The sequence below is a fragment of the Podarcis liolepis genome (genome assembly GCF_965112155.1).
Source record: "Podarcis liolepis genome assembly, chromosome: 15".
In the NCBI taxonomy this organism is placed as follows: Eukaryota; Metazoa; Chordata; class Lepidosauria; order Squamata; family Lacertidae; genus Podarcis; species Podarcis liolepis.
In genome coordinates this window covers 3260740-3402403 of record NC_139566.1, presented here as the reverse complement: position 1 = coordinate 3402403, position 141664 = coordinate 3260740, and the positions used below count along the sequence as shown (strand labels likewise).

The following is a 141664-nucleotide window of genomic DNA, read 5'->3' as shown; positions in this document are numbered from 1 at the left end:
TATGGCTGCAGTTTACAATTAGACAGCTTAAGGCTGTTACCTTCCCAACTAGAAGCTAGTAGATCCATATGTTGAATAGGTAAATTGACTTTACTGGCCTCAGTCCAGTATATCTGAAGGAGCGTCTCCACCCCCATTGTTCTACACTGAGGTCCAGCTCTGAGGGCCTTCTGGCGGTTCCCTCACTGTGAGAAGCCAAGTTACAGGGAACCAGGCAAAGGGCCTTCTCGGTAGTGGCACCCGCCCTGTGGAACTCCCTCCCACCACATGTCAAAGAGAAAAACAACTACCACACTTTTAGAAGACATCTAGAAGACATTTAGAAGGCAGCCCTGTTTAGGGAAGCTTTTAATGTTTGATGCATTACTGTATTTTAATATTTTGTTGGAAGCTGCCCAGAGTAGCTGGGGAAGCCCAGCCAGATGGGCGGGGTATAAATAATAAATTATTAGTAGTAGTATTACTTTCAGTAAAGTGTATTTTATAGCTGAGACCACACTCCCCACTGATTTTGGACAGAGACAACACAACTGTGCTCTCTCTAGACCAGTCTAGACCAGGAGGTGGCGAACCTGTGTCCTTCCAGATGTTGCTGAACTACAACTCACATCACCCTTGACTGTCGGCCATGCTTTTTGGGGCTGATGGGAGTTGGGAGTCCAATAATATATGGAGGACAATGTTAGCCAACCCAGGTCTATACTATGGTCTACTGTTTCATTTTAGATTTTAGTTATATGTTACTTTAACGTACTGTGAGGCATTTCCTCCCCCAGGAGCTTCACTTGGGCCCCTTTCCTATGACTTCTAAATGTGTGTTTGTTTGTTTTTTAATCCACCAAGCTGTTAATTGACTTTATTGCTGGCACCCTATTCAATTATATCTTATGCTGTTGTTGTTATGTGTTTAGCCAATCATTTTAAGAATTTTATTGTAAGATGCATCAAGAGGGCTTTTCCTAAAAGTCAGGGCAAATAATAATAATAATAATAATAATAATAATAATAATAATAATAATAATAATATATTATTATTATTATTATTTATACTCCGCCCATCTGAGAGTATAAGCCCAGCCACACTGGGCGGCTTCCAACAAAACACTAAAATACAGTAATGCATCAAACATTAAAAGTTTCCCTAAACAGGGCTGCCTTCAGATGTCTTCTAAATAAAAGGTGAAAGATGTATACGATCTGAAGAGAAACCAGAGTACAGTGGTGCCTCGCAAGACGAAAATAATCCGTTGCGAGAGTCTCTTCGTCTAGCGGTTTTTTCGTCTTGCGAAGCAACCCCATTAGCAGCTTAGCGGATTAGCGCTATTAGCGGTTTAGCGGCTATTAAAGGCTTAGCGGCTAAAAGGCTATTAGCGGCTTAGCGGCTTAGAAAAAGGGGGGGAGCGGGGAAAAATCGGAACGCTCGCAAGACGTTTTCGTCTTGCGAAGCAAGCCCATAGGGAAATTCGTCTTGCGAAGCAGCTCAAAAACGGAAAACCCTTACGTCTAGCGGGTTTTCCGTCTTGCGAGGCATTCGTCTTGCGGGGCACCACTGTATATATGTCAGATGTCTTCTAAATAAATATAAATAAATATTACTACATCATCACCCTCATTATTATCACAACCAATAGAATGAAGAAGGTCTGCCAGGCCTGCGTGTTGAGCTCGCTGCTTTATGGAAGTGAGTCATGGGCAAAGCACATTCACCCCGCCGTATGGGAATCCCTTGCAGGTGATCGCAGTGCCTGGAGACAGACAAGACAGGTTGTGTAGCTGCAGCAGTGACCAGAGGAGGAATGAGCACTGGGAGGAGGGCAGAGAGAAGGAACGCCATGGGGCCCCTTCATCTGCCCTGTCAACAGTAAAACATCTCTCTCCCGCATTGATCTCTACGGCCACAGCAGGCGCTGCAACTCTCCAACAGTTTGACTTGCCTCCAAAGGTCACTCTTGCATTGTCTCCCGAGACAGATGGATATCAGGAACAATATCACTTTCATAAATATTGTTATCTCACCTGAAGCATTCAGGAACAAAGGTTGTTGTTGTTGTTGCTGCTGCTGTTAAACTAAATAAATCTGTTACCCACTATAGGATATATAAATTTGGGGAATCATTTCAATAGTCAAAGCCTTCAGGGTAGCTTATTTTAATTAATTAAATAAATTTAAAATTAATTAGCTAAAAAGGTTTTTAAATTCTCTGCCCCCCCCCAGAAGTCCTGTTACCGAAGGGCAGTTTGCAACTTAAGCCAATAAATAAATATAAATTAATTGTAAAATTCTGTTTGATATTATTTGCTTTGGTGCGTTGTTAACAATGATTTTAATTGAAGCACATTACAGGATACTGTTTTCTCTGAATTATTTTTTAGTGGCCTGTCAGGCAAAATGTTTTTAAAATAAATTTATTATGTGTGTCTCAGGGGACATATTTTGCATAACTAGCACAATGCTATCATTTTGATGGATGTGGCATGTGAGACGTCTTGTGCGACACCATCTATTAAGAATCAAGACTGCCCCTTCATTTGAATTCATTTTGAATTCTGTTGGTCACATGACAGCACGACAGGAGGTTGGAAACTGGCTTTTGAACTAGTATGTTTTGAAGGAACCAATATTTACCTGTTCTGATGAATACTTATTGCCTCTCCTAAAGCTGCCAATAACTTCTTGCAATTTTCATAAAGAGCTACACATATTGCAATCAATATGATAATGTCGTATTCCTGCTGCCAGCCAGCTGGCGTTACCTTTGGCTGCAGTTCAGGTCTTGGCAATGCAAAATCTTTATCAAAACGAGTTGTGTTTCTGATCCATCTAGTTTGAGGGGAAACCAAAGCAGAATTTCCAGATACAGTGTAACCTCTGCTTGAAACATGCTGGGAAGTTGTTGCTTTTAAATAAAACTTTGGGTATCCACTGGAATTTGCTGACTTGTTGACTTTGTGGCATTGCCCACTCGCTGTGGAAACATAATAAAACACCTTTACGGTACCCAGAGCTACAGAAATTTGTTGGCCCTTCATTCATAATTTCCAACTAACAGAATCTGTTGTGGCAAAGTAATATTGCACTAGGGGACCATTAAGTCGTTATGAGACACGGGTGTTAAGCCAGCACACTTTGCCACCTACATATCCAGCTGTAATTAACTACTAGCTAAAGACCTTCAGCGTTAAAACACTTAGTCAAGTAGGACGGAGCCTCTGGGCACTTGCTCAACGTATACAACAGGAACAACTGTGTTCAGTGTCTTGTCAACAAGACAGTGGAAATTATAGGTATTAATTCAGAGGAAGAATCCCAGGAGCCACAAACTGTTTACAAAGGGATGTTCCTCATTTTGATTTCTACCATCAAGTCCTATCAATTAAGCACAGGGACCCCAGTTCTAAGAAGACAGATTCTGGAAAAAGTCAGCCAATTGTCAACTACAGTATTTCACTTATTATATATATTCTTACTGCAGCCAGTGGCAGAACTTGGGAGTCTCAAATTTCTGCCGCACCCTGTACAATGCCAAAATTCAGTGCCCCCCGCCTCTCACCTTCCATTCTACCTCATAGTTGAGATGCCAACGCTCCATGCCCAGGGCAACCGAACACATGGTTCTCCCCTAAGTCCACCTCTGTAGTAGCCAAGGGTGCCATTTTGATTTTCTGCCAAAGTCACTGGGAAGTCTTAGACCTCAGTTCATTTTGATGGCTTTAAAAGTTTGGGTCAATCCCAATGATGAAGTAAACTAATGACCGATAATGTTTTTTAATCCTCCAAAACCCCACATAATCCTTCATTATAGTCAAGGTTTATGTAGACATCAATTTTTTTGGCTTGATGTGACGGAGCATGTTTCTCCCCCCTGATCACATTGTATCAAATGCTGTTCTCTTTGAGAGAGATGCTATTAGTGTCTTCTTTTTGACTTTAAGAACTTGTCTCCACCAGGCCATTTGGATATTTAACTTATTTATTTTTTCGGGGTGGGGTGCGTGTGGGCTGTTCAACACATGCTTTGTTTGGACCTGGTTTTAACCAGAATGATGATTTTATTGTGATCTGCAGTTTTTTTAGGCAATCCTGTTTTGAAAAGTTATGGATGTGAGCTGTCTTATAAGTTCTTTGAGTGCAAAGGCATTATTGGAACGTTACTAAATAATTGTTAAATAAGTTACTAATTAATTAAATGTCCCAATAGACAACTGATCATCTAGCGGGGAAAAGTAAGACTGCCCACATAATGGGTTGAAATCCATGGAGACTTCGGTTGAGTAGTTGAGTAATCTCAAATGCTTCTAAAAAAACTATATGTGTGTCTGTCTGTATGCATAATTTAAATAATCAGTCTTCAAAATCCCAGTGGCGGGATTATTTCTGATGATTCGCTTCTTTTCAACACTTGTTTGCTTGATGAAATGGTGTGGCCTTCCATGCTTCTACTTGAGCGCCAATGAGTTCCCAACAGCGGAGCCAAACCAAACCTCCAGAACGTTTGCATCTGTTGGAAAAGAGGGGGGAAATTGAAAATAAAAAATAGTAACATATTTTAGCGCAAACGCATCAATAGCTGAATATTTGGCGTGATGCGCTAACACCACAATGTCTGCTTCAATGGGGAATGGCCAACCTTGATCCCATGTTCCCCCCACCACCTGTTGTTCCCTTTCTAGCTTGAAAATACCTTTAAAAAATGACACCCCCCTCCCAAAACTGGGAGGAACCAGAGGGGAGGGGGGGAAATCACCCAAAATAATTTATGCCTCAGACAAACTTCACCAGGTTGGGTTAGGGTGTGCCAGCCTGCCAGTGACGTCACTCCCCCAGCCAATCCGCCGGACGGAGGAAATGACGTCACCGTATCCCTCCGCCAGCCAGCCAGGACCCCTTTTTGTGTGTGTGTGTGTGTGTTGTTCCTTCAGTATCAACCCGCAACCATATTTTTTTTATTTATTTTTTTCCAACGGGGGAAAAAAAATAAAAATAAACCGGGAGATTTGAGGGAGGGAGGGAGGGGTGTGCGCGTAGAAGCTCATGCTAGGCCGCTCTTCTCCTCCGAGGAGGGGTGCGCGTGTCCCTTTAAGAGTGTGGACGCGCCAAGCCTCCCAGGCTTTTGAGGAGGGAGACGGGAGGCGCAGAAACAGCGGCGGCGGCGGCGGCAGCCGCGGCGGCCAGAGCCTGGAAGGTGAGTTGGCGCCATTCCGTTATGTGAGGGGAGAGGCGGACGCGACGGAAGGCACGACCCGCTGGGGCGGGAGGGGAGGGGGGAGGGGAAGAGGGAATGTGTGTGTGTGTGTGGTGTGTGTGAGGGGAGCGCGCGTGCGCCATGGCGTCGGCGGCGCGCGGGCGGGCGCCAGCCAACGGAACGCAGGTGGCGGTTGGAGACCGTTGGAAACCGGTTCGAACCGCCCGGCTCTCTCTTTTTTCACCCCCTCCCTCCTTCTTTTCCCTCCTCACACCGGCCCGCTTTTTTAATGTATATATTTTACCTCAGCCGCGTATTGGGGGGGGGGGGGCGGGCAGGGGCAGCGAGGGAGAAAGTGCGCGCGCGCCGCACACAAAGCGAGACGTTCCGTGGGGGAGGGGGGAAGGCGAAAGCCGGCGATTGGAGGGATGCGGGGAGAGGGCGGGGCCTCGCTCTTAGAAGGGGGAGAAAGGGGGCGGGGCTTCTCTCTTTTCCCGCCCGCTAGGCGGCGGCATACCTCGGCCTTGTTACTTTCCCCCTCCTTGGCTGTGAGGGGAAGGCGCGGAGTGATCCCGGACTATTTCGTTCGGAGGGGCGGGACGAGAAAGAGAGGGGGGAAAAAACGGAGTGAGGTGGCCGCGGCTCCCTCCGCCCACCCCCAATCTCCTTTTTCGCCCCTCAAACATAACCCGTTTCTTCCTTAACCCCCCCCCCAAGTCTCTTTTGAGGTACTAAGTAAAAGCATAAATACACGCTAAAATCAGAATAAGCCTATGGACTCCATGTATCTACACACCATCCCCCCCCCACATATATAGTACAAATTTATTAATATATTAATCTCATGCACCCATCCTTCCCAAGCTGCAACTCAGTTGCTGGGTGGGCGGCCATGTTGGGCAAAGGGATTATTTTTCTTTCCCCCCCCCCACCCAAAGCATGAGGTGTTGTGCTTTCTAAGGTGGTTTTTAAATTCATATTGGGAGGAATAATGATATTTTGTTGGGGTCCTCTTTGAGTGGGAAGTAGCTGGTTTTGAATTTCCCTCACTTTGAGGGTGGGTGGGGGGGAAAAGAGTAAGGGAGATGCTCCGCTTCAGAAATCGCTTCCCTCCCCAAAACATACATAATTATAATAGAATATAAGAATACGTTCGCTTGGGGGGGGGGCTTTTAATATTCTGACAACCCCCTCCATTTCCCCCCCCATCAGAATTAAGAAAGGAAGCTTCATCCCTTGACCTGACTTTGTTGTCATGTCAACCACCTCGAAGCAACACAGCTCCTTTTATTCTGCATTAAATAGAATTCCGCATTTGCCGTTGCCGATGGGAGTTCTGTGAGAGTTGCAGGGGGGGGAACCCACCCTTTCCATACTAATTCACACCGAGGGCTGTTTTTGTTCACTGCCAAAGTCTTCTTGTGCAGGGAGTTTGCGGCCATGTGACAGTCGCGGCCGGGGCTTCCCCCTTTCCCTGTGCTTACGATCAGCTGTTGGGCTAGGAGCTACAGGTGAGCTTCCCATTAATTTTTCTTCTGTGCATTATAACATAATGATCGTCGGCGCAACGTAGGTAGGAAAGCCACCGTTTCCCGACTCTGCATCTGTGCAGCAAGGAGGCTGGTGGGTTGACACCTTTATGGCTTCAGGGATATGTCACATTTGTATAGAGTGGCCTGGTTTAATAAATGGCATGAGCACGGGAGATTAGGATATCAGTGGCTACAAGGCACGATGGCTGTGTTCTCCACTGTCAGAAGCAGTATACCATATGCTGGGAAGTGGGAAGAGTGCTGTTGTTTAATTTCATTGTACACAGGTTGTACAATGACAATAAAGGTACAGTGGACGCTCGGTTTGCAAACGTGATCCGTGCGGGATGCACATTCGCAACCCGCAGCGGTGTGTCTGTGCACGCACGGGTTGCGATATAGCGCTTCTGCACATGCGCGACCGCCGAAACCCGGAAGTAACCCGTTCCGGTACTTCCAGGTTTTGGCGGGTGCATAACCCCAAAAAACGCAACCTGAAGTGGCTGTAACCCGAGGTATGACTGTATTATTACTGTGCCCAGGTCTAGCAGGTGGGCTTTCCAGAGGCATCCGGTTGACCCCTGCATGCTGGGCTAGACAGGCCTTTGCAGGGCCCTTACGCGCTTAAACTATGGCTTATTAAACCATGGCTTAGCATTGCATGCAAAGGCCAGCTGCTTAACTGTGGTTTGTTTACTGCCCAACAGGCAGTGATCTGAAACCCTGGTTTGTTGTTGGCTTGCAAAACTTGGTTTGCTTTAGCCACATCTTGGGTATTATGTGTTAATTTTCTGTTCACAACAACCCTGTAAAGAGATAAAGACTGAGAGTAGCCCAACATCACCCAGTGAATTTCTTCACTAAGCTGGGATTTTAACATCCTTTGAAGGGTGACCAACCATTCACTTTCTTCAGTTCTATCTATCTTATCTATCCATTCTATCTGAAAATACAAGCAGTAAGTCCTGTTTATCTTCCTTAATCTATGCTAAATACACCCCGTATCTTCAGACTTTCCTCAGACTATCTCCCTATTTTCCAACTTCTTTGGGGTGCCCAAGAGATGCTTCACTGGTCCAAAATAGACCAGTTCCATTGCTTCCAGAATCTTGGCTGTGATATTTCATTGATGCAACATTCTTCTGTATCATAGCAACCTATTGTTGGCTTATCTCATGTCCACTTTGTCGTACTGTAATTCCTGAATCTTCCTTTTGAAGTGCGAGTAGCTAGTGAGTTTTGCCCCATCATAAAGTTAACGTAGTCAATAACCTTCTGTGTAACACTTAACTTCTACTTCCATTCAATTGCATCTTGATTTCTCCTTCGTTTCAGATCATTTTGAATTTTTCCTCAGAAATGGTTGCACGTCCTCCTACTTTTGTCTCATTTTCATAAGCATATATGTCAGGGGTGGGGAACCTCAAGCACAGGAGGTGAAAGTGGCCCTCCAGTCCTCTCTCTCTGGCCCTCATAACCCTTTTTGAGAGTATACACCCTGCTTCCTAGGCAACACCCCTCAGTAGTCCTGCTTTACACCCCCAGTGCTTTTGCCTGGCTGGAATATGTTGTTGAAGTCTGATAATGCCTCTTCTGGATAATGCTGTTCTGGATAGAGGATACAGAATGCTGTGTGTGTGTGTGCAGAAACTAACTTAACGTATATAGGTGAAATTGGTATTAGTTGCTCCTCTCATTTGACCCTCTGGCCCTGCCCACTGCAGACATGTCACCTTCAAAAGCTTGCCTGAAAATGAATGTGCATCTCAAGCTGAAAAAGTCTCTACCCCTAGTTTATGTAATTAATGTGGATTTTGAATAGTGTGTGACCCTAGGTCTGACCTCTGCAGAATCCTGTTCCGTTCAAGGCTGCAGTCTGACTGAATTTCTCTGTAAACATGCATGTAATTGAACAATGTGTAGTATCTTGTCAGTTCCTTCAAGACTAACCTTTGAGTGTGTGTTTTAAACCAGTTCTGCTGTCTGTCAGGTGACTGTTTCTTCTACCCACCTCTTCCCAGGAGTTCTCCCAGGTGCCATGCTTCTTGTTGAATCAGACTCTCCTGCTAGGAAAATGGACCTTTTGAGTTGGAAAGCTTCTCTTCTCTTAACAGTACTTTGAGGAAGTCGTAGACTCTTTGGCCTGAAAAATGCGTCACGAGAAATTGGATCTGGAACTGGTTTGTTGCATTCCAGAACCATCCAGCCTTAACCCCTCTGGCCAGTATGACATTATTAACATACCCTTTAAAAAAATAATAATGTGTTGATGAAAATGTGAGGAGAGGAACTGCAGCTCAGTGGTAGGGCAGCTGCTTTGCATGCAGGAGATATTGGGTTCAATCCCCAGCATCTCCACCTAGGGCTGTGAAGAACTCCTGCCTAAAATCTTGGGAGAACTGCTTCCAGTCAGTGCAGATAATACTGTCTGACTCAGTAGGGCAGCTTCCTATGCCCCTCTTCAAATTAGCCGATCATTCAGAATCACGAGGACTGGAATCTTGCTTTATTTTTGAGGCAAGGACCACAGCTCTGTTTTAGAGGTAAAACAGAGTAAAAGGTCCCGGGTTCAACTCCCTGCACTTCCATGAGAGCCACTGCCAGTCAGTGTGGACAGCACTGAGCTAGGATCTGATTCAATATAAGGCAACTTTCTGTGCCATGTTGTTGGTGTTGTTTAGTCGTTTAGTCGTGTCCGACTCTTTGTGACCCCCTGGACCAGAGCACGCCAGGCACTTCTGTCTTCCACTGCCTCCCACAGTTTGGTCAAACTCATGCTGGTAGCTTCGAGAACATTATCCAGCCATCTCGTCCTCTGTCGTCCCCTTCTCCTTGTGCCGTCCATCTTTCCCAACATCAGGGTCTTTCCCAGGGAGTCTTCTCTTCTCATGAGATGGCCAAAGTCTTGGAGCCTCAGCTTCATGATCCCTTCCAGCGAGCAGTCAGGGCTGATTTCTTTAAGAATGGATAGGTTTGATCTTGCAGTCCATGGGACTCTCAAGAATCTCCTCCAGCACCATAATTCAAAAGCATCAATTCTTCAGCGATCAGCCTTCTTTATGGTCCAGCTTTTACTTCCATACATCACTACTGGGAAAACCATGTACACCTTCAATATTCCAAGTTGCTGCTGGAGTAAGGGGAGAAATCTTACATGTTCCTAGGGGCCATTTGTAATTGTTGGAACCACACCCTGGGACCTGCTGGTGAAGAGTGGGCAATAAATTTAACAATCAGTTAATTGATTTTGGGAGCACTATAACCAAATTTGTCAGTGATGTGCAGCCTGGAAATTCCACACACACACACTGGCCAATCCCAGGAAAATACCTTCCTTTCTCCTTTTTCTGCTAAAAATAAGCTCCCCCTTTAACCACCCCGTAGCTTCAAACAGCTGAGTCCTGTGGCGTCTTAAAACACTGTCACTTCAGAGGACCACAGGCCACGTGGTCAGATTTGGAAAAGTGGTCTCTAGCCCAAGAAACCTTATAGCATGAGAAACGTGATAATCTTTCAGGAGCCACTGGATCCTTGGTTTTTTATTCTTACAAAATGTGGCCAGCCCTCTGGAATTGTAAGCCTAATTCTGTTTCAGGGGTGGGTAACCTGTGGCTCGCCAGATGTTACTGAAGTACAGTTCCCACTGTCTCTGATTATTGGCCATGATGGTTAGGGCTGATGGAAGTTTGAGCCAGACAACCTCTGGAGGGGCCAAAGTTTTCCCAGCCCTGGTCTAATTAATTGTTGGATTTCAACTAATGGGCTAGAGTGCACAACTGTGACATCACTATCTTTCTTTTCTTCTTTGAATTTTTTTTAAGAGAAGGGGAAAGATTGAAAAAAGGCAGGAAGTAGAAAAGCGGGGGGGAGCAACAACAACAACAACAACAACAACAACAACAATAATAATAAGTGTGTGCAGGGGTTTTTTTATGAAGCAGATTGGTCCTATGTTGTGTGTTAGGGTTAAAGGTCTGAAAGGTTTGGTGACTGCTGTAATGCAGGTGTCTGTGGGCCCTCCAGGTATCTCTAGACTCAAGTTCCCATCCTCCCTGACCATTGGCTGGCCATGCTAGGTGGGGACTGACGGAGTCCAACAACTCAGCTTTGTACACCTTTGCTGTAAACAAATTCCTTCTATCCACTGTTCTCAGGCTGCCTTGCAGCATCTAGGGTTTTTACACACTTTGTATCTTTTACATACTGCTTTTCTGTCAAAATATCCACAGCCGTTCAACTCTGTGGTTATGGCCGTGGTACCCCTTGATAACAACCGTCAGTAAACAAGCCACGCACTGTGTTTCACCCAGGCATAATCTGTTTTCATCATCCTGACTTTTAATACAGTGGTGCCTCGCAAGACGAAATTAATTTGTTCTGCGAGTTTTTTCGTCTAGCGATTTTTTCGTCTTGCAAAGCACGGTGTTGGAAATGTTTTGGAAAAGCTTCAAAAATCGCCAAAAACCTCAAAAAAGGCTACCACACCGCGTTCTATGAGTTGCTCCTCGAAGTCAAGTCGCAACTGTATTAAGGGTGTTAAGGAAAAGGAAACAAACTTGCAAAAAACGCAGGACGTTTTCGTCTTGCGAAGCAAGCCCATAGGGAAATTCGTCTTGCGAAGCAGCTCAAAAACCGCAAAACCCTTTCGTCTAGCGAGTTTTTCGTCTTGCGAGGCATTCGTCTTGCGGGGCACCACTGTATGCTAAAAGCAGATTGGCACTATGTGCTCCTGGTTGGAAGAGGAAGACCAGTTTCCTCCTAGACAGACTGGCTGGCTGGCTGCTCCTGAGTTGCTTCTTATTGGAGCATGGTCCCTGTGCATCCTCCCCCCATTCTTCTGTTACTGTTGATCAAGTGTGTATCCTTGCCAACCTGCGTGGGTGTTGTGAGGTCTCGGTTAAATACTGGCTGTTGAGTGCACTGGGTTTCTGAGAGAGGTGACACCGTAGCAATCTCTGGGTATTTACTTGCTGGTAGCATTGTCAATGTGCATGATGCTTTATGATGTACAAGAGGTCCAGTGTGATATTTAATGTGGAAGATAGTGTTGGCTCCAGGTTTCAGACAACCTCCTCTCCACCATCATCACCATCTCCTTCGCTTCCTCTTCATGGCAACAGAGCTGCTTGCTTGACAAGCAGAGAATGAACAAGATACCTGAGAGTGTCATTTCTGATCCACTTTCTCACCACTAACACTTTCTGGACCAGAGTGAAGAGGCTGATAAACAAGCAAGGAGGTTGCAATGGTGGAGAGGAGGAGGAGTAGGTCTTGCGGGGAGGTGCTGTTGCTATTGACACACACACACACTCCACCAGTGTGGGCCCCCAGCAAATTCCCAACCATTCCAACCACTGGGGCCAGCCCCGGTGGAAGAGGCAACAGAAGGAGGAGAAGAGTTAACTACAGGAAGAATATAAAATATAAGTCAGTTATATTTTAAAATTAGTCAAATGGGAAGTGTGTGTGGTGGCAAGGAGCGGAATAATATGTGTTTATTCCAGTTGCAATCATTACAGTGTAATTTTACACAGGCTTTTTAAATAGCCACACATCTGATCGCCCATGGTGAAGGAGATTCTCCTCCATGTGAACCTTGCTTTTTTTAAAAAAAGTTCAGGACCAAATCAATAAGCTAAATATGAGTATGATGGTTCTAACCTCTCATTTTCCTCAGCAATTTTTCAGCCATTCTTTTTCCGGGTGTGTGTGTGTGCACGGAGCATTGTAACACTTGGGGACTTTTCTTATATTACGTGGGCTTCTTAACTCTGATCATCTTGTATGACTTACTAACAGTGGCGCACAGGGTTTGATGCTGCTGGTTGGAAAATAAAATGGAAACGCAGTTAATGAGCTTCACCTAATAGTGTTGATGTAAAAGGAGCAAGGGAGCACCAGTCAGCATTAGATGCTTCAGGGATACACCCCCCCCCCCCATGACAGTTGTCAGGTGAACTGAGTCAGCCTTTGTGTCCTTCCTCATTCAGGGCCATAGCGCCCGCCTATATTAGAGTGGGATTAAGAACACATTAAGAGTCTGCTGGATCAGGCCAGTAGCCCATTTAGTCCAGGATCCCGTTCTCACAGTAGCCAACCAGATGCCTGTGGGAAACCTGGAAGAGGGATCTGAGTTCAAGAACCCTCTCCCCCTCTGTGGTTTTCTAGCAACTGGTGTTTGGAAGCATTACTGCCTCCAACTGTGGAGGCAAAGCATAGCCACCAAGGTTAGTATCCATTGATAGCCCACTCAATGGATTTGTCCAGTCCACTTTGATCAACACTCCACGGCCTCCCTCCTTCAAGGGGTATAGATGAGCAGAAACCTCACCAATGTGCTATCCTCTGTTTTGAACTATAATTTCCATCACCCACAGCCATCCAGATCTGGAGGTTTTCAGATTGGTGAAGGCTTGGTTAGTGGGTACATCCATCATATCCTTTGTATGTGGGTTATAATACTGCAATTATAATATTGAGTATGAGTGCTTTATGTATGAGTGGTTGGTTGAGGTAGTGAAGGAGTGTGGTGGTTGCATGGAAGGTGAGTGGACCAAGTGAGTGGGTGTAATGACAATGTGTCTTAGCTGGTTGAAATATTACGTTGTGCTGCCTTGTAGTGCTCCCCTATTTCATTTACGTGAGTATTGTGTTTATGTATGGATATTGTTTATATATTTGTTTTAGAAATCACTTGATGGAAGATTTTATTGTACTTGCTTACTGTGCTCATATCTATCCATTGTACGGTAAATTGCTTTGAGATCTCAGACAACAACCAGTCTGTATATGTAAATAATAAACACTGTTTTCATTTTTCATGGCACTCAGTTTGAAAATAATGGAATGATTCCTTTCCTTGTTGTAAGAAAATTTAAAACTGGTTTGGCTGCTTAAGTTAAGGAAGTGGTCTGCATTTATTATTATTATTTGTGCCAGGTTGTTAATCAATTAAGTACACTAAGTACAGTAACTTAATTACTTACTGCCCACAAAGGTCTGTTTTAATAGAACAAACCACTAATATGTTCGAATCTGGTTTAGAAGGGGGGAAAAGATACCTTGTGATATATTTAGCACATTCTGGGTCCATGTTTGCGAACGAGCATCTGCCTGTGTGGTGGCAGAAAGCAAAATGTTAGCATTATTTGTCACTTGGATTAAATAATTGGATTGAATCAGGGAAGCCTTAGGGTCTCAAAATTATGTACAGCAAAGGCTTTGGGAGGAAGACTGAAGGGAAGAAGAAATGAGGAAGATTTCTACTTAGTTGAACTGGTGTGTGGAAGCGGTACAAATTTGTGCTGGAGGCTGGACACAGTGGCCTGCTTAGAATTTGCCTCTTCGCGGTTCTTGAAGATTTCTGGAGGTTTAAAATAATGTGCTGGGGTTGTAGGTAGACCAGGGAATCTTGATCCCAGGCTATGTTTGTTTTCAAATCTTCAAAGATGTTGATGCAGACAACCAAGAGAATTATCAGAGTTCAATGGGACATCCCAACCAAGCAAAAAGATTCAAGTAGGCTATGAAGTAAGGCTGGTGGAGGTGTGTGGCCTGGAGAGAATATTGAGGGTTGGACAGAGAGGCTTGGAGAGCTGTATTTGGTTTCCAGGCCTGTGGCTCCCTGCCTTTGATCAATGTGGACCCAATGGGTTTGAAAACAGCAGTATCGCTTGAGCAGCATCCAGCTTTCTGCTCATAGTAGACCCGCTGAAATGAATGGACCTCAGTTGGATGCAAACCCTGGTAACAAAGGACCCACGGAGGTTGTGAGGAAAAGAGGATGGGAGGTCAAAGGGAGTTGGCTACAGTAGGTGACCAAGAAGTTGATGGCAAATAGCACAATGGACAGAGAGTAAAAGTTTAATGAGGTAGGAAATGGAATCATCCACAAGAAGGTGGAATTTAAGCCAAGAGGTGTTATCTGAAGAGTTGAAAGGCAGGAGGCCGAATGGCAAAAGTCTCTGTATTTACTTTTAGTTGCTTGCTACAACATCTTTCCAACCAAAGCAGCATCTGCAATGGTGACTTCCATGCCAGTTTCGAGCTGGTTAAAAGCACATAGGAATAATAAAATGAATCATGCAAACTAACACAACCAGCTAAAATGGAAACAGTCCATTCAAATTCTCTTGTACGTTGCTTAGAGATGACTGTGATTAAACGGTATGCAAATTGTTGAAATAATATAGCAATAGAGTAGTAGACATATTGAAATTAATTGTTGTCGTTTAGTCGTGTCCAACTCTTCGTGACCCCATGGACCAGAGCACGCCAGGCACTTCTGTCTTCAACTGCCTCCCGCAGTTTGGTCAGACTCATGTTTGTAGCTTCGAGAACACTGTCCCACCATCTTGTCCTCTGTCGTCCCCTTCTCCTTGTGCCCTCAATCTTTCTGGAGGAGACTCTTGAGAGCCCCATGGACTGCAAGAAGATCGAACCTATCCATTCTTAAGGAAATCAGCCCTGAGTGCTCACTGGAAGGACAGATCGTGAAGCTGAGGCTCCAAGACTTTGGCCACCTCATGAGAAGAGAAGACTCCCTTGAAAAGACCCTGATGTTGGGAAAGATTGAGGGCACAAGGAGAAGGGGGCGACAGAGGACGAGATGGTGGGACAGTGTTCTCAAAGCTATGAACATGAGTTTGACCAAACTGCAGGAGGCAGTGGAAGACAGAAGTGCCTGGCGTGCTCCGGTCCAGGGGGTCACGAAGAGTCGGACACGACTAAACGACTAAACAACAACAACAAGATCTACCTGCAAAATTTCATCTTGGGCTCTTAATGGGATCACATTGGAAAAAACATTCTGTACATACATGTCTGCCTTACTGGGTTCTATTTAGGATAAATGGGTCTTCTTGGAATAAAATATAACAGAAGAAACAAGACTTCAAACTATAATATCAGTTACTCCAGGCATTTCTTTAGAAAGTTATGCAATTAAAAGGTATCTGAAAAGCTAGTCAGGCTTTTCTTTTAAAAACATGTTCCAAAGTAGAGTGATGGCTTGCTGTCGCGTTATAGAATTGCTTTTAAAGAATTATTGTTAGTAGTTCATTTCATGAACATTACAACAAAATGCATATCAAACTAAATTATGGTGTGTGTGTGTGGAAACCTTACACATGAAACGGGTCTGAAAACAGTTATTCTTCCATTATTTATACTTCACACCAAACGCTTTTCAAGAGCATTTGTTGCACACAACATTTCATTTTTTGTCAAAGTGTAAGTGCGGCCAGTTGCAGTTCTTGGTTGACCCTTGTTGGAACTTGTGCTCACCCTACCTTAAGAGCATCCCGGCTAGATGGGTAAACAGATGGTGATACTGGTCCTGGCGGGTTAAAGAAGGTCACGGTTCCTTCTTCACTTTCAGTAGTCTCAATAGTCCACTGACAGCACATAGGTCATCCACCATGTTTTATTGTATTCACAGGTCACATACCCAGTTATCTCAGCCATAACCAGAGATTTTGTACCTCCTTCAGTGTCGAACTTCTCACTCTCACTGCTAAAGGAGTACACCTCGGTCACAATTTCTGTTGAACTGGATGTAGATGGGAATAAGCCGTAAAATCCTTGTGTTTCTTTGATCACCTTTGCTCTTTCAAAGCGTCGTTTTAGGAACATTTCTTCTCAACTCCTCATTTGTTGAAAATAAGAACTAGATAGAAGGAATGTTATCTTGGCACCAGCTGAAGCAGGGTAGGCAACCTAAGGCCTGGGGGCCGGATGTGGCCCAATCGCCTTCTAAATCCGGCCCGTGGACGGTCCGGGAATCAGTGTGTTTTTACACGAGTAGAATGTGTGCTTTTATTTAACATGCATTTCTGGGTTATTTGTAGGGGCTGCCTGGTGTTAGGATATTTCCGTTCCACCTTAAAAGGGAGCAGGCTTTTGTAAGCAACAGAGTCTGCGCATGTCCTATTCACAGGATGTTTATGCTTGCTGTTTTTTCCTTTCGTTTTTCCAGTCGGCTCAGACACGCTGACAGAATGGACGTGTTTTCTTTTGTTCTGTTAAACGCTAAATAAAGTCTGTAAATTATGCTCTTCTGCTCTTCTGTGATGCAAGCTTTCGGCTGCGTTTCTGCTGATAAAGAGGGTGCACCAGCCTAGGAATGATGCCAGGAATTTCCAAAGGCTTTGTGCCCCTAACTGTTGGATCTGCGTGAGTACGGGAGGCCGATGGACATCCAGAACTCCAGCTTGGGGGCTCATGATGGACGTTATCTCCCTGGCAGTTTCCCAACAACAAGGTTTCGGGCCCAGATTCACGGCACCTACAGGAGAGTAAAGCTGCAACAGACTGCGTTTGAGGTATGAAGGGGGGAAAAGCGAAAGCAAAGGGACGCTTTTTCTGTTATACCTCGGCAAAGAGCCTTTGAACTCCGGCAAGGCTTAATTGACCTGGGAGCCGAGCCAAAGAGTTCGTGATTAATGGGCTGCCAAGATAAGGAGTCTTTCAACTTAAAATAGACTCGCGGCTACTGCCAAAAGCTGAAATGGAATTTTTCCAAGCTGATGGAGATGCTCAGTGCCTTAAGTTGGATGGGCAGAATTATGAACCCTGGGCAAAATGGTGTGAGAGTTTACTGCGTCAGTTTGGGGTGTGGCATGTCGTTTTTGAAGCCCCCCCAGTTCCTCTGACAGAGAGATGGAAAGGCCAGAATTCGAAAGCGATTGACATAATAGTCCTATCCGTATCTCTTGAGGAAATTAAGACGCTGGCTGGCAACACCACTGCACGTGCAATGTGGTCTGCTTTAAAAAAAGCTCACAAAGCAAAAATCCCAGCCCAGAGTTTGACTGCATCGGAGGTCCTAGCTGTTTCCCAGAATGCGTTTGAGTGCAGGGATGCTGAGGGCACCGGTTGCAAGCTGCAGGGGGAGCTGACCGTCACGTCGTCCCAGGCAGCATTCCAGCCTCCAGGGGGAGCCAAGGAGTCGGCAGCTGAGAGCTCTGTTTCTCATGGGAACCAAGGCCATCGCCTTTGCAGAGGCCGGAAAGGCAAAGGTAAACAGACGTCTGCAGATGGCCAGGAGCAGAGGGAGGGTGAAGAGCCCGCGCCAGGGAAAAACAAAGCGTTGTTTACTGGCACAGCTTCACCAAAGGCAAAAGGCACGTCTGCTGACCAGAAGCAGGGGGGCAAGCTGCAAAAGCCCACGCCAGTGGAAAGCAAGGTTTTGCTTGCTGGCACAGCTTCACCAAAGGCTAAAGGCACGTCTGCTGGCCAGGAGCAGCAGGGGGGCAAGCTGCAAAAGGGTTTGCTTGCTGTAAAGACTGCTCCAACTGCCAAAGGCAGGTTTATTGTGGACTCAGGTGCCAGCCGCCACGTTTCCAAGGACAGGCATCTCTTTATCTCCTTCAAGCCACAGGAAGGTGAGATCCACCTGGCTGATGGAAGGACGTTGCAAATTGCTGGAGAAGGGACTGTGAGACTTGCAAGTTTGCACACAACCATCAGCGGTGTACTGTATGTTCCAGGAGCTGCGAGCAACTTGTTGAGCGTCCCACAGCTTACTGGGCGTGGTTTTCAGATTTCCTTCAAGAGGAGCGTCTGTGTCATCAGTAAAGGCAAAGAGGACTATTTGCATGCAAAGTTTATGGATGGTTTGTTCCATATAACTTATGATGACACTGCTATTGTTTCTAATGCTGATTCTTGTTGTGTTGCACAAACTAACAAAGTTCTTCATGCAGGTTGCATTCATGATGCGCATCGAAGATTTTGTCACCTCTCTTGGAAGGCACTGGCCAAGATGCCAGAGGTGGTTGAAGGTTTGAACATCAAACCCTGTAAATTTCACATGAAATGTGTATCTTGTGCAGAGAACAAGGTGAAGGTTGCTCCAAAAGGCAAGGAGTCTAGCAGGCAGGCTTCCAAACCCTACCAGCTAGTGCATGCGGACCTGGTTGGTCCACTAGCGCCCTCTTTAGGAGGAGCAAGGTACTTCATGATTCTGATTGATTCTTTTTCCAGGTACATTCATGTGTATTTGCTCGAACAGAAATCGCAAGCGTTTCCGAAGTTTAAGGAATTCTGTGCTTGGTTGGAGAATGTGCACAGTAAACGTATTTCTTGTTTGTTTACTGATCGGGGCGGGGAGTTTACTTCTCAGCAGTTTGAAGCTTTCCTGACTGAGAAGGGAATCCAGCATGACATGTCAACGCCCAGATCGCCATGGATGAATGGGCTTGCGGAGAGAGCAAATCAAACATTGCTGCAAGGAATCAAAACCTTGTTGCATGATGCCAATCTCCCTGATAAGTTTTGGGGGGAAGCTTTGGGGAATCTGGTTTACAGTTATAATCGCAGATTGTCATCACCCATTGGTTGTACCCCCTATGAGAAGATGTTTGGCAAGAAACCCAACACCAAACACATGAGAATCTTTGGTTCAGACATGTGGGTACGCACACAACAAACCAACAAGCTTGGGAAGCGTGGGGCACATGGTTTGTTTATGGGGTACGAAAAAGGTGCATACAGGGTATGGATGACTGACTCTAAATCCATTAAGTTCACAAGGAGTGTTGAGTACAATCCTAAGTGGGGGGAAAATGTGGGAATTTTCCAGAGTTACCCAGAGGAGGATGAAGGTGATGTCAAGCAAGCAGCTAAAGATGAGAAAGCTGCTGCTGATGAGGATGAGGATGATGCTGATGAGGATGAGGATGAGGATGATCAGAGTTCGGATTCCAGTTCAGTGGGCGGCGCTGCTGCTGATGTCAGTGAAAGTGATGACACAGCAGACTACCAGAGCGCAAAAGCCTCAGTCAGACCATCTGATGCGTCTGACAATGAACTGGAAGAACCACTGTTCACCATTGGTCACTTTTCTCCTAAGAAAGAGGAGATGAGTCCAGAAGACTTGCGTCTAGTACGCAGATCTGAAAGGGCGACCAAAGGCAGACCTCCAAAGAGGTATGCTGATGAGTTTGCTAAGACAGCAACTGCTGTTCTTAGTAGCTCAGAGAAGGTATGGGAACCTTCAAGCTTCAAAGAGGTTCAAGAGTTAACCTCTAAAGATGCTGAGCCTTGGCTTAATGCCATGAAGGCTGAAGTTGATTCCTTGAACAGGAACCAAACTTGGGAATTGGTACCGGTAGTCCCAGGAATGAGACTGGTTGGCAGCAAATGGGTCTTCAAGGCCAAGACAGACCAGAATGGCAAGGTAGTCAGACACAAAGCCAGATTAGTTGCCAGAGGTTTTTCACAGGTACCAGGACAGGATTACCACGAGACCTACTCACCCACAGTCAAATATGAGAGCATTCGGCTGCTGCTCAAGGTCGCTGCGGAGGAGAAACTGCATGTTTCCCACCACGACATTAATACAGCTTTTTTGTACGGGATTTTGAACGAACAGCTGTTCATGCTTCCACCTGATGGGATGGAGATACAGAAGGGTATGGTCTGTAAACTGCGGAAATCCTTATATGGTCTCAAGCAGAGTGCCAGGTGTTGGAACACAAAACTCACTGAGACATTGCTTTCTCTAGGTTTTCACCAGGGCAAAGCTGATCCATGTGTGTTTGTCAAGGAGGAGGGGCAAAACAAACTGTATTGTTTATGTTTTGTTGATGATCTTCTGATGTTTTGGAAGAATCAGGCTTTTTACCAAAGCACCCTAGCTCAGCTGAAGGAGCACTTTGACATGAAGGATCTTGGTGAGGTATCCAACTATCTTTCTCTGCAGGTGGAGAAGGACCAAGCAGGTAATTTTCTGGTACACCAAACACAGAAAATTGCTGATGTATTAACCAGGTTGAATTTGGTTGATGCAAACCCAGCAGACACACCGATGGTGACAGGTTACCAGGTAGACAGTACTGCTGAAGCGTTTTCTGACACAACGCTATACAGATGCATTCTAGGCAAGCTGAATTTCATTGCCAGATGTTCAAGACCTGACATAGCTGTAAGCTGTAATCTGCTTAGCAGACATGCCAACAATCCTACGGTTCAGGATTGGAAAGCTCTGAAGCGCATAGCCCGCTATTTGAAAGGGACTATGCACTACAGACTGAGGTTCACCAGTCAGAAGACTGGAGGTCTTGAAATCTTTGCAGATGCAAGTTTTGGAAGTGACACCACGGATGGTACAAGCACTTCTGGAGTATGCTACATGTACAACCACTGCCTGTTTGACTGGTTGTGCAAGAAGCAGACAACAGTGAGCCTAAGTTCCTGTGAAGCAGAACTCAATGCTCTGTCATTTTCACTCATGGATTGTGAATGGTTGATGCAACTGTTTAAGGACATCAGAGTGTCTGTGAAATGTCCTATACAGGTGTATCAAGACAATAGATCGTGTTTGGCTTTGCTGAACTCGGAGAGTTGCAAGCAGAGAACCAAGTACTTGCAGATTAAGCTACATCGTGCAAGAGAGTGTATTCAGAAAGGACTGATTCAGGTGTCCTACATGGCAGGAAATGAAATTCCTGCTGATCTGTTGTCTAAGGTTGTTAACAAAGAACAACTAAAGGTTTATGTACAAAAGTTGCAATTGGGTGAACCACAGGTACAACAGGTTACACGGAAAGGGGGAGGATGTTAGGATATTTCCGTTCCACCTTAAAAGGGAGCAGGCTTTTGTAAGCAACAGAGTCTGCGCATGTCCTATTCACAGGATGTTTATGCTTGCTGTTTTTTTCCTTTCGTTTTTCCAGTCGGCTCAGACACGCTGACAGAATGGACGTGTTTTCTTTTGTTCTGTTAAACGCTAAATAAAGTCTGTAAATTATGCTCTTCTGCTCTTCTGTGATGCAAGCTTTCGGCTGCGTTTCTGCTGATAAAGAGGGTGCACCAGCCTAGGAATGATGCCAGGAATTTCCAAAGGCTTTGTGCCCCTAACTGTTGGATCTGCGTGAGTACGGGAGGCCGATGGACATCCAGAACTCCAGCTTGGGGGCTCATGATGGACGTTATCTCCCTGGCAGTTTCCCAACAGTTCTTACATGAGTAGAATGTGTCCTTTTATTTAAAATGCATCTCTGGGTTATTTGTGAGGCATAGGAATTTGTTCATATTCCCCCCCCCCAAAAAAAAAATATAGTCCGGCCCACCACATGGTCTGAGGGACGGTGGACTGGCCCATGGCTGAAAAAGGTTGCTGACCCCTGAGTTAAAAGAGTTCCCGCAGTGTCATAATTTGGTTTGATGGGTATTTTGTTGTAATATTCATGAAATGAAGTACTAATAATAATTCTTTCAAATGTGATAGTATGTATCACAGCCAACATACGGTTACAGTTTAAAGGACTGAAGCAAAACAAAGTAACAGCAAGTATTTTAAAAACAACGACACAAAGCCAGTTTTTAAACTTTCAGTTTAGCAGTTGTTCTAAATAGGCACTGGGCCAATTCCTCAAACACATTGAGCATCATGGCTTTGTGGAAGATCTGACAATATTTCCTCTTTACTTTAGTTATTAAATGATATTTATAATCTGTCCTCTCATCTGTTCTCTGGTGGGGCACAGATAAAAACAAATAATAAACAACATGCTGAAATATACCATTGAACAATAGAGCAGGTTAAAACAACCATCAGCTTTACAAAACTTGACATGCCTCGGTGAAATGATAATGCTCTTGGAACTGGCTCTACCTGTAAGGGAAGGGCTGTCCCCATTTGGGAAGCCACCACATTGAAGGCCCCGCCATGCACTACCACATAGCCACGTTCCCCCAGCGGTGGAATACAGAGAAGAGATCCTTCCAACAATTTCAGTACACAGGCAGGGCTGGTATTTGACCAGCCTTAGGCAGGTGTTGAACACTTCCCAGCATGATCAAGAATTGGGGGCCGCTAGAATGCATAAGGAATTTTGAAACCACTACTGTCAGAGGCATTGTGCCTGTCAGTTGCTGGAAACGGGGTGTGGAGGGAAGAGTGTCCTTGTCCTTATGCGGACTTCTTATTTGCATCTGGTTGGCCCCTGAGATGATCCATCAGGACTCTTCTTACATTCATTGAACGTGGAGAGAGTTTCCAGAGGGAAGGAAGTTTGAGAACCGTTCCATTGGACCGATAGCATATGTTTTCCTGGCTTAGGTCTCAGTTCTTCATTTCCCCACAAAAGACAGATTGACAAATTTTATTTTTTTCTCCCCCACCCTCAGGATGGCGGACACAGACCTATTTATGGAATGTGAGGAGGAGGAGCTGGAGCCGTGGCAGAAAATCAGCGATGTGATCGAGGACTCTGTGGTTGAAGATTACAACTCGGTTGACAAAACCGCAACAGGTAACGACCCCCTTCCTTTCCTTCTTTAAAAAAGCAAAACTCGTGTAAGATGATACACAAATTCTACATTACGTTGCTTGGCAGTTTTCATTTCGGGTGGTATGCCATCCATACCCAGTTTAAATAATTCATCTGCCTTCCCATCTGATGTACTGCAGCATTCATTTTCCAAATGCTTAAAAAAAAAAAGAAATATTGCTTTTGTGTCTCACCATTTTCACAATGCATGAATTGAGACTCTATGATTCTATGATTCTATGTATGTCACTTCCAGGTGGGCATGGAACAAGAGTTTCCTGGAATTTGACAATTAATTCATAAGAGAAACATGGGCAGCTGCCTTATACCCAGACAGCATTGATCTGTATAACTCTGACTCCACGCTGACTCTAGCTGCTCTGCAGGGTTTCAGACAAGACATTCGCAGCCCTACCTGGCAATGCCAGGGGGTGGGCTTGAACCTGGAACCTTCTGCATGCAAAGCAGATGTTCTGCCACTGAGCTGTGGTCCTTCCAGAATTATCCTTATTACAGTGGTACCTCTGGATATGAATGGGATCCGTTCCAGAGCCCCATTCGCATACAGAAGCAAATGTAACTAGTGACGACACGTCTGCACATGCGCGTGTCGCTTTTCGTCGCTTTGCGCATGCGCGTGACGTCATTTTGAGCGTCTGCGCATGCGCAAGTGGCAAAACCCAGAAGTAATGCGCTCCGTTACTTCCGGGTTGCTGTGGAGCACAACTCGAACACACTCAACATGAAGCATATTCAACCCGAGGTATGACTGTACTAGCAAAAGGCTTGTCAAGTCTTAGCGGAGCAGAGAGTTCCAGTACTCTTCTCCAGCCATACTTCCTGGCAAGTAATCTCCCTGGCTTTTCACTAAACGTTAGCAGTTCTATTAATTTCAACAGTGATGTGGTTTTTAGGGTTTGGGGAGTTATCATCTTTCTTCTGCTGACAGATTTTAATGTTGTTTATGGGAACCCTTTTTGCACAGCTTTGTAAAATGGCCGTTGATATTCCTATGCGGTTGTATTTATGGATTTTTAAATTGTATTTCCTATTTTGTATCTTGTAAGTCACCTTAAAAGACTTTGGTGGGAGTAATGCACACAGTTAATAAATAATAATCATAGCCAGGTGCCCTTGAGAAGCCCACAAGCAACACCTGTGTGTGACAGCACCTCTCCCCATTTATAACTTGGTATTCAAAGACATCCTGTCTCCCAGCAGTGGAAGGTATTTGTACAAAGCTGTTGTGGTTAGCGGGCCTTTGATAGCATTATTCTCCCATGAATCTGGCCAGTCCCCTTTTAAAGCTGTCTTAAGTTGGTGGGCATCACCCCTTCTTGTGGTTGTGAACTCCACAGTTAAACTGTGCACTGTTTGAAGAAGTCGTTCCTTTTGTCTGTCCTTAATCTCCCCCAATTCAGCTTGCTTGGATAGCCCTGAGTTTCAGTATTATGAGATAGCAAGAAAAACATACCCTTATCCACTTTCTCCACAGCATGTATTGTTTTATGCAGTTCTATCACATCCCTTATTCACCCCTTTTCCCAACTTAAAGCGCCTTAAATGTTGTAACCTTTCCTGGAAAGAGAGTTGGTCCAGTATTGCACACATAGTCCTGGTTATTTTGCTTGCCCTTTTCTGGCTTTACAATATCCTTTTTGAGGTGTGGTAACTAACCAGAACTGTTTCCCAGTGTGGTTCCACTATAGAGTTGTATAAGAATGCTATGATATTGGTAGTTTTATCTTCTTCTTTTTTTATATAAAATTTTTATTGGTTTTACAACATTTTTAAGAAAAACAAACAAACATTAAAAAAAGACAAACATACACGTATAATTTCAAACATATTTTCATAAACCTCTTTTCTTGGACTTCCCCATACCCCCCCTCTCTGCATCCCAATGTCCATAATTCAACTAGCAACTCCCAATTGTTACTTTCCAATCTCTATCATCTTAGTCCTCTTTTATAGTCTAACCTTATATCCCTGTACCCTTTTGCTTCTGGGAACCACAACATTTTAGCATTCATTAAGTTTATAGTAGTCCTTAAGGTAGCTTTTAAATTTTTTCCACTCCTCTTCCACCGTCTCTTTTCGTTGGTCACGGATTCTGCCTGTCATCTCGGCCAATGTCATATAGTCCATCACTTTCATCTGCCATTCTTCCACAGTGGGTAGATCTTGTGTCTTCCAATACTTTGCGATGAGTATTCTTGCTGCTGTTGTGGCATACATAAAAAAAGTTCTATCTTTCTTTGTCACCAATTGGCCGACAATGCCCAAGAGAAAGGCCTCTGGTTTTTTAGGAAAGGTACATTTAAGTACCTTTTTCATTTCATTGTAGATCATTTCCCAGAAGGCCTTAATCTTCGGGCATGTCCACCAAAGGTGATAAAAGGTACCTTCAGTCTCTTTACACTTCCAACATTTATTATCGGGCAAATGATAGATTTTTGCCAGCTTGACTGGGGTCATGTACCATCTGTATACCATTTTCATAATGTTTTCCTTTAAGGCATTACATGCCGTAAATTTAATACCGGTGTTCCATAACCATTCCCAGTCAGCTGACATAATGTTATGTCCAACATCCTGAGCCCACTTGATCATAGCCGATTTAACTGTTTCATCCTGTGTGTTCCATTTCAACAGCAAGTTGTACATTCTAGATAAATTCTTAGTATTGGGTTCTAACAGTTCGGTTTCTAATTTTGATTTTTCCACCTGGAAACCGATTTTCCTGTCCTGTTTAAAAAATTCCATTATTTGACGATATTGGAACCAATTTTCTACTTTATGCTTCAATTTCTCCTGACTTTGTAGTTTGAACTTATCTCCATCCTGTTCTAAAATTTCCCAATACTTCGGCCATCCGACCTCCATATTGAGTTTCTTCACTGCTTTAGCCTCCACTGGTGAGACCCATCTAGGGGTTTTGTTTTCCAATAGATCTTTATATCTTATCCAAACATTAAACAATGCTTTTCTAACAATGTGATTTTTAAAGGCACTGTTAACTTTATCATACCAAAGATATGCATGCCAGCCAAAAGCATTATTAAAACCTTCCAGATCCAAGATGTCCGTGTTCTCGAGGAGCATCCATTCTTTCAGCCAGCAAAAAGCTGCTGCCTCGTAGTACAATTTTAGGTCCGGCAGGGCAAAACCCCCTCTTTCCTTAGCATCTGTCAATATCTTAAATTTAATTCGGGGCTTTTTGCCCTGCCAGACAAATTTCGAAATGTCTTTGTGCCACCTCTTAAAACATTCCATCTTGTCAAGAATCTGCAAGGTCTGAAACAAAAATAACATTCTAGGCAATACATTCATTTTGATTACTGCAATTCGGCCTAACATTGACAATTTCAAATTTAACCATATTTCTAGATCTTTTTTAATTTCTGACCAACATTTTTCATAGTTGTCCTTATACAAATTCACATTCTTAGATGTTAAGTAAACCCCTAGATATTTCACCTTCTTTACCACAGTCAAACCTGTTTCCTCTTGAAATTTCTCCTTTTCCATATCTGTTAAGTTTTTCCCTAAAACTTTGGTTTTTTGCTTGTTCAACTTAAATCCAGCTACCTGGCCAAACTGTTGTATTATTTCTAAAACCTTTTTCGTACTAGTGTTTGGCTCTTGCAAAGTCAATACTAGGTCATCTGCAAACGCTCTTAACTTATAATGTTTAGCTCCGACCTGCACACCTTTGACCTGCTGGTCATTTCTTATCATGTTCAGCAACACCTCCAGAACTGAAATAAAAAGTAATGGGGAAATCGGGCACCCGGTAGTTTTATCTTCAACCCCTTTACCAATGGAATTCAGTCTCTGTTCTTTAGTCTTACATGCAAAGACACAGGGGGGGAAACCCCATTATTTCTTCCCTAGCTATTAATATCCTTGTGGGTGTGACAGATTGGCACATTTAATAGCTTGTCTTCTTGTCTGGCTGTTCTGATTTGCTCCTTCCCTGCCTTCTGGCTGATATAAAGAATAGCTTCAATTTGAGATTGGTATGTGAGACTTGGTTCTTAGATTCTGAGAAGCAGCTGGTGAGATGTTCGATCTTTTTCTGAGCTATATGATTGTAGGTACATAAGAACAACCCTGCTGGATCAGGCCAATGGCCTGTTCTCACGGTGCCTAACTGGATTCCGGTGGGAAACCTGTAAGCAAGACTCAAACACAAGAGTCTTCTCCTCTCCTGTGGCTTCCAGGAACTGGTATTCAAGAAGCATTGCTGCTTCTGTCTGTGGAGGCAGAGCCTAGCCATTGTGGCTGGTAACCATTGATGTCCTTGTCCTTCAAGAATTTGTCCAGACATCTCTTAAAGCCATCCATCTTGGTGGCTATCATTGCCTCCTGTGGGAGCGAGTTCCATAGTCTATGCACTGCATGAAGAAATACTTTCTTTTATCTATCCTGAGAGGGACGCGGGTGGCGCTGTAGGTTAAACCACAGAGCCTAGGACTTGCTGATCAGAAGGTCGGCGGTTCGAATCCCCGTGATGGGGTGAGCTCCTGTTGCTCGATCCCTGCTCCTGCCAACCTAGCAGTTCGAAAGCACGTCAAAGTGCAAGTAGATAAATAGGTACCGTTCCAGCAGGAAGGTAAATGGCGTTTCCGTGCGCTGCTCTGGTTCGCCAGAAGCGGCTTAGTCATGCTGGCCACATGACCCAGAAGCTGTACGCCGGCTCCCTCGGCCAATAAAGCGAGATGAGCGCCACAACCCCAGAGTCGGTCACGACTGGACCGAATGGTCAGGGGTCCCTTTACCTTTACCTTCTATCCGTCCTGAGCCTTCCAGTGTTCAACTTCATTGGATATCCCCAAGTTCTAAGGTTATGAGAGACAGAGAGAGAAGCTATTCTCTAAACCTTTGGGCCCATCTAGCTCAGTATCATTTACACTGACTGTTTCAGTTCTCCAGAGTTTCAGACAATATGTCTTTCCCAGCCTTACCTGAACGTGCCGAAGTTTGAACCTAGGACTTTCTGCATGCAAAGCAGATGACCCAGCACCAAGCTGTGGACATTCCCTTAAAAATAATAGCAATATTCCAATCCCCATGGTTCTGGAGAGGTCAATAGGAAGCTGCCCTATACCATACCAGACCATTTGTCCATCTAGTATTATCTACGCCAACTGGCGGCAGCTCTCCAGACTTTCAGGTAGGGACATTCCCAGCCTGCTTCTACACAGGAAACCAAATATGTCCCTGCATGTAGAAAGCTATCACCTTTCACCCTCAGCCATGACATGCTAATTTTCTCTGCGCTGGGATTATTGGTTTGCTTACTTTCAGTGGAGGATCACTCTTCATGCTGAAGGTGGGGGTTCATTCATCTGTTTGGATTCTCCTCTAATAAAGAAGGAATCCTTGCATATAGACAACTAGTGTAATAGAGTGAGATAAGGCTCCATCATATACTGATTTTCTGTCTGCAGGGATTTTTATTTTATTTTCAGTAAGTAAATTTATGTATTTATTTATGTATTTATTTATGTATGTATGTATTTATTTATTTATGTATTTATTTATTTATTTTTGGTATGGAGGACCATTCCATCCTGTTAGTTCCCTTTAGTTCCCTTCTGGATTTCAGATCCAGAGCCTTTCATGGTTGGCAGATACTTATTTCCCCCCACAAAATTTATGTACTGCTTCATTGTAAGAAAGAGCAAAAAATCTCAAAGTGGTTTACAGAAATAATAAGATAATAATAATAATTAATAATTTTTATTTATACCCCACCCTCCCCAGCCAAGCCCAGGCTCAGGGCAGCTAACAAGCAATAATAAAAACAAGTTGAATGAATACAACTTAAAAACATGATTAAAATACAACAATTAAAATATTGAAACATTAAAATCTTAAAATGCAGCCTCATCACAATGAAATTATCAGTAAGAATAGTTAAAGGGAACTGTTTAAAACATTAAAACAATAATTAAAATCAATGATGAGCTAAATACCAGGTGTCTAGATAGACTTTGCCTAAACAAAAATGGTTTTTTTAGCAGGTGCCGAAAGGAATAGAGTGAAGGTGCCTTCCTGGTGTCAGTCAGCCACTAAGTGTTTCTGCACAAGGAGCTAAGCCATGTGGATGTCCTCTCTGTCCGTACCTGCAGGCAGTAAACCGTTTTGAATTTCCTTCCCGGCAGTTTCGGTGAGCGTGCAGCCAGTTGCCACCCCAATGCCGATCGTCGCTCACGCATCCATTGGTGGCGGCCTCACAACCTCCACATCTGTCAGCGGCAGTGGAGGACCCAACAGCGACAGCACAAAGAAGACACTAGTGACGCTTTTTGCTAACAACAGCGGTAAGGGGAGCGGCTTTGGATGGGAGGATCTTGGTTTGGGGGCAAGTGTTAGGATCTGCAGGCCACACACTTCAGATATCCCACTCACCCTAATACTTTGCCAAGGAAAATGGGATTCTGTGGCCAGTACCAATCCTGCCAATTAAGTAAATGACCCACTTTCACATTTGCCACATTCATGCTTTGATGCCACTTTAAGAAGTTGTATTTTCCCTCAAATAATATTGGGAATCCCAGTGTATATGCAGTCGATAATTTGCTCCATCCTACTGGAGCGCCATTTTGCATCTGACTCCACCACCAGTCCTCCAAGCCACTGTTTGGCCCTGAAGTGACAAAGCTAATCTGAAGTTGGAAGTTGTAGGGCAGGTGACAATGATGATTTTGCCCACTTGCCCTTCTCTTTTGTCCAGCTGGGACTCCTCTCGTTCAGCAAGGCGGGCAGCCTCTGATCCTCACGCAGAACCCAGGCTCTGGCCTCAGCACAGTGATGACCCAGCCAGTCCTCCGGCCGGTGCAGGTCATGCAGAACGCCAACCATGTGACCAATTCCCCGGTGACCAGTCAGCCCATCTTCATCACGACTCAGGTGAGGGAGGGGCAGCACCTCTTCTACCTCTCGATACCAGTTGCTGGGGGGGGGGCGCAGTCAACAGGGTATGCTCCCCCCCTTCTTGCCCAGCTTATGGGTTTTCCAAAGGCATCTCATTGGTTCTTGCAGGAAGTACAGGGTGGCCGCAAAGTAGGTATACAGTTGAATCAGTGGAATTCACCACAACAGATGATATGGGTACACATCACTGACACACAACAAAGTGGCAGTTACATTTCAGGCTGGCAGTTGGAAAGAATAGTGGAGTCAGATAAAAGGATTATTATACTGTTATTGTGAATGATGACGGCGAACTGGAGTCACGCACAAAGAAAGTGGATTCTAAAGGAGTATACTTTTGGACCACTCTGTATGTTGCCACATTGAGGATCCGACAGAGCTCTTCTTCTGTTGATAACTCTTTATGAGTACCTGGCACATTCCTGGTTTGTTTTTATGCAGATGTGTAGTTCATTTATTTCTTTTTCACATTTGGAGCTGGTGGATGGTACCATTGGCCTGTCACTGTGTTCCGTGCTAGACTTTGACTGGGCCAGCAGGGTGACACCTTGATCAATGAGCTGACTGAAATGTTAAGAGAATCCACTCATCCCCAGAGCTGTGTACACTTTTTACTCAATGTTATAATAATTCAGAAACTTCTATAATACGGTGCCAGACTGAACAATTCTATGTAAAAAAATTCTGCACTATTAATTTATTTGTACAATTTGTATTTAATTTAAATGCTAAAAATGTTTGTGTTTAGACAAGCCTACCCAGGTCCCTTAGTTCCTGTGGAATTGCAGCATGCAGCACTCCTCATTGTCTGCTCCCAGGCCTGCTGTTCAGATAAGCCTGCTAAAGCCACTTCTTTTTGCTTGCACGTTGCAGGGTTTCCCCGTGCGAAACGTCCGGCCTGTGCAGAACGCGATGAACCAGGTTGGGATTGTCCTGAATGTACAGCAAGGCCAGACAGTGCGGCCCATTACCCTTGTCCCAGGTAAAGCAGAGGCTGGAACTGTGAAAGTGAGGAGGGGTCAGGCTGCTGGGCCAGTAGGTGTCAAAAGGGAAGAAAAGAGGCCCAGGAAATTTCCCTCCAGCACCAGAGTATGGGCTGCAGAGGCAGGGCTATGCGAAAAGCTTCACGTTTTTGCTGCCACCTTCAGTGGGAGGGGCTTCCGTAGTCCCAGCCCCGCCTCCTTTGAAGGTACAGAGCTCCTATGCACCTGTGTCTCTTTAGCCAAAGAAAGTGTGGTGAATATATTACCTTCATATATATATAATCCTAGAGGTTCGCTTATCTAGCATCTCTCTGCCTCATATGGGTTTACAAAAAATGCAGCGCGAGGGCAGGCTTATCAAAGGCGGGACAAAAAGTACAGGAGTAGAAAGAGGGTAGCAGGAGGTGGAGGGAGAGTGGGGGCCGCACCAGGTCTCAGCCACAAAACCAGTTTGCACTGCATGGTAAACCAGGATTCATGGCTGACCGAAGTCATGGCTTAAAGTCTGCAGGGGTTTTTTACTGCGTACTTCTGTTAAAAGCAAGAGAAAAGAGAGAGCGCATTTTCCATGATGGGCGTAGGGAAGACTGCCTTCTTATGGATTATGGGTGGGGAACATCTGTGGCCCCCCAAATGTTGCTGGACTCCCAGCCCCTCATCCCTGCCCAATGGCCGTTCTAATTGCTGGGGCTGCTGGGAGTTGTGCTCCAGCAGCAATTAGAGGACCACAGGCAATCTCCCGCCACCCCTGGTTTCAGCCTGTGCAGTTTGCGTCATACAGACATTAAAAATAAGAACATTAAAATCCGTTTTTAAATCTTATCAAACATCAACAGCCCAATATGTAATTGTTTTAGAGAATTGTACAAATAATATTTCTGCCAATACGAGCAAGTTGTTTTAAACTGTTTTTAATATTGTGTTTTAGTGTTGTAACCCGCCCTTGGACCTTAGGGTGAAGGGCAGGTAATAAATGTCTTCCAAGCTTAATATTTCCTAGATTCCTATTGCAATGATCTACAAAGTATGGCCACTTCTTGACCAGTGTCTGTAACTTTTAATTGGATTGAGGATGATGTGTTTGCAGGATACATGTATTTAGTAAAAATAAAAAAACCACACAAAACAAAAACCCTGGTTCATCGCAGCAAGAAATTGAGAGACTTTCCTGCTCCATCTATATGGAGATGGCTCTAAAGTGCCTTGAGTTAGCATAAATGGGCAAGTTGACTGATTTGCCCCATAAGTGGAAGGGCACTTCCTTATAACAGCAGTAATAATTTTTCCAGGAGAGTCTCCTGGAACTGATTAGAATTTCTAGGATTAATGGAAATGAACAAGCTGACTGATTTGATCCATCGGAGGAATGGTACCTCCTTAATAAGTTTTGTTTTAGGAGAGTCTCGAGGACCGACGGGACGGTAACTGTGCCCTCCTTCCCTTTGCAGCCCCAGGCACCCAGTTTGTGAAGCCTGCAGTCGGCGTCCCTCAGGTTTTCTCCCAAATGGCCCAGGTGAGACCTGGTCCGGCCATGCCGGTCCGGCCGTCTTCCAACACGTTCACGACGGTCATTCCAGCCACCCTTACCATCCGGAGCACAGTACCGCAGTCCCAGGCCCAGCCACAAAGTAAGTCCTCTCCCAGCACCTCCTCCACCACCACCACTCCTACTCCAGCACAGCCAACCGCACTGGGACAGTTAACTGTACAGCAGCCAGGGCAGTCCACTCAAGCTACTAACCCCAAATTAGGTAAGACTTCCCGTGGAGAGGGAAACTAAAAATGAAAGAAAAAGGAAAATGGTGTTACTTTGGTCCTCATTTGTCTGGAGGAGCTGGGAAACATTGCGGCCCCCGGGTTTTGCTGCGGCCCCTGCATCATGTGGGGCTCATGGCACAGCAAATGCTCTGTGTTTGTCCATCTGATTGGGAGGTGGGCTAAGGAAAAACACTTCCGCTCTACTCCAGGGAAGGGCAAAATGTGAAAGTAAGCAAATATAAGAAAAACAGCTTGTGTCGATTAATGATTGATTTTAACCAGTGCATTACAAGACTATTTGTTAATTACATTTTTAAAAAAATTATTTAAAGCATCTATGCATTTACTCTTCAGTTGGAACAGGTGACAATTTTTTAAAAAATGCCGCAATCCCTGCCTCTCAGGTTTACAGCCTGAAAAGGCATGGCACAAAAGGAAAAAGGGATGGGGAGGGAAGAAGAAAACCTTCCGCTGAAGAACTCAGGATAGCACATACATGATCCCACTGCCACCATTTCATCCCTCACACAAGAAACCTGTGAGATCGTTCAGGCTGAGAAAAGATGGGCCCAAGGTCACCCAGTAAGCAGGGATTTGAACCTGGGGCACCCAGCCCAGTAGCTCCTGCTTATTAACATTGTCCCTGCAACATCCCTGTTAATAACACCTCGCTTCCATATATACAAAAGGTATTTAAGTCAATCCATCCAAAGGCCGATGACCAATGGGCTCCAATGTTCTCCAGTTGCTTATTACTATTCCTTAGATGTCAAGTCAAAGGAGGGAAATAAAGTGATATTAAAAGCCAGTCTACTAGAGGGAAGGGATAGACCACTGCTTTCCTGTCCCTGCCATTTCCAGCAGGCTTACAGGATACGTCTCTCACTCTTGCAAGCCTTTATCTGTCTTTCATTCCAAGAAACTTAGGATGCTGCTTTATAACAAGTCAGACCTTTGCTCCGTCTGTCTCAGAATTGTCTACACTGACTGGCAGCAGATGGGAGTCCTTTCCCCAGCTCAGCCTGGGGTTGAACCTGGGACCGTCTGCATGCAAAGCAGATGCTCTGTCTACCGATTCATCTCTTTTGAAAGGGTGTGTGTGTGTGGAAGGAATGCACTTCCTGCCTTTTGTTACCAAAACACAGAAATTGCTTGGGTCTATATTTCCAAAGGGAATATAGTTAATGTTTTTCTATTAACTGCTTTGTCTGCCCTGTAACATACCTTGAAAGCTTGCCAGCCCTCTCCTGCTTTCTCCATCTAACAATAATAATAAAAACATTCTGCTCCATCTCCCTGTTCTTCTACTTAAAACCGCTTGTTTCCCTGACAGTGAGCATTGCAAGTTTCGTGACGGTGAAAAGGCCCGGGGTGACGGGGGAGAACAGCAACGAGGTGGCAAAGCTGGTGAACACCTTGAACACGGTCCCTTCCCTCGGCCAGAGCTCGGGCCCCATTGTGGTCTCCAACAACAGCCCGGCCCATGTCCCCCAGAGAGTAGGCATCTCGGAGTCTTCGTCGCAGAAAGGTAAGCTCTGCCAGCAGCCTGGGCTTGGGCAGGTTCCGACTGTAACTTGGTCCCAAACCACAGCATCAAGCTTCACTTCCGCCCATTGCACAGAAAACTGGAATTCCCTAGTGATGGAGGATGGTACTACGTGGGTGACTCCTCCCACTCACTCTGGGGGTGGTGCCATGCAAATATGCCCTCCCGATTCCACTCCTATGTGCATGAAACAGATGGGGTGCACTATGGGAGAGTTGACAGCACAGCCTGGATAGCTCTGTCCTCCATTGTTACATAGGGTGGGAAGGGAGATCCAGGGGAAAGGAAAGGAAAAATGTGACCAGCCCAAGCGAGAAGTCCAAAAAGGTAGTTGCAGGGCTTCTGGATGCTAGCCATGACCTTTTCTCCTTTTTTCTTCCTATTACAGTCAGCTCCTCCCCCATCCCCGCCTTCGACCTGCAGGACAGCGGGCGGAAAGTCTGTCCCCGGTGCAATGCCCAGTTTAGAGTCACTGAAGCTTTAAGAGGCCATATGTGTGTAAGTAACCTCCTTCCCGAATTATGAGATCAAGGCCATTGCAGCGTTACACCCTGCTGGCAGCCGTGAATAGAGTCAAAGGACTATGGTGTCTGCCCAGAGCAGAAGCTCAGGTCGATGGCTGTTGCTAAAAAACTGGGAGTTCAGGGAGTGGGGTGGTGGTGATGTCACCCTGCAAAGTTGATTCAGGCAGTGAGATTCAGGACTGAAAGGCGAAAGGACCTTTGTTTAAGCAAATCCACAGTCGGAGGCAGGGATGCTTCTGAATACTAGTTGCTGGAACGGACGGGAGTGTGCTCTTGTACTCAGATCCCTCTCACAGGTTTCCCAGAGTCATCTGGTAGGCCACTGTGAGAACAGGATGCTGGGCTGGCCTGATCCAGTAGCTCTCGTCTTACATTCATATATTAACTTTAACTCGAGGACCTCCTCCTTCTTTCCTCAGTACTGCTGCCCTGAAATGGTGGAGTTCCTGAAGAAAGGGAAGCCCCTGGAGTCTGAACCAAATATCCAAGCCCCCAAGCCCCCTTCCCCGGAGAAAGCAGCCGCCGTCGCTTCGCCCCCCTCCTCCACCCCCATCCCCGCCCTCTCGCCGCCAGCCAAAGTCTCTGAGCACAGCGACGGCACGGGCGACGGGGCGCAGAGCAAGCTGATAATGCTGGTGGACGACTTCTACTACGGCCGGGACGGCGGGAAGGTGAACCAGCTGCTCAACTTTCCCAAGGTGCCAACGTCCTTCCGCTGCCCGCACTGCACCAAGAGGCTCAAAAACAACATCCGGTAAACGGTGATGGGTGAAGCATTGTCAGGGAGGGGAGGAAGAAAGGGCTGTGGCAAAGCCAGCAACAGGAGGAGGAGGTGTGGCCCTCAGGAAGATGCGGGGGGGGGGGGCTTTTGCAGTCCAACATCAGCTGGAGAGCCACAGACTCCCCACTCTGGTCTTAAAGAGAGCCAGCCCACTTTAAGGAGGTTTATCTGTTGCGTTTGGCCGCTAGCCTTGATGGCCATGCTCTGTCTCCACAGACAGAGCCAGTCATGTTTCTGGATTCCAGTTGCTGGGAACTGCAGGAGGGAATAAGGCTCTTCTGCTTGGGTCCCGTTTGAGGATTTGCAAAGGCCAAAGGGGACCCATCTCCATCCAGCATCCCCTTTCCCACAACGGCCAGCCAGAGTGCCTCTTCCGGGAAGCCCATGTGCAGGACACTAGCCCAATGCCAACACTCCCCAACAACCAATATTCAGAGAGGCACACTTTGCACTCGGAGCTGCTGCCTGCAGTGAGCAGCAAGGGGAAACAGGCAGGAAGAGATTTCTCTCCCACCCACCCCCCCGCCACCCTGAAGTAACCACAGAAACGTCTGCTCCTTTCCCCCATGCCTCCAGGTTTATGAACCACATGAAGCACCACGTCGAGCTGGATCAGCAGAACGGTGAGGTGGACGTCCACACCATCTGCCAGCATTGTTACCGGCAGTTTTCTACGCCCTTCCAGCTCCAGTGCCACTTGGAGAATGTACACAGCCCCTACGAATCGACCAGTAAGCTCTGCCCCAAAGTGTCTCCCCCTGTCCGTCCCCCCCCCCCACAAAACATCTCAGCAGGGTGAGATGGGAAGGGTCTCCATGATGGTCTCAGCCTGCACTGGAAAAAAGGCTTCCTTCAGAGGTTCCCTTTTCCTTTGGTGCAGAGGAGGACTGTCCGCTCTGCTCACCACAGACAGGGCAGGAAACAGTGGCATTATTTACAGGGCGTCCATTTGACTTTGCAGAGTACCAGGGGCTGCTCCCTGCCCCAAGGGGGTTGCAGGAGGCGATAGAGGAAAGGGGAAAGATTTGCATATTTGAGCTGCATGTAATTAGGCATAGTTGCAGTTGGGTCCTGGAGAATGGGAAACTAAACCTAAATATAAATTATTTTGCAGGCACATTTCTGCGTTGCCTGATTTTGTTTCATGACCAACAGAGACCCTTAATGGGGTGTGGGGATGGTTATCTGAGGTTCAACCCAGACTTTGTTCCTGGGCCGGGCCCTGCAAGCTTTCTGCAGTTTGGAGTGGCATCTGAATCCTCCTGGCGTCCTCCTTTTTGACAGACTCCCTCTTGCGTTACAGCAAAATGCAAGATCTGTGAATGGGCTTTCGAGAGCGAGCCCATGTTCCTGCAGCACATGAAGGACACTCACAAGCCAGGGGAGATGCCCTATGTTTGCCAGGTATGGAGAACCCCCCCACCCCCCCAAAAAAAACCCAGTTGTCTTCAACAAACTGAGAATCCACACTGGGTCTGGCCAGCCTGCTCTCCCCTTTGTTAGCTACAATGTAGTAGGAATGGAACTTCCATGCACAGAGGCAGTCTACCCCTGAATACCAGTTTCTGATGTATGGGAGTTTCTGTGCAGGGGGAGAAAGTGATATGGGAGAGCCATGGCCTTCGCACACTCCTTATTTATTTATATACCCCTTGATTTTTATTTATTTTTTAATTTTTAAAACCACCTCAAAGTTGTTTACGAAAATAATTATGAGCTTCCCACGTTAAGCCATTGCTGAAGGCAAAATGCCAGACAAGAAAGGTCCGATCCTTCTCTGGAGAGTTCACAGCCTCCAGCTACCCATGCTGGAATCTGGAGGGCTTGTATCAGATAGTTGCTTTACTTATTGCTCCCCTGATTTTAATGCTTATCACTTCTTTCCAGAAACATACTGTAACATACGAGAAATCTGTGATTGTTCGTTTCGGCGTTGCTGTTGTTGTTTTTTTACTGTACTGTAATTTGCAAAAGAAAAAAAAAGTCTATCCATGCTTCTGTGCTCGTGGCTCCCTCCAGGTCTGCCAGTACCGCTCGTCACTCTACTCCGAAGTAGACAGCCACTTCCGAATGGTCCACGAGGACACGCGGCACCTCCTCTGCCCTTACTGCCTCAAGGTCTTCAAGAACGGCAACGCCTTCCAACAGCATTTCATGAGGCACCAGGTAAATTGGCCTTGCAGGTGAAGCGCTCACCTGGTCCCCTTGGTGACTGGGAATGCCATGCAGGCCAGCTGAATTCACTGGCCCTCCTCCTCCTCAGCTCAACCCCTGAGGCCGTAGAGGTCTCCGGCTCATTTCCCAAAGGTGCCTTGCAACTCTGTATCTGGTTTCAGCTTCCCTTTTAAGGGGTAGTGGGAGAATGTAACAGAAAGTAAAACCCAGGACTAAAAATTCTAAAGGGGGGTGGTGGGGAAGATGCAGGGATATAGAAATAATTATTGATTTCCCACCCTTATTGTTATTTTTATCTTGAAGCCTACCTGTGCATTAGAATGAGGCAGGAGAGTCCTGAGGGTAGTGGTTAGAACAGGAGTCAGCAAACTTTTTCAGCAGGGGGCCAGTCCACTGTCCCTCAGACCTTGTGGGGGGCCAGACTATATTTTGGGGGGGATGAACAAATTCCTATGCCCCACAAATAACCCCAGAGGTGCATTTTACATAAAAGGACACATTCTAACCATGTAAATACATGCTGATTCCTGGACCTTCCGCAGGTTGGATTGAGAAGGCGATTGGGCCAGATCCGGCTCCCGGGCCTTAGGTTGCCTACCCATGGGTTAGAATGTCAACCTAGGACCTGGAAGAGACCAGGGGTCAAATCCCTGCTTGGCCACGTGGCGCTCCCTGTGGGTGACCTTGGGCCAGTCACTGCCTCTTAGCCTAACCTACCGCACAGGTTACAGATAGGTAGCCGTGTTGGTCTGCCATAGTCAAAATAAAAAATTCCTTCCAGTAGCACCTTAAAGACCAACTAAGTTAGTTCTTGGTATGAGCTTTCGTGTGCTTGCACACTTCTTCAGATACACTGAAACAGAAGTCACCAGACCCTTATAGAGAGTGTATCTGAAGAAGTGTGCCTGCACACGAAAGCTCATACCAAGAACTAACTTAGTTGGTCTTTAAGGTGCTACTGGAAGGAATTTTTTATTTTGACTACCTCACAGGATTGTTGTGGGTATATAAAGGTGGGTAAGAACACCAGCCAAGGGGTGACCACACTGGCCATGTCAGCGGCATCTGGAGGGGCCGCGGGTTCCCCACCTTCCCTTTACGACAAAAGCTACTGTCTGCTGCTGCGCCAACGCCGCTCCAATGCCACTCCAATTCCCCCCGCAGAAGAAGAGCATCTATCACTGCAACAAGTGCCGGCTGCAGTTCCTCTTTGCCAAGGACAAGATTGAGCACAAGCTGCAGCACCACAAAACCTTCCGCAAGCCCAAGCAGCTGGAGGGGCTAAAACCAGGCACCAAGGTATGGAGAGGGACACCAGGGGGGCGCGAGGGGGGGGCAGAAGCACCCACACCTCTCTTTTAAATCAAGCCAGGCCTCGGGAACAGACAGGCAGTCCTCACTGCACAATCTAGCAGGCAGACATTACTAAGGTTCCCTGTCTGTGTGGTTCCCCACGCCACTTTCTTTTCTAAGGCACAAAGTGACACGCAGGCTGGTTGACATCTTTGTGGACCAGAAACGTGCGTGGACTTGTTTGCATAGTTTCCCTGGGCTCTCCATCTTCCTGTTGTGGGTAGAGCTCTGGACTTCAGGATTCAGCAGGATTCAAATTCTTTCCCCCTCCCACGCCACCCCATCATCCATGAAGCTGACTAGATGTGATCCTGGCCTGGCTTTCAGCCTAGCCTACCTCACAGGGCGGTTGTGAGGATAACATGGGGAGGAGATGTCTGTAGGCCACCTTGAAAGGTGGGATATAAATATAAGAAATGAATAAAATACATTTCCAGCTAGTTCCTCTGTCCCCGTCTTTTTCGATTTCTGGCTTCCCCTCAGCTGGTGAGGAAGGTTACTTGGGAGTGGGTAACCCCTCCCACTTTCCCCAGGGGTGGGGCTATGCAAATGAGGTGCAGGAATCATTTGGAGATTTTTTCCTTTTTGAAACCCCATCTGTATCTGTATAGCGCTCGAGTGTTTTCATTGCCGTCTCTCTCGTCCTCTGCGCCACAGGTCACCATCAGGGCCTCCCGAGGGCAGCCGCGGACGGTGCCCTTGTCTGCCAACGACATGCCCCCAGGCCTCCTCCAAGACACCACCTTGCTCTCAGCCTCGGCGGACCCCCAGCCCAACTTCCTGTGCCCACCTTACCAGAGGAACATCCAGAAGAAAGCCGTCAGGAAGATGTCAGAGCTCATTACTAAATTTCCCACTAAAATATCCCTTAGAAATAATAACAGTCTGTGGCGGGGGGGGGGACTGTACAGTTCAGTGGTTCAGATTCTGCAGCTTCCTCTTTACATTTGACAGCTGGTGCTGTCCAGGCTTGCTGGAGGGAGTTTTGGGAGCCGTATTTGGCCCTTCGGCCTGAGGTTCCTCCCAACCCCTGGTATAGATGCTTCCCTGCACTGTCCCAGCCAGGGGAGCAAGGAGTAAGCCTTCTCTGCTGTGAGCTGAACACCTGGCTAGTTGTGGCACTCCAGCTACAAAATCCAAATCCTGCACTCTGACTTGGGTACACAATGACCCAAACGTCCTTTACAGAATTGCTCATTTAATTTGGTGGTGTTTTGGCTTTTTTTATTATAAAAAAATGCAACAGGACTCCATCTTCAAGGTTTTTCTCTTAACGCAAGTGTCTGGTCCTTATGGCTTAAGGCGATACAGGACAACAAGCCAGGAAGGAGTCCACAGCTGCGGCACTAGCCTGCCGCTTCATCAACCGGGGTCCAAAGCCTCCTGCAACCCTCTTAGCAAAACCCACATCCTTTGTTGGAACCCAGCCCCTGACCGGCTGCCCCCTTTCTCTCTGCAGGAGCGTCCTTGGCCGGCAAACGTGTCTCGAGTGCAGCTTCGAAATCCCGGATTTCCCAAACCACTTCCCCACCTACGTCCACTGCTCGCTATGCCGTTACAGCACCTGCTGCTCCCGCGCCTATGCCAACCACATGATCAAGTAAGTCAGGCCAAGCGCTTTTCTCTTCCTCCTGCTCTGATCTTTTGGTGCAGCAACTAACTCTTCCCTTCCGGCTGAAGTGGGAGGGGGCAAGAGTGTGCCTGCTCTTCTCTTTCTGGGACCTGTGCACTCGCTTTTGCTGGGCCGAAGTGTTTGCTGGGCCCGGTTAAGGAAGTGGGTGGCTTGTGGGAGTCCCTAAGAACTGCTCTCTTTCCTCATTTGTGTGTGTTTGCTTGCTCTCTTTTTACCAGCAACCACGTTCCTCGCAAGAGTCCGAAGTACTTGGCCTTGTTCAAAAACTACACTGCTTGGTAAGGCAGAAATTTCCCTGGAACAATAATTTCCTTTCTTTACCTGCTAGCTAGCACCTTTTTTATGTTCTGGTGTGCTGTTCGTCTACACCCTGGACCTAAACGTGCCTTAATAATCCTTCTTTCACACCTAATATTTGTAAGTCTCTGGCCCAGTTGGGGGTGGTCAAGCCAAGAATGCCTTCTCAGCCTCTTCAGCAACCTCCAGTTCCCAGAATTCCTTGCAGGGTGGCTGGAGCTATGACAATTAAAACGAGAGGGATTTGGTTCATGTGCAAGGTTAATCCCGCTATGTTAAAGAAAGCCATGGCAATGACAATGAGGACTTTGCTTGTGGTTTGTTTGGAGAGAAGCAAACCATGAATCAGTAAGCCTCTGCTGGAGGGCCTCAGGTTGGGAAACGCTGGTTTAGACCATTTTAAGTCTGTGAGCTGAACTGGTGTTACGACTTGTATTTTTGTAGTGTAGATTTGCCTCATGAGCTTTCCTGTGTGTGATTTATCTAATCGCTTTTGTGCTGATCGCAAATGGCAGTTCCTGGGTCTGGAGTACAAATGCTGCAGAACCTCAGCTCAAAATGCTTGACTCCAGCCTTAGTGGAGAGAGCACTTTGAGGGGTTGGCTTTTTGAACATTGAATTAATAACTTTTTAAACCAGCCCTGCAAGGTCTGTGGTTGTTTTAAAAACCTTGTTTTCTGACATGCTTCATCAGTGAGGCTTAGACTGTTTTCGTGTGTGTGTGTGTGTGTGTGTGTGTGTGTAAGTAATGAATGTGTTGGAATTCTTGGCACTTATAACAAGATCGCCAAAGAATCACATCAAGGGGCTTCAAGTTCCCCACCCTGATGTGATTTATCTTCTGAGCACCTAAATCAAGATGTGCATTGCTAGGGAAGAGGGGGTGTTGTTCTTGTTGTTTGTCTACAAGGGAAGATGTTTGGGAATCAAATATGCTTGCTGGTGGCAAGATCCTACCACAAGGGATGACCTTCCTTCTTTTCATTTCTGCCTCACAGCGGAGTGCGATTGGCTTGCTCGGCTTGTCTCTTTGCCACATCGGAAGGCGACGCGATGGCCAAGCACCTTGTCTTCAACCCCTCGCACGAATTCAGCAACGTACTCCTACGAGGTGAGGGCTGGAGGGGGCAGGTGGAAATCGGATGATGCAGCACGGCTCCTCCCAACCCAGCGTTTGCTCATTTAAACAGAGTTCCTCACCAAAAAGAATCATCACCACCACATGTGTCTTATAACCTAGGAAACGGCTTTATACTGGTCCATCTCAGTATTGCCCACACTGACTAGTAGCAGCTTCCCATGGTTTCGAACTGAGACTCTCTTTTGAGAGAGAGAGGGGGGGGCATTTCCTCTGTGTTTTATTGCAAGCCTGTTTGAACACTTCACTCTTGCCCTTATTTCAGTTCTACTCCCTATCCCGGCCCCACCATTCCCACTGCCTCGATACTTCCAGCCTTTTTGCTCTTCCTTTCCCAACCAGCTCAGAGACTGCGATGGAAGTACTTGGGGGCAGCTGCCTAGGAGACTCTGGGTTCAAAGAGCAATGGATCTGGGTTTAATTCTCAGAACGTGTCCACAGAACGTGTCCTTGAGACACACACATTGGGGTATCAACAAGGGATCAGGAAATAAAGGGAAGGCAATGGTGTCGCCCACTAGATAAGTACAAAAGGTCCAGGACTCTTCCAGGAAGATCACCAGGCCACAGCGGCGCTTAACTGAGGGGCAAGACAGATTTGCAGGCTTGAACAGGAGGGTGCCCTCAGGAGAGCAAGGCCAGTTTCAGGAAGGCAGAATAGGCAGGGAGAGGATGGGGTAGCTAGTCTGGTGTGTAAGGGAGCCAAGGAGGGGCAAAGCATAGCATGGTGTCTGTGAGCTGCTTGCAGTTGGTTCTCTGTCGCCTTCCTAAGAGGCATTTATATGCTGATGGAAAAGGGTAGTGATGGATTGCTGTGCAGACTCAGGGTATGGCTAATAGTTCCCAGAACGCCCCTGGATTTCCCTCTGCCCCTGTGCTGTGAGTCCACCTGTTGCCAGTGACCCAGTCCTTTTATGTGTCCCTTGCTAACAAGCCGCCTGGTGCAAGCTCAGCCTCTCAATACTTTTATTTCCTCTTTTTTCTAACAGGTTCCACCTGGAGTTCGCATTCAAGGTAAATTTCCCCCTATTTCCCTCCTATCTGGGCAGATTCATGAGGGATTTTTCTCTTTCTTTTACTGCAAAACTGGCCCTGTTACAAGTGCCACATCATACCCATTCCACATTTGTGAGAAATCTTTTATTGTGGCAGCACCCATACTCTGAGACTCCCTGTGTATTGACAGGGAAGGTGACTTCACTGTACTCTTGTTACTGCCTGCTAAAAACATTTTTGTTCAGCCTCCCCAGATGTGCAGAATGTAGATACATATTTTAATTTGAGATCCCCCCCCCCTTAAGCGGTGTGTAAACTTGATGAGATAAAGAAAGAAAGAAAAATACTCAAGGATCTTCCCTGTCTTTCTTTTTTCCTCCCACCCTTCAGGCCTGCCCAGCCATTTGACAGAGGTGTGAAGGCCCCCAGCTCCACCTACCCGCCAATCAAAGCTGCTACCGTGAACACAGCCTCGCCTCTGCCTGAGGACGAGAAAGAGAAGGAGGCGCCTGAAGCCGGCAACAGACCCCCTGTCGTCGCTCCCACTCCGGCTCCCGCCACTATCCAGGAGGACGAAGACGAGTGCTTGAACGTGGAAGATGAGGACGAGCAGCCGCCGGCGAAGGAAGCGCCTGAGCCGGCGAGCCGAAAGGAGCAGCTCTCGGTGAAGAAACTACGGGTGGTCCTCTTCGCTCTGTGCTGCAACACGGAGCAGGCGGCGGAGCACTTCAAAAACCCCCCGCGGCGGATCCGGCGCTGGCTTCGGCGGTTCCAGGCTTTCCAGGAGGAGAACGTGGCCTCCCTGTCAGAGGGGAAGTACCTGAGCTTTGAGGCGGAGGAGAAACTGGCAGAGTGGGTGCTCACCCAGCGGGAGCAGCAGCTGCCAGTCAACGAGGAGACCCTCTTCCAGAAGGCCACAAAGATCGGGCGGTCCTTGGAAGGCGGCTTCAAGATCTCCTACGAGTGGGCCGTCCGCTTCATGCTCCGGCACAACCTCAGCACGCACAACCGCCGGGCGGTGGCCCACCCTCTGCCCAAGGACGTCGAGGGCAGTGCCAGCTGCTTCATTGAGTTCGTGCAGCGGCAGATCCACACCCAGGATCTGCCTCTATCCATGATCGCCGCCATCGACGAGATCTCCCTCTTCCTGGACGTGGAAGTGCTCTGCAGCGACGACCGGAAGGAGAACGCCTTGCAGACGGTGGGGACGGGGGAGCCCTGGTGCGACGTGGTCCTGGCCATCTTGGCTGACGGGAGCGTGCTGCCCACCCTCGTCTTCTACCGGGGCCGGGTGGAGCAGGCCGCCAACGTCCCGGAGACGATTGTGCTGGAGGTGAAGGAGGGCGGCTACAGCGACGACGAGATCATGGAGTCATGGTCCTCCACGGTGTGGCACAAGCACATAAAGAGCCAGAACAGCAAAGGCATGCTGGTCCTGGATTGCCACCGGACGCACCTCTCGGAAGAGGTCCTCTCCGTGCTGAGCTCCTCCAACACGCTGCCGGCCGTCGTCCCCGCCGGCTGCAGCTCCAAAAACCAGCCGCTGGACGTTTGCATCAAAAGGACCGTGAAAAACTTCTTGCACAAAAAGTGGAAGGAGCAGGCCAAGGAGATGGCCGACTCCACGTGCGACTCGGACATCCTCCTCCAGCTGGTCCTGTGCTGGCTGGCCGAGGCCCTCGAGGTCATCAGCGACTGCCCCGAACTGGTCCAGCAGTCCTTCCTGGTGGCCAGTGTGCTGCCGGGCCCCGATGGCACGGCCAACACACCCACCCGCAACGCCGACATGCAGGAGGAGCTCATTGCCTCGCTGGAGGAGCAGCTGAAGCTCAACAACGAGCCACAGGAGGAAGAGGAGGAGGAGGAGGAAGAGGCAGAGCTGCAGGACGGGGCATCGGTCACTCCAGCCGAGGAATCCGCCAACCCCGAGATCCTCCACCAGCTCTTTGAAGGGGAGAGCGAGACAGAATCGTTCTACGGCTTTGAGGATGCTGACTTGGATCTGATGGAAGTCTGAGTGCTTTCCCGCTTGATCCAGAGAAAGAGTTCTTTTTCTCTCTCTTTTATATATATAGATATATATAGAGAGATATATAGATATATATATAAAAGAAAATCAATGTTGGATGAGACCATTTTCACTTCCCTGTGGATCTGTGGGTACAGGAGATTAGTAGGTGAACACGCAGACTAATAGCCATTTTATGCTGTCTGTTCATTTCTTTAAAAAGAAAAAAATGTGCTTAATTTGTTTTTGTTTTTTCTTAAATCACTGTGTTGCTATTTTCTGAAGATACATTGTGGGTGAATTATTTTTTGCTTTTCATTTTCTTTACCTCACTGTATTATAGTTTCTGGGTTGTGTTTGATTTATACTGTGCAAAAAAAGGTTTTTAATTAAGCCACATCATCAATGTGACCTTTTTTCTTTTGAAAAAACCAAGGAACACCAATATGTAGCTAAAGAATGAAAATCTCTACACCCCACCCCCACTTTTTAAAAAAATTGTCATAACACAGACCTCCCCTACCCTTCCCCATTTTAACACTTGGATCCAGAAATGTTGATTTCTAGGTGATAACATCTTTTCTTTCTTTTAAGGTATGAATGTTTCCTTTAACACATTGAACGTTCTATAGCCGCCCTTTGAAAAATTGAGGTTTCCTTATTAACAAAGAGGACAGCAATTAAAGGCCGACACCGTTGTTTAGGGACAGGAAAGGGGTTGATCCGGCCTCTTGGTCACCAGCAAATGGATCTTTATAGACATAGAAGTGCCATGCTTTGGGTTGACCGATGATCCACTTTGGTCGAGAGTTACCTGGACTTCCAGGCAGCTGCCGCAACTTCCTTGTCCGTTGGCTAAACTACTGGGCACCTGCTCCTTCTGATTCCTAACCAGAGTATAAACTGTGGAAGCTTCAAGCCTTTTGACAACTCCGTTCAGGTTGGCAACATCCTTTCCGGTTGGCTCGTTGGTTGCAAGCTAGTCCTCTCCTGGACCATTGACTTTAAACCTTCTGGAAACTTATCGATAGCTACAGAATCCTGCTTTCTCTGACGGCGCCAAGACACACTACGTACCCCGAATTTGCTACTTCGGTTGAACCCAGCTGCACACTCAAGAAAACAAGGGAGAACTTGTTTTTATTTTTCACTGCCAGCGTAAAAAAACAGAGACAAAAGAAAGACAAAGAGAGAGATGTTTTTTCTACTGTTTGCATGTTTGAGAGTTTTTTAAAAATCGTAACGTATTATGGTCTGAACAATGAAAAGCATTTTGACATGACGAAAGAACGTGGGAGCCTCCTCCCTCCCCCGGGCCCTTCATGCCACTTCTGGTTTTACTTTTTTCCGTTGAAGTTTTAAGACTCTCCTCTGTGGCCGACGCCTTCCCTCCCTTTCCCCGAAGCCCCCAATATGCCCACCCCGCTCCCCACCCCAGTGACTCAAGGGAAGAAGGAAACAGGGTGGGCTGACCTGTAAATGATTAATCTCTAAAATGTACATACGTGGAACATTTAATAAAGCCAGGGAAATGGATTTATAAACGCTGTGTTTTTATTATGGAGAATGACAGCTGGATGGGTCAGGTTGAAGTTTTGTGCGCGTTGTAAATTAACAGGAGCTTCAGGCAGGATGCCCAATACACCTGGTGTCCTCCATCCAGGTGTTTTCATCTTCCATCAGCCCAAGGCAGCACAGCTGTATGATGCTGAGGTTACCGGGAGGGTATGGATGCTGATGGAGTCTAAAGTAGCTGTGGTGCAGCAAAAGGGGGCACTCAGCTGCATTTTCAGTTGTGGGGTCCAGAGGAACGTTATTTGGGCCAGATCCCCAAAGAGAGTCTTGTCTCTTCTGTACATTTGGAATACTGTGTACAGTTCTGGTTGCCACATCTCAAAAAGGATATTGGCAGAGTCAGAAGAGGCTCAGAAGAGGTCCACCTTGTAGACAAGCATAAAATGAGCATGATCTGGAGCAACTGGATGGTTTTTTTCGTCCCTGTTAATACACTAGATTCCCTTTCTTCCTTCCTTGGATGAACAGATTACCACCCCAGCCCCTCCACAGAGTGGATCGTGCCATCCCACCATCTTTTCCCTTCCCAGTCCAAGGGGCTCATCTTCCTCCCCATCGCCACCCCAACCATTTTAGCTGACTCTTCCCCTCTTGCTTTTCCTTCTCTGCAGACACTGCCGTGTCCCCTTATCCCACCCTCCCCTCAGGATGGTAAGCAGCTCTCAAACTTGGTGCCGGGGTGCTTTGAAAATTAGATAGCCAACACGGTGCTTATTCAGATGTTTTGAATGCCTCTCAGTGGCCCCATGTGTTGGTAGTTGTACTGGCTGCTCCTGAGCTTATCAGGGGTTTAAGAATGAGATTGGTAACAGCAAGGGTGGCAAACTCTGAGCCTGTATCTATCTGCCTGTCAAATTGCAGAAAGTGGGCTTCCAATCTCTGCCACTTTTTTCTTGTCAACTACTTGGCAAGCGAAGTGTCCCTGTGCCTTCTCTGGATCTGTGTTGGCACTGAACCACACAGGCCCAAACAGCACCATTTATTAGCATAGCTGTCAACTTTTCCTTTTTTTAAAGGGAAATTCCCTTATTCCGAATAGGATTCCTCGCAAGAAAAGGGAAAAGTCGACAGCTATGTTCATTGGCGATTACGTTAATTTCCCCCTAAAGGACGGACCCATTCACACAGTCACTAAACACATGACTGATATGCCACATTCAGTTTAGCCCTCAGCCCCAGAGTCTGACCAATTCCCCCTATATCAAATAATACATTCCCCTGGTGGTAGAAAATCAGAGTGCCAAGAAAGGCTGGACTGCAGGCTTCTTCCTTGATGTGTCAGCTTTCTACAATGCAGTGAATTTTCTGGGAGCTTTCAGTAGATGGAGAAGCATTTTTTTTTTAATGCACCCCCCACTCTCTTTAATTATAAGTGTCGTCCCGTCCCCCGACACACACAAACAGCCTCACCACAAGATTAAGTCTGACAAGCTCAGAAAGGGGAGAAGCCAGCAACGCTTTAAGATGACACAGGATCAGGAATGCCCGATTCAGGTCGACAGGAAGCTTATAGCAGAGAAAACTGGAAAGTTACGGTGAAAGTATAAGAATCATGACATGTACATACAGGCAAAGAGTCTAAACCTCATTTATTCTGTTTACAAAAAAAGAAAACGTGGTCTGAGGAGCTGCCGAAACATTAGGCATCAAACAGCATCGTAAGGGATTGGGGATTATCTCTTGACGGGAACAGAGACTGCCCACGAGCTCTTGAGATTCATTCAAAGCCGCTGCAGAGAAGGGAGGAAATGGGGGGAAATTAGGTTGGCAGTACCCAAATTAGCAGGAGATAAGAGCTGCACGATATCTAGAAATGGTTACAGAACAGGAAATCGTTTTTAAGACAAAATGAAGCACAGTATGTAGGGTATGAATATGGAATTATGATAGCCTTTGGGCCCAGGGATACTAGATACAGACATTTAACCATGTTCAGAACGTCGCTACGAGAAGGTTTGCTAAGTTTGGTCGCAGAGGTGTGCGTGCCTCTTGCTAGGAGCCAGTCATTCCCTCTAAAACCTGCATATTCCTTTCAAGGTTCATCTATAAACACCCAAAACCTAGCTAATCTGGAGGGTATGAGGCAGGGGGACCTTTTATACACCGAGGGCCACATTCCCTTGTGGGGAGCTTTAGGGGGGCCATGGATAAGATGCTCGCTGCCCAGTAGGCTAGAGGCCAAGCAAAGGTCAAGAAGGTTTCTACACACCCTTCTATAGGCATCATTGCAGTTCAGGGATGGCTTTTGGCCAGGAAAACACACTTGAGGGCACAGGCAAGAAGTTAAGAAGAAACTTGGCCCAATGACCCATCTAGTCAAGTGTCTGGTCTCACAGGGGCCAACCAAAACGCCTGTGCGAAAATGACAGATCATGGCTGGTAATGAGTGTGGCATGCTGAAGAGGTGTGACCTGGGAAGAGAATGAAAGGGGCTGGATGGCTCCCTGGGCAAGAAAAGGAAAATCTAGTGGTCTTTTCAGCTCCTGTTCCCAAAGGTAAGGTAATGTGAGGTGAGCCGAGCCAAGAAAATGGGAGCAGAACCAAGAGTTCTAGGATAACCTGAAAGATGTTATTTATTTGGTTTATTTCCCCATCTTTCATGCTAAGGTCCCAGGGCAGGCGACCACAATTTAAAAACACATGACTCAAAACAGCCCAAAACGTGTGACAATCACAAAAATAGAGAGACCCTCGCAAGCGTGATGAAGAGGCAAGTCTTGAGCCGAAAACTGCATAGCTGGCCTCGCCTCTGTGGGAAGTGGGTTCCACAACTTAGGGGAACAAAGAAAGCCCCTTTTGTAAGCTGCTACTAACCCCAAAACTTCTGAGGGAGCTGGAACTTCCATGAGGGCCCTCTCTGATGTTCTTGACAGCCGAGGGGGTTTCTCTGAGGGTGTCCAGACAGTGCAGGGTCCAAAAATGCCACCTTCCCAAAGGTCATGTAGGTAGCTTGGGAGTTTTCCTGTACTGTGTGCCAGCCGCAAACTGCTTCAGTTGAAAGCCCATCCAAAGGGAGCTGTGCTTACCTGACCAGGTGTGCTATTTCCCAGTTGGTCTCGGAGGAGATGGGCCCTTCTACTTCCACGCCTTTCTCTGTCACCGTCGTGAGCTCGTACTGAGAGAAAGAAGAGTGATAGGTTAGACCAGGGGTCTGCAACCCTTGGCTCCGGAGCTGCATGTGGCTCTTTTACACCCTTGCCGCGGCTCCGGGGCGGATACTAGCGAGGAGAGGAGGTGCATTGTGCGCCCTGACACTCCCCACTGTGGCAGGCGCTGTACTGGCTGTGACGTCGCATGGGGGCGGTGTGTGCGTTAGTCACGCACCGTCCCGACGTCACCTTCCCACCCGCTACATTGTAAGGGGCGTGTATGCTGGTCACTGCATTGAAAGGGGGCATGTACGCTGGTCACTGTTTTGAGGGGGAGTGAAGAACACACACACAAAAAAAAGGTAACTTGTTAATTTAATGTTTATTTCTATGAGGAGGAGTAATTCTGAGGGATCAAACAAAGAAATAATAAAAAAATGACAAAAAAGTTATTTTTATAATGATGAGTTTGCGGCTCCCAGGTTTTTTTTCTTCGGAAACGGTTCCAAGTGGCTCTTTTTGTCTTAAAGGTTGCAGACCCCTGGGTCAGACCCTCTTGCCAGACACATTTGCCTTAAACAGGACCTCCTGAGGCCGTCTACCAGCATCAGTTGTGACCTTTGGCCAGGGCTGGTGAGAGATGCAAATCCTGACATCAGGAAGGTCGCAAAGTCCCACCCTTCCACGGTTCTAAAGCCACGATGTACAGTGGGAGACTTACCCTGTTGAACGAGCGGGCGTCTCTGTAGTAGAGGATTTTCATGCAGCGTTCAAGGAGGCTTCTGGCCTCCTGCTTAGACAGGACGGGCTTATTTTCCAGGGCTTCCCTCATCAGTGGCTGTGATAGAGCAGGAGAAATAAAACCGTCAGCTGTGCAGCTGCAAGCAGTGGGAAGTGAGAAGGCCAGAAGAGTCCTGCCCTGGTCTCACAGTGGCCAACCAAAAGCGGCTGGGCACAGACCGGATCTTTGGCACCTCTTAACATGAGACGTGTGCCGCCTCCACCTGAGACACTTACCTGTGCCACGTAAGAACCGTATCCTGTCGCCAGAGAAGCAGCTTCATACGCCACCCCAAGCATGTCAACGTAACCTAGGAAACTGAGAGGGGAGGAGGCTTTAGTAACAACAACAACAAATTATTTATACCCCACCCTCCCCAGCCAAGACTGGGCTCAGGGCGGCTAACACCAGGTATAAAAACAATGGATTGGATTACAATACAACTTAAAAACAAGATTAAGTACAACATTAAAATGCAGCCTCATTTCAGTAGAAACTCAAGTCAACAACTTTTTGGGGATGAAAACGTCAAATCTTCACCAAGGCCAACTATCCAGACTGGTCCTACGTGGGCCAGAAAAAAGCCAGGGAAGTCCCCAAATAGGACTTCCATCACAGAAGGAGAAAGGAAAAAGTATAGAGGGGAAGGGAATCAAGTTGTGTCCAAGCCAAAGGCCAGGTGGAACAACTCTGTCTTGCAGGCCCTGCGGAAAGAAATCAGATCCTGCAGGGCCCTGGTCTCATGAGGCAGAGCGTTCCACCAGGCCGGGGCCAGTGTTGAAAAGGCCCTGGCTCTGGCTGAGGCTAATCCGACTTCCTTAGGGCCCGGGACCTCTAGGGTGTTGCTATTTATGGACCTTAAGGTCCTCCGCGGGGCATATGTATTGAGATATCAATAAATAAGTAAGTAAATAAACAAAACAAAACAAAAAAGGAAAATCGGAAGAGCTCTAGCTGGATCAGGCCAAGCACCCACGTAGACCAGCACCCTCTTGTCACAGCGGCCACCCAATTGCCTAAGTGGGAAAACGAGAAGCAGGACTCTGGCACAAGAGCCTTCTCCCCTCCTGCAGTTTCCAGCAACAGGTTTTCAGAAGCATGGCTGCTTCTGGCAGGGAGGCAAGAGCAGAGCCAACATGAGTAAGGTAAAGGTAAAGGGACCCCTGACCATGAGGTCCAGTCGTGGCCGACTCTGGGGTTGCGGTGCTCATCTCGCTTTACTGGCCGAGGGATCCGGCATACAGCTTCCAGGTCATGTGGCCAGCATGACTAAGCCGCTTCTGGCGAACCAGAGCAGCACACGGAAACGCCATTTACCTTCCTGCCAGAGCGGTACCTATTTATCTACTTGCACTTTGACGTGCTTTCGAACTGCTAGGTTGGCAGGAGCAGGGACCGAGCAACGGGAGCTCACCCCGTCGCGGGGATTTGAACCGCCAACCTTCTGATCGGCAAGTCCTAGGCTCTGTGGTTTAACCCACAGCGCCACCCGCGTCCCAGCCAACATGAGTAGTAGCCACTGAAAGCTTCATCTTCCAGGATGAACTCTCTCCACATAAAAAGGCAGGCAGGCAGGCAGGCAAGCAGCGCACTTTAGCCAGAAGTCTCATCCCATCCCATCTGAATGCTGATTCCAACAGCGCTCCCAACCTTTCTGCCCATCGCACCCCAGGATGACTTACCTTTCTCCGTTGCTGAAGCCGCCTATCACCACGGTGTTCCAGAGGGGGTTCATCTTGGACCGGCGGCTGTACATGGCTCGGGTGAGCCAGGAGTGAATGGCCTTGGGGCTGTAGCTGTGGCCGTCCCCCAGAAGCTCCTCGTCGATCCTGCAGGGCGGAAGCCAGATTAGATGCAGCACGTGGTGCTCTACAGCAAGGAGTGGGGAACCTCAGGCTCAGGGCTGAATAGGGAACCCCCCATTTTGACGCCTGAATCCAGCAATAACCCACACACACAGTTGCAGACTACATAAGGGCCAGCTAAGGAACCAGGCTAAGTTCATGTCGGCACACTATGCCAATCATTTGGGGCTCCTTTGTCGGTCTGCAGTCACCCAGAAAGTCTTTCAAGCTCTTCTTCCTTGGTTCAGCTCATCTGCTGGTGAATTCCCATGCGGGAACAAACACCTCATCCATTCCTGTTCTACTTAAAGTACAGTGGTGCCTCGCAAGACGAAAAGAATCCGTTCTGTGATTCTCTTCGTCTAGTGGTTTTTTTGTCTTGCAAAGCAAGCCCATTGACGGATTAGCGGATTAGCACGATTAGCGGCTTATCTGATGATCGGATCAGCTGATAAGCGGCTTAGCGGCTTAGAAAAAGGGGGGGGAGGGAAAAAACCAGCAGGAACTGGCAAGACATTGTCGTCTTGCGAAGCAAGCCCATAGGAGATTCGTTTTGCGAAGCACCTCCAAAACGGAAAACCCTTTCGTCTAGCAGGTTTTCCGTCTTGCGAGGCATTCGTCTTGCGGGGCACCACTGTACCGTAATTTTCGCCCTATAGGACGCACTTTTTCCCCTCCAAAAATGAAGGGGAAATGTGTGTGCGTCCTATGGGGGGAATGCAGACTTTCGCTGAAGCCTGGAGAGCGAGAGGCATCGGTGCGCACCAACCCCTCTCGCTCTCCAGGCTTCAGGAAGCTATCCGCAAGCCTTGGGAGCACGGCGGGAGTTCCCGCCGGGCTCCCAAGGCTTCCGGATAGCAGCCTGTTATGGGGTCTGGGGAAGCTCGGGGGGGGGATTTTTTTCTTTATTCCCCCCCCCAAAAAAACTAGGTGCGCCCTATGGGCCAGTGCACCCTATAGGGTGAAAAATACCGTATTTGTTGAAGAATTAACATTACAGTGGTACCTCTAGTTCCGAACTTAATTCGTTCTGGAGGTCTGTTCTTAACCTGAAACTGTTCTTAATTAGAAGCGTGCTTTTGCTAATGGGGCCTCTTGCTGCTGCTGCTGCACAAGATTTCCGCTCTCATCCTGGGGCAAAGTTCTCAAACCGAGGTAACTCTTCCAGGTTAGTGGAGTTTGTAACCCGAAGCATTTGTAACCTGAGGCGTTTGTAACTCGAGGCACCACTGTACAACTTATGCAACTACTGGTCTAAGAAAAACAAAGTAAAACTGTATACACGGAATCATTCCATCTCTCTGCTCTTCAATCATCTGGACAGAGTAACAGCCACTATCAGAGAACGTCTAATATAGAAGTCTGTTGCTAAGGAAACCCGGCTGCTGGGAGGCAAAACTATGCAAGAATCATTTTAAGCCTATTTTTAGATTACACTAACAGTTCAGGGCTCGAAGCTGGCTGCTGGATATCGGAGGGACACAGAGCCTGACAGACAGAAGCCCCCAGAATAACCTCCCGGACCCCCAGGGCCAGAGCTGGGACCCTCATAGGTGCCTCTGCCAGTCCAGCAGTGCAGGAGGTGCACCAGGAGGCAGGCTATGGGACAGAGGAGGAGGAGGAGTGTCTGTCTTCAGGTTTCTTCTTTAAGGTTCTACATTTCTCCAGGAGAGGGCGGAGCCTGGAGGAGGTGAATTAGAGGCTTAAAAGGCCTCCATCTGCTCCCAGCTCTTGTTGGGAGAAACTGCTCCCTGCCGTTGGTTTGGAGAACTTCAGACTTACACCATCTGCTCAATGACTTGCTTGAGGTACTGGAAGTCAGCATAGTCGCCCGAAGCCCCCAGCACGGTGCTGTCGTTGACCTTCATGATCCTGGAGATGTTGCGGAAGCGGGCGAGCGACCCATAGGAGCCCAGCATGTCGGCCGCAATCATCACCCCACCGTTGAACTTCACGCCCAGGACTGAGGTGCCTGTCACCATGGGGCTCCTTTGAGGGGAACAAGAAGCATCAGAGGGTCAGCTTGCAGCTCCCCCTTCTCTGCAGGGAATAACTTGAGTTGGAAGAAATGGCAAAGCAGCCCCACATCTCCTGCTGTGGTTGAGTGCCTCTTCCTACTTGACTCCTTATTGGAAGAAAGGGCTGTAGATCAGTGGTAAGACATCTGCTAGGCATGTAGAAGTTCCCAGGTTTAATTCCTGGCATCCTCAGACAGGGCTGGGAATGTCCCCTGCCTGAAACTCTGGAGAGCTGCTGCCAGTCAGTGTGGACAGCACTGAACTAAATGGACTGACTTGGTATAAGTCAGCCTCCTGCGCTAGCATTTTGTGCTCTCTGCCTTTGAGGCAGTCAAATCTAACCCCACAAAACGCTGCTTGTTCACACAACACCTATTTCCCACTCTGCCCCCACCGCCCTGGGACAGACACACCACCCCAGGCAGAGCTAACAAGTCCCTCCTAACAAATAATACCAAACTGATGTAGATGATGTTGTAAGAGGGTATTATTTTCTATTAGGCTCCTTAGCTGCTTATTACCTGAAAGTCTCCAAGTGACTAACAACACATGTAACTCACAATAAAGGTAAAGGTAAAGGGACCCCTGACCATTGGGTCCAGTCGTGGCTGACTCTGGGGTTGCGGCGCTCATCTCACTTTATTGGCCGAGGGAGCCGGCGTACAGCTTCCAGGTCATGTGGCCAGCAGGACTAAGCCGCTTCTGGCGAACCAGAGCAGCGCACGGAAACGCCGTTTACCTTCCCGCCGGAGCGGTACCTATTTATCTACTTGCACTTTGACGTGCTTTCGAACTGCTAGGTTGGCAGGAGCTGGGATGGAGCAATGGGAGCTCACCCCATCACAGGGATTCAAACCGCCAACCTTCTGATCGGCAAGCCCAAGAGGCTCAGTGGTTTAACCCACAGCACCACCCGCGTCCCACCGGGTCACAATACCTGTACCTAAAACCTTCCTAAATAGCTGCAGCATATCTCTATACCCTCATCCCCGCCAGATCAGGATATGGTCTGTGAATTTGGTCCATTTATTTAGATGCTGATGGGCTAAATGGGGAAATCGGGATATAATTGAACCCTTGTTCATTTGCTTGGGGGGGTGTGCTGGGAGTCCAGCAACATCCGGATGGGGCCACAGAGGCCCCCACCTCTGAAATAAATAAATGCCCATTTAAACAAGATCTAATTTGTCTAATTTAGCCATTCTTCCCCCCCAACCCTCCCTCCTGCCCACCCCTCACCCAGAGACGTCAGCAACCTGGTGTGACGTCAGCAAGGTGACATCACAGGCGCATTTTCTCTCCCCCCCCCCTTTGAGGCCTAACTGGGGGCGCTCAGTCTCCCCCCCCCCCCAGCCCCCTTACAGAGTCCTGGTGACGCCCTCGGCCTGGACCCCGGCTGCGTTTCCCGGGCAGGGCGGTGAGTAAAGCGCCCCCGGAGCGGGACCACCGGCCCAAAACGGCGGCAGCGAGAACGGCGCCGGAACCTCCATCTTTCCCCGAAGAGCCGCAGCTTAGTCACTGAGCAGGAAGCGGAGCCGGCATTCTGCGCATGCGCGGCGCTCGGGGATTCGCTTTTTGTCCTCGGCGGCGAACCGTACAGGAATCCGAAGACCGTGAGGAGCCGCCATGTTGTGTGTGGCAGAACTGAAGCATCTCTTTAACGTTTTAAAAAAGGTAATATATCATACGTCCTGGCAAGCGCAGAACGCAAAAAACTACGAAAGCACTTTTTAATACTGGGAAGTTGTGGTGCGAAGGGAGCCGCAGGGGCGGTATAATTTAAGAGGACATTTCCCCCCCCCCGGTGTCGCCATCTTGAGTGTTGCTCAAAACCTAGCTAGAGCCCGTAGAGTAGACAAAGCAGGCCTAGAGTGACACACGCCGTCGCAGACTTTATGAGCACTTCCGCTATCTCCAAGGGAACTAGTTTCCCGCGCTTCCATCATAGAGATGCGAACGGCTAGAGCAACGACTGCTGTCTACGCTCACATTTTGCCGGAAGTTTCAGCTAAACGTGTCGCTCTAGCCTTTTGAAACCTCTATGGGCTAAGCTGAGCACGAGTTTCTGAAGCTTTCTTTCCTCGAGGGGGCGCTCTTTCCCTGTTACTTGAATGGAGAAGCGCCATCTTGAGTGTGGCATCAGTTAACGCCACACCACTTTTCCCCATTACTGTAGTATTTAAGTGTATATTCTGTAATTATTATTATTCCAAGAATTTGCTCATGTAATAGTAATGAATATATACATTCATTCTCTCTCTCTCTCTCTCTAATATTGTATGTCATTCCTTGCATTATACACCTTTTTATTTATTATTTATTACTTATTATTGATTAGAATACAAATATTTTTTAAGAACATAAGGAAAGGTTCTTTATGTATGCCACTACAGCGGCCCGTGGTTTTGTTAGCCCAAAAATGGAAAACCAGCGAGGTCCCAACTAAAGAAGAATGGCAACTTAAACTGATAGAATATGTGCAGCTTGCGGACTTAATATATAGAATAAGAGAACAAGAAGAACATTTGTTTAGAGAAGATTGGAAAATGTTTATTGAATATATGGGGGCGAATTGTGTACACTTGAAAACATTGGCAGCATTAAGATAAATTCAACAGTATAAACAAGTTTTGACGGATCTGATAAGGGAATACTGAATGGTTTAGTTTATCTAAAATATGCAGGGATTTATGTTATGCAAAATGAACCATGGAAAGAGAAGAAGGAAAGTCATTGATATTTTAAATGAATTTTCTAAATTGTAAAACAGAAAATTTAATAAAAATATCGCGGACGACTCTGGGGTTGTGGCGCTCATCTCGCTTTACTGGCCGAGGGAGCCGGCGTACAGCTTCCAGGTCATGTGGCCAGCATGACTAAGCCGCTTCTGGCGTGTGACTCTTTTCTGCTGGCTATCTTCAGGCAACGCAGCCTCACATGGCGAACCAGAGCAGCGCACGGAAACACCATTACCTTCCCGCCGGAGCGGTACCTATTTATCTACTTGCACTTTGACGTGCTTTCGAACTGCTAGGTTGGCAGGAGCTGGGACTGAGCAACGGGAGCTCACCCTGTCCATCACGGGGATTCGAACCGCCGACCTTCTGATCGGCAAGTCCTAGGCTGTGTGGTTTAGACCCTATATATAGATATAAATATATAGTCCAGTTGGAGCAGGCCACTGATCCACCTAGTCTGACTTCCTGTTCACACCATGGCCAAATGCCCCTAACAACCTAGTACAGTGGTGCCTCGCAAGACGAAATTAATCCGTTCCGCGAGTCTCTTCGTCTTGTGGTTTTTTCGTCTTGCGAAGCACGGCTATTAACAGCTTAGCGGCTTTAAGAAAAAGGAAACAAACTCGCAAGAACTCGCAAGACGTTTCGTCTTGCGAAGCAAGCCCATAAGAAGAAGAAGAAGAAGAGTTTGGATTTGATATCCCGCCTTTCACTCCCTTTAAGGAGTCTCAAAGCGGCTAACAATCTCCTTTTCCTTCTTCCCCCACAACAAACACTCTGTGAGGTGAGTGGGGCCGAGAGACTTCAGAGAAGTGTGACTGGCCCAAGGTCACCCAGCAGCTGCATGTGGAGGAGCAGGGAAGCGAACCCGGTTCCCCATATTACGTGACTACCGCTCTTAACCACTACACCACACTGGCTCTCATAGGGAGCCCATAGGGAAATTCGCCTTGCGGAATGACTCAAAAAACGGAAAACTCTTCCGTCTTGCGCGTTTTTCGTCTTGCGAGGCATTCGTCTTGCGAGGTACCACTGTAATCAAGGTAGACTGCTTTTGAACCTGGAGGTTCCATGGGAACATCAGACAAGCAGTCTAGCTAGATCAGGCCACGGGCCCAAGTACCGGTAGTTCAGCATCCTCTTCTACAGTGGGCACAGAGATACCTCAGTGGGAAACCCTCAGGATTCAACCACAACAGCCCTCTCCCCTTCTGTATTTTCCTTCAGGTAGGTAAAAAGGTAAAGGACCCCTGGAAGGTTAAGTCCAGTCAAAGGCAACTATGGGGTTGCGGCACTCATCTCACTTTCAGGCTGAGGGAGCCAGCGTTTGTCCACAGACAGCTTTCCGGGTCATGTGGCCAGCAGGACTACTAAACCGCTACTGGCACATGGAGGAATGTGATGAGTGCCAGAGTGCACGGAAATGCCATTTACCTTCCCGCCGGAGTGGTACCTATTTATCTACTTGCACTGGTGTGCTTTCAGACTGCTAGGTAGCCAGGAGCAGGGACCGAGCAACAGGAGCTCACTGCGTTGCGGGGATTCGAACCACCGACCTTCTGATCGGCAAACCCAAGAGGCTCAGTGGTTTAGACCACAGCGCCGCCCGCATCCTGTTTTCCTTCAACTGATATTCAGACGCATTCCTGCCTCTGATTGCAGAGGCAGAACATTGCCATCACGGCTAGTCATCACTGATAACTTGATCCTCCAGGAATTCGTCTAATCCTCTTTCAAACCACCCAAGTTGGTAGCCATCACTGCATCCTGACCTGAGGAGGAAGGCATACTAATATTTTGCTTGCCCTTTAAAATAATATTTTCCAACCCTACAATATCCTTTAAATGGAGAGGTGCCCGGAACTATAGGAACAGAAGATTGATTTAGGGGATGGCGGCTATATTGGGTAAAGTCATTTGCCGAGGGATTAGAGGCAATGCCAGGATTATTGGGAAGAGCAGACATTTCTCATAAATTGCGACGTAATTGTAAACGGGAAATTAAAATGTGTCTTGCAGTGGAGTTAAGTGCAAGCTTAACTCTGTCAAAACCAATACAGCCAACTTCAGTCAAATAGAAAGCAGATTTGTAAGTCAGAAGCATCAATAAGAAAAATATTTTTATTTCTTTTTTCAGAAATCTAATGTGGGACAAAACATGTGTTCCTCCTTGCTGCTGCCTACACTTTGCCTCTGCTGGGCTCCCCTCGCTCCCCACACACTGAAAATGAAGTCTCTTCAAATCTCTCCTAGATATGGGAGACTTCCTTTCCTTTTTTTAGCCTTTAAAGATAAGAGGTGAATTGTCTTGATGCTTCTATCTGCTTATCCCTCTTTTGGAATGTGAGTGGAATGAAACCATCTTGATTTTTTTTTAAGCATTCCAAATATGCGAAATATACAGTACTTTCCTGTAATAAAGAAATGAGGAATAACTTTCTCCTAGTAAAGATGATTGTATACAACTAAGCTATGCTTATTGGAATGAAAAGACCCATGTTAGTAACACCCTTTGTTTTTAATGGGGTCTGCTACTCTGGAGAGGACTAACACTGGGTGCAATCTGGAATATTTAAATTGGGTTTTTTGTGTTGCAGAATAAGTGCTTTTCTCCATTTCATCATACTAGAACCGCAAGGTGTTCCAAATGAGATTCAGGACGAAGAAGAAGATGTCTTGTTTCGAAATTTTTACTCTTTCTAAATTGTTGTGTCTAATGTAGATTACCTCTATCTTTATACTTTTTGCACCATTTTTCTCTTTCTTTAAACCTGCAAAGATTTGAGGTCTTAGAACAAAGGAAGGAAGTCAATATGTGTATATGTACGTAATGATTAGAATGATGATAGGGTTTTATTTGTAGATGTGTGTTTTTGTTTCTGTTTTTAGTTTGTTTGTTTTTCTTCTTGTCTTTTTTTCTTATTTGTACTGCTTTATTTTGCATTCAATTTTTGTAATTTCTGCTGTAATTTCGCATTGAAAATAAAAGTTTAAAAAAGAAAAAAAGATGTCTTGTTTCACAGTCAAAGTCTGGAATTTGCTTACAGATACATTTTAAATGGCTTTAAAACGGGGGATTAGATAAGTAAACTCACAGAGGATAAGGCTATCAATAGCTGCAAATCAATGGTTGCTTTATTATTAACTCCAGTGTCAGGAGGATGTCCCTGAATACCAGTTGGCTGGGGACTGTGAGTGACAGAGTGTTGTTGCGCTCATGTTCTCTTTTCAAGTTTCCCCTTGGGGCATCTGGGTGGGAGAACAGGATCCTATACTAGATCCCTTTGGCCTGACCCAGCTGCAGCGTTCTGTGATGTCCTCGTGGAACCCCAGGTCCAGAGGCAGTCTACCTGGGATGGGGTAGCTGTGCCCCTGAAGGACCAGGTGCGCAGCCGGGGAGTCATTTTGGACTCACAGCTGTCCATGGAGGCACAGGTCAAATCTGTGTCCAGGGCAGCTGTCTACCAGCTCCATCTGGTACGCAGGATGAGACCCTTCCTGCCTGCGGACTGTCTTGCCAGAGTGGTGCATGCTCTGGTTATCTCCCGCTTGGACTACTGCAATGCGCTCTACATGGGGCTACCTTTGAAGGTGACCCAGAAACTGCAATTAATCCAGAATGCGGCAGCTAGACTGGTGACTGGGAGCGGCCGCCAAGACCACATAACACGGGTCTTGAAAGACCTACATTGGCTCCCGGTACGTTTCTGAGCACAATTCAAAGTGTTGGTGCTGACCTTGAAAGCCCTAAACGGCCTCCGTCCAGTATACCTGAAGGAGCGTCTCCACCTCCATCATCCAGCCTGGACACTGAGGTCCAGCACCGAGGGCCTTCCGGCGGTTCCCTCATTGCGAGAAGCCAAGTTACAGGGAACCAGGCAGAGGGCCTTCTCGGTGGTGGCGCCCGCCCTGTGGAACACCCTCCCAGCAGATGTCAAAGAGAAAAACTACCAGATTTTTAGAAGACATCTGAAGGCAGCCCTGTTTAGGGAAGCTTTTAATGTGTGACATTTTAATGTATTTTTAATCTTTGTTGGAAGCCGCCCAGAGTGGCTGGGGAAACCCAGCCAGATGAACGGGGTACAAATAATATATTATTATTATTATTATTATTATTATTATTATTATTATTATTATTATTCCAAGCATCTCAGGGGTATTTGGTCACTGTGAGAAGAGGATAATTAACTAGATGAGCCTGTTCCTGTTTCTAGTCCTTTCTGCAACATTTAATACGTGGCCTAGTTTTATGGAGCGTTCACACCTGATAAATAACCATAGCAGAATAATACACCTGTAAACCGAACTGTGGAGGAAGCCACGCTAGCAAGATTGTATCTCCACCCCGCCTATTTCCCACCTGCTTTTCATTTCACATTTTACAACGCCCATAAAGGTGGCCAGGACACATTCCTTATCTGCAGTTGTGACTTTGCCCTTCCTGGCCAAGCGGGTGGGTAGGGCCTTGTGGAGGCAACTGGAGGAACCTGAATCTAACATTTTGTTTCACTTTCCCCTATTGACATGATATAATTAACTTCCCCTTCTACCTTGCACCCCCTGGTCTTTATTATTATTATTTTTTAAAAAGGCCAACAGCGGTATTGCAGATATCATGCTTACGGAGACCAATTCATCTTTCTTTCTGGCTATTAATCAGACAAAAGACTTACATATTTTCTTTAATAGGCACCAGCGAGCCGAATCTGCTTGCTCGCTAGGTTTTTGGGTGGCTCTTAGCCAACCACCTCGGGTAAGGCCTGGAAACAGCTTGTCTCTTGGAAGGCATCCAAAGAGAGAAAAAGAGGTCCAGATTTCTGCAGCTGGCTCCAACAGCAGGCTGTTTTTCCTGGAGGGGGGAACTGGCAAAAGTGCGTCAGGAGAAGAGCTTTGCTGGATCTGACCAGAGGCCCAAGTGGTCCAGCAAGCCTATTTTCGCTGGGGCCAATCAGATTTCCACAGGCAAGAGCCCTCCTTCATCAGAACAGAAAACAGCATCCTGGATCAGGCCCATCTAAGTCCCCCATCCTTTTCTAGCAGTGGCCAGCCTGCAATCAGGACGAATAGTACTTTTTGCACACCTGTGATACCCCTGGGTCTGTTGGCTCCTTGCTGTTGAACTTAGAGGCACTCGTAAGCAAGAAGGCAGTGCGATAAGAATTTAAAGTCTTAAGTATGTAATAAATGTTCATAAATGTACCAACCAAGCACGTACATAGATCAGCACAAGGAAGACCGACCTGAAACCATTTTTGGTTCCCAAACTGACCAAAATGTTTTTTTCTGCAAGGTCAAAGGAAAATGGTAAAGCCTCCTCATTGCCTTTTCCTTCACAAATCCTGTCTTAAGGGTATGTCTGTGTTTGAATACGGTGAGCCCGTGACCTGGCTCAGGAACTAAGTACGGTATTTATCATTATGTCTGTGTTTGAATAGGGTGAGCCTGTGGCCTGGCTCAGGAACTAAGACTTTATCATTACAAAAGACTAGCCAGGCTCCCCAGGATATCCAATCAAGTGAGCATTAACAGGTAACCTGTCAGATGAGATCAACAACTGCACTCAGATTTCTGCTATAGACCACCTTTTCTGTGATGTAGGTATGTGGGGGTGGTGGTCTTGGGTTACACCCCTTCTGTGATGTATGTTGTATGGAGGGGTGGTCTTGAGCTCCAGGGCAGGGAATTTAAAATGTCTATATATAAGGGCAGGCACACCTTGGTTCTGGGTTCCTCCTCCTTCTCCTGTGTGTGAGGGGAGCACTCTGTTGCAACAGATCAATAAAGATCAGGCTTACTAGCTGCTTTGCTTCTCAATATTCTCTGCTTGGCCTCTGTTATTTTCTCCTACCAATAGGGAACCTACGTAAGGACTCTGTACGGGCCCTTGGACACCCCATAAAGGAAAAAGGGCAAATTATTTTGTTTACAGGGATGCGGATGGCGCTGTGGGTAAAACCTCAGTGCCTAGGACTTGCCGATCGTATGGTCGGCGGTCCGAATCCCCGCGGCGGGGTGAGCTCCCATCGTTCCCAGCTCCTGCCCACCTAGCAGTTCGAAAGCACGTCAAAGTGCAAGTAGATAAATAGGGACCGCTTTATAGCGGGAAGGTAAACGGCGTTTCCGTGTGTTGCGCTGGTGCTGGCTCGCCAGAGCAGCTTTGTCACGCTGGCCACGTGACCCGGAAGTGTCTTCGGACGGCGCCGGCTCACGGCCTCTAGAGCAAGATGAGCACGCAACCCTAGAGTCGGACACGACTGGCCTGTACGGGCAGGGGTACCTTTACCTTTACCTTTATTTTGTTTACAGCAGCAGAGGACTCTCCACTGTTGGAAGCAGGTACCTCTGAACATGACACGCTGGAAACCGCAGAAGGGGAGAGTTGCTGATGCGCTCAGCTTTTGCGAGTGGGCTTCCCACAGGGGCACCCAGGGGCATGCGGTGAACTTTTTCAAAGGGAGACAGTTAGGACCAGAAACGCCAGCTTGCAAATGTGATGTCACACATTTGAGCATTGCTCCTCCCTCCCTAGAAGGGATGCGGGTGGTGCTGTGGGTTAAACCACTGAGCCTTGGACTTGCCGATCAGAAGGTTGGCAGTTTGAATCCCGCGACGGGGTGAGCTCCTGTTGCTCGGTCCCTGCTCCTGCCAACCTAGCAGTTCGAAAGCACGTCAAAGTGCAAGTAGATAAATAGGTACCGCTCTGGCGGGAAGGTAAACGGCGTTTCCGTGCGCTGCTCTGGTCCGCCAGAAGCGGCTTAGTCCTGCTGGCCACATGACCTGGAAACTGTACGCTGGCTCCCTCGGCCAGTAAAGCGAGATGAGCGCCGCAACCCCAGAGTCATCCGCGACTGGACCTAACGGTCAGGGGTCCCTTTACCTTTTACCTCCCTCCCTAAGCTGGGTAGAAGCTTCCTGGGCTTTGGGAAGGAGGCACCAGGGAAACATTTAGGAGACTATTCTAGTTCCCCAGTGCACTGACCGCACGCCAATGGGGACATCAATTTGGCCACTGTTAGAACAGGATGGTGGACAGCTTATATAGTAATAATAATAATAATAATAATAATAATAATAATAATAATAATAATAATTTATTATTTATACCCTGCCCATCTGACGGGGTTTCCACTCTGGGTGGTTTCCAACAAAATATTAAAGTACGTACAGTAATGCATCAAATATTAAAAGCTTCCCTAAACAGGGCTGCCTTCAGATGTCTTCTAAAAGTCTGGTAGTTGTTCTTCTCTTGACATCTGGTGGGAGGGCGTTCCACAGGGCGGGTGCCACCACCGAGACGGCCCTCTGCCTGGTTCCCTGTAACTTGGCTTCTCGCAGGGAGGGAACCGCCAGAAGGACTTCGGCACTGGACCTCAGTGTCCAGGCAGAAAGATGGGGGTGGAGACGCTCCTTTGTGCCTGATCCCACAGGGCTCTTCAAATGCCCCTCTGCGCAGGAAAAAAGATTGCAGCGGACCCTTCAAAATGCCGTCACTGCACAGAGAAGTGGGAAAAGCATAATGCAGCGTTGTTCTTATTTTGCTGATGCCTGCCCCCCCTCGGGGTCTCTCCCGTTGAACTTTCCCTGCTTCCAATTAGAGGATTGGCCTTCGCCATCCCAAGAAAAAGCTGGCAGTGTCGCACGGAGGCGTTCTCGTGAGTGATGGCGCCAAACATTTGTGGTTGGTCTGTTTCCGTTCCCCCCTGCACTCCCCCCCCCCCGGCTGTCTTACACAGGCAGAAAAGAAAGTGACAGTGCGGTGATATGATTAAGGTTAACGAGCTGCTGATTACCCAGTGCAGAGCATAATTTGGGTGACAAGGTTTCTGGAATGATGCGCTGCAGCAAATCGCTTGTGGGGCTGTGGAAGAATGGGAGCTGGCTGGCTTCCACCCTTTACCCTCCAGGATCGTGGTTCCAAACTGGTGTGGTTTGGTACAGGATTCCCACAGCCTAAAGGGGGAAAAGTTCGCTGACGTCTAATTGCTGCAGGGGGAGGTTGTCAATACAGGATGGTTTTGACCTTAAAAGTGCAGGTGCTATATTTTCTGTACCTTGTTTATTTGTTTGTTTTGCAAGAAAATCTTTTAAAACTTTTTTTTAAAAAAGCCAGTTGAACAGGGTGGCGTATCCGAAGAAGAGATTAACATTCCACACTCCGGCAATTCACATACAGTTTGTAAATTAAATTAATTGCACTTGCAACGGTGCTGTGGTCTAAACCACTGAGCCTCTTGGGCTTGCCGATTGGAAGGTCGGCAGTCCAGCCAACCTTGCAGCTCGAAAGCACACCAGTGTGAGTAGATAAATAGATACCAATGCGGCGGGAAGGTAAATGGCATTTCTGTGCACTCTGGCACTCGTCACGGTGTCCTGTTACGCCAGATGTGATTTTTCCCAACATCTTTCCCAACATCAGGGTCTTTTCCAGGGAGTCTTCTCTTCTCCTGAGGTGGCCAAAGTCTTGAAGCCTCAGCTTCAGGATCTGTCCTTCCAGTGAGCACTCAGGGCTGATTTCCTTCAGAATGGACTCTCCATGGGACTTGCTGAACTACTGGATTGTAAAAGCTGCGCAGTCCACACTCTTGAGGGAGTTTTGGACTTCGGTTTCACCAGGGGTGGAAGAATAGTGTTGGTATTTCCTTCTGATCTGATCTGATCTACAGAGCTCTTGAGACACCTGATTAGGAAACGGACCTGCTATTTGCTTTGGTTTGTGTACAAGCAAACAGAAGGCCTGAGGACTCCCCCCCCCCCATCAGACATTGACGTTTAAGCTCCTGGATTTTCTTCTGACTCTTGCCAGTCGCCTCCACAGAGGGAGCAGTCCACACCGTCCAAGGTTTAAGTGTTCCCAGCAGACTGCTTAAGATGGTGTTGCCGCTGCTAAGATTTCTTAGTACTGTATACCCTTTTTTTGGTGCTGCCTTACTTTTAAAACCGTGCAGGACCAATGACTGCAGAGTATTTGAATGCAACTGGTGCAGCCACTGTTGGGCTGATCGAAGAACCACATTCCCTACTTCCATCTGTTGTGGGAGCCGGGTTCAAACTTCCCGACTGCTGCTCCGGAGAGAGAGAACAGGCTCGCCTACCGCAGTGGCAGACAATAAACACTTGTTCTTAATTTGTTCTCTCCGGCGACGGGTCTGGCAAATTAGTTAGGGCCAAAGGAGAGGGATGCGTCGTTCTGCAGCGAGCCGTCCGGCTCCTGGGGAGTTGTGTGTATGCAAGGCCCAGGGCAGAAAAGCAGAGCAGGCTTCTCCACCACCGTGAAAACACAGGCTGATCCAGATCGAATCATACCTGTTCTTTGCCCACCTCTGCCCTGTCGATCCGGCTGTTCTTTTCCGCCATTCTCCACTGCTGCCTGGTGCGGAGAAAGGGGCCCTTCGGGGGAACGCTTGGCAGTGGCGGCAGGTGATAAAATGGTCAGTGCAAGGGATGGAGACAGGCCCGACAGGAGCCCAAGGTGAGAGGTGGCGTGCCGTCTTTGCATTGCCGCCCGGAAGGGGAATCAGTGAGGTGAGCTCTGCATCCAGGTGTCAGGAGCGGTAATGCTCAAGCCAGACTGTGCAAAGCTTCTCCACGGCTGTTTCAGCATCACCAACGGTGTAGAAACTGAAGGGAATGTGACGGGTCCAAATCGAGTGATCCAAATGTTCCCTGCTGTTGAGGATTATCTTCTTATTTTCCCCCTCTATGTTGACAGGCAAGTGACCATGGTGACTGGCATTTGTTCTGCTGGCCGCAAAGGGTTGCATGGTGATTCTTGCCAAACTTACCTGCGGCAGACTAGTTTCTGGACTGAGCTGGAAGCACAACTTCGCTTTTACACACACTTTCCACATATTTTAGAGCTAGTAAGAACTTCCCACGGTTAATGAGAGCATCTCCTGTATTTGTGGGCATGGTGATGACGACGACGACGACAACAACAACAACAACAACAACATGTATGCATACTCCGCCCATCTGGCTGGATTTTCCCAGCCACTCTGGGTGGCTTCCAACAAAGATTAAAAATACATCAAAACATCAGACATTAAAAGCTTCCCTAAACAGGGCTGCCTTCAGATGTCTTCTAAAAGTCTGGTCGTTGTTCTTCTCTTTGACATCTGGTGGGAGGGCGTTCCACAGGGCAGGTGCCACCATCAAGAAGGCCCTCTGCCTGGTTCCCTGTAACTTGGCTTCTCACAGAGAGGCAACCGCCAGAAGGCGCTCGGAGCTGGACCTCCTTATTTGAAGGAAGCAGAGCAGGGGCTCAGAACAGGAACTCTCACAGAGATGCAACAGGAGTTTTCTCCTCTGACAGTGGCTAAAGGTGCCTTGCGCCACAATGGGGAATAATGGACTGCTCTAATTGCACCTGGCACATACTGTAACAGTGCAGAATTAGGTGTCGCTGGTTTGGTAGGCAGGGAGGCTGGAGAAGAAAATGAGAGGCAGTGGATCCCTTCCTTCGTAGTGCTGCTGTTACTCCAGGTAGCACACAGTAGAGGGCTTTACAGGAATAGGAGACACAAAAGAGGTGGAAGTTAAATCTCTTGACTAGACCAGTTTAGGTCCATGCCGTACTTTGGGAGCAGGAAAGCTTTTGAGCTACACAGAACCCTTTTGCAAGGCAGAGCGGAGCAGCCTGCAGCAATCTGAGATGGACATGCAGCCAGTTGCTGCTTTGAACTTGTCTAGGAAAACAAGAATAAAAGGTTAGCAGCAAATAATGAAATGATGATAGACTGCTGAGCCTGTGGCATAGCAAACAGAGTCTTGAACCTGGGTTGCAAAGACCTGCGTTCAAATCCTTACTCCCGTTATTAAAAGAATGAGAAAAGCCCTGGGCAAATTGCTGTCTCTTAGCTTAGCCACCCTTGCAGGGCTGTTTTGAAGCCAAACTAGACTGGCACCATATGTTTTCTGCCCTGAGCTGTTTATTATGAACTGTGAGCAGTGAATAATAAAGATTGCACTTTTATATACTGTATATATCTAAAAAAAAACCCTGAAATTAATGACCGGTTGAGCCAGAAAGTGTCAGGAAGAATCTTAAATCTGGTTGCAGTTTAGAGAGGAGAATTGCCCGGGCGGCTGTAGCTGGAGACGTCTCTTTAAACTTCGGCTTTCCCCATCAAGGATCTAATCTGATCTCTCCGGCGCCCTCAGATGTGGCTCACGGCAATGTTTTCTGAACTTCTGGGCTCACTACCCAAAATCAAATCGACATGCTATCCGAAAGGGGTCAGCCACGGCCATGTCTGAAGCGCTGTTTGTTTGTTTGTTTGCAAGAGGGTTGCGGAGTTCATACATCGATCCTGAGCGGAAGAGGCTTCGTCTTCGATGGCCTCATCCCTCTTGCGGAAGAGTCTCCCTCGCCAGTGCCAGCTGTCCTGAGATACTCTTTGCCCGGACTGAAGAAGTTCGGCTCGAGAACTTTTCCTGCAGTCACCGATGCCATAGCTGTCAAGCGTCCCTTATTTGGCGGGACAGTCCCTTATCCCAGCGCCAAGTCCCGCTGTTGTCCCTTATTGATGATGTTCCTTAAATAAGCTACTGAAGGTAATGGGGCCCTTTCTATGTCCAGCAGTCCTTTGTCACCAAAAATTGTTGCTTTTTTGTGTTGAATATATGCTATATGGTAATTCATGGACCTAATAGGTATCTAAAGCCATTTGCACGCAACAAAATATGTATTTTATCAAAGTAATTGTTGATCCCTTATTTTGGCTGCTGATCCCTTATTTTCGAGGCTGCTGGTCCTTTATTTTCAAATCTGTAAGTTGACAGCTATGGCCGATGCAGGCATTTTTAAACAGGGGGTCAGGAACTGGCGTCCCCCAAGTCAAACCCGGCTTAATTAAGACAAAATGTCATTCTGGCCTCATGGAGAGCCACCAAGAGTCAAGGAAAGGGGGATATGAGGGAACTGAGCGGGGTTCTTCCAACCCTTCAGTTTTTGACAGGCTGGTCATTCAACAAGAGTTGCTGCTGACACATGTCAATCTCCCAGCTGTGGGGATTTGGCAAGGCTTCAATTTTGACCCAGGCAGCGGCCCAGCCAGTTTGTGAGGCCAAGATCCAGGCTTGGAATAGGCAAAACAAAAATAAGAGTTCCATGGAGCATGTCCAGAGTGCTTTCTCCTCCCTCACCCACTGTAGCTTTGATAGTGTGTTGTTGCAAAATGACAAAAGGGTCGTGTGTCACCCTGAAGACCTTTATTAAGCCTCACAATTTTGACTTTTTAAAAAATAAAGAATGGCCTGTGTTTTCAAAATGGATTATATATATACATGTTGTTGTTTCGTCGTGTCGGCCTCTTCCTGACCCCCTGGACCAGAGCATGCCAGGCACTCCTGTCTTCCACTGCCTCCCGCAGTTTGGTCAAACTCATGCTGGTAGCTTTGAGAACACTGTCCCACCATCTCGTCCTCTGTCGTCCCCTTCTCCTTGCGCCCTCCATCTTTCCCAACATCAGGGTCTTTTCCAGGGAGTCTTCTCTTCTCATGAGGGGGCCAAAGTATTGGAGCCTCAGCTTCAGGATCTGTCCTTCCAGTGAGCACTCAGGGCTGATTTCCTTCAGAATGGAGAGGTTGGATCTTCTTGCAGTCCATGGGACTCTCCAGAGTCTCCTCCAGCACCAGAATTCAAAAGCATCCATTCTTCGGTGATCAGCCTTCTTTATGGTCCAGCTCTCACTTCCATACATCACAACTGGGAAAACCAGAGCTTGAACTATACCCACCTTTGTTGGCAGGGTGATGACTCTGCTTTTTAAGATGCATATATACATATATGTGTACACACACACACATATATATATGCATATGTGTGTGTATATATATATATATATATATATATATATATACACATACACACATGTATACATACATACATACACATATACATGTATATACACATATATGTATATACATATATATGTATTTGCTTTCGTAGATTTTCACGGGTACAGGAATGCAGGTTTTGGTGTCTTCGGGTGTCTTCCCGTGTAAGAGTTGGGGTGTCTAGGCGACGTTTCGACGAGGTCTCACTCGTCATCTTCAGGCTGGTGCTTTCGGCTTCTTGTTACTGGAACAGAGCAGGATCTCAGTGTTTGAGTTCCTATAAATACTGTTGAGGGGGTGTGGTGTATAGCCTCCAACGTTCTGGGCAGAGAGGAAGTTCCCAGGTTAGTGTGCCTTTTCTTCTTTTGTTCCTTAATTACTTGAGGGATATCTCGAGTGATTTCTTGAGTGATATTCTGAGTACCACTTAGGTGGGTCATTAGGTGTGGATTAGTTGCTAAAGCTTTCGTGTCTTGACCTCTTGAGCTTGTGAAGAGTTTTTCTGAGAAGATGGCTGTACTGCACTTAGTTGTGCTCTGGCTTGGCTTCGTGTATAGGGGCGAGCTGTGGTTTTGTGCCCTGTGCCAGCCAGATCTGTGTAGGGATTGCAGGGGGGTGCAGCATCCGGAGGTGCCACTATGGTTTTGGCTACTGGATGGTGTCTGTAATTTATCTGTGGAGAGGGTCTGGGTTTGGGTCTGGTGTGGTTGATTGGTGATGGCGTTCTGTGTGCCTCTGGTTCTGGTGTCGGTTTTTGTGGGGAGGGCTAATTTCCAGATGTCTGGCAGGCGGGACGTGTCGTCACGCTTGTTCATGTTGTGAGGGTGTTTCTCTATCTCGATGGCTTCCATGATTATTCTCTTGTGGTGATGTTCCATGTTAAAGAGCAATTTGGAATCTGCAAAATTAATTTCGTGTCCTGTTTCTTTCATGTGTTGGAAAAGAGAGGAAGTTTTTTCTTCTTTTTTGACGGCATTCTTGTGTTCTGCGATACGTGCATTTATTCGTCTGTTTGTTTGTCCAATGTACGTGGCTGGGCAGACTTTGCAGGGTATTTCATAGACCCCTTGGTTTTCCAACTGGATTTTATCTTTGGGGTTTCTGAGGATATTGGCTATTTTTTGGTTGGTGCAAAAGGCTGTTTTGATATTGTGTTTATGGAGGATTTTGCTAATTTTATCTGTAGTGCCCTTGATATAAGGAAGGAGGGCCATGCCATTGTTTTCTTCTGTGTCTTGGTTTTTGGGGGGTGTTTCTTTTTGGATTAGCTTCGTAACCCTGTTTTGCTGGTATCCATTGGCGATTAACACATTAGAGAGATTCTGTAACTCAGTTGTCAAGTGGTCTTTGTCAGCCAGGCGTTTGGTTCTGGAGATGAGATGACCAATAGTCAGCTCCATAGGCTCACCTCTACAAAATCTCGCTAAATTTCTCGCTAAGCAACTTCAGCCCTATGCAGAATCCATCGCTTCACACGTTACAAACTCCTTCCAGTTCATAGAAACAATAAAGAAGCAAAACCTACATCCCGATGACCTACTTGTGAGCTTCGATGTTGTATCTCTCTTCACACAAGTGCCCATTAATGAAGCCTTGACAGCCATTCAAAACAAATACAATCCCCCCGAATACATCCTGGACCTGACCAACCACTGCCTAACCAACACGTACTTCATCCACAATGGACAAAGATACAAACAGATAGAAGGAGCACCTATGGGATCACCCCTCTCACCGGTCATCGCAAATTTGTACATGGAACACTTTGAAACCAATGCTTTAGACAAGTCAGAACACAAACCCAAACTTTGGCTCAGATATGTTGACGACACCTTTGTAATTTGGCCACACGGGAAAGAAAAACTAGATAGCTTCCTCACACATCTCAACAGCCTACACCCCAAAATACAATTCACTATGGAAATAGAAGCCAACAACCAACTTCCCTTCCTTGACGTCCTAATCTACAAAAAACCTGATGGCTCCCTAGGACACACTATCTACCGGAAAAAAACACACACCAACCGCTACTTACATGCACAATCACACCACCACCCTGCACAAATAAACTCCGTAGCCAAGACTCTCATCTCCAGAACCAAACGCCTGGCTGACAAAGACCACTTGACAACTGAGTTACAGAATCTCTCTAATGTGTTAATCGCCAATGGATACCAGCAAAACAGGGTTACGAAGCTAATCCAAAAAGAAACACCCCCCAAAAACCAAGACACAGAAGAAAACAATGGCATGGCCCTCCTTCCTTATATCAAGGGCACTACAGATAAAATTAGCAAAATCCTCCATAAACACAATATCAAAACAGCCTTTTGCACCAACCAAAAAATAGCCAATATCCTCAGAAACCCCAAAGATAAAATCCAGTTGGAAAACCAAGGGGTCTATGAAATACCCTGCAAAGTCTGCCCAGCCACGTACATTGGACAAACAAACAGACGAATAAATGCACGTATCGCAGAACACAAGAATGCCGTCAAAAAAGAAGAAAAAACTTCCTCTCTTTTCCAACACATGAAAGAAACAGGACACGAAATTAATTTTGCAGATTCCAAATTGCTCTTTAACATGGAACATCACCACAAGAGAATAATCATGGAAGCCATCGAGATAGAGAAACACCCTCACAACATGAACAAGCGTGACGACACGTCCCGCCTGCCAGACATCTGGAAATTAGCCCTCCCCACAAAAACCGACACCAGATCCAGAGGCACACAGAACGCCACCACCAATCAACCACACCAGACCCAAACCCAGACCCTCTCCACAGATAAATTACAGACACCATCCAGTAGCCAAACCATAGTGGCACCTCCGGATGCTGCACCCCCCTGCAATCCCTACACAGATCTGGCTGGCACAGGGCACAAAACCACAGCTCGCCCCTATACACGAAGCCAAGCCAGAGCACAACTAAGTGCAGTACAGCCATCTTCTCAGAAAAACTCTTCACAAGCTCAAGAGGTCAAGACACGAAAGCTTTAGCAACTAATCCACACTTAATGACCCACCTAAGTGGTACTCAGAATATCACTCAAGAAATCACTCAAGATATCCCTCAAGTAATTAAGGAACAAAAGAAGAAAAGGCACACTAACCTGGGAACTTCCTCTCTGCCCAGAACGTTGGAGGCTATACACCACACCCCTCAACAGTATTTATAGGAACTCAAACACTGAGATCCTGCTCTGTTCCAGTAACAAGAAGCCGAAAGCACCAGCCTGAAGATGACGAGTGAGACCTCGTCGAAACGTCGCCTAGACACCCCAACTCTTACACGGGAAGACACCCGAAGACACCAAAATATATATGTATATATACATATATGTACATATATATGTATACATATGTATGTATTCATAAATATATGTCTGTGTGTGTGTGTATAATATAAACACAACACAGCTATCTTTATTTCTAGCTTTTAAAAAGATGCTTTCTAGACTTAGCCAAAACAAAGGCTCTTTGAAAACAACACATTTAAAAAAATCAAACGCCCTTTCTTCTGAAAGACCAGGCCTGGCCTGGTTGCTAAGGCCGAGGCAGCCTCACTGCCCGGTTGCTAAGGGCTCCTTCCAGCCCCGCCCCCTCGCCCGAAACTCGGCGGCCATTTTTTATTCTCCGCCCTGCTCCATTCCCGCCTGATGACGTGCGGACGCTTATGCCACGCCCACCCAGCTCGTGGAAGCGGAGAAAGAAGAGCGGGGGGGCGAAGTGGAGAAGGAGGGGGCGTGGTCGCCCGGGGAGGGCGGGGCGAGCGAAGGGGCCGGGCCTCCCGGAGCGCCGGAGCCAATGGGAAGCGGCGTGGGCGTGGCCCCGGCGCCTGGCTCAGGTAACAGGTTGCGCCCGCCCGGGCAGAGGCGCAGAAGGTGTGAGAGGCGAGCGGGGCAGGTGGGGGCGGCCGAGGAGGAAGCAGGAGGGTGAGTAGGGGGCTGGAAACCCCCCTTTTTGCGCGTGAATAATGCTCTCTCCTTCCCTTCCCACCCTCCTTTTGAAAGCAGCGGTCCCAGCCGCGCGCCCCACCCCATTTCCTTTTATGGGTATCGCCCCCCACCCCAGTTTCTGCCCTGCCCCAGTTCACTGTCCCCAAGCGAGGACGGCCGCCCCCCTTGCGATTAAGGCTCTTCCCCCCCCCCCGCCCAGCCGCTGCTATTATTTGTGGGAGGGGGTGGTTAGGGTGCTGGACCCCCGCTTTCTCATTCTTGCCCTCCACCTTAGCTACTATATCTCCTTTCAGTCCCGGGGGAGTTTGTGGATTATTACTTATTATTATTAATTGTTATAAACCCTCCTGCTTCCAGCTGCTATTGGTGTCCCCCCTCCCCGCCGCCTTTTAAAGAATTACTGTGTTTCCTTGGAAAGAAATCCACGCTCTCTCTCTCTCTCTCTCTCTTTCTTTTGGCCCAACTGCACGCTGTTTTGGGTTTGTACTCCTCTTCAACTTTTTCAGAGACAGGACCCCCTTTTAAAACCCAAACGTGCATTGGATTGATCCGGGAATCGCTAGTGGCTCCAGATCCTGCTGGTTGAAGACCAGTGCTCTGGGGACCATGCCTGCCCACCCTCTCCAGTCCTCAGGGGACACTGCCTGACCGCCCCCCCCCAACTTATGTACCTACCTAACACTGATTTTTATCACTGTGATTTCTGGGTTGCAGCCAACTAAGTTCCAGTTTGACCCATTAGAATTCATCGACTTGCGTTAGTCACAGGGGTGGATGGACTTTGGTAATCTGGTGCCTGAAGCAAGGACAAATTTGATGCCCGCCTCTAAATATTTCTTATTTTCACAATAATTCCTTTTTTATGTATTATTGTTTTGCGCCCCCTCGGCTCAGCGCCCTGCGCAGGGGAAGCATCCGGGTTGCCCCAAATCTGGCACTGTTAGTTAATTTCTAGGGTGGAACTAACATTGAATACAATCCTCTTGGTGCTGTTTCTGGTTTTATACTCCCACCATCTAGGGGTGTGGCACACCATTGGTGATAAATACTTCCTGTGTGTACACACATACACACACAGTGAGTTTATGGTCACTGTTCCTGCCCCAGTGAATGCCCCCATAATCTGTCACAGCCTGGCACTCTTCTCTCTCTCTCTCTCTCTCTCTCTCACACACACACACACACACAAACACAATTGTAATCCTGATTTTCTGCCCTGTGCACACTGAATTCCCCCTACAGCTACACCCCACACCTGGGATTTTGCTCCCCCTTGTCTCAAATCCCTCCCCCCCCCTTCCAAGATTGCTGTCCCAGGGCGGGGCTGTGCTTCCTCTATCTTCCATTCTGGCTATATTTTCCCATAGTGGAATACCTTTAAAATCGCCAACTGAGATAACTCTGGGGAGGACTGCTTTGTTGGCATACTGCGTTCTGAACTGTGTGGACTCTTTGTGGGGCTGACTAGCGAGAGCCGGCAGAAATTCCAGGAGCCTAAATGTTGAGTCCTGGTTCTGGTGCCTGGGAACTTTGAAATCTTTGTTCGGTTTCCTTCCACGTAAAGTGGGAATAGGGATTGGAAGTGTTCCTTTACATTCTTTGGGATTTATGTTATTCCATCACATCTTGCGTCAACGTAGCTCTGTTTGCCTGATGGGTTAGTGCAGGATAGCAGAAAAGGAGGTGGCGTTTTCTGCTGTCGTAACTATAAACGGACCCAGAAGGGCTAGAGAAGGTTTTAAGTTAGATGCAGAATACCATGGGAGGAACCCACTAGTGGGTTTTCTCTGGTGTAAATCAGGATTGCACTGGGAGCCACAAACCTCATGCGTGAAAGCCGCTCTGAGGCTGCCCTCTTGACCAAGGTTGGTGTACACAAGATGTCAGCCAAAAGCCGTATCTTAGCCTGTCATTCCTTTTGAAATACTGTATTCTGCTGCAGCTTTGATCCAAATTGAGGAAAAAGAATAACCTAGCTGTTTTTTAAAGCTGGTAGTGTATATTCAGCCAAAAAGGGACTTTGATCCTGGAAGGGGGGTCTGTTTGTGTTAGCTAAGGCTTCAAACTTTGAGCAGTTTTGGGGATGGTTTATTTTGATGCGATGTGTATGGCATTGGTGACTGATGGCTCCAAAAACCACCAACTCAGGATAAAATCCTCCTTTTATTAGCTCTCTGGTCATTGCACTGTTTTACTGCAAGGGATGCTTTGATTGTGAAGGCAGGCCTCTCTCTCTCTTTTTCTTGCTCCAAGCTTGCTTTTCAATAAATAACCTCCTGTTAATGTTCCCTTGCGTGTAAACTTAAGGGTTGCCTTTTTAGAGTCACATTGGTGTTGGTAATTGCTATAAGGTAGGAGGCGCAAAATGAGTACTGTAAAACTACCGTAGATCAGGCTTCCTCAGCCTTGGCCTACAACTCCCATGATCCCTAGCTAGCAGGACCAGTGGTCAGGGATGATAGGAATTGTAGCCTCAAAACATCTGGAGGGCCGAGTTTGAGGAAGCCTGAACTAGATGAGAGAGATGTGTGCAAGCCTATGAGCATCACAGAACTCTTTGGGTGGAAGGGAAGAGTAACAGACTGATGCATTTATGCACATAAACCACAGTAGCTCAGAGGCCTGAAACAAAATGAATTAATCCAGCACCCCACTTTCCACAGTGACTAGAAAGAGGGCCACAAAATCCCCCCCCCAATTGCCTGACTTGCAGCATCTAGTTTTCAGAGGTAGTGTGTCTTGGAAGATGGCGGTGCCATTCCCAAGCGTTATATGGCTACTGAGAACGGGAGAGTCTTGCTAGATTAGATCAGGGTGTCCAAGTTATGGCAATCAGAGGTATACTGTGTCCAAACATGGAGGCTCTATTTAGACTTATCTTCCATTAATTTGCCTCTCTCTTGGGAGGTTTCCTGCCTGGCTTTGTAATAACCCCTGATTGCAAGCTCCAAATCCCTTGGTCTGTTATTATTATGATTATTATTATTAATTTGTCGCAGCATTTATATCCTGCTTTTTCTCCAGGGATCTAAAGATGATTAACATAGTTCTGCCCTCCATCTCCATTTTATCCTTGCAATAGCCCTGTGAGGAAGGTTAGACTGAAATGCAGAGACTTGGCCCAAGGCCCCCCAGCGAGCTTTATAGCTGAATAAGGGGATTTGAACCCTGCTTTCCCAGGTCCTAGTCCAACACTCCTAATCACCGCACCTGGGAGATCAGGGTTCAAATCGCCCACGCACAGTCTCTTAGCTTAACCTGTTGGGTCTGCAGAAACCTACCTAGAAGGGTTGCTGAGAGGATAAAACAGGGAGATCCTTGGAGGAAAGGCTCAAGATACATAAAATGAATAAAACAACTTTCTTCCTATCCAAGAAGCAGCAAAGGGTTCTTAAAAAAAACAACACACAACCCCACAGTTAAAGGCAAAGCTGGTGTTGTTCCTTTGCCCTGGGGAGGAAGGGATTAAAAGAGGCCTTTGACTACGTGACCTTTTGGAATGCGAAGGAATCCTATTATAAATCGCTTTGAGGTGGGGGTGGAGGAAGGAAGTGACCCCAGCTATATCAGCAGTGCAAAGATTTGCTCTCTCTCTCTCAAAGGATAGGGAAGCTGATGCCCTCAAGGTGTTGCTGAACTCTGATTCCTGGCCATTTGGCTGTGCTGGAGATTTGGAATCCCAACAACATTATATATTGTTATTACATTCATAAGTACACCACATTTTCTCAAGGTGCTCCTCCTCCCCATTTCATCCTCAGCGACAACCCTGTGAGGTGGGTTAGGCTAAGAGATTCGTGACTGGCCCAAGGGCACCCAGGGGCTGCGCGGGGATTCGAACCCTGGTCTCCCAGGTCATAGTCCAACACTCTAGCCATTTGTACCATTGGCTCTGGTACAAATGGCAGGCCTCAGGTTGCCTGATAGATAGAGCAAAACTTTGCATTGCTGATAGATGGGAGTCATTTTCTCTCTCTATCCCCCCCCCCCGGCTTTTTCTACCTGGAAACAACCCCCCACACCATGAAGCCCCTCTGTTGCTAAATCCTGTTGTGGTCATCTTCCCCCCCCACCTTGTCCCACTCCCAAATTTGCAAAAAATTAACTGGCTTTTGATTTGGAACAGTTTAGGAAAGTTACAGTGAAATAAGATTTCAGCCTTAAACTGCTATCCTAGGCACACATACAGTCAACGTTATTGGGGCTTACTTCTGAGTAAGGATGCGTAGGGTCAAGCTCTCTCTCGCACGCATGCGCGCACACATGCACGCGCGCACACACAGAAAGTGAACTACACACTTGCATTGAAATTGACAATTGCTTTCCCGTAACGCTGCCCCTTCTTACAATTAAAATTTAGAACGACCGTCTTGGTGCGATACATCTTTGCATTGGAAAACGCAGCTGCTTTTGTGAAATCTATCCAGTGGAACCTTGGTTTCTGAATTTCATCCGTTCAGGGAGTCTGTTCGATTCCTGAAACAGTTTGGGAACCAAAGCGCAGCTTTGAGCACCCCCGGAAAAAAAGTGCTTTTTTCCCGGGGGTGCTCAAGAATACAGAGTACTGGCAATTTTTCTTTCTAGGCAAAAAGCACAGCATAAGACCTCCTGAATTCAGTAAGGCTTCCTTCCAGTAGGGTGAGGATTGCAGCCTTCGTTCCAAAGCGACTGCAAAATTAGTCTTTTCTCCGATTTTTGTATGTGCTTGTAGGGATTTTGACCACCATCCTCTCTCTCCAGGTATTCAGTTTGAGGTTTCCTCTTACACCTTCAGGGTGTACGTCCCCCTTCCATCGCCTGATTGAAACTAGAGTAAAGGCTGAAATTCTAGTTTTCCCCATGAATGGAGAACAATATCCCAGTGTCTGGGGCTGCTGCCTTTAAGTTGCTGGGAGCTGCGATTTCTCGCATCCATCTGGGAGACCTCATTGCTTAATTGGCTATTTCTGCAAAGAATTTGCCCATTGTCAAATCCTGTTTGGATAAAGTAAGCGGGGGCGGGGGGTGGACTTAGATCTAGCTAAACCGCTGACCTTTTTTCTTTTCTTTTTTTGAATAAAATAAATAAATCCACAAGGGCCAGCCCCCTGGAGATTTCGGCTTCAGCAGGAGCCGCTGTCAAAGGTCAGCGGCCGAGAGGGCAAACGAAGGGCGATCGATATCAATTCTTGTCCTGCTGAGAGGAAGGGTTTCTAAAAATATATAAAAATGAACCAACGTGGCTAGCGAGTTCAAGTTTCTAGGCTTTGTGGCGTTAAAGAAACAGCTCCCTCTGGATCCAGAATCCTAAAATCCTGATGGAATCTTTTATATTAATGTCCTGACACATCACTGGTTTGCTAGATGAGATGGGATGGGGCTGTTCTGTGGGGAATGGAAGTCCAAAGTGTCTATACCACCACCTTAGGCATCTTGTATGAGTCATACAATCGGCACACACTCCTTTTAACAAGAGTGGCTGGGGAAACCTAGCCAGATGAGCGAGCTATAAATAATAAATTATTATAATAATATTATTACAGTGGACGCTCGGGTTGTGAACGTGATCTGTGCGGGATGCACATTCACAACCTGCAACGGTGTGTCTGCGCACATGCGAGTTGCGAGTCGATGCTTCTGTGCATGTGCAAAGTGCAATTTAGTGCTTCTGCACATGTGCGACCGCCGAAACCCGGAAGTAACCCGTTCCAGTACTTCCAGGTTTCGGCGGTCCGTAACCCGAGGTATGCCTGTATTATTAAATGAAAGCTTGGTATGAATGTTGTGCCTCATGCCTATGGTGTACGTATAATAATAATAAAAATAATTTATTATTTATACCCCGCCCATCTGGCTGGGTTTCCCCAGCCACTCTGGGCAGCTTCCAACAGAATATTAAAATACAATAATCTATTAAAATTTAAAAGCTTCCCTAAAGAGGGCTGCCTTCAGATGCCTTCTAAAAGTCTGGTAGTTGTTGTTCTCTTTGACATCTGGTGGTAGGGTGTTCCACAGGGAGGGCGCCACCACCGAGAAGGCCCTCTGCCTGGTTCCCTGTAACTTCGCTTCTTGCAATGAGGGAACCGCCAGAAGGCCCTCGGAGCTGGACCCCAGTGTCCGGGCACACATAGATTGGCAGATAGTCCAATCCCTGGCATACCCACAAAGGACTGGAAAAGATTCCATGCCTGAGACCCTGGAGAGGTGCTGCCAGTCCGTGTAGGCAATACTGACCTAGATGGACCCGTTTTCTGACTCCGTAAAAGGCAGCTGCTACCTGCATCCCTGTATGTAGCATCTATGATTTTTTCCTGTGCACATCGTAGAGAATATGTCTGATCATTATGTGAGATTACATCCCTCCTGGGGCGTCTCCGAAATCGCCTGCTAAAGACAAGAGCCCCTGTGTGCATCTATCTTGGTGGGTTTATTTTGTTAATCTCTTCGGTGCTAGGCTTGAGCGCTGGCATGAACTGAACCCTGCACCTCCCTTCTGTAATACGATGCCTTTAAAATTTTAATGTTCCAACTCTCAAGTGGCAGTTTCCACGGCAGGCGATGATAACCTGAGCCCTTTGCGAGTTGTCGAAAATCTGAATAATTCCACTGTTCGCCTGCAACCTTGAGTGACGGGTCTGGTACTTCTGGTTAAGGGCGGTGTCCGAATGTCATACTTTCAGGGTGTCGCCAGCTGAAAAGTTTAGCCACCTGTCAAGAAATGGAGAGGTGATCGAATTGAGGTCACCTGCTGGTCTTTGCGTTGACCTTGTCACAGATGCGTCATTTGAGAAACCTTGTCCCTGTCGCAAAAGTCCACCTCCGCAAACACCCCTGGTTTAAAATATACCCATTTCACAGATCGGAAGGCAGTGGCACCCAGGGACTGGCATATCCCTGTCTCTGATAATAAAAACGCTGTCTTTATTTCACCTCTGGGGAAGGTATTGGGGGTTACTGCCCTAAAAATAAAATAAAATGTAAAGTTCGCTCATGGTTGCTAGATTTTCCTGCTACTTTCCTTGATTTAAATCTCTTGAGCAGGGTTTGGCGGTATCATCGTGTAAGTGTGTGTACATCTGAGGAAAATATTCAGAACACACCTCCCTTTCCAGATAGCACATTTCGTCAGTTCTGCCATAATCACAGCCAGATTTGTAATGTTCTTCACCCCCTGACAATGCGATCCTATCCATTATCTACTCGGAAGCAAGCGCCACTGAGTTCAATGGGACTTGCTCCCAGGTAAGCCTAGGATCGCAAGCTCAGGATTGGCTGCCAAGTTCTCGAGATCCTGGTGGAAAAAAAATTCCCTTTTATACTGGCTTCACAGTCCAGTGTTTTGGCAAAGAAACTGACTTTATTTTCTTCCCAAACTAATTTCACCCCCTTTCCCTTATCCTACTCCAACCTGTTAGGCTAGTTTTTTGCTCCTGTCCCCCACCAGGTTCAGGTTTCTCTTGGAAGAAAGTATTTAAAAAGTCCTCTGTATGTGGTTAAAAAAACAACTTGGCTGCTGTTCCTGTCTCCAGGTTGGAACAGTATGTGACCACAAAATGGTGGGTGGTTTTTTAAAAAATAATTGTTAGTGGTTACATTATATTATACTTTATTTTAATATTTGCATATCCTCACCTGTTGCAAGGAGCCCCGAGTCTTTTTTTATGGAAAGAAGCTTTAAATAAATTTAATAATACTGAAACTTAACTACAGAATTTCCCACTCTTCCATTTTAATGTTCCATTTTCGCCCAGAAACCTCCCCCAGCCGCAAATTTGAAGTTAAATAGCTTCAGCCTCCCCCGCAAGGTCGTTGTGATGAGAAAGCTACTCCCTCCACCAACCTGAATGGCTTTCGAAGGGGTGTAGGCGCTGCTTTTTGGCCATGTTGACAGCTGGTCCCAGACCAGGAAGCTGGGGTTTAGAACGCCCTTTTCCCGGGGGTCAAAGCTCACCCCCTTTCCCCCATTGAAAGCCTCACCTTTGCAAGACGCTCTTAATTGTCGGCTGGGATATTTTGGAGCAGGCGGGGAAGGAGTGATTTTTTTTTTATGCTTTGACGGCACACACTCTGATGAACGCTTCAGGGGCATCCGAAAAAGCAGGAAGCAATTTCTATGCATTGTTTGTTTCTCTTTGGGGAGTGTGGCTTATGATTAACGACGCTCGGGGTTTTGTTCTTTTTTTGCTTTCCTTGCCTGCGGAAGGATAAAACCTGAAATTCCTCCTAAACCAAGAGGCGGGGAACTGTTTTCAGGCTGAAGGGCTGCATTTTGGGTGGCCATGTAGGTGGGGCTCTTAACTCCTGGTTTGGGATCCCCCCCAAAAAATATCCTGAGTTCAGTGAGCCGCTGGGGATCCAGGTCAGGTCTGCACCAGACATCGGAAGCCCACCCAACACACATTTAAAGCCCGTGACTCCCTTCCCTGAAGAATCGTATGAAGAGGCAAAACCGAAATTAAATGACTTTAGCCAACATTGCAAGGTTGCTGTGGTGGTGTTGTAGAAGGAAACTAGGAAATGTAGTGCTGCGAGGGGGGAACTACAGATCCCAGGACACACTGGGGGAACCCATGTGCTTTAATTACGATAATCTTTATTGTCATTGTCCCATACAGAGCAACGAAATCTACATCAGACATTCAGAAACCAACAAGCCTGCTATCCCAGCTATCCCAGCCTGGTTAGCCCCCTAAAAACTCTGATACCCCATAATTAAATACAATACACTCCCATAGAGACGACCTTGTTGTTGTTTAGTCATGCCCGATTCTTCATGACCCCCTGGACCAGAGCACGCCAGACTCTCCTGTCTTCCACTGCCTCCCGCAGTTTAGTCAGGATTCCAGGTGTGCTCTGACCTCTGGGAATTGTACCTCCAGATGTGCTCTGATCTCTCAGAGTTGTAGTTCTGGGAAGGGGGAACAGAGATCTCCTATGAACTCTCAGCACCCTTGTTGTTTTGCCGTTGAGTCGTGTCCGCCTCTTCGTGACCCCCTGGACCAGAGCACGCCAGGCCCTCCTGTCTTCCACTGCCTCCTGCAGTTAGTCAAACTCATGCTGGTAGCTTTGAGAACACTGTCCCACCATCTCGTCCTCCGTCGTCCCCTTCTCCTTGTGCCCTCCATCTTTCCCAACATCAGGGTCTTTTCCAGGGAGTCTTCTCTTCTCATGAAGTGGCCAAAGTCTTGGAGCCTCAGCTTCAGGATCTGTCCTTCCAGTGAGCACTCAGGGCTGATTTCCTTCAGAATGGAGAGGTTTGATCTTCTTGCAGTCCATGGGATTATCAAGAGTCTCCTCCAGCACCATAATTCAAAAGCATCAATTCTTTGGCGATCAGCCTTCTTTACGGTCCAGCTCTCACTTCCATCCATCACTACTGGGAAAACCATAGCTTTAACTATACGGACCTTTGTTGGCAAGGTGATGTCTCTGCTTTTTCAGATGCTGTCTAGGTTTGTCATTGCTTTTCTCCCAAGAAGCAGGCGTCTTTGAATTTCGTGGCTGCTGTCACCATCTGCAGTGATCTGCAGAGACTACCTTACACTGCATTTAAAACCAAAATCACATTTGGATAAAAACTGTCTCTCAGGCGGCTAGTCCTAGTCTTTCTAACCCTGCACCTTCTTTCAGAAAGCAGAAGCTGAAAGAGATCATTTCCGGGGTGCGCACTATCCTGCGCTATCTCTGCAGCTTTCTTATGGCACCTGGAAGCGTAGATTTGATCCAAGGTGGGAAGAGTGCACCCAGTTATTCTCTCCGCTGTCTTTACAACCCTGGACAACATTGTTTTTCCCCTGACAATGGTATGATGTGAACTTGTCCCCATCCCCATCTTGGGCAAGCACTAGGCCAGGGGTCAGCAACCTTTTTCAGCCGTGGGCTGATCATGTGGTGGGCCGGACTATATTTTGAAGAAGGAAAAAATGAACAAATTCCTATGCCCCACAAATAACCCAGAGATGCATTTTAAATTTAAATTAGCATCTACATCAAGGGAAGTAATAGTGCCACTGTATTCTGCTCTGGTCAGACCTCACCTGGAGTACTGTGTCCAGTTCTGGGCACCACAGTTCAAGAAGGACACTGACAAACTGGAACGTGTCCAGAGGAGGGCAACCAAAAGGGTCAAAGGCCTGGAAACGATGCCTTATGAGGAACGGCTAAGGGAGCTGGGCATGTTTAGCCTGGAGAAGAAGAGGTTAAGGGGTGATATGATAGCCATGTTCAAATATATAAAAGGATGTCACATAGAGGAGGGAGGAAGGTTGTTTTCTGCTGCTCCAGAGAAGCGGACACGGAGCAATGGATCCAAACTACAAGAAAGAAGATTCCACCTAAAGATTAGGAAGAACTTCCTGACAGTAAGAGTTGTTTGACAGTGGAATTTGCTGCCAAGGAGTGTGGTGGAGTCTCCTTCTTTGGAAGTCTTTAAGCAGAGGCTTGACAACCATATGTCAGGAGTGCTCTGATGGTGTTTCCTGCTTGGCAGGGGGTTGGACTCGATGGCCCTTGTGGTCTCTTCCAACTCTATCATTCTATGAAATAAAAGCACACATTCCCCTCATGTAAAAACATGCTGATTCCTGGACCGTCCGCGGGCCGGATTGAGAAGGCGACTGGGCCGCATCTGGCCCCCGGGGCTTAGGTTGCCTACCCCTGTGCTAGGCAGTCTCCTAGTTCAAGGGACAGGTTCCAGCCAGGTAAAATCACCTGAGGAACCTGCGGAGGAGCATGGCCTGAGGAGGGCAGTTGTGTTGTTGCCCGAGTCGAGTTAGAGAGGTCTGAGGTGCCTTGCTCCTTCCTAAACTCTTCTGCTGGGAAATGGCTACTGCTGCCCCTTGTGGAAGGGAGTTCCGCAGTTTAACCACGAGCTCTGTGCCAAAGTACTTTCCTCTCTGCCCTGAATCTTCCCTCAGTCTTGAGATCCTGTGCCTGGAAAAAGCGAGAGCGACTGCAGGCCCTTCTCCTCCCCGTGTGGCAAGGACATTCCTGCCGTCCCGATCGCTGCTATTCACCCAGGACGGCGAGTCCTTGCGCAACAGGTGAAGGGCTGCTCTCATGCCTCTGGAATTCCATTCCTCCTGCTGCACCTGCAAGGACGGATCGATGATGCAAGCCCGAGGTGTGGCGGTTTCAGGTTGCTCCCTGAACCTGCCAGCCTAAAAACCAGCAAACGAAGAAACACACACGCTGCAAAAGCCCGTCTGAATAATAGAGTTTGGGGAAGGCTGGAACGATGGTTGCCGGACCTGTGGCAGGGAGTTCCACAGGGCAGAGCCTATGTGGAGAGAGCTGGTGTGCGGTAGTCGTTAAGGGTGCCAGGAGGAGACCAAGGTTCGAATCCTACTTGGCAACATCACTTTGGGCCGCTGCTTATATCTCAGCCTAACCTGTTGTGAAGATTAAACGGATGAGGGTGTGCCAACTTGAATTGCTTTTGAAGTAGGGTGGGGAAACAGGCGGTGTTTTATTTTATTTTTGAATTTGCATTTTATTTATTTGTTGACATTCTTATATTACATCGGTAAACGCTGTCATATTCCATTACAGGACTTGCTATAATATAATTTCCAACACATATACAAAAATTATATACAAATTTTATATACCTAGAAAGAAAATGAAACAAAAAAGAACATAGAGAAAAAACAAAAACAATTCCCCCCCCCCCAAATCATATACATACCAACACACTAGGCTTCCTGTCTATGCCGTTGTATATTCCTTTTTTACAAATGAATGTACTCTTATTATTGTATATTGCTTTACATTTTATCTAATACATTCCTATATCAATATGTGCTCTTAGTCGGGAACAGGCGGGATATAAATGCAGTAATAAAATAAAAAATAAAGGCTCAGTCCCTAGTGAAGGTTGCTCAAATCTTAGGGACCTGTGGGCGACTGTATTAATTGCCCCATCAGATAATAAAATATAATAATTTATTATTTATACCTCACCCATCTGGCTGAGTCTCCCTTCTGTTAGAGGATCTCTAACAGTAACAGTTATCTTTGTCGTAAGAAATAATCGTGTTGTGTTTGGCGTGTGTGTCCCGTGGGCCCAGCGGCTTTTAGTAGCGATGGCTCAGTGGAGCCTCCATGTTCAGGAGCACATACCTCAGAACACCAGGTTGCAGGGAGCCAGAGGAGCGCTGTATGTTGCCTTCCTGCCCTGCTCATGGTTTCCCCAATGGCCTCTGTGGGGAGCTGGACCAGACAGACCTTTCTGTAGAATCATAGACTTGTGGAGCTGGAAGGGACCCCAGGGGTCATCTAGTCCAACCCCAGAAATCTCAACTAAAGCATCCCTTACAGATGGCCATCCAACCTCTGCTTAAAAACCTCCAAGGAAGGAGCGTCCACAAGCTTCCGAGGGAGTTCGTTCTGCTGTCTCAACAGCTCAGGTTCTTGGTTTTAAGTCAAAATCTCATTTCTTGCCATTTAGAACAGTTAGTTCCCGTCCTGCCAACTCGGAAAACAAACTTGCTCCAGCTACAGATGTTCAAAGATGACTGCTCCCTCTTTTCTTTCGTAGGCTGAATTCAGGCCTCTCGTCTTAAATCCTTACGACTGATTTTCCTTTTTAAAAAAGAAATATGTAATATTTTATTAAGCTTGTTTGTTGTCGTTTAGTCGTGTCCGCCTCTTTGTGACCCCCTGGACCAGAGCACGCCAGGCCCTCCTGTCTTCCACTGCCTCCCGTAGTTTGGTCAAACTCATGTTAGTGGCTTCGAGAACACTGTCCAACCATCTTGTCCTCTGTCATCCCCTTCTCCTTTGTGCCCTCCATCTTTCCCAACATCAGGGTCTTTTCCGGGGAGTCTTCTCTTCTCATGAAGTAGCCAAAGTCTTGGAGCCTCAGCTTCAGGATCTGTCCTTCCAGTGAGCACTCAGGGCTGATTTCCTTCAGAATGGAGAGGTTTGATCTTCTTGCAGTCCATGGGACTCTCAAGAGTCTCCTCCAGCACCAGAATTCAAAAGCGTCAATTCTTTATGGTCCAGCTCTCACTTCCATACATCATTACTGGGAAATTATTAGGCTTAAGAATAGAGAATACAGTACATTACATACAATACAGTCATACCTCTTGTTACGTTTGCTTCAGGTTAAATCTTTTCAGGTTGCGTCCCACGGCAACCCGGAAGTACTGGAAAGGGTTACTTCCGGGTTTTGCTGCTCGTGAATGCGCAGGTGCTCAAAAGGACGTCACACGCATGCGCAGAAGCAGCGAATCGCGACCTGCGCACGTGCAGACACAGGTTGTGTTCTGCTCACGTTGCGAACGGGGCTCCGGAACAGATCCCGTTCACAACCAGAGGTACCGCTGTACATACAATACATACTTTACCTATATACATACCCAATGTGAATATACCCAAGTGGTTGACTTCCAACTGTTCTCATTGTGCTATTTTACATTTTGGTGGTCTATACACATTTTTATTATTTAGGTTTCCACTTTTTTCTCTCTACGAATTTTACTATATATTCCTCTATTTTCTAGATTCATTCTATATCTGTCAGGAGATTTGTAGTTTTTAAGATATTCATTGAAAACCACTGATTTTCCAATATTCTTCTACAGCGCAGTCCCGCTAAGGCTTCAGGCTGGCATTGGGAAGAGGAAATTTTTAAGCCTTTCCCACTCAACATCCCACCCCCCCAGCAAATTTTCCCCTCCCCACCCGAGAAAAATGGAGTGTGCTTTTTTCCCATCTATTGCATCGCATCGGAGAACCGTACTCCGCGTATCGTGAACTCTGCTGGAGAGGTTATGCTCCTCTGCGCAAATCTTGTTGCGCTAATGATCTAGAGAGGATTGAAATAATGAGCTGTAGATTATGGGATTGGTCAGGCATCTGTATATATTTCTTCCCCAGGAGGGGGCTGGTTTCCTAGGCTCTGAGCTCCGGGGAATTTCTGGTGGCAGCCGGTGTGCTGTGATTCCCCCCCCCACAGGCGCATATCTGCCACGGCATGTGCAAAGATTTCATTAGGCTTCGCTGTCTTTGCAGGAAATCCCTGGCATTTTCAAGGGGCTGGACAATATGACATTTTGAGGTCCCTTTGGGCACCAGAATTCTATGGTTGTTCGATTCAGGGAGGCGGACACCCAGAGAAGTTTTGATCTGCTTTATTATTTTTCCCATTGCTGGGAAACTGATAGAAAACAGTGACACGGTTGTGTGATTGACGCCGTTGTATGTCCACTGTATTCAGTTTGGGCTTAACACTAGGTTGAAATACAGTGGTACCTCGGGTTACATACGCTTCTGGTTACAGACTCCGCTAACCCAGAAATAGTGCTTCAGGTTAAGAACTTTTCTTCAGGATGAGAACAGAAATCGTCCTCCGGCGGCAGCAGGAGGCCCCATTAGCTAAAGTGGTGCTTCAGGTTAAGAACAGTTTCAGGTTAAGTACAGACCTCCGGAACGAATTAAGTACTTAACCCGAGGTACCACTGTATGTATTGCATTGGAGACCTTAATATGTTTGCTATTCTGTGCTTTGATTGTGTGTGGGTGTGTGTGTGTGTGTATTTCAATGGAAATTGTAGTTTGTGAACCTGTAAATTAAAATCACTGATATTTTTAAAGTTTGCAGTACTTCTGCAGTACAGTGACTAAATTTCCAACAAAAAATACTTTACAAAAAACTGAGAACATCACACGTCATTATACTTGGCTGAACCTATTTTTTCATAAATGTGGTTGGTTGTTTTGCTTGTACAGGAGTCTCCTGCGATAAGTTAGTTTGACCATTTTCGCTGTGCTCCAGATTAAGTGCGCTCGTAAGTAATCAGAGGTGATTTTTGCAACTTATTATTTTTGCTGCAGTAATCAAATTGGTTTCCACCTCTTGATCTCTCTCTGTTTAAATATCCAAGCAGGAATATCTTAGGCTCCGTTGGCAAATGGGCTCCTAATTTTGGAAATAGGAGTCGTTCCCCCCAAAAGTATGGAGCATCTCAAGCAATTATCCGTCTTGGTTTTCAATTTGCTGTACAAAATCAACAACAAACAAACCAGATAGAAAGTGAGATGAGGGGGTGATTGGCCCCAATCGCTGGAGGATTTGCTTATGCTCTTTTTGAAAATCTGAGTGCTTGGGATCGCCGGGTGCCGATTAGGCGGGAGGAAACCCTGAATATGTACTCCTGGCTTTGTGCAGATTTAGGAAAGGGTCATTGCCCAGTGGTTAGAGCACCTCCTTTGCGTGCGGAAGTTGCAGATTGCATCCCCAGTGGCGCCTGAAGGAAGGGCTGGGAGTGTCCCCCGGCTGAAACCCTGGAGAGCTGCTGCCAGTCTGTGCAGACAATACTGAACTAGATGCAGTGATAGTCTGATAAGCCAGCTTTCTATGTTCTGGTTGAAGTCAAAACCATGAGGACTAGGATCTTGAGTCTGTTTAGTGGAAGGACAACAGTTCAGCGGCAGATCTCCAGGTGAGGCTGGCAGAAGCACCTGCCAAAGCCTGGAGGGCTGCTGCCAGTCAGGGCACGCAGTGCTGAGCTTGACGGAGCAACGGCCTGACTGCTTGAAAGGCCACTTCCTGTGCCCCTGTTTAAACCAGCCATTTTTGTCCGTAACCACGAGGACTGGAGTCTTGCATTATTCCTGCCTGAGAAGGGCCGTAGCCACGTGGTGGAACATCTGTTTGCATGCAGAAAGTCCCAGGTTCAGTCTATCACAAGTTAATAATTATAATAATAATTATAATTTATTATTTATTATTTATACCCCGCCCATCTGGCTGAGTTTCCCCAGCCACTCTGGGCGGCTTCCAACTGAATATTAAAAACAATACAGCATCAGACATTAAAAACTTCCCTAAACAGAGCCGCCTTCAGTTGTCTTTTAAAAGTAAAATAGTTGTTTATCTCTTTGACATCTGGTGGGAGGGCGTTCCACAGGACAGGCGCCACTACTGAGAAGGCCCTCTTTCTGGTTCCCTGTAGCCTCACTTCTCGCAGTGAGGGAACCGCCAGAAGGCCCTCGGCGCTGGACCTCAGTGTCTTGGCTGAACGGTGTGGGTGGAGACGCTCCTTCAGGTATACTGGACCAAGGCCGTTTAGGGCTTTAAAGGTCAGCACCAACACTTTGAATTGTGCTCGGAAACGTACTGGGAGCCAATGCAGATCTCTCAGGACCAGTGTTATGTGGTCTCAGCGGCCGCCCCCAGTCACCAGTCTAGCTGCTGCATTCTGGATTAGTTGCAGTTTCCGGATCACCTTCAAAGGTAGCCCGATATAGAGCGCATTGCAGTAGTCTAAGAGGGAGATAACCAGAGCATGCGCCACTCTGGCCAGACAGTCTGCGGGCAGATAGGGTCTCAGCCTGCGTACCAGATGGAGCTGGGAGACAGCTGCCCTAGACACAGAATTGACTTGCGCCTCCGTGGACATTAGTCCAAAATGACTCCCAGGCTGCGCACCTGGTCCTTCAGGGGCACAGTTACCCCATTCAGGACCAGGGAGTCCTCCATCCCCGCCCACCCCCTGTCCCCCAAAAACAGTCCTTCTGTCTTGTCAGGATTCAACCTCAATCTGTTAGTCGTTAAGCCTGGGAAATGCTCCTGCCTGGGCATAAAGCAGATCGCTAGTTTCCTCAAAAGCCTGTGGACTCTCATTAAAAACAAGTAAATCATGTGGAGCTGAAGTCATGAGTCTGTAGCCGGGGAGGGTCAGAGAGGCTTCGCATTCCTGCGGCTCTCACTTTCCCAGCGATTCCGAAACCACGGTGGTCACTTGACCAGGTCCATCGGCGGGTGGGAGGGTGGAGGTTCATGGGACCCCCCCTTCCCCTTTCCGTTTGCTGGGCCCAGGGAGTGAATGCCAGCCTCGGACGGGCACCTGACTCACCTACTCCTCCTCCTCCCTTCGCTGATACAGAGCTGGCGCCTGCCCAGCGATTGTTGGACGGAAACTGGCAGCCGCGTTCTGCCTGGGTTGCTTGCCGTGTTCCAAGCCCTGTCCGTGGCCACGTCGGCTGCGTTTGCAGGAAAGCAACGGCCTCCTCCGTGTCAGATCTCCCGCCGCTGCTGTTCCTTCTGATCAGAAAGGTGTGTGCTTCAGCCAAAGAGATGCGGGATTTATTATTATTATTTTGGCTCAGATCCTGAGAGCTGCTTTGGAAGTTTGCTCCCCTGCCCTGCCTCTGTAAATACTGCTCACTGGTTTCCCTCTGGTTGGTTGGCTGCTGTGAGAGAAGGATACGGGACTTAGACGGGCCTTTGGCCTGATCCTGCCGCCGCCTCTTGTGTTCTTGCCATCCCAGCTGATGGGACTTGGAGCCCAGATGTCCACAGAGTTCCCACCCCCAAGTCTAAAATAAGAATTTAAGCTATTCCAGCGCACCGTGCTTCTTGCAGCAGCCAGTCAGATGCCTCCCACACAACCTGTAAGCAGAGCATGATGGGAATATCCCACCGCTGCTCTTTCCTCCCAATATTTGGGGGTAGACTGCCTCTGGACCTGGAAGTTCCATTTTACCCTCACATTAATAGGCAGCGACAGATTTTTGCGGTTTTGATTAATCCCTCTTTCCCCTTTTTGTTTTTTTCAAATGTAAGCTGGTGGACCTTGCCGCAGGGAGTTCCACAGATAGGATTCTTCTTTGTATGTTATTTGTGTGTGTCAGGGGGCCTGTAATTCTAGTCGAAGAGACAAAAGCTTTATTCACCCTCTCCTGTTTTTCTTCTCCTCGGCATGCGTGATTTTTATAGACCTACATTTCCCCACCCCTTAATTTTCATTCCATCCCTATCCCCTAAACCGAAATTCCTCCCACATCCCATTTTGAGGGACATGTTATATAATCAGTTTTAGTCCTTTAAAAGTGTATAAACCGCTTTGGCCGAAAGGCGGTGAATACTTAATAAATAAATAAGGTAGCTGGCTCGTTCCGCTGCATTCAGTTTAATTTATTTCATCTTTAGCCCACCTTTTTCTCCAACGAGCTGGAGGTGGAGCGCACGGTCCTGTCCTGCCCCTCCTCAATTGATACCCACAACAACCCTGTGAGGTAGACCAGGCTGGCCGAGGCAGCGACTGGCCTCCAAGGTCACCCCTGCCAGTGATCTTCATGCCAGAGTGAGGATTTGAACCCTGGTCTGTCCCAGCCTGACACTCTTAACCACTATGCCTCCTCTTAGCACGCAAGCAACATCCTTATCATGTCTGAAAACCGTCACCTCTCTCTGCAGCAGAAGCTGTTCCGCATGGGACAGCAAATATTGTCTCTCAAAAACCTGAATCCCCAAATCTCATTTTCCACACCGCCTCCTCCTTCCTCCCGCCACCCTCAAACCCCTCCTGCTCCCCCTCCTTTCCTGATCTGTGATCAAACCACATGCACAGAAACACACACCTTCCAGCTGATGTTGCAAATTCTGCATCGAGCCACCAGCCAGCTCCATTCGCTCGCCTGCCTTCCACCACCCAGAACAACCCCCTCTTGCCCAGGCTGTTTCTGATGCCCTTCGCCCCTGCCTGGAGAAGGAAGAAGACCCCTTTGTGCTTGTTTTCCTGGCTCTTTTGGGAAGCCTGCGTCCGGGAGCAGGCAGGACAGCGGAGGGGAGAAAGCAGGCGAGATAAGTGTTCCGGCTGACCGTTGGCTCAAGGACATCACTCTCCCTCAGCCAGCCGGCCGGCCAGCCAGCCGCTCTCCTCCCCACGGCTGGCCGGGAAGCGTGCCTGATCTGCGGAGCCTGCGGCAAGGAAGGAACTGGCCGGCGGGGGGGGGGGGGAAGCGGGGCCGTTTGGCTCTCCCTCTCCCTGCTCCCCGCCTGCCGTGGAACCGATGCCACGATGCAGCCCAGCCACTCCGCCACGTGCCGCCGGTGCCGCTAAACCGCCACCGCATTGCACTGCACTCAAAATGTCAGGTCTCGCCGCCACCCGGACGCGAGCGGGTCTGCGGGCCGGCCAGGTTCCCATGGCGTTCGGCCACGGAGGGCACTGGCTGCCTCTTTAGCTGCGTCAAACTTTTTTTTATCTGTTTATTTCTCTTCTCTTCCGCACACACCCCTGTCTCTTTCTGGATGCACTTGTAACCCCCTCCTTTTTTCGGATTGCTCCAGTCGCAGTGAGTATGCAGCAGTAATCTGGCGGGCTGCAGAAAGCAAGGTGGGTGGGTTGGAGAGCAAGTACTCTTTTGTTTTTCCGCCTTCCCATTCGGCTCGGCAGCCTGGCAGCTGGTGACGGACACAACGTTGGCAGCCCTGCAGCGGCGGTGGACAGAATGCTACCCCTTCCACCGCTCCCTCAGCGTCTCTGCTCACGAGGTTCTGCCGGTCCATTTCCTGCTGACACTGCGCTATTGTCGTTTTGGTTTTTTTTTAATTGGTGCTCTTGACGCCCCCGATCGCGCGATGCTCTGCTGGAGTTGAAAGGAGCCAGTTTCTGAGTGAGACTCTCGCCAAAACAATCGCCTGTATTGTTCCCGGCTTCCCTGATAAACCTCGCAAGCCCCCTCTCCCTTGCAGGCTCCAGCGCCCTTTGAAATTCATTTCTGGTTTAAAGGTAGCGGCTTCGTTCGGCTGAGCAAAAAGGGAGCGTGCCGGCTGGCCGGGGAGCTAAGAGTGCGAGGCAGGAAGTTTCCTCCGGGAAACGGCGAGCGAGAGATTTCCTCAAGCTGTGAGCTGTGTTGGCCAGTTTCTCCGTCTCTCAAAATGCTTAGAACGTAGAAAGACGCTGCAGGATCAGGCCAAAGGAGGCCCAATCTCTCCCAGCATCCTGCTTTCACAGGGCCAAGCAGATGCCCTGTAGGGAGGCCACAACAACTGAGCGTAAGAGCCCTCTCTCCCCTCCTGTGGTTTCAGAGGCATTGCTGGAGGCAAAGCATAGCCACCATGGCGAGAAGCCATCAATAGCCTTGTTTTGTTGTTGTTGTTTAGTTGTTTGGTCATGTCCGCCTCTTTGTGACCCCCTGGACCAGAGCACGCCAGCCACTCCTGTCTTCCACTGCCTCCCGCAGTTTGGTCAAACTCATGCTGGTAGCTTCGAGAACACTGTCCCACCATCTCATCCTCTGTCGTCCCCTTCTCCTTGTGCCCTCCATCTTTCCCAACATCAGGGTCTTTTCCAGGGAGTCTTCTCTTCTCGTGAGGTGGCCAAAGGATTGGAGCTCCAGGATCTGTCCTTCCAGTGAGCACTCAGGGCTGATTTCCTTCAGAATGGAGAGGTTGGATCTTCTTGCAGTCCATGGGACTCTCAAGAGTCTCCTCCAGCACCAGAATTCAAAAGCATCCATTCTTCGGTGATCAGCCTTCTTTATGGTCCAGCTCTCACTTCCATCCATCACTACTGGGAAAACCAGAGCTTTAACAATAAGGACCTTTGTCGGCAAGGTGATGTCTCTGCTTTTTAAGATGCTGTCTAGGTTACCCTCCGTGAATTTGTCTAATCCTCTTTTAAAGGCACCCAAGTTGGTGGAGACATCAGGTGGCATCCTGGCACCTCCACTTGGTTGCAAGGGGCCGGTGGCCAGGTGCGAAATGCCCCTGTTGCCTGGCTAATTTCAAACTCTGCTGGACATGGCAGAGGTTGAACCATGGACCTCCTCACTTCAGAGCACGTGTTCTGCTCCTGAGTGACTTCCCCATGCGCATGTGCTCCCAGGGCACACCTGGCTTGCCCCCAAAGGGCTTGAGCCATTCCTGGGTGTGAGGCAAGCTGCTCAAATGCTCCTGAGGACTAGAAACCTAGGTTGATTTAGAGGCATGGATGCTCCCCGCCCCCTTGAGACGCCCGCTGCTCACCAAGGCAGATGGGTGTACCCACGACAGGCAGGTCTGCCAAGTGCGAATCGGACAACAACCTGCAATTATTTGGCCGGATAGGTGGAGCGATGCTGTCTTTGCGAAAAAGTACTCTGGGATGACACCCTCTGAATGGTCCTGCTGTGTAAATAAAAATCCTGGGTTGTTTATGCATTCCTGACGGTGAGGTCATTCTGGCAGGGCGCTCATTGGAACATCCGGTTGGCCGCTGCAAGAACAGGATGCTATCCTGAACCCCTTTGGCCTGATCCAGCAACCAGGCTCTTCTGACATTCTGATGGAGCCTCTAAATCCAGCAGCAGTCTATCCAGATTTCTAGGTTCTTAAGGGCATTTGGCCTGATCCTATACAGGATCTTCTTACGTTTTTATTTCAGAATTTCACAGGGTGGGTGGTCTGGCCTCCCACACTTTCCACCCATTTTACAGACATGGACGACTGAGTCCTTGCAGGTAGTCTCTGTACTGGGATTTGCACCTTGGTCCCCAGGTTTCGCTGGCGTTATCCAGCCATGCTCTCGGTCTCCTTGCATTCCTGCATGGCGGCAGATTCTGACGGCAGCCGGGTGTGTTTTTCCACCTGAAACGCTTGCAACCTGCACTCTGCCTTGACCCGATAAGAGCGCTTTGCATATTTATTTGTTTTTCCCTGCTTGCTCCCCCATCGTAAAAGGGAGTTGCCGGCCGGGGCATGTTGTGTGGAGGTGAAAGTGCAGCTTTGCTGCTGGTCGCTGAGAGTGGAACTAATCCCTGAATGAATGCAGGGTTGTAAATCTCTGGCCAAGGCTGTAGCTCAGCAGCAAGAAGGTCCCAGGTAAAATCTCTGACATTTCCAGGTAGAGCTGAAACTGTCTCCTACCTGAAACCCTGGCGAGCTGCTGCCAGCCTGGGCAGGCAGAACTGGTCCAGGGCGACCCTGTTTAAATCCAGCCTTTGGCTCAGAACCATGAGGACGGAGATCTTTTAATTTGAGGCTCAAGGGTAGAGCGTCTGCGCTGCGCACGAGGCTCCAGGTTCAGTCCCCAATGGCATTTCCAGGTAGCGCTGGGAGAGGCTGCCTGCCAGCCTGAAGCTGCCAGCCAGTGTGGGCAGTACTGAGCTCGGTGGAGTTGTGTTCAGACTTCGCGCAAGGAAGGCAGGTTCATAAAAATATTGAGAGCAGGAGATCAGGCAGAGGAGGATGGCGGCTGAGGAATTAATCTCAAAACCCAGGCAGTCGTTTCACTCTCTCACAACCCCCGGGTTCAAATTTCACCTCCACTGTGAAACCCCCCTCCCCACCCACCCACCCTCTAATCCACAATAAGAGGACCATACTGTCCTCCCTTGCAAGGTTGTTGTAAGAATTTACATTATTTTCGATTTTTTTAAATAACTTTTATTCAAAATTAAAACAAAACACATTATCCAGAAACCTATCACCCTTATTCCCCCCCCATTTTTCCTCCCTCCCCCTTCCTTCCCCCACAGAACCCACCCACCCCCACCTCCCGATTTCCCTCAGGGTCCCATCCAGGTCTATAACCTACGATTCTGAGCCTGTGTTCTCTCCCTCCTTTGGCAGGATCCTTTCAAGGCCCCACACCCACCAAGGATGGACCACCACGTGAACGGCACCCTAGCCGAGAAGCCGGGCCCCATGGACTACGGGGTCCAGATCCGCTTCATCAACGACTTGAAGGAGCCTAGCAAGTCGCAGAAGATCCGCCCCAAGCCCTCCAAGCCGGGCTCCTACGGGGTGGCGGTGCGGGTGCAGGGCATCGACGGGCAGCCCTTCGTGGTCCTCAACAGCGGCGAGAAAGGGGGAGACTCCTTCGGGGTGCAGATCAAAGGCGAAAGCAAGTACGGGCCCCCCGCCCGCAGCCCCCAGCGGGAGGACTCCTTCCCCGCTTCCCCCGGGGCTGCTTCATCCTCCAAAGACGCCTCAGGCTCCTTCAGCTCCGATTCCGACCTGCCGGAGAACCCGTACGGGGTCAGGCAATCCCGGCACGGCTCCCGCTACAGCACCTCGGACGAGGAGCCCGGCCCGCGGCGGACCCCGAAAGCAGGCAGCTTGGAGGGGCGGCCCACGCCGCAGCACCGCGCCGGCGGCTACCGGACACTGCCGCACAAAAAATCGTTCGGCGAGCAGCTGCGGCGGACTCAGTCACACGGCTCCTTGCTCGACCCTGAGCTGGACGAGCCTCCTGAGCCCAGCGCCCCTGGGGCTGGCTCCCCAGACACCCCCCAGCCCCTGCCTCCGGGGGGCGCCGTGAGGAGCGCTAGCATGATGAGCCTGCCTGGTCGCCGGCAGCCCAGCCCCAGTGAGGACTCTGCAGGCAGCCTGTCCGGCCTGAGACCCGTCCGCAAGCCGGCGGTGGCGAGCTCCCCTGAGCCCGCCGCTCCGGCCGGCGACATCGACACCAAGCCCCTGTCCTCGGTGGACTCTCTGATCCACAAGTTCGACGCGAAGGCGCAGCAGCGGGGGCGGCCGTCCCGGAGGAACCGGCTCTCTCTCGACGAACGGAAGCGGTCCAAGAGCCTCGACGGAAGGGTGCCTTACCATGACACGGCCGACGGCCGGGAGCTGGGTCCCGGGGAGCCCCAGGCGGGCTCCGGAGGAAGGGCAGGGGGCTCGGCGGCCGACCCCGGCCCCCCAGGAAGCAGGAGTCTCGGCAGGGCCTCTGGGCGGCCAGTGAACGGGCTGGACAAATCGACACTGACACGGGAATGGGTCAATAAGAGCCTGGAGGCGCCAGGCTTGGAGAAGCAAGCGAGGAAATCACAGCCAGACCTGCAGGTGATTCTCTTTCCTTGTGTTTTTGTGGGGCTGTCTGCGCCAATTTCTCCTGATGGCAGCCTGCGGGGCCCAGCGTCTTTAGAAACAGAAACCAAGGAGGCCCAGCGGGAAGGTAGTCAGTTCAGCACGCTTGTCTTGAGAAGGTTGCCGTGCTTGCTATCAGCTTGATGCACCTCCGTGGCAGAACAACTGCCGTGCGTGCAGAAGGTTCAGTCCCTAGTGGCATGTCTGAGTAGCGCTGCGAGGGTTCCTGCCAGAGACCCCAAAAAGCACCTGCCCATCAGCATAGACCCGTGACAAAGGAAATCCCCTGTGTTGCAAAAACAGACAAACTTTAAGCAATAGCGGGCAAAACGTGGCTAATAATGTTGTAACAAAATATATGTAATATAATAATAATTTATTATTTATACCCTGCCCATCTGGCTGGGTTTCCCCAGCCACTCTGGGCGGCTTCCAACCGAATATTAAAAGCAATATAGCAGCAGACATTAAAAACTTCCCTAAACAGGGCCGCCTTCAGTTGTCTCTTAAATGTAAAATAGTTGTTTATTGCCTTGACATCTGCTGGGAGGGCATTCCACAGGGCGGGTGCCACCACCGAGAAGGCCCTCTGCCTGGTTCCCTGTAACTTCTCTTCTTGCCGTGGGGGAACCGCCAGAAGGCCCTCGGAGCAGGACCTTCAGGTATACAGGGCCGAGGCCGTTTAGGGCTTTATATTATTATTATTATTATTATTTATTATTATTTATATGCTTATTACTTATTTAAAGGTTTGCACCAACACTTCAAATTGTGCTTGGAAATGTACCGGGAGTCAATGCAGGTCTCTCAGAACCGGTGTTATGTGGTCCCGGCAGCCACTCCCAGTCACCAGTCTAGCTGCCGCATTCTGGAGTAATTGCAGTTTCCGGGTCACCTTCAAAGGTAGCCCCACATAGAGCGCATTGCAGTAGTCCAAGAGGGAGATAACTAGAGCATGCACCACTCTGGCCAGACAGTCTGCAGGCAGGTAGGGTCTCAGCCTACGTACCAGATGGAGCTGGTACACAGCTGCCCTGGACACGGATTTAACCTGTGCCTCCATGGACAGCTGTGAGTCCAAAATGACTCCCAGGCTGCGCACCTGGTCCTTCAGGGGCACAGTTACCCCATTCAGGACCAGGGAGTCCTCCACACCAGCCCGCCTCCTGTCCCCAAAAAACAGTACTTCTGTCTTGTCAGGATACAACCTCAATCTGTTAATTGCCAGCCACCTCCAGACACTCACACAGGACTCTCACGGCCTTCCCTGCTTCCAATTTAAACGAGAGATATCATCTGCATATTGGTGAACACCCGTTTATAAGGTCCTGGGTTCAATCTTTGGCGTCTCCTGGCAGCATGAGCATGTCCACTGCCCGAAACCCTTGGGAGCCGCTGCCCATCAGAGTGGTCAGCGCTCATCCAGATGGACCAACGCTGTTTCCTATGCCCTAGTCTAGCCCTGTGTCGTATGACTGGCAGCTGCCTTTTGAAAACACTGCTTCCCTCCCTCTCAAAAACGCTGGGGTTTAATCTTTGGGGTTTTCCTTCCAGCTGAAGTCCACCCCAGACCTCCTGAAGGACCAGCAAGAGGTATCTCAGCCCGGAAGCAGCAACCACACTAAGGAGCTCATCTACAGTATTCTGAAGGATGGGTAAGCGTTGGGGCGGGAGCAGAGGAGGGGCTGTGACCAATCGGGTGTATGGGGAGGGGCATGGAGGCAACTGCGCCTGGTAGATTGCTCCTGAATCTGGAAGCTCCATTTAGTCATCATACCTATTCATTGGCCCGTTCTTCACATTTGGGTTTAATCCCTTGAAAAAATTAAAAGAACTACTATTATTGCTATTTTATTTTAAAAAGACATTTCACAGGAGCAAATTAAAATATAATACGATGCACATATGACTTATTTATTTGCGTCTTGCCAGTGTGTGCCATATTTTAACCCTATCTGGTAAAAGGTAAAGAGACCCTTGACCATTAGGTCCAGTCGTGGCCGACTCTGGGGTTGCGGCGCTCATCTCGCTTTATTGGCCGAGGGAGCCATGTGGCCAGCATGACTAAGCCACTTCTGGCGAACCAGAGCAGCGCACAGAAACGCCGTTCACCTTCCCGCCGGAGTGGTACCTATTTATCTACTTGCGCTTTGACGTGCTTTCGAACTGCTAGGTTGGCAGGAGCAGGGACCGAACAACGGGAGCTCACCCTGTCGTGGGGATTCGAACCGCCAACCTTCTGATCGGCAAGTCCTAGGCTCTGTGGTTTAGACCTCAGCGCCACTCGCGTCCCTAACCCTATCTGGGTCTGCTGTAAAATTTTTTGTAAATGTTTGGCTTACATTTTAGGAGCACACAAACATACACGGGGCTTTGTTGGATCCTATTTAGAATAACAGGATCTGACATGCTGGCGATTTTCATTCTCAGCTGAGCTGGTGGGTTTGATTTGTTTTTTTAACGTTTTTGTCACTTTCAGAAACACGGAAAGCGATGCCACGGTGAAGAGAAAGACCAACCTTGTCTTCGAGAAGGTCCAAGCGCTATCCGTAAGTACCTGGCGAAAAAACCATGTCACAGCTTTGAGACAAAATCATTTCCTCCTTGGCGTGATTCCTGCCCTCTCTCTGGTCAATGCATCCCAGTTCTAGGGTTGGGGGCGAGGTGGACACAAGGACAGACTACTGAACCCACATCCGTTCCGCCGGGATGCCAATATTCCCGGGCTTCTCCCCAGAACAATGAGGACTAGGAACTTGCCCTCGTGTTCTCCTGAGCCTCAGATGGTTACGGTTTGTTTGATTGTGGAGATTTATTTACTGTGTTCTTGGGAGACCATGCCAAGGAGGTCTCGAGGGGATTAAGGGAAAGGATAGGCCTTAAAAGCCTGCCTTTTAAGAAAAGAATAGCTAAGCTCTGCGTTAATCCCAATGCACACTATACAAAGAACATAAGCAGAGCCCAGCTTGCCAATAGCCCATCTAGCTATCATCCTGTTCTCACAGTGGCCAGCCACTGTGGGAAACCCAAAAACCGGATTTTCCCAGAGTTTCCATTTGTAACTGCCTTCCACCAAGCAAGAAACATCGTTCCTTGAGACTAATATTGTCTGCTAAACTCTGATGGACAGGGTCTCTGGCTGAGAAAGCCTTTCTCTACTATCGGCTGCTAACTGGAGACACCAGGAATCTAACCTGGAGCCTGTGTGCAATAATAATAATATAATAATAATAATTTATTATTTATACCCCGCCCATCTGGCTGGGTTTCCCCAGCCACGCTGGGCGGCTTCCAACAAAACACTAAAATACAATAACCCTTTAAACGTTAAAAGCTTCCCTAAACAGGGCTGCCTTCAGACGTCTTCTAAAAGTTTGGTAGTTATTTTTCTTTTTGACATCTGGTGGGAGGGCGTTCCACAGGGTGGGCACCACCACCGAGAAGGCCCTCTGCCTGGTTTCCTGTAGGTTTGCTTCTCGCAGGGAGGGAACTGCCAAAAGGCCCTCAGTGCTGGATCTCAGTGTCCGGGGAGAACGATGGGGGTGGAGACGCTCCTTCAGGTATGCTGGACTGAGGCCGTTTAGGGCTTTAAAGGTCAGCACCAACACTTTGAATTGTACTCAGAAACGTACTGGGAACCAATGTAGGTCTTTCAGGACCGGTGTTATATGGTCTTGGTGCCCACTCCCAGTCCCCAGTCTAGCTGCCGCATTCTGGATTGGTTGCAGTTTCTGGGTCACCTTCAAAGGTAGCCCCACACAGAGCGCATTGCAGTAGTCCGAACGGGAGATAACTAGAGCATGCGCCACTCTGGGCAGACAGTCTGCGGGCAGGGAGGGTCTCATGGTGCAAACCACGAGCTCAGTGCAAGAGTCCCCACTCTGTTATACAAAACCTCTCAGATCCGATCCCTGGTATTCCCAGCTAGACTGGGAATCTCCCCGCTGCCTGAAACCCTGCTGCCAGCCAGTGTTGGCAATGCTGAGCTAGACAGGCCCAGTGGCTTGTATTAAGTTAGCTTCCTCCCCTCTTTAAACCAGCCTTTTCTTTGGAGCCCTACTTTCTTTTGAGAGGCAGGACTCGAACTCAGGACTCCAATCCCCCCAGCCTCAATAAGACTTCATCTTGTGGGTTGTCTAGAGTTGTACCCAGTGCTTTTTTTCTGTGGGGACCCAGGGGTACACATACCCCTAAACAAATCTAAGTTTGGCCTCGTTGAGGGGCAGTATTTTAATATGAGTAGGAAAATGAGAGGACCCCTAAACATTTCTTTTAGGGGAAAAAAAGCACTGGTTGCACCAGGCCTGGAACGACAATTGCTCTCTTTACTGGGAAGGTGATTATTATTATTTTTGAATGTATTTTCTCCACAAAGAAAGAGGATTTTCCTGCTGATATGGGGGGGGCAGCTTTTCCCCATTGCCCTATCCAACCAAAACTAGTCTCTCTTCTCCCCACTTTCCACATGAGACCCCCGAAACGTGGAAAAGGGACAGATTAACTCCCGCCTGCCACTCCTCTACTCTGTGGGGCAAAGTGGATTTTCTTTTTACAGCGAATATTTTGCAGAGGAAAAACAATCCCTGTGTCAGCAAGAGTTTGGATGAAACCATTTCAAAGCTCAGAAGCTTTGATCTCTGCTTAGCTTCAGATAGTGATGAATTCCTGCTGTGCATCTTCCTGTTAGCACTTTTTCAAACATGAACCCAAACATCTTTCTTTTTGCAAACTTCAGTTCTTTTTTTAAAGAGCTCTCCCGGCAAATCTTGCTCTCTCTCTCCTGCCCTCCCTCCAGCCCTCGTTTCTTGACAGGGATCTCTTTCTCTCTCTATTGAAACTGACACCTCATGAGGACCGGCTGCTTGAGGGCGGAGGGAGGCCGCAAACAGATGACTCTCCGGTTGAAGGGACGTGGAAAGGGCCTCGGGTGCAAGAAGGCTGCTTGCCCAAGCTTTACATTTCAGAGTGGGGTGGGGGGTCATGCTGCTGCCTCGTTCTCAGTCCCAGGGGGGCTGGGGCAGACGATACAATACAATAGCTTTATTGTCATTGTCCCATACAGAACAGTGAAATTGAAAAATCTACGTAAGACATTCTAAACCCCCTAAAAACTCTGAAACCCCATCTTAAAATACAATATACTATAGAGACTCCTTATTTTGTTGTTTAGTCGTGTCCAACTCTTCCTGACCTCCTGGACCAGAGCATGCCAGGCCCTCCTGTCTTCCACTGCCTCCCGCAGTTTGGTCAAACTCATGCTGGTCGCTTTGAGAACACTGTCCCACCATCTCGTCCTCCGTCATCCCCTTCTTCTTGTGCCCTCAATCTTTCCCAACATCAGGGTCTTTTCCAGGGAGTCTTCTCTTCTCATGAGGTGGTCAAAATCTTGGAGCTTCAGCTTCAGGATCTGTCCTTTCAGGGAGCACTCAGGGCTGATTTCCTTCAGAATGGATAGGTTTGATCTTCTTGCAGTCCTTATATCGCATTTAAAACCAGAATTGCATCTGAGTAGAAACTGTTTCTCAGGTGGCTCGTCCTGGTCTTTATAACCCTGTACCTTCTTCCAGAAGGCAGAAGCTGAAAGAGATAATTTCCAGGGTGCGTACTATCCTACACTATCTCTGCAGCTTTCTTATGACACCTGGAAGCGTAGATTTGATCCAAGGTGGGATGAGTGCACCCAATTATTCTCTCCGCTGTCTTTACAACCCTGGACAGCACTGTTTTCCCCCTGGCCATGCAGCTCCCAAACCACACACACAGACCATAAGTTAATACACTCTCAACAGTACAGTGGTAGAATGCCATCAACAGGTCCTTTGAGAGATTGTTTTTCCGGAGGATTCTCAGAAAATATAACCTCTGCTGTGCTCTCTTCATCAGGTCTTTGCTGTTTTCTCCCCAGGTTAGGTTATCTCTCAACTCCATTCCCAGAAATCGAAACACCGAGACCTGTTCCACGCACTTCCCCTCAATAATAAGTGGTTGAATGTTCAATTTACATTTCCTAAAGTCCACAATAATGGCTTTTGCTTTCTTTAAGTTAAGGAGTAAGTTGTTTTTCCTGCACCACTCCCACAACTGCTCAACTTCCTTCCTAAAGGCCGCCTCCCCATCTGCAGCCGTGATTAAACCAACCACCGTTGTATCATCTGCAAACTTAATGATCTTATTACTGGGGTATTTGGGGGCACAGTCAGCTGTATAGAGCGTAGATAAATGTGGGCTCAACACGCACGTCCAGGTTATTTTTTTTTGCGATGGTGGTGGTCTCCAGCGTCTCCCCATCTGATGCCCCTTGCTTCTCTCCCCCCCTTCTTTTCTGGGAAGGCTGCCCCCACGGCACAGTCGACAGCCTCTCTCCCCCCGGCGGGCGAACTGACGCAGAAGGTGGAGGAGCTACAGCGGAAGTTGGACGAGGAAACCAAGGTGTGTTGGCACTGTTAACGGAGAAATCTGAGGGCTCCCTTGGGCAAAAAACAAGGACACCAGCCAGGAATACCAGAGCAAAACAGCAGCCAGTCGGCTTGGTCTTGATTGAAGACTGTTGCGACAGGACTCCCACCTGCCACCAGGTGGAACAAGATGGAAGCCCCAAACAAAAGAGCCCCCAAACCTTTATTTGCTGCTAATCCCCATGTTACACCCCCCCAAACTGCATCACTCATACATCACGGAACCACGAAAGGAGAGGTCTGGTGGCAGGAATCTGAGCATCCTGGACCCTGCCCCATGGTTCCCCTTGCCCTCCACCAAACACCCATCAAGTGTAACAAAAGAGATATTTACATTTCCCTGTTTCCCAGCCAAGTTAATCACACCCTTTTGTCTTCATCTGGGTTTGTTGTTTCTGGAATGGCTACCTGTCTGGCACTCAGGTATCAGGATGCCAGGGATTATCACTCAGGCAGAGGGGCTGCTGAGGAGCTGAGCTCACGTGTCTACATGAATTTCTGAAGTTTTCCCAGTGAGCCAGTACATAGATCCATTTATCAGTGAATTCTTACATTTGGTATCGTGCAGCAAAGGCCCTTTGAATAGATAGGAAGAAACTGCAATGAAGTGTTTTGTGGGGACAAGTCACAAAAGTGATTGTGCTGGTTTTGGTAGTGGGCTGCGTGTGCCTGATACCTGCTGGAGGGGCAACCCCCCCAACCTATACATAAATTCCTGCAACAGCACCTCTTCCCCTTTTGGTGGAACAAGAGTCTCACCTGTATTGGCTTTTCCCTGAGGACATGGTCCTACTCAAAACAAACAAGAAACAGAACACACGGGGCCATTGTTCTCCTTCCTGACTTGCAGGCAGGAGGTCCCAGATTCAGTCTCCCGGAAAAAAGGAGTCTCTCCTGTTCCCTGTTTAGAATCAGCCCTCAATTCAGAAACATGAGGACCGGAGTCTTGCCCTTATCTTTAGGTAGAGAGGTGCTGTGTCTCCAGGGGCAGCACACCTGCTTTGCATGTAGAAGGCCCCAGGTGTCGTCAGGTAGCCCTAGGAATGTCCCCTGCTTCTGCCAGCCAGTGTCGGGCAGCCCTGAGTTGCATGGGCCAAGGGGCTGGTTCAGTAACAGGCAGCTCCCTCTGTTCCCATTTAGTGCAGCCATCTCCTTAAAAACACAAGGACTAGAAACTTAACACATACCCGTATTTTTCGCTCCATAAGGCGCACCGGACCATAAGGCGCACCTAGTTTTTAGAGGGGAAAATCAAGAGAGAGAAAATTATCCTCCCCGCCCCAAAGAGCAAAGAAGCAAACGTCTTTCTTGGCTTCTGCCATAGCCACATGCAGCCTCTCCCGGCCAGAGGGGCTGTGTGCAGCTATGGCAATACCCCCACCTCCCGCAAAAGCCCACAGGAGCTGCGCACCCTTTAAGGAGCGCACGGCTCCTGCGGGCTTTTCTACGAGGAGGGAGAAGGGACTGACTGGCCGCATCAGTCCCTTCTCCCTCCTGGGGAAAAGCCCGCAAGAGTCGCGTGAAGCTTGTGTGCGGCTCTTGGGGGCTTTTCCTGCCTGCCTCCCCCCTGCATTCGCTCCATAAGACGCACACACATTTCCCCTTACTTTTTAGGAGGGAAAAAGTGCGTCTTATGGAGCGAAAAAATACGGTATATCTAAAATGCGGCATGTAGGTCGGTGGTAGAGCAACTGCCTGGCATTCAGAAGATCCCAAGTTCAATCCTCAACATCCCTAGGTAGGCCTGGGAGCGTTCCCTGCCTGAAACCTATACAGTGGTGCCTCGCAAGACGAAAAGAATCCGTTCTGTGATTCTCTTTGTCTAGCGGTTTTTTCGTCTTACGAAGCAAGCCCATTGACGGATTAGCGCTATTAGCGGCTTTTAGTGGCTTTTAGCGGCTTATCGGCTTATCGGATCAGCTGATAAGCGGCTTAGCGGCTTAGAAAGGGGGGGGAGGGAAAAAAACCCGCAGGAACTCACAAGACATTGTCGTCTTGCAAAGCAAGCCCATAGGAGATTCGTTTTGCGAAGCACCTCCAAAACGGAAAACTCTTTCGTCTAGCGAGTTTTCCGTCTTGCGAGGCATTCGTCTTGCGGGGCACCACTGTAGATGGCTGCATTCTGGGCCTATTTATTTTCTTTCTTTCACCGCCCCCCCCCCCATTGCAGCTCCGTCAGAGGTTGGAGCTGTTGCAAAATGGCCACAGGAGCGGCGCCTCCCACGACCTGGAGGTCCAGCTGGAGGAGTTGGAAGAGGAGTGTCACCGGCTGCGGGTGGCCTTTGAGAAGAAAAGCCAGGAGCTCCAGGGCAGCGTGCAAGAGTAAGTGCAAATCTGTGGGGGGGGGGCTTTTGGGGGGAACCCTCCCCCCGAGTTAAGTGCAAGCCCACCCTTCCCTCCAGATCTCAAGACCCCCAGGTTGCACCTGAATCGTGCCCTCCTTCAGGTGGGGGCTCTTGTCACCTGAAGGTCTCCACGCGACTTATAGCAAAAAAAGGATATACCATACCTTTGGGGGGAAAGAGGGAAGCAGGGCTGCTATACAGAGGCAAAAATTTGCATGTGTTGCCCCTCCCACTTTTGCCTCTGGCCCCGCCCACCACCACCAGGTGGCGCCCAGGAGGAAAGGGTAGAAAATACATCACATAGCACCTGGGTGAAAGAGGGATGGATTTGAGATCCAGCCACAGCGTCCAGATCTGCCGTTTCTGGATCCAGAGGGCTGGGGGAGGGGGAGCAGAGTTGGCTGCGGCCGAATCGCAGCTCTTGCCACTGTCACCGCCATGCAGCCTCGCTGTTCTGGGCCCGGGGGTAACCCGAGCAACGCGGTCCAGGTCCCGTCCCGAATCCAAGGGTTCCGCGAGGAGTCAGTCCGACAGGGCCAAGGCAGGAAACCAGGCAAGGTCAGGCACAGGATTACAGACAGGGACTGGCAAACAGCAACGTTGCTCCCACAACCTGGGGCGAGGTCCAGCAGCCTTTTATCTCTGTCGGGGTAGCGGCCGGTCCTGATCCCCTGGCGGCTCACCTCCCTGTCTTGCCTGAAGGCGAGCACTCCTCCTGCCAGAACTCAGGTCTCTCCTTCTCTCAGACCTCAGTCTCTGCAGCTCGGGAGACGTCGGTGGGTGACTAGACCCAGAGGCCGCCTCAGCCTCTCCTGACCCAACTGGTAGTGGAGCAGCTGTAAGCGATGGCCCAGCTGGAGGCAACGAGGGAATCCCCACGTCTGGAGCCAGGGCAGGATCAGGCCCCTGACTCGGCCCAGCTGGTGCTTGTTGCAGGGGAACCTGTGCAGACTGGGGCTCTTCAGAATCAGGCCCCAGACTTGGTTCGGCTGCCGCCTGAGGCAAAGGATCCGGTGCAGACTGAGACTCCTCTGGCTCCGATCCCGAGTCCCAGGCCATCGCACTCGCCTGTGTCACTTGCGGTCTCGGTCACACTTGTATTGCAGGCTCACGGGGCGAATAAACTTTGTAGGCAAGGACACAGCAGAAGGACTTTGATTTAATCCTCTACTCCAGTAGTCCCCAACCCTACAAAAAGCATTATTCAGACTAGCGGCTTGCACGTCCCACTAAGGAAGATGAACAATAACAACAACAACACAATCAAGTTCAAAAATTGCAATGAGTTGCGATCCGATGAAAACTGTTTGGCGTAATTGATACGACAAAATTGAACTTGATCAAGTCATGCTGGCTTTTCAAAGTCTGATGGTTACCCACGTACCTATGGGACTGCGTCTCCTAGTGTGTCCCACGGAGGACCTTACGGTCTTCAAACAAAAACATCTTGGAGGTCCCGGGCCACAGGGAGGTTAGGCTGGCCTCAACCAGAGCCAGGGCTTTTTTGGTTCTGGCCCCGATCTGGTGGAACGCTCTGTCACAAGAGACTCGGGCCCTGTGGGACTTGACATCTTTCCGCAGGGCCTGCAAGACGGAGTTGTTCCGCCTCGCCTTTGGCCAAGGCACAGCCTGACCCCCTCCTTCTGTAATCTCTAGCCCAATGGTTGCCATCAATTTGATTCTGAATTGATTTTAGAAAGAATTGATTTTAGAATGCTGTGTTACTTTTATTGTTAAAATAAAAAAATTCCTTCCAGTAGCACCTTAAAGACCAACTAAGTTAGTTCTTGGTATGAGCTTTCGTGTGCATGCACACTTCTTCAGATACACGAAAGCTCATACCAAGAACTAACTTAGTTGGTCTTTAAGGTGCTACTGGAAGGAATTTTTTTATTTTGACTATGGCAGACCAACACGGCTACCTATCTGTAACTTTTATTGTTGTTAGCTGCTCTGAGCCCGGCTTCGGCTGGGGAGGGCGGGATACAAATAAATAAATAAATAAATTATTATTATTATTATTATTATTATTATTATTATTATTATTATTATTTATTACTGATGCCTCTAGCCCTACCTGGCACAGTTAAGATGAACTCCCACCCAACCTTCTCTTTCCTCCTTCCTGACTCTTAAGGCTGAAGGACATGAAAACAATCAAGGAAGAGACAGAAGCCAAGTTGGCCGACTTGGAAGACCAGCTGATGGAGATGCAAGAGGAGCTGGACCGGTTCCGGGAGCCGATGGGAGACTCTCCAGACAGGGATGCTTTGCTGAAAGTAAGTGGCTCCCTGGAGCCTCTGGGTACCTCTGCAACATGCCAGTGCAATAGAATCACAGAGCTGTAGGTGTGTAAGGGACCCTGGGGCTGATCTAGTCTAACCCCTTGCAATGCAGGAATCACAGCTCAATCATTCCTGACAGGTGCCCCTCCTCCCAATTTTGGATTTAAAACTTCCAGCATAGGAGAGTTCACCGCGTTCCGAGAGAGTCCATTCCACGATCGAACAGCTCTTCCTGCATGACGACAGCCTTACATTTCTATGTCTATAGGAAGACAAGCAAAACCACTTTTGTGGTTAAGAGTGTTGGACAAGGGCCAGGTGTGGGGGATCTTTGGCCCTCCAGATGTTGCAGCGGCTGATGGGCATTGTAGTTGGTCAGCATCTGGGGGGCAAAAGGTTCCCCCAGGCCTGGTAGACTAGAGTTCAAATCTCTACTCAGCCATGAAGCTCGCTTAGGCGTGATCTTGGACCAATCGTTGTATTTTGCCCTAACCTATTTCACAGGGCTGTTTGTGAGGATGAAATGGGATGTGGTTTGGGGAGATTCCTGAGGGCCAGGTAGGTTATCTGTGCCTGAAGTTGCCCACCCCTGTTCTAAGAAAAACTCCAGCGGGGCGCAGGCTTTGTCTTGCAAATTATTGATTTGCTTATTTAGAGCATTTGTACCCTGCTCTTCAGCCAAAAGGGTTACCAGAGCAGCTTATGTTTGACGGTCCCTGCCGTCAAACTTATAATCTTAAAACAACAACAATCACGACACACGAGGAAAAAGGGACACGGAGGGAAGAGGAAAAACTCAAACTCTAAATGCTGGCCCAATTCAATTCAGCGGCAGGAGGTGCTTGATGGAGCGAGCCTTCTGCTTGTCACCTCTCCTGCTGAGGCAGCCTGAGGGAACAGCTGCCCCCAGGAGAGGATGGAGTGGAGAAGAGGCCTGATGGAGCCGGCCTGGCAAGGCTGAGCCGATGGGGTGAGAGCCAGTTCTGCCCTCTTTCCCCAGGAGCTGCTGGAGACCAGAGAGGAGCTGGAGGAGGTTCTGAGGGCGCGGCAGAAGCTGGAGGACCACCTGCGCCAGCGGGAGAGGGAGCTGACAGCCCTGAAGGGGGCCCTGAAGGAGGAGGTGGCCAGTCACGACCGGGAGCTGGACCGGGTGCGGCAGGAGTACCAGCACGACATGGAGCAGCTCCGGCGTAACATGGAAGACGTTTCGCAGGTGAGCCTGTTGGGTTTGACCATCTCCAGTTGCAGATGGGAGGCCCACGTAGATGGCTTTCTTTCTGTGAATGAGAACAAAGCCCCTCGCGCTTAGAAATCTAGCACATCAGGGATAAGAGGCCTGTCCTCTCCTTGACATGCTAGTTTTCTGTGTGCAGGGATATCAGGTTATGGGCCCTCACCCACAGTCTCGGTGGCAAGACTTAGACCCTCATGTCTGCTTTTACGTGAACTCTCCACATCGTTCTGCCCAGACACTGAGATCCAGTGCCGAGGGCCTTCTGGCAGTTCCCTCATTGCGAGAAGCCAAGTTACAGGGAACCAGGCAGAGGGCCTTCTTGGTGGTGGCACCTGCCCTGTGGAACGCCCTCCCTTCAGATGTGAAGGAAATAAGCAACTACCTTCTCTTTAAAAGACATCTGAAGGCAGCCCTGTTTAGGGAAGTTTTTAATATTTAATGCTTTATTGTTTTTAACCCTTGATTGGGAGTTGCCCAGAGTGGCTGGGGAAACTCAGCCAGATGGGTGGGGTATAAATAAATAAATTAACTACCTGTCATTCAGAAGACATCTGAAGGCAGCCCTGTTCAGGGAAGTTTTTAATGTATGACATATTAGTGTTTTTTTGGTCTTTGTGGAAGCCGCCTATTATCTCCCGGGCCGCTTCCCCATCTGTTTGAGTCCAGAGCTGTGCATAGCGCACACATGCACCGTCCAAGCTATCCTGCCAACTTTGCTAGACGGCGCTGCCTTTTGCCGCAAGGTTCAAGCGCCAGCCTGCTTTTGCACGTGGGGGAAATCGTAGCTTTGCTTCTCCTCGTCTCTTGCCAGGATCAGGCCAGCCTGGAGTCGGAGAGGCAGAAGATCAACACCGTGGTGAGGAATCTGCAGAGGGAGTTGCAGGAGAGCGGCGAGGAGGCCGCCCACTGGAAGGAGATGTTCCAGAAGAACAAGGACGAGCTGCGAAGCACCAAGCAGGAGTGAGTTGTCCCGTCCTCCCCGTTTCCTCCCCAAATCTTTAAAAATTGAGCCAATTGATTTTTATGCGCAAGGCAGCGTGTGGGTCGCTGGTGCGTCCTGCGTTTTTTGCCTCAGCCTTTTAGGGAGGGGCAGCCTAGACAGCGCTTTGATTTGAGACAGAGAAACTCTCATCTCGTCAGCACAAAGGAGCCTTTGTCTTTTCTGACCTTTGGTATTTGTCAGAGTTGAAAACCCCTGTTCGAAACAATATGTCGTGGAGAACTCTGGGAGGATAGCCAATGCTTTGGAATATCTATTCCTATTCTGCAAATTAAAAAAAATACCCAAATATTTTGATACTACACTACACTGAAAGGTTTAAATGTTTCCTTGATTGCCCTTGACTCTTCATGCCACACTTGCCGCCATCTCCTGCCACGCCAGTGTGGCACACTGCCCCCTAGGTGTTCTCACTGCCCCCCCATAGGAACATCTGTCCTAGCAGCTTTTAGATCAGCCTTTCTCAAGCTGGGGGTCCCCAGATGTTGTTGGACTACAACTCCCATCACCCCTAGCTAGCAAGGCCAGAGCTCGGGAATGATGGGAGTTGTAGTCCAACAACATCTGGAGACCCGCAAGCTGAGAACCGCCGTTTTAGATGTTTCACTTATCTTGCCTTTAGCGGAAGGGCGGGTGCGAATTTAGCAAATCGCAATTAAATGCCTCCTTTTTCTGGCTCTCCTTCCTTCGACTCCCTCCAGGCTGTTGCAGGTGAAGGTGGAACGCGAGGACTTTGAGGAGGAGCTGAAGGAGCTGAGGGAGCGTTTCGCAGCCGTGCGCCAGGAAGCGGATCAGGCCCGGAACGGCGCTGGCGATTCCGGAGAGGCCAGCGCCCTCAGAAAGGTGTGCTCGGTTCACGGGGGTTCCTAGGGCAGACCCTGGCTTGCAGCAGTGTGGGTGGACGTATGGGGAATGTTCAAAGGTTCTGTGGGCGGGGCCAGGGGGCAGGCAGGAGGCGGGGCTAATCACAGAAGCTTATTGTTTCACTCTAGTGCTGTAGTCTAAACCACAGGGCCTAGGACTTGTCGATCAGAAGGTCGGCGGTTCGAATCCCCGCGAAGGGGTGAGCTCCCGTTGCTCGGTCCCTGCTCCTGCCAACCTAGCAGTTCGAAAGCACATCAAAGTGCAAGTAGATAAATAGGTACCGCTCCGGCGGGAAGGTAAGCGGCCTTTCCGTGCGCTGCTCTGGTTCGCCAGAAGCGGCTTAGTCCTGCTGGCCACATGACCCGGAAGCTGTATGCCGGCTCCCTCGGCCAATAAAGCAAGATGAGCGCCCCAACCCCAGAGTCGTCCGTGACTAGACCTAACAGTCAGGGGTTCCTTTACCTTTACCTATTACAGTGGTGCCTCTGGTTACGTACTTAATTCGTTCCGGAGGTCCGTTCTTAAGCTGAAACTGTTCTTAACCTGAGGCACCACTTTAGCTAATGGGGCCTCCTGTTGCTGCTGCACCGCCAAAGCACGATTTCTGTTCTCATCCTGAAGCAAAGTTCTTAACCCAAGGTACTATTTCTGGGTTAGCGGAGTCTGTAACCTGAAGCGTCTGTAACCCGAAGCGTATGTAACCTGAGGTACCACTGTATTTATTAATTTAATGGTCATACCGATCTCTTGTAGCTCGAGAACTCTTTTCTTCCACGATGGATGCTTGCTAGGCTATGTGGATTTGTTTGTGTGTGTGTGTGTGTGTGCATGGCTTTCTAATTCTCTCCTTTTTCCCCATCCCGGCAGGAGCTGCGTGATGTCCGGGATCAGCTGAGAGACTTGACGTTGTCCAAGCAGGCCCAGGACGACCTCCTCCGCCAGCGGGAGAGGGAGCTGCTGGCCCTGAAGGAGGCTTTGGAGGACGAAGTGGGCGGCCACGACCAGGAAATGGCTGAGCTGAAGCAGCAGTTCCAGCAGAACGTCCAGCAGCTACAGAAGGATTATGAAGAGGCCTTCAAGGCAAGGATCCCTGGTGTTTTTATGCCGGGGTGTGTGTGTGTGTGTGTGTGTGTGTCTTGGCAATCAGCTCCCTGCCCAGAATTCCCACGGTGATGTCAGGTTGATTGACACGCGGCTGATCCCACCCCCACCCCCCCTGCTGAAGTTTGGCCCTTGGGCATGGGGTGGCGCATCCATCTGGGCCCAGCTCCCCCCACCCGTCACATAAGAACACCCCTAAAGAAGTCAGATTATCCTCCACCAAGGCCAGAGCCTTCTCAGTGGTGGCTCCGACCTGGTGGAATGCTCTTTCCCAGGAGACCAGGGCCCTGCAGGATTTAACCTCCTTCCACAGGGCCTGTAAGACAGGATTATTGTGATCGAAATGGTTTACTGAATATTTACAGATAAATTGCAAACAGATAAAAACATTAGCAGGATTATTGTGATAGCCTGCAGTTTTATAAGAGTATCTATTTACAGTAGATAATTAAATGAGTAAATTAGATGAGTACAGATATGCAGAAGATAGGAAAAAATCAATTTAAGGAACCGCAGAAAGAGCGGGGAGGAGGTCAAATTTTGAAACATTGAACGGATTGTAAAATTAATGAAATGTATAAATTTGAAAAGTACAAATAAAAAACTTAAACGCCTAACTCTTAAAATTTTTTTAATATTAACCTATTTGTCTCTTTCCTCCATCCCACCACCACCAGGTAAAGTCCTCCTTGGAAGGTGAGAAGGAGGCGACTGAGCAGATGAAGAAGGCCGTGGAGTCTACCCTGAGGGAGACACAGGAGGAGAACGACGACCTTCGGCGGAAAATCCTTGGCCTGGAGACTCAGATCAAGGAGTACAGGCACTTTGCAGACAACTGGCAGGGGACCGAGGCCAGGCTGAAGGAGAAGATTGCCAAACTGGAGGTACCTTTCTTTCTGGGGGGGCGGGAGAAGATCACAAGGGAGAGTCTGGGGCAGTTTCTCGCAAGCCTCTTTATTTTCCCACCGTGGTGGGGAACTGTATCCCAACCCAGGCAAAAGTTTTCCATCATTGAACCCTTGGCGGCCAGTTTGCTTAGCCCCGGTGCAGAGCCCTGCAAAGGGGGGGCCATCAGGTGTCAAACAAATAACTATAGGACCACTGCAAGACACCTGAAGGCAGCCCCGTATAGGGAAGTTCTTAATGTTTGGTGTTTTATTCTGCTTTTATATTTTGCTGAAAGCTTCCCATCTCGTCCAGCCCCCTGCAGTGCAGGAACATGCAGCTGTCCCATACGGGGTTTTATTTTTTTATTGTGTTTGTGAACCGCCCTGGGAACCTCTGGGTATAGGGTGGTATATAAATTCAGTAAATAAAAATAATATGGGGACTGAACATGCAACCATGGCATTACCAGCACTGTGCTCTAACCGGTGGATAGGCAAACTAAGGCCCAGGGGCCGGATCTAACCCAATCGCCTTCTCAATCTGGCCCACGGATGGTCTGGGAATCAGCGTGTTGTTACATGAGTAGAATGTGTGCTTTTATTTAAAATGCATTTCTGTGTTATTTGTGGGGCATAGGAATTCATTCATTTCCCCCCAAAAAATATAGTCTGGCCCCCCACAAGGTCTGAGGGACAGTGGACCGGCCCCCTGCTGAAAAAGTTTGCTGACCCCTGCCTAACCATCTGACCTATCCAGGCTGACTATTACAGTGGTACCTTGGTTGTCAAATTTAATCCATTCCAGGAGTCTGTTCGACTCCCGGAAGCGTTCAAAAACCAAGGCGCGGCTTTCGCTTGGCTGCAGGAGCTCCTTGCACTCAATCGGAAGCCGCGCCGGACATTCGGCTCCCAAAAAACATTTGCAAACCGGAACACTCACTTCCGGGTTTGCAGTGTTGGGGAGCCGATTTGTTTGGGAGGCAAGCCGTTCGACAACCAAGGCACCGGGCTTTCTGAACTTTGGGTTCTCAGATGTTGCTGGACTACAATTCCTATCGTCCAGGATTCGGGATCAGGATGATCAGAGATTCCAGGAAAGTTGGAGTAAATTTATGGTGCGTTTAAAGGATAATTGTAAAACTCTAAAAACACTGGCAGGATTGAAATAACTCCTACAGTGTAAAGATAAAGAGGTTTAGCATTAAAATACGCGATTTAAAAGAATAAGGGATGCACGTTGAAGGAAGGAGGGAAGTCACAAGCTCGGCAGAGCTAAGAGTATATATGTGGTTTTATGTACAGTGGTACCTTGAGTTGCATACGCTTCAGGTTACATGTGCTTCAGGTTACACACTCCACTAACCCAGAAATAATGCTTCAGGTTAAGAACTTTGCTTCAGGATAAGAACAGAAATCGTGCTCCGGCGGCGCAGCGGCAGCAGCAGGAGGCCCCATTAGCTAAAGTGGTGCTTCAGGTTAAGAACAGTTTCAGATTAAGTACAGACCTCCGGAACGAATTAAGTACTTAACCCGAGGTACCACTGTATTGTATAAAACTGCGTTAATAAAATAATAAAAATTTATTGGGGGGGAATACAATTCCCATCGTCCATAGCCAGCAGGGGCAGCAATCCAGGATGATGGGAGTGGTAGTCCAACGACATCCGAGAACCCAAGGTTGAGAAAGCCTGCCTTAAACTGTAGGTGGACAGGGACCGATCCGAAATGCCCGCGTCCTTAAGTAAGAGGGACTTGAAGGAGCAGCTGCAAATCTCTTGCGCTATGTACTACTGCCGTCTCCCTTTTTTGACGTTCCTGCGCTGTTGTCCCCCCGTTCCCAGTCCGACCGCAAGCAGATGGAGGAGTCTCTGGGGGACGCCACCGACCAGGAACAGGAACTGCTTCTGGTGAAGCGGTCTCTGGAGAGCCGCCTGGAAGACGCCCAGAGGAGCCTCAACCGCCTCTCCCGGGAGCACCAAGACCTGAGCGCCTCTCTCCACGAGGAGCTGGCACAGAAGGAGCAGCTCAAGAGGGCCAAGACCGAGCTGGAGGAGGAGAAGCGCCTGCTGGACAAGAGCATCGGGAAGCTGACGAAGGAGGTGGGTGCCCCCCCCAGACTGGCTGGCCGCTGCTCATTAACCAGCAAGCATCTATAAAAATTATTCGTGGCATGGAGGGATTGGTTTTCTCCCTCCTAACACTAGAGTTCACGGGCATTCGGGGAAGCTGGACATTGGAAGATTTGGGACTCGTGAAAGGAAGGACGACTTGACACAGCTTGTAGTTGATCTGTGGAACTCCTTTCTGCAGGAGGCAATGAAGCCCACTAACCTTGTGTTTAGTCGTTTAGTCGTGTCCGCCTCTTCGTGGCCCCCTGGACCAGAGCACTCCTGTCTTCCACTGCCTCCCTCACGCTGGTCTCTTCGAGAACACTGTCCTACCATCTCGTCCTCCGTCATCCCCTTCTCCTTGCGCCCTCCATCTTTCCCAACATCAGGGTCTTTTCCAGGGAGTCTTCTCTTCTCAGGAGGTGGCCAAAGTCTTGGAGCCTCAGCTTCAGGATCTGTCCTTCCAGTGAGCACTCAGGGCTGATTTCCTTCAGAATGGAGGGGTTGGATCTTCTTGCAGTCCATGGGACTCTCAAGTGTCTCCTCCAGCAGCAGAATTCAAAAGCATCCATTCTTTGGCTGCCGCAGCACTGCAAAGGGGGGTGGCGTTCGCTCCCAGCTGGCCATGAGAAGACAGCCAGATCATTAGGCAGCAGGCTCTTGCTGCCAGCTCCCATTTTCTGCTGAGGTTTAAGGAGCTGACACGGGTGATCTGGCGGGGCTTTTAACAGAGCAGCAGGATTGTGACAGGGTCCGCGAGGGTGGACAAGGCGATGACAGGAGTAGCCAGCAGATGATGCTTTGGCCTTCGCTGGTCCTGAGAGGGAGAGACGCAGAATCTTGGCCAGGCTGTGCAGAGAGATGCCCAGAGACCCTGTATTTCGTGTGTGTGTGTTAGAGAGGACCTTAGATGCTCTACCATTGAGCTATGGCTCTTCCACAGCTGTATATATACATGTATTAAAAATGCAAAAGGTTCTCTGGTCTTATGAAATAGGAGGCAATTGGGGAGCCAGCCATCCTCCCACTTCTTGGAGACGGGGGGAAATTGGGAAGGGTGTTAACAATCTTCCTGGTCCTCATGCTGGTAGCTTCAAGAACACTGTCCCACCATCTCGCCCTCCGTCGTCCCCTTCTCCTTGCGCCCTCCATCTTCCCCAACATCAGGGTCTTTTCCAGGGAGTCTTCTCTTCTCCTGAGGTGGCCAAAGTCTTGGAGTCTCAGCTTCAGGATCTGTCCTTCCAGTGAGCACTCAGGGCTGATTTCCTTCAGAATGGAGAGGTTGGATCTTCTTGCAGTCCATGGGACTCTCAAGAGTCTCCTCCAGCACCAGAATTCAAAAGCATCCATTCTTCGGCGATCAGCCTTCTTTATGGTCCAGCTCTCACTTCCACACATCACTACAGGGAAAGCCATAGCTTTTACTATAAGGACCTTTGTTGGCAAGGTGATGTCTCTGCTTTTTAAGATGCTGTCTAGGTTTGTCATTGCTTTTCTCCCAAGGAGCAGGTGTCTTTTAATTTTGTGACTGCTTTCACCATCTTCAGTGATCATGGAGCCCATGATTAAAACATGGTTGCAAGAACCAGTGATCCCTATATTCTGAGCAAAATGCTTGCTTGACCTGGAGGTAGGCTGTATGAATTGTGTATTGCTTTGTAACGATTTGTTGGGTCTCTGGACCGTAATAAAGGTTGATGATGGTTAGAACATCCTCCTTGAGGTTTCACCTGGAGTCCCTCTCCTCTCCTCCAGCTAGATCAGATGGCTCAAGAGTCCCACAGCGCCCTGTCCAAGCTGCAGACTCAGCTGGAAGAATACAAGGAGAAGTCACGCAAGGAGATCACGGACTCCCAGAAGCAGGCCAAAGAGAGGAACACCGAGGTGGAGAAGATGCAATACAACCTGGGGCGGTTGCAGGACGAGGTACGATGGGGTGGGAAGAGGGCCCTGTGCTCCCCTTTTCTCTGCTTTCAAAATCAAGAGGCGAACACAATGCAAGGAAGGGGCTATGGAATGAGCAGGGGGCTGCGAGACCCCAGAGGTAGCAGTGGACACTGGGCTAGGTGGGGCCATTCGTCTCGGCCAGGTGAGCTGTCCGTGGCTGGCTTCTTCCTCCTCTTTCGTCTCCTTGAGACTCAGCAGGAAGGACAAGGATGGGGAGGAACTAGAGTTAGCTGGCTCTGCCTTTCATTGCCACTATTATAATAATATAATAATAATTTATTATTTATACCCTGCCCATCAGGCTGGGTTTCCCCAGCCCCTCTGGGCGGCTTCCAACACAATATTAAAAGACAGTAATGCATCAAACATTAAAAGCTTCCCTAAACAGGGCTGCCTTCAGATGTCTTCTAAAAGTCTGGTAGTTGTTGTTCTCTTTGACATCTGGTGGGAGGGCGTTCCACAGGGCGGGTGCCACCACCGAGAAGGCCCTCTGCCTGGTTCCCGGTAACCTCACTTCTTGCAATGAGGGAACCCCCAGAAGGCTCTCGGAACTGGACCTCAATGTCCAGGCAGAACGATGGGGGTGGAGATGCTCCTTTAGATATACTGGACTGGGGCTGTTTAGGGCTTTCAAGGTCAGCACCAACACTTTGAATTGTGCTCGGAAACGTACTGGGAGCCAATGTAGGTCTTTCAAGTCTGGTGTTATATGGTCTCGGCAGCCGCTCCCAGTCACCAGTCTAGCTGCCGCATTCTGGATTAGTTGTAGTTTCCTGGTTACTTTCAAAGGTAGCCCCACGTAGAGCACATTGCAGTAGTCCAAGCGGGAGATAACCACTGGCTCGGCCTACTCTTTGGTCCCCGTGCCTTCCGCCCCACGTTTCCCAGTGGGCTCTGGATGGGCCTGTTGCCCTGATCCAGCACCCTTATTCACTCCCGATAGCTGGGGGCAGAACCTCCATCTGCAAGGGAAGTCTATCTCTGACACTAGGGGAACACACACTGGATGAGAAGGGCTGCCTCTTTCGTTCCCGCCTTATGGGTGTCCACCAAGACTGCCTCCGGCAGGAGAGTCAGTGTGGCCGTAGGGCAAGTGTGGACTTCAGCTCCCAGCAGCCCCAGCTGGCAGCTAAGGATGATGGGAGATGTAGTCCAGCAACACCCAAGGGTCACGGGGGGTTCCCACAAGGGGAAAAATGCCAGGTTGGAGGCAGGGCCTGGGTTCGAATCTCTGACTCCTCCAGAAAGGCATGCTGGTCTACTCCCTCGCAAACCCGCTTCCGTTTCGCTCCCTTCCAGGTGATGCGTCTCAAGCAAGCCCTGCAGGACGCCCAAGCCGAGCGTGAGAACGCCGTCCTGGACAAGGAACTGCTGGCCCAGCGCCTCCACAACTTGGAGCAGGAGATGGAGTCCAAGCGGAGGTCGCAAGACGATCGATCCCGGCAAGTCAAGGCCCTGGAGGTTTGCATTTCCACCCTCCCCTGCCTTCCTCTTTCCTGAACTGAGAATCCCAGCAGACCTCCAGACCTGTGGCTCCAGCGCACGTTTAAAGCGGTGTGATGCCTCTTTGTAAACAGCCTTTGGCTTCCCCCAAAGGATTCTGGGAGCTGTGGTTTGGCAAGGGTCCTGAGAATTGCTGGGAAACACCCCCTGCCCCCATTTGGCTCCCAGGGGGGGCGAAGAATTGCTCCCCCTTCACAGAGAACTCTGGGAATTGTAGGGGAATAGAAAACTGGAAACGAGGGAGGGTTCCTCTCCTTGTCAAAGCAAGAAAAAAATGTGGTTTTTTGCCTTCTGGTCTGGGTCCCCCATGCATGCAATACCTCCTAGCCAACAGCAGGAGGCAGCAGTGCTGCTTTTCAAAAAGTCTCTGTCCATCCCCCATACAGCGGTTTGGTTCGTCTGTCTCTGCTACAAACACCCCACCCCCAGTACAGAGCAATTTTGGTAAAACCTGATAATTTTTGCATGTGCTTAAAAATAGCAACACAGCACAGATGTGTTTTCCAGCTCCTCCTGCTGCAACACGTTTGCAAACACTGCATTTTCCCACATGAAGCGCTTTTTTTTTGTAGAACGACCACGGCAAAAACCTATTTTCCAAGGTTAAGCAGGCAGAAATTAAACCAGCAGTCTGATGGTTTAGTTTTTTTGCGATCAGAAGGTCGGCGGTTCGAATCCCCGTGATGGGGTGAGCTCCCGTTGCTCGGTCCCTGCTCCTGCCCACCTAGCAGTTCGAAAGCACGTCAAAGTGCAAGTAGATAAATAGGTACCACTCCGGCGGGAAGGTAAACGGCGTTTCCGTGCACTGCTCTGGTTCGCCAGAAGCAGCTTAGTCATGCTGGCCACATGACCCGGAAGCTGCTTGCCAGCTCCCTCGGCCAGTAAAGCGAGATGAGCGCCGCAACCCCAGAGTCGGCCACGACTGAACCTAATGGTCAGGGGTCCCTTTAGCTTTCCTTTAGCTCAAGGTGGCTTGTAGAATTCTTACCTCTGCTGACGTTATCTTCTCAGCAGCCCTGTAATGCCAGGCTGAGAGACTGCGGGTTGGCCCAAGGTCACCCAGCGAGAGCTTTGCGGCTGAGAGGGGATTTGAACCTTAGTCTCCCAGGTGGTAGTGCCACACTCTGGCCACTGCACCCCACTAGCTAGAGGTGGTTAGGGTAGTAAGATTTATGACCTGGGAGACCAGGGTTCAAATCTCTGTCCACAGCCAGAAAGCTCACAGGAAGCTAATAATAATAATAATAATAATAATAATAATAATAATAATAATAATAATAATAATAAATTTTATTTATACCCTGGCCAGAGCTGGGCTCAGGGCAGCTAACACCAGTAAAATTACAATAAAAACATAATAGGGGAAGAAAACCAATTTAAAATACAGGTTAAAATAGAATTTAAAAATTAGCTCCTTGGAGGAAAAGTTGGTATATAAATGAGATTATTATTAAAGTCATACTTTCTTTTATTCTGCTCAGGGTTCGGTCCCGTCCCCCCCTGCAAACAACATTTTATTGTGGCCTTTTCCCACACAGTTCCAGAGCTTCAGTTTCATTTCTGAAGCCAGCTCAATGCGCCACCTTTATGTCATTGCCTGAATGAGACCTGCACTCACGGGCGGGATAGCAGATAACGTTTGATTAAACGCGTACAATGGCTTTTCAGGACAAATCGAAACGCCTCGAAGTGGAGCTGGACGAGGAAAGGAACACGGTGGAACTCTTGACGGAGAGGATCAACCGCACGAGAGACCAGGTGGGGGAGCTGGCGCCAGTCGACATCTTGGCTGCTTTCAAAACGCGGGCTGTGTCTAAAGCAGCGCTGTGCCACTTTAAACCCCAAGGAATTCTGGGAAGTGTAGTTTGTTGAGGGTGCTGAGAGTTGTTAGAATATCCCAGGCACCCCCAACCTGCGGCCCTCCAGATGTTTTGGCCTACAACTCCCATGATCCCTAGCTAATAGGACCAGCGGTCAGGGATGATGGGAATTGTAGTTCAAAACATCTGGAGGGCCAAAGGTTGGTGGACGCCTCATGGAACTACAATTCCCAGAGTTCCCTGTGAAGAGGGCTCTGAGAATTGTAACCCTGCGAGGGAATTCGGGGTCTCTCGGCAGCACAGACTACAACTCCCAGAATTCTTTGGGAGGCCTGCTCCTGTCCATTGTCAAACTGCCCTTAGGGAGTCTGTAATCACACGTCCATTTAAATAGCTTTTATTCTACCGCCTTAAACAGCCACAGCTCCCCACTCCAAGAACCCCGGGAACTGTAGTTTGCTACAAGCGCCGAACGTTGTTAGGGAAACCTCTGTTCCTTGGCGCATCAATGCAATAAATAGATAAGTATTCAACGACTTTGAAAATAAAATCTTTGGGTTGTATCAATGCTAACCCTACTCAGGCGTATACAAATTGTGCAAGGTACGAGCTCAGCACAACAAGGTTTGTCCCAGTCAGATCTTTAACTCCAGAGGAAATCGATTTGCATAAATAATAACAACACAACACTACCACATCACCGATCAATTGAGAACCACTAAATCTCTTTATAATGGCCCAGTCTTTCTACGTGCACAGCACTCAAAAAATTCAGCCACTATTAAAGTAATTTGATCATTGCTGTCCGAAAGCAGGCCCTGAACTGTTGGTATGATAGAATTCAGCCTATTGAGTTGAAGGCCTCTAATAATTGTCTTCTGCTGACAACCCTGTCCCCTATCAAAACCTTATGCTTTTGATCTATGGGCTGTTTTTAAAATGAGGCTGCATTTTAATTTGCATTTTAACCTGTATTGTAAATTGGGCTTTTCCCCCCTATTATGATTTCACTGTGATTTGTCTCCCTCCAGATCGACCAGCTGCGGGCCGAACTCCTCCAAGAGCGCTCCGCGCGGCAGGACCTGGAGTGCGATAAGATCTCACTGGAAAGACAGGTGAGACTGGCGCTGGCGTGTTCGGTCAGGTCTGCCTCTTCTCTTTGCCGACTCAGCGATCGGAGGCTGAAGGGATCGTCTCACTTTCCTCCTCCCACTGCCACTGCGTATAGTTTTAAAGTTATACAGATAATAACCGGCTGATTCTGCTCCCCCACCACCCAAAGAATGGAGAGTCCACAACTTCCTGAAGGAGCCCGTTCCACTGCCAAACAGCTCTTACTGTCAGGAAGCTGTTCCTGACGTTTAGATGGAATCTCCTTTCTTGGAACTTGAAGCCATGGATTCGAGTCCTACCCTCCAGAGCAGGAGAAAACAAGCTTGCTTCATCTTCCATGCAGTAGCCCTTGAGATATTTGAAGGTGGCTCTCATATCTCCTCTCAGTCTCCTCTTTTCCAGGCTTAAACGTACCCAGCTCCTTCAACTGTTCCTCATCAGGCTTAGATTCCAGGCCCTTGATCCTCCTGGTCGCCCTCCTCTGCACACCTTCCAGCTTGTCAACATCCTTCTTAAATTGTGGTGTCCAGAACTGGACACAGGATTCCAGGTGTGCTCTGACCTCTGGGAATTGTACCTCCAGGTGTGCTCTGATCTCTGGGAATTGTAGCTCTGGGAAGGGGGAACAGAGATCTCCTATGAACTCTCAGCACCCTTGTGGTTGAGTCGTTTAGTCGTGTCCGCCTCTTCGTGACCCCCTGGACCAGAGCACGCCAGGCCCTCCTGTCTTCCACTGCCTCCTGCGGTTTGGTCAAACTCGTGTTGGTACCTTCGAGAACACTGTCCCACCATCTCGTCCTCTGTCCTCCCCTTCTCCTTGTGCCCTCCATCTTCCCAACATGAGGGTCTTTTCCAGGGAGTCTTCTCTTCTGATGAGGTGGCCAAAGTATTGGAGTCTCAGCTTCAGGATCTGTCCTTCCAGTGAGCACTCAGGGCTGATTTCCTTAAGAATGGAGAGGTTTGATCTTCTTGCAGTCCATGGGACTCTCAAGAGTCTCCTCCAGCACCAGAATTCAAAAGCGTCAATTCTTCGGCGATCAGCCTTCTTTATGGTCCAGCTCTCACTTCCATACATCTCTACTGTGGGGTCTATTACTTCTCTTGATCTGGACTCTAGACTTCTGTTGATGCAGCCTAGAATAGCATTGGTCTTTTTTGCTGCTGCATCACACGGTTGACTCATGTTCACCTTGTGGTCTACTTAGACCCCCAGAAGCTTATAATGGTGGTGACTTGGGGCTAGTTTATTTATTGATTTTGATTTTTTAAAGCCCGGCGTCTTTTTATCCAGCCCATGTCTCACCCTAAAACGATATTCCGGCTATTGTTGCTTCTCTTTCTAATCCTTCTGAGTCCCAAGTTCACACGAGAAATAGAGAGCCTTTTGCCTCCCCCTTCAAATAATTTTGGCAGCGCCAGATGGTGGAAGGGAGATAAAATCCAAACTAAATTGGAATGGCAGGCGAAGTTCTTTGAATATGTAGAATTGGCAAAGATGACAGGGAAAATTAGGAATCAAACAAACCAAGAGTTTAATAAAGAAAGTGATTTATTCAAATGATATTGTTCTCAGGTAAAATCTCTGCATGTTTTGAATAACTTCTGCAAAGATATATTCTACCTTGAATACGAACAATTAACGATAAGTTAAAAAATATGCAGTCAACAAGGTAATGATGGACCCATATTGAGGATTAGGGAAGTCACAATTTATGGAAGAATTTTATGATTTGTATGTGAGGTGATTTGCTTTCTCTTTTTTTTTTTGTTCTTTTGTGGTGGAGGGATTTAATACTTCAAATAAAGATGAGAATTCAAAAATAAAATAAAATTGGCAGCTGCGGTTTGCTAGGAGACCCCCTCTCTCCCTATTCCCCCTCACAGAGCTGAAATTCCCAGAGTGGTTTAATATTTGCCCCCCAACTGGCATTCGGACGGTGGTAGGCGGTTCAGGCTCTGTTCATAGAGTCATAGAATCATAGAGTTGGAAGAGACCCCAAGGGCCATCGAGTCCAACTCCCTGCCAAGCAGGAAACACCATCAGAGCACTCCTGACATATGGTTGTCAAGCCTCTGCTTAAAGACCTCCAAAGGAGGAGACTCCACCACACTCCTTGGCAGCAAATTCCACTGTCCAACAGCTCTTACTGTCAGGAAGTTCTTCCTAATGTTTAGGTGGAATCTTCTTTCTTGTAGTTTGGATCCATTGCTCCGTGTCCGCTTCTCTGGAGCAGCAGAAAACAACCTTTCTCCCTCCTCTATGTGACATCCTTTTATATATTTGAACATGACTATCTTATCACCCCTTAAACCTCCTCTTCTCCAGGCTAAACATGCCCAGCTCCCTTAGCCGTTCCTCATAAGGCATCGTTTCCAGGCCTTTGACCCTTTTGGTTGCCCTCCTCTGGACACGTTCCAGTTTGTCAGTGTCCTTCTTGAACTGTGGTGCCCAGAACTGGACACAGTACTCCAGGTGAGGTCTGACCAGAGCAGAATACAGTGGCACTATTACTTCCCTTGATCTAGATGCTATACTCCTATTGATGCAGCCCAGAATTGCATTGGCTTTTTTAGCTGCCGCGTCACACTGTTGGCTCATGTCAAGTTTGTGGTCAACCAAGACTCCTAGATCCTTTTCACATGTACTGCTCTCAAGCCAGGTGTCACCCATCTTGTATTTGTGCCTCTCATTTTTTTTGCCCAAGTGCAATACTTTACATTTCTCCCTGTTAAAATTCATCTTGTTTGTTTTGGCTCAGTTCTCTAATCTGTCAAGGTCGTTTTGAAGTGTGATCCTGTCCTTAACTGTTCAAAGCAGTTGTTGTTCGGAAGCGGGTTTGGACCTGGAAACTTCCCCAGCAGTCTCTTTCCCCGCCAGATCTGCCTTCTGCGTCTGCAGGAGCCATGCCTGTCTGGGCTTGTAGCGGGTGTGTGTGACAAGATAGGTTATGTAATTTGCACCATTTCAAAATCCACCCCCCCCCCGAGTCATTTCAATAAATGAGCTGCTGTTGCCGTGCAATTAACGAGGGCGAAAACAGCCCCGGCGACACTCTGCTTGGACGCCAGCCACATGCGGCTCGGAGCGTTGCCCTTAGAGACCTTTATTGTAGAATTGCAGAGTTGGAAGGGACCCCACAAGGTCATTTAGACCAACCCCCTGCAATTGTCCTTTGCAAACAGAGTTTCCTCTTGTATTAGCACCCTCTCCCAGGCCCCCAGGTTCACAAGAAGCTGAGCTACGTCTTGCCTGTGTGTGTGTGAAGCCTGCTTCTTTCACAACAGGGACGGGACTACAACATCTGCGGTCCTCTGGGCGCTGCCGGACTACAACTCCCAGCAACCCCAGGGGCTGCTGGGAGTTGGAGCCCTGGAGAGCCACAAATTTTAGACTGGCCTACGTGCCATACATTCAGAGCACATTCTTTCCACCCAGAGGAACCTGGGAACTTGCAAAGCTACAGTTCCCAGCACCCTCAAACTATAGTTCCCAACATTCTTTTTTGCCCGGGGGGGGGGGGTGGAAGCTTTCTTACAGCGCCAAAATCCAGCAGTTCTGGGATGTCTCTTGTTTGTTTGTTTTTAAAGCAACAGATCAGAGGCTTTCTTGCACAAACTTCCACTCGGCTCTGGGTTGTATGGGAAGAGACCTGCAGCCGTAGGATTTTATAGCGTTAGTCATGCTCTGAGGAGGCCCATTGACATTAATAGACATGAGTCACTCGACCCATTAGTTTCAAATGGGTCTACTCTTGTGTATGACTAATATTGCCTGCAGAATCATAGAATTGTGCAGTTGGAACGAACCTCAAAAGTCACTTAGTCCAATCCAGGAATTGCAGTTACCATGCAAAGAGTTTTGGTGCATTTGAGGCCAAAGTATGAAAAAGTTGCAAGGGGTGCGGCTGTGTGCTTCCGATCCCTTTCCTTCCTGGAATTTTACTGGATTTTTAAATTGCATTTATTAGACCACCCTCTCTCACACCGCGGGATCTGTGGATTGTGGGAATACAGTGATGAACTTAAGCGACATCAGTTAAAACCACATTAGATAGTAAAAACCAAATTGGTGGCAGGCTTTGCATCCTCTGACCTGCCTTCCCCACCCTTTATGAGAGTCCCAGGGGCCAAGGGAAGGGGTCTGGGGGCCACATTCACACCTGGGCCTTTTAAAAAAGACATTGCAGGGGATTCGGCTAGAGTTCCTCCAGACTCTATAATTCTACTATTCTATGTGAGGAATAAAACTGAATTTGGGGAGCAAGGAAGGGGATATTTGAGCCTGTTCCTCGCTGCCCCGTTTTCTCGCACTCGGAGCCCTCCCTCTTTGTCCCCGGGGAAGGAAGACAAGCGCGTGAACAGGCTCGTGCCTCATTTGGCCCTTAATTGGGCCAAATGACCAAACACTTACTAATTAACGCATTACATTACTCCTAGTTTTAAGCAACAAAACAGAACCGGTTTGTTTCGAAACATTGCAGAGCGGTGAGCAAGCCTCTGAGCTCAGCAGAGCGCTTCTTCATTTCTGGATGTTCGGAAAGGGAGGGATCGCCTGGAGAGGCGTTCTGTGGAACAGGGAAGCTTGCCTGCTGCGGTGTCAATTTTTGCAGGGGGTCCTCATTTCGCTGCAGTTAATTTAGGATTATTATTCATATTACCATTTCCCTAGTAGTCCAGCCTTGCCTGCCTGCTATCCTTTTGCACCAGCCGTGGAGTATAAACCCAAAACTCAGGTTGCTTTGCGGCCTGAAACAAAGCCTCTTTCCGATAGGCCCCTGCGTTTTTCTCGGCCACCATGAGGACTAGCCTCCTTCTTCTTCCTCTTATAATAACAATAATAATAATAATAATAATAATTTATTATTTATACCCCGCCCATCTGGCTGAGTTTCCCCAGCCACTCTGGGCAGCTCCCAATCAAGTATTAAAAACAATACAGCGTTAAATAATAAAATCTTTCCTAAGCAGGGCTGCCTTCAGATGTCTTTTAAAGATAGGATAGCTGCTTATTTCCTTCACATCTGGTGGGAGGGAGTTCCACAGGGCGGGCGCCACCACCGAGAAGGCCCTCTGCCTGGTTCCCTGTAACCTCATTCTCGCAGTGAGGGAACCGCCAGAAGGCCCTCGGCGCTGGACCTCAGTGCCCAGGCAGAACGATGGGAGTGGAGACGCTCCTTCAGGTATACAGGACCGAGACCGTTTAGGGTTTAAAGGTCAGCACCAATACTTTGAATTGTGCTCGGAAACGTACTGGGAGCCAATGCAGATCTCTCAGAACCGGTGTTATATGGTCTCGGTGGCCGCTCCCAGTCACCAGTCTAGCTGCCACATTCTGGATTAATTGCCGTTTCTGGGTCACCTTCAAAGGTAGCCCACGTAGAGCGCATTGCAGTAGTCCAAGAGGGAGATAAGCAGAGCATGCACCACTCTGGCGAGGCAGTCTGCGGGCAGGCAGGGTCTCATCCTGCATACCAGATGGAGCTGGTAAACCGCTGCCCTGGACACAGAATTGACCTGCGCCTCCATGGACAGCTGTGAGTCCAAAATGACTCGCAGTCTGCGCACCTGGTCCTTCAGGGGCACAGGTACCCCATTCAGGACCCATTAAACAAAAACTGGATTTCTAAGGGATTTGGCAGAGGTGTCTCTGGCCTGCGCTTCCCTGTCTGTGCTACTGTTTGGGATCTGTGGCCCAAAACATGTCTGAACACGGATGAGAGAGAACAGGAGCTCTTTTTTGCATTCCCCCTGAGGCTTTGCACTCTCTTTCTCTCTTTCTTTCATAAAGAAAGGCAGCAAAATAGGGCCTCCCACCATCACCCACCTTAGCTGCACTGCAAAGCAAGGGGAAAGCAATTATTACTGTTATGTAACTCTGCTAATCAAAATTCCTGCTTTCTGAAGCGGGATGGGGAATTTTGTTCAGCCCGGCCCGGGACATTACATAACCCTGTGCAGCCGGGGTGTGTGTGTGTGTGTGTGTGTGTGTGTGTGTGTGTGTGTGTGTGTGTTTCTGTGTTTGCTCTCCATCTTGTTGCTTATAACCCCAAGTTGCTGATTCAGCCAGAAGCCACCTGCAAGAGGCTTTCTCCCCCCCCAATTTTTTTTATTGATTTTCGCATTTATCACGTAAAAAGAAAAACCTTACAAAAACACACAACAAAAAATAGCACAAAGAAAAATTATTACTTCAAATTCCTAATATCATTACATTAATAACTGACTTCCTCAAATCCCCTCTAACTGAATTTCATTATATCGCCTGTTTAGCAGTTCTCCAAATTCTTACTTCTAATAATATTAACTTCTTTCATTTAACTTCTTCTCTTTTATTAATACTGAAATCCAAAATAATTACTGACATATATTCTTATTCTGCTCCTAAGCCTATTTGTTACTTCCAGAAATTTTCTATTTATCTTACATTACAATATTTAGCTAGATATTCTTTGAATTTCTTCCAGTCCTCTTATGTCGCCTTTTCTTTCTGGTCGCGGATTCTTCCAGTCAGATCGGCCAGCTCCGAAAAGTCCAACACCTTCATCTGCCATTCTTCTACTGTTGGTATCTCTTGCGATTTCCAGTTTTTGGCTAGTAAAAGTCTTGCCACTGTGGTGGCATACGAAAACAACCTACCATCTTTTGGGGCAATTCCAATTCCAATTCCATTATTCCAAGTAGAAAGTCTTCTGGTTTCTTAATTCTGCAAGAGGCTTTTAATGAAACTATTGGTCCAACGAAGATCAGATCACTGTTCTCTCCAGTCCTTTTCTGCCCCACTTTCCCCATGCACGCAAAGACTTTCTAAAAGGCTGGTCCCCTCATCTCAAAAAGGATATTGCAGAGAGTGTTTTGCCGGAGCAAAGGTGGCAATCCTAGCCACAGAAGTCCCTTCCAGATTGTTATATACTGAAGTTCTCACCCTGGGCCAGCAGGGGGATACTGTAGATAGTTTTCACTCAGGTCCACATATGCAAATAAGGGATTGAAAGTGACGTTCAGTGATTGGATAGTTACAGAAAGTGGTTACAGTTGCGTTGTAGTGGAGCTCTATATAAGCAGGCTGGCTGAACCCTTCAGTTCAGTTCTGTTCTGGCCTGTGAATAAACAAGAGCTGTTTGAAGAATCGCTGTGTCGTCTGATATGTTCACCCACAACTTAATACAGGTCATGCAGGAACTTGTCCCCGGCCACTGGTCATTTCCTCTCTAAATCTCTAAATCTCCCCGCTTCCAAATCTCTCTTTCCAGAACAAAGACTTGAAAAGCCGCCTCGCCAGCAGCGAAGTTCTCCAGAAGCCCAGTGCCAACGTCTCCCAGCTGGAATCGCGCATTCAAGAGCTTCAGGACAAACTCCAGGGTGAAGAGAGGTAAGTCGCGGAGAGGCAGTGTGGGGTAGCGGTCAGAGTGTCATGGGGGAAACGGGGGTTCAGGTACCCTGCTCAGTGATTAATAATAATAATAATAAATTTTTATTTATACCCCGCCCTTCCTGGTTCAAAAACAAGGCTCAGGGCAGCTAACAACAAATTTAAAACACTTAATTATAAAAGCAGCATAAAATACAGTATAAAAACATGAATAACAATAAAATTCAAAAATCAATTAAATAATCCCCAGGGCTAGCTGGCTGAATTGGTCCTACTTGGGCCAGCGAGGTGGCCAAGGGAGAATTAGCTGTGGGGTCTCAGAGCGGGTGATCTTCATAAAAGGGGAGGGGGAGGGAAGGAAGGAAGGGGAATAAAAGATCAGGCTGAATTCAAATTAAAGGGCAGGTGGACTAGCTCTCTCTTACAGGCCCGACGGAAAGTGGTTAAATCCTGTAGGGCCCTGGTCTCTTGGGACAGAGCATTCCACCAGGTCGGAGCCATCACTGAAAAGGCCCTGGTGGAGGATAGTCTGACTTCCTTAGGGCTCAGGACCTCTAAACTACAAAGCTCTCTGGGTGTGGCCTCGGATCAGTCACTGTCCCTCTCGGCCCGACCTGCTCCACAGAGTTGTTGTTGTGGAGATTAAATGCGGAGATTGTAGGGGAAATGGCAAATGAAGCCTCAAGCTCCTTGCAGAAAATGGTGGGATCGAAGCGCAGTAAACCTGTACGGTGGGGTCTTTGGAATTTATTTAGGGAAGTATTTTTGTACCACCCTCTCACAAAACATCAATGCGCAGTGTACATTGATGCGTAAAACCTTTATAAGCAATACAGAACGATCAGCCACGTGGCTGGCTAGTCGAGAAAATTCGAAGCATCAACATGGAAGATTCTTGAAGAAACGCCTGGAAGCCAAAAACAAGAGGGTGCCCGTCGCATCTCTGCTGGAAAAGCGTTCCCCAGCTTGGGCCTAGTGGCAATAAATTGAGTGTGATTGTTGTTGGTTGTTCTAAAAATTTAAAGGTGCACCCACATAGTGGACACACACAATTCACAAGAAACCAGTTATTCAACAAAAATTAGGAAATATTCCCCGAGATGTTGATTATGATAGTCAAAATTTATTTGTTTCTGTATTATTGTTGTTGTTGTTGTTGTTAGTTTATTATTTAATCATCACAGAGCAAACCCCAAGCTGTCTTGGAAACCCTTTCCCAATAGTTCTTTCCACTCGCAAATCCTTCAAATCTTACGAATAGATAAAATGTCTTGGCTACCCCTCTGCAATACTGGCCTGGCAAGTAATAATAATAATAATAATAATAATAATAATAATAATAATAATAATAATAATAATAATAATAATAATAATAATTTATTTATACCCCGCCCATCTAGCTGGGCTTCCCCAGCCACTCTGGGTGGCTTCCAACCAAATATTAAAATAAAGTAATCCATCAAACATTAAAATCTAAACCTAAACAAGACTGCCTTCAAATGTCTTCTAAAAGTTTGGTAGTTGTTCTTCTCTTTGACATCTGATGGGAAGGCATTCCACAGGGCAGGTGCCACCACCGAAAAGGCCCTCTGCCTGGTTCCCTGTAACTTGGCTTCTCGCAGTGAGGGAACCACCAGAAGGCCCTCGGAGCTGGACCTCAGTGTCTGGGCAGAACGATGGGGATGGAGACGCTCCTTCAGGTATACTGCACCAAAGTGTCAGCACCAACACTTTGAATTGTGCTTGGAAACGTACTGGGAGCCAATGTAGGTCTTTCAAGACCAGTGTTATGTGGTCTCGGCAGCCACTCCCAGTCACCAGTCTAGCTGCCGCATTCTGGGTTAATTGCAGTTTCCGGGTCACCTTCAAAGGTAGCCCCATGTAGAGCGCATTGCAGTAGTCCAAGCGGGAGACAACCAGAGCATGCACCACTCTGGCGAGACAGTGTACAGGCAGGCAGGGTCTCATCCTGCATACCAGATGGAGCTGGTAGACAGCCGCCCAGGACACAGAATTGACCTGCGCCTCCATGGACAGCTGCGAGTCCAAAATGACTCCCAGGCTGCGCACCTGGTCCTTCAGGGGCACAGTTGCCCCAATCAGGACCAGGGAGTCCTCCACACCCGCCCGCCCCGTCCCCCAAAACAGTACTTCTGTCTTGTCAGGATTCAACCTCAATCTGTTAGCCGCCATCCATCCTCCAACCGCCTCCATACTCTCACACAGAACCTTCACCGTCTTCACTGGTTCTGATTTGAAAGAGAGGTAGAGGCTGGTGGGAGTTGTAGTTCCGCGACACCCCAAGGACCAAAGTTCCCCCCATCTGTGCCTCGGATAAGCGACACAGCACCTGCCTTGCTTGCAGAAGACCCCCAGAACCTCCATTGTTGTTGTTGTTTAGTCCTTTAGTCGTGTCCGCCTCTTCGTGACCCCCTGGACCAGAGCACGCCAGGCCCTCCTGTCTTCCACTGCCTCCCGCAGTTTGGTCAAACTCATGTTGGTCTCTTCGAGAACACTGTCGCACCATCTCGTCCTCCGTCGTCCCCTTCTCCTTGTGCCCTCCATCTTCCCCAACATCAGGGTCTTTTCCAGGGAGTCTTCTCTTCTCATGAGGTGGCCAAAGTCTTGGAGCCTCAGCTTCAGGATCTGTCCTTCCAGTGAGCACTCAGGGCTGATTTCCTTCAGAATGGAGAGGTTGGATCTTCTTGCAGTCCATGGGACTCTCAAGAGTCTCCTCCAGCACCAGAATTCACCTCCACGTTTTGCTGGAAATCTCCCCTGCCTGAAGCCCTGGACAGCCGCTCCCGCTCAGTGGAGGCAGTGCTGAGCTCAGTGATCGGACTCTGCAGAAATCAGCTCCCCCCTTTTTCTTGCCGCAGGGAGAAGAGCGTCCTGGTCTCCTCGAACCGCAAGCTGGAGCGGAAGGTCAAGGAGCTGACCATCCAGATTGATGATGAGAGACAGCATGTCAATGACCAGAAGGACCAGGTGAGCTGGGGGTGGGCAGGGGGGCTCAGAAGACCCCCAAAGGCATCTCCAGGCAGGGCTGTAAAAAGATGTCCCTCTCTGAAATCTTGGACCACCACAACCAGCCTTTGTTGATGTTGTTTTTAAAAAATATATTTTTATTAGACCATTTCAACCTAACAAATTATCAGTCCAAATATTCAATTACATTATTTTCTCCCCTCTCTGGTTTCTTTGCACATACTGTTCTCTGCGTATTATAAAATTGTCCCTATCCTTGCCTTATCTATCATGTATTCAACTAATAAGTTTGTGGGTGTTTATTCAAAACCTGCCAAGGAGTCCAAATCTTTTTGTTGTCTTTTTAGATAATTTGTAAAAAGTTCTTCCTTGAAGTCACGATTGTCCTTATCACGCAGTTTGTATGTCAATTTGGCCAATTCCGCATAGCTCGCCAGTTTTTCTTGCCACTGTTCTTTTGTTGGGATTTCCTCATTCTTCCATCCTTGTGCTAACAAGACTCTTGCTGCTGTTGTAGCATACATAAATAAATTCTATGTTTTTCTTGGCAGGTCTTGTCCTACAGTCCCTAACAAAAATACTTCTGGTTTTTTTTACAAATGTCATTTTAAACATTTTTTTTCAGTTCGTTATATATCATTTCCCAAAATTTTTAAACTTCTCTACATTCCCACCACATATGCTAAAAAGTACCTTCTTGTTCTTTTTCTTTCAATTTTTTTAATTGATTTTCCAAATTTATAACAAACATAACCAGACAAACAAACATAAATCCTAACTGTAATAATTCCACTTTTGTTAACATTGTTAAGTGACTTCCACGCGTCCCCTTGGCTGAGTTTCAATGTATATCATTGTAACAGTTTTCCAAAACTAATTTCTCACAAAATGTACTTAGTCGATTAACATCTTTCTTTCTTTTCATATTAACTTTAAACATATTATTCTATAACATCACATATTTAAATCCTAAGCCAATCAGGTACTTGCAAGTATTTCTACTTAAATTATCTTAGCATATTTAGCTAAATAGTCTTTGAATTTCCTCCAAGGTACCTTCTTTTTCTTTACATTTCCAGCATATATTTGACCCGGTTTTATACATTTTTGCTATTTGTACTGGTCTACCCATCTATACATCATTTTCATGTACATTTCTTTCAAAAGAGAACAACCAGCCTTTGTTGACAGTATGGAGCCAAGGTGGATCTGAGAGTCTGGCTCCGTTTGAGACAGCATCTTTTGCTTAAAACCTTGAGGACTAGACCCTTAATTTTACTTATACAGGGAGGGCCCAAGCTTGCGGGGTTTAGAGCTTTGCTTCATCGCCTGGCATCTTCTGCAACTGAGTGCTTTTTGCCTGGTTCCTACTTACTTATCTTTTTCCTGCTGGATTGTATTTAAAGGTAAAGGTAAAGGGACCCCTCACCGTCAGGTCCAGGCGTGACCGACTCTGGGGTTGCGGTGCTCATCTCGCTTTATTGGCTGAGGGAGCCAGCGTACAGCTTTCGGGTCATGTGGCCAGCATGACTAAGCCACTTCTGGCGAACCAGAGCAGCGCACGGACATGCCGTTTACCTTCCCGCTGGAATGGTACCTATTTATCTACTTGCACTTTGCATGCTTTCGAACTGCTAGGTTGGCAGGAGCAGAGACCGAGCAACGGGAGCTCACCACGTCACGGGGATTCGTACTGCCGACCTTCTGATCGGCAAGTCCTAGTCTCTGTGGTTTAACCCACAGCGCCACCTGCGTCCCCGGATTGTATTTACAACAGCGTAAAACGAAACGATAAAATCGTTGTTTTGAAATGCTATTAAAAATAGGTGTTAAAAATATTACTGAAATCAACTCTAGCTGAGAAAGAGATAAAACATGTGCAGCTTCTCCGTGTCTAGATAGGCTTGCCTTTTTATTAAAAAAAATTATTAGGTTTTACAACAAATTTTAACATATTCACTACCGATAATACAATCACAAACAAAGTTTCAAAACTTAAAAGAAAAATGTTTTGAGAGGATGCTGAAAAGAGTTCAGCGAAAATAATAATATTAATAATAATAATGATTTTTTTTAAAGAGTTAAGCAATACATGACAAGGATAAACTGTGACTTTAAAGATGAATGGCAACCTTTTACAAAGTATTTGAAGAAACAACAAAATGAACTGGACTCCTTGGCAGGTTTTGAATAAACACTCATAAATTCTTTATGGGTAATAGACAGATAGATAAATTGAGGATCTCTACAATTTTATAACATGCAGATAAAATTACGTGTTGAGAAACAGGAGCTGAGGGAAGTTGGGGGGTGGGTTTTTTCTTTTGGGGGGGAATGGGAGGGAAATAATGTGGATGATGCATTTGTGTTAAAATTGTTATGTTGGAATCACTAATAAAAATATTATTTAAAAAAGGGTTCAGCGAAGGCTGCCTCCCTGGTGTCCATTGGCAGGGAGTTCCAAAGGCAGGTTCTGCTAAACTGGAAGGTTTAAAGGAGAAAGACCCTGCTGTATTCCACTCCTTACGGGGGGTTTAAATTAGCCAGGAGGTATTTATGAGGTCTCGGCTGGGCCCTTCAGTTGCCAGGGCATCTCAGATCTCCCTCCTGCTACCCCCGGGTCAAACTGAGCAGGCCTTCCTTCCTTCCTCACATAGCTAAGCTTGCGGGTCAAGGCGCTGAAGAGGCAAGTGGACGAGGCAGAAGAGGAGATCGAGCGGCTGGAAGCTGCGCGCAAGAAGGCCCTGCGGGAGCTGGAGGAACAGCACGAGACCAATGAGCAGCTCCAGAGCCGCGTCAAGTCCCTGGAGAAGGACCTCTGGTAAGGAAGGCGGACCCTTTGTGGGTCCTGAAGAAATGGGTCTTGCTTGGGGGCCTCTCCTGGTCTGCCCTGCAGAGGACCCTAAGGTCCATGAAGAACCATAGCTTAGAGGTCCCGGGCCCTAAGAAGTCAGATTATCCTCCACCAGGGCCTTCTCAGTGATGGCTCCAACCTGGTGGAACGCTCTGACCCATGAGACAAGGGCCCTGCAGGATTTAACCTCCTTCCGTCGGGCCTGTAAGACAGAGCTATTCCGCCTGGCCTTTAATCTGAATTCAGCCTGATCTTTTATTTCCCTTCTCTTCCCTCCCCTTTTATGACCCGCTCTGAGACCCCCCAGCTAATTCTCCCCTGGCCGCCTCACTGGCCCAAGTAGGACCAATTCAGCCAGCTAGCCCTGGGGATTATCCAATGCTTATTTCCCCTAAACTGATTTTTGAATTTTATTGTTATTCATGTTTTTATACTGTACTTTATGCTACTTTTATAATTAAGTGTTTTAAATTTGTTGTTAGCCGCCCTGAGCCCAGTTTTTGAACCGGGAAGGGCCGGGGTATAAATAAATTATTATTATTATTATTATTATTATTATTATTATTCTCTTTGGGGCGTCCGATTGGCCGCTGCAAGAACAGGAAGCTGGCCTAGATAGACCCCCTGTGGCCTGGCCCAGGGGCATGGCTCTTTGATGTACTTATGGAACCTCCAGCCCCATAGGCAGTCTACCTCGATTCCCAGGTTCTCAGGGAATGGAAATCTGGCCCCTGACCTTTCTCTCCCTTCTCCACCAGGCGCAAGGCAGCCCGGTCCACAGCCGAGTCCTCCCTGAAGGACGACCACCTGAGCTCCGATGAGGAGTTTGACAGCGCCTACGGCCCGTCCTCCATCGCCTCGCTTCTGACGGAAGGGAACCTCCAGACCAGCTCCTGTTAGCGTCTTCCGGCCGACCCATTTGCGGATCCCGTCGGAACCCCTGAACGTTTAAAACACTTCGAAACCCGTCCGAAGTGCCGTCCTCGCGTTTGCCGGTCCCTGGCGAAGCAGCCGGAAGATTCTCCTCTCTGAAATGTTTGTTGTGTGCCTGAAGATGGAAACAGATCTCTTTATCGAAGTGAAGGATATATTTTTATGTTTATTCTTTTTCTTTGCTTGCTATGGGGCAACGAGAGGCCGGTCGTAAAACGGAAATGATGACAGAACTTTCTCTCTCTCTCTCTCTCTTTGTAAACCCCCCTCGATCTGGTTCTCAGGGCAACTGGTGAATGATTAAGAAATAGAATCTTCCAGTTTTTTGCTTTTTCTAAACCAAAATTTTAATTTTCTGCATATGTATGTGTACATAGATATATATAGATATATATATATATAGGGCCTGTGTACGTATGTCAATTTTGCATGTGTTTCAAATTTGGATGTGCAATAATGTTTCATGGAGGGATCTGGGGAGATAGTGGAATGTGTCTGGGGGGAGGTGGAGACCTTGAGCCGCCGCCCCCCCTTTGCGGTACATGTATATATGGGTCTGCAGAAAACAGATCCTCAGGTGGCCTTAACTACTGATTCTGATCGCTGTGCCCTTGACCCTCCCACTGAGTCTTCAAGAACAGGCACTTGGGATGGGAAGAGATGACTTGTGACTTTTCCGCTGGGCAGCTATCTCTGCTCATAGATTTTTATCGCCACCGGGACCCTCAAAGCCGATCCCTGCTTCATCTTTGGACATCTGCCCTGCTCCTCTTTCCGGAATTTCCCGTTCACGTCCTCGGACGACCTCTACTAAATGCGTCACCTGAAACCGTCTCGCCCAGGAAGTGAAGATGAATCTTTCAGCAACGGGATTCTGAAATGTCGTTTGGGATTTGCCTGGGATGGCCCAGGGATGGCAACACGAGTGACGGCCTTGACGCAGAAATTGGGCAAGCAGCCATTGAAGCGACGATGGCGAGGTCAATAGGACTTCCCTCCATTTTAAGCTTCTTGCTGACTGGAGCAGCGTAAATTAGAACCAGCTTGTGTTACCACCATCGCGGGTAACCAGCTGCCATTTCGCAGAACTGGGGCTCTGTTCTGAACCGTTCCCAAAATGTCGGTCCTTTCATTTTGCAGGGAGAGAGGATCTGGCTGGGGCCATCAAGCGATGGTAGCCAACTTGGCGCCCTGCAGACAGCTCTTTGTCACCTCTGACCCTTGGCCATCCCAGCTGGGGCTGATGGGAGTTGTAGGCCAATAAGATCTGGAGGGAACCGCATTCCCAGTTTCCAACAGCGAGGCACCAATCCTTGGCTTTCTAAATGGTGGGCTCCAGTCGCCATTGGCCAGGACCGACCCTGCTGGATGGTGGCCGTGTCAGACAACCTTCTTGGCTGCTGATGAGTGCATGAAATCTGCCGTCTCCAGCATGGAAATTTTAAAGAGAGGGAAATCTCTGTGGTCTTCTCCATGGTGGGGAGCCAGGTGTTCCTGGACGTCTCATCAGCCCCAAATGACAGATTTTGGGAGTCCAGCGAGATCTGGAGAAGCCATGGGTTCCCCGTTCCCTATTAGTATATAAACTATGTCCCATCGTGGCCGTGGGGTTTTCCGCTCCTGATTCCTAAAGCAACAGCAAAGCCAAGACTCTGGTCTTGCAACCCTATCGGGTCAGCCAGTTCTGAAGATACTCTTCCCGGATCCATGCTGGCAGTTTCCTCTGTCGGGGACGGGAGAACAGCAATAGCTCTTTTTTCTGATTGCCGTTTGGAGCCCTCGCTTGGCTAAGACGCTACCTAACAGCCGAGGGTACGATATTTCCCCCGCTGCAACCACTGGCTCTGTCGGAGGCACTCCACGCAATCCTTCGCGTGCGACTGTCGGCGTGTTTGCAAAATGCACACCCCTCTGCCCCTTTTCTTCCCGGGCCGATCGCTGTGCCATGTCTTCAGTTGGGGCGTGGCGAAGGAGTAACATGAGCACCGAACTCCGTGGAAGAACGCCTCCGGGACAGTTTGGGGATTTGTGGACTTCTCCTTGGGAAAACTCTGCTTCGCACAAGACTGGGCGTCGGAGGATGCAACTGTTGTCGCTCAGCAGAATATGGCTGTGTTATCAAACCTTAGTAAGGGCTGCTTTTTCCACCCTGTCCCCTTAACACAGTGCGTGGGGAACCTCTGACCCACAGCCCAGATGTGGATGTGGCCTGGCGTGGATCTCAGTTTAGCCTCCGAGGCTGTTTCTGCCCCAAACCGCAACCACCTGTGACTTCAGGTGTGGGGCATGTCGATGTGGCGAGGTCGCAGAAGAGTTCCTTGTAGGGGGAACTTGATTGCACAGCCAATCTATGGGGTGGGGAGGCTCAGTCGCCACACTTCACAGCTGCGTTCCCCGTGAGGCAAACGGGACTGCGCAGCCGCTTCCTGCAGAAAGCGCTTTTGCCAGACCTCGAGAAAGGCCAAGTTTAGATATCACAAAGGGCTTTGCGCTCCACAAACTCAGTCAGGCGCCTGGGAAGCACTGCACAAGTAGCTTTTGATGGGTTGGGTGTGACTGCCCACCTGTCAAAGCCCGACATCAGGGGAATTGACAGGAGCACTGCCCCACCCATATGTCGGAGCTGGTCTGCTGGGCCAAAAGAATTCCCTACACCCTCTTTAACAGTACCCAGGTGCCCCAATTTAACCTCTCCAGGCCTTGCACCAAGTGCCTTATCGTGGATGTGTCCCAGGAGAAGGGCTCACTCTTAATGTACTTGTTTCACGCGGGAACCGACTGGCTGTGCCATGCTTGGAATGGCACCATCAAAGGCATGATGCGCACCTCTGCCTTTTATACTTCTGCATACACATGGGCCGGCCTCGAGGTCTTGCTAGGTCCCATCTTTGCTTGCCTTGTGGCTCCCCCTCTCAAAAGCGGGCGCTGTGCCGTCATCGTCACAATGGCGCTAAAAAACAGGGATTTCAACACGACTTTAAAGTGCTGGTTCCTGGCTGGCCACCCTGTTTTGCACTGAAACGAGCCCTGCTGAAAGGGCTGCGCATTTTGCGGGGAGGGGAAATTACACCTTCGGCAGGGAAAAAAAGTGAGGCAGGATCGTATCCACCACCCCTGGCTGGCACCACCTTGCCCACAACTATTTTGGCAGTCTCTGGAGGCTCATCCCTTCTGCCAGCACAAGTCTTCCATGTACACCGTGGGTCAGAGGAGAGATCTTAGCTTCTTTGCTTCCGTGGTTGCAGAAACGTCCAAGAGGTTTTACTGGGTGTGTTGCCGAAAACACACAAGGCATCTAGTCCTCAAGAAACTCGACTGCATTGCAGCGAGCATCAAAAGCAGAGCGACCATCTTATTTGTGGAAGATCGTTCCCCCTCTCCTGCTCGACCAATATCTCGGCTGCTGGCTTCCCTGTATTTTTTCCCTGCTCATTCCTCCCTCCACCTGCCCCCAAACGCAGCAAGACATCAGCTTTGCCAGAACATTGACAGGTTGCACAAGCTCGGTGGGTCTTGGAGAAAGAGACCGCTGAGCCATTGTGCTCATGTTTTCCACTTCCTGTTTGACTTGTGACACGTTTTTGAGCTGCAGATTCCATTCCCAGTCGGTGGGTTTTTTGTTTTGGAAGTATTCTCATGCAAATGTCTTCGAACCGATGTTTCCTCAAATCTTTCTCTCTGGAGATCTTCTGTTTATATTTCGTCGACACCGTCCATGTCTTTGAGCTATAGTCATGGCAAATGGGGGTGGGGATAACATCTTGTTTGTTCCCCACAACCCTCAACATGGCTTCGGACTGCGGAAGTCGCTGGGCATCAGGAATTCGGTGGAATGAGTTGATCTGCAGTGTCCACCGGCCGCTGGAGCAATTCACAGCCTTTAAATCAGCCTCCTGTGTTGTCAAATTTAGCCATTACATTGCAGATCGGGTGTGGAGACAGTTTGACCCTCCAAAGATTGCTGAAGTACAATTCACATCATCCCAGGCCATCCTCACTAAGACTAACGGGAGTTCGGGAACATCTGGTGGGCCAAAAGGTGTGGCAGATCTTTGAAATGTCCTTTGGCCGAGATGGGGGGGAAAACCCCTGCCTTGTTTTTGTCCCTTTTATCCAGCTTTTGGGCTCAGACGAGTGTCCCGCTTTGCCTCTCCCTCTCTTGAAGGTTGCATGAAGTGATTCAGACCGGTAATCGTCTTGTGAAGGGGTCCGCAGGCCGCTGACCACCCTGCTCAGATTTATGGAGAGCCAAAAAGGAGCAGGGGTCTCTGAGGCCGTTGCATCTTCAGGCCTCAAGCCGCAATAACAAAATTAACCGCCCGGTTCTACCTTCTGGGTACATGACAACCCAATCCGGGTTCAAGCTTTTGGTAGCAGGCGCCGCTGCGTCCGTCAGGGCAAGACGGACGGCGTTTTGTTGGAACCTGGTTCTCAAAACTGGATGTCTTGAAAACGTGACCTTGTTTTGTGTGTCCCCCACCCAGCCTGCCCTGTTCAGTTTCCCTGGGGCAAACCTGAGGGTGAGGTTTTTATACCTAGGTCTTTGGAGCTGTGATTCTCTGTCTGTCTGTCTCTCTCTTGTTCTTTTTTAAACAGTAATGCAATAATTTAGAAGCGTCTATATTTGGGGGAGGGAGGAAAACCTGATCTTAGAGGCTTGTTTCGTAACGAGGGTTCCCTTGTCCCCAGCACAGTGGATTTGTACAGTTTTAAATGGCTGCTATAATATACGATCTGGGTTGGTTTTTATTATTTGTAATTTTTGATTTCCCTCCAGATTTATTTTCCTTTAATAAAGAACAAAAAAAAAAACCCACACCACAACCGTGTACATTGATTTTTTTCAACCCCCCCCCTAAAGTCCTATACAAATAGGACTTTCTGACCACCCCCCCTTTCCCACCCCCAAATTGGTGTGTGGTAAAGGCCTTGGGTGAATCTATCCTTTCATCATTAAAATGCCTGATTATAATGGTTTAAATTAAAACATTTAAAGAAAAGTTAAAAAAATAAAATTAAATGTCAACATCTATTTGTCTGGACAGGTTTGCTTAAACCAAAATCGCTTTCAGTCCATGCTGAAAAGAATACGGCAAAGGCTAAAACATCAACAGGCAGGGAGTCCAAAGATCAGAGAGGCTGAGAGGGCATGCATGGGGCAAGGTGATCTCACAGGTAAAACTGGTCCCAAAATCATTTAAAACATGGGTAGGCAAACTAAGGCCCCCGGGGGCTGGATCTGGCCCAATCGCCTTCTCAATCTGGCCCACGGACAGTCTGGGAATCAGCGTGTTTTTGCATGAGTAGAATGTGTGC

The 141664-nt window shown here is 48.2% G+C and overlaps 3 protein-coding genes and 1 long non-coding RNA gene across 9 annotated transcripts in view; 2 read left to right on the top strand and 2 right to left on the bottom strand.

The window, feature by feature from the left end:
* Positions 1-4647, bottom strand: part of LOC310694375 — a 12261-nt gene extending 7614 nt beyond the window's left edge. Inside the window, exon 1 of the long non-coding RNA XR_014519635.1 lies at positions 2627-4647. This is a non-coding gene — a long non-coding RNA (uncharacterized lncRNA). The remainder of the gene's footprint in view (positions 1-2626) is intronic.
* Positions 4648-4910: 263 nt separating this feature from the next.
* On the top strand, positions 4911-46665 carry POGZ (pogo transposable element derived with ZNF domain). 4 transcript variants are annotated; one of them, XM_083476948.1, is made up of 19 exons: positions 4911-5183; positions 22850-22974; positions 29166-29324; positions 29738-29913; positions 30811-30919; positions 32369-32548; positions 34012-34206; positions 34613-34722; positions 35168-35502; positions 36106-36260; positions 36833-36933; positions 37549-37695; positions 38869-39003; positions 39715-39887; positions 40517-40657; positions 40909-40968; positions 41986-42098; positions 43115-43139; positions 43512-46665. In XM_083476948.1, the coding sequence occupies exons 2-19, from the start codon at positions 22851-22853 to the stop codon at positions 45136-45138; spliced, it is 4065 nt and encodes a 1354-aa protein (XP_083333074.1). In that variant the 5' UTR covers positions 4911-5183; position 22850; the 3' UTR covers positions 45139-46665. The 4 variants fall into 4 exon arrangements, with proteins under 4 accessions (XP_083333074.1, XP_083333071.1, XP_083333072.1 ...); XM_083476945.1 differs by having other exon boundaries at positions 32369-32671; XM_083476946.1 differs by lacking the exon at positions 4911-5183 and adding an exon at positions 6127-6694 and having other exon boundaries at positions 32369-32671.
* A 1611-nt stretch (positions 46666-48276) lies between these two features.
* PSMB4 (proteasome 20S subunit beta 4) lies at positions 48277-55982 on the bottom strand. Its single transcript, XM_083477379.1, has 7 exons — positions 55799-55982; positions 54201-54407; positions 52257-52403; positions 50811-50892; positions 50515-50631; positions 49731-49819; positions 48277-48434 (listed from the first exon to the last, which is right to left on the bottom strand). The coding sequence occupies exons 1-7, from the start codon at positions 55924-55926 to the stop codon at positions 48422-48424; spliced, it is 783 nt and encodes a 260-aa protein (XP_083333505.1). The 5' UTR covers positions 55927-55982; the 3' UTR covers positions 48277-48421.
* Positions 55983-73825: 17843 nt separating this feature from the next.
* CGN (cingulin) lies at positions 73826-141169 on the top strand. Of its 3 annotated transcripts, none has more exons than XM_083476943.1 (21): positions 73826-73952; positions 96304-97518; positions 99097-99197; positions 100022-100091; positions 103873-103971; positions 106168-106319; positions 108480-108621; positions 109628-109840; positions 110673-110821; positions 111563-111704; positions 112593-112805; positions 113504-113710; positions 115555-115812; positions 117577-117747; positions 119068-119229; positions 120940-121029; positions 122123-122206; positions 129455-129573; positions 132453-132561; positions 135219-135382; positions 136174-141169. In XM_083476943.1, exons 2-21 carry the CDS (start codon positions 96334-96336, stop codon positions 136313-136315), a joined length of 3972 nt encoding a protein of 1323 aa, XP_083333069.1. In that variant the 5' UTR covers positions 73826-73952; positions 96304-96333; the 3' UTR covers positions 136316-141169. The 3 variants fall into 3 exon arrangements, with proteins under 3 accessions (XP_083333069.1, XP_083333068.1, XP_083333070.1); XM_083476942.1 differs by lacking the exon at positions 73826-73952 and adding an exon at positions 90730-91020; XM_083476944.1 differs by lacking the exon at positions 73826-73952 and adding an exon at positions 92426-93085.
* The last annotated feature ends 495 nt before the right edge of the window (positions 141170-141664 follow it).

Coding starts and splice junctions, on each gene's coding strand:
- POGZ (XM_083476945.1), top strand. CDS start 22,851: ATGGCGGACACAGACCTATTTATGGAATGTGAGGAGGAGGAGCTGGAG. Junction 29,914..30,810: donor CCATCTTCATCACGACTCAG/GTGAGGGAGGGG, acceptor TGCACGTTGCAG/GGTTTCCCCGTGCGAAACGT. Junction 34,207..34,612: donor GGAGTCTTCGTCGCAGAAAG/GTAAGCTCTGCC, acceptor TTCCTATTACAG/TCAGCTCCTCCCCCATCCCC.
- PSMB4 (XM_083477379.1), bottom strand. CDS start 55,926: ATGGAGGTTCCGGCGCCGTTCTCGCTGCCGCCGTTTTGGGCCGGTGGT. Junction 50,893..52,256: donor GGCTTCAGCAACGGAGAAAG/GTAAGTCATCCT, acceptor CTCCCCTCTCAG/TTTCCTAGGTTACGTTGACA. Junction 49,820..50,514: donor ACGCCCGCTCGTTCAACAGG/GTAAGTCTCCCA, acceptor TCTTTCTCTCAG/TACGAGCTCACGACGGTGAC.
- CGN (XM_083476942.1), top strand. CDS start 90,745: ATGGGACCCCCCCTTCCCCTTTCCGTTTGCTGGGCCCAGGGAGTGAAT. Junction 97,519..99,096: donor AATCACAGCCAGACCTGCAG/GTGATTCTCTTT, acceptor TTTTCCTTCCAG/CTGAAGTCCACCCCAGACCT. Junction 110,822..111,562: donor CTGCGAAGCACCAAGCAGGA/GTGAGTTGTCCC, acceptor GACTCCCTCCAG/GCTGTTGCAGGTGAAGGTGG.